At 43.8% G+C, this 144,179-nt stretch overlaps 2 protein-coding genes across 2 annotated transcripts in view; both read left to right on the forward strand.

Moving 5' to 3' along the window:
* Positions 1-62,955: 62,955 nt before the first annotated feature.
* Positions 62,956-114,323, forward strand: LOC138638388 (solute carrier family 25 member 36). The gene is made up of 7 exons (XM_069727628.1): positions 62,956-63,363; positions 95,674-95,844; positions 99,792-99,869; positions 100,925-101,025; positions 110,185-110,251; positions 111,349-111,638; positions 112,831-114,323. The coding sequence occupies exons 1-7, from the start codon at positions 63,323-63,325 to the stop codon at positions 113,022-113,024; spliced, it is 942 nt and encodes a 313-aa protein (XP_069583729.1). The 5' UTR covers positions 62,956-63,322; the 3' UTR covers positions 113,025-114,323.
* Positions 114,324-133,667: 19,344 nt separating this feature from the next.
* LOC138637847 (solute carrier family 25 member 36-like) overlaps positions 133,668-144,179 on the forward strand; it is a 10,604-nt gene continuing 92 nt past the window's right edge. Inside the window, exons 1-7 of the mRNA XM_069726771.1 lie at positions 133,668-133,671; positions 133,744-133,883; positions 133,937-134,159; positions 134,614-134,682; positions 140,121-140,187; positions 141,283-141,572; positions 142,771-144,179. The exon at positions 142,771-144,179 is cut by the window's right edge and continues 92 nt beyond it. Coding sequence (XP_069582872.1) covers positions 133,668-133,671; positions 133,744-133,883; positions 133,937-134,159; positions 134,614-134,682; positions 140,121-140,187; positions 141,283-141,572; positions 142,771-142,964 — 987 coding nt within the window. The 3' untranslated portion in view covers positions 142,965-144,179. The remainder of the gene's footprint in view (positions 133,672-133,743; positions 133,884-133,936; positions 134,160-134,613; positions 134,683-140,120; positions 140,188-141,282; positions 141,573-142,770) is intronic.

The following is a 144,179-nucleotide window of genomic DNA, read 5'->3' on the forward strand; positions in this document are numbered from 1 at the left end:
GGTCGCTATTTCCTAAATGCCCAACCACCTGCAGATTTGTTATTCTGTCAGGTCTATTAGATAGTATTAGGTCTAAAAGTGCTGCTCCTCTGGTTGGATTCTGCACCAATTGTGAAAGATAATTTTTCTTGGTTATTAGCAGAAACCTGTTGCCTTTATGGGTTTCACAGGTTTCTGTTTCCCAGTTAATATCCGGGTAGTTAAAGTCCCCCATAACCAGGACCTCATTATGGGTTGCAGCTTCATCTATCTGCTTTAGAAGTAGACTTTCCATGGTTTCTGTTATATTTGGGGGTTTGTAACAGACCCCAATGAGAATTTTGTTACCATTTTTCCCTCCATGAATTTCAACCCATATGGACTCGACATCCTCATTCCCTTCGCTAATATCCTCCCTTAAAGTGGACTTTAGACAAGACTTTACATAGAGACAAACCCCTCCTCCTCTCCGATTTTTACGATCCTTTCTAAACAGACTGTAACCCTGTAAGTTAACTGCCCAGTCATAGCTTTCATCTAACCATGTCTCGGTTATTCCCACTATGTCAAAGTTACCTGTAGATATTTCTGCTTCTAGTTCTTCCATCTTGTTTGTCAGGCTTCTGGCGTTTGCGAGCATGCAGTTTAGAGGATTTTGTTTTGTTCCAATCTCCTCACTGTGGATTGTTTTAGAAATGTTCTTACCTCCCTTCTGAGTATGTTTTCCTGGGTCGTCTTTGTTCGAGTCTAATGTTTTTCTTCCCGTCCCCTCTTCTTCTAGTTTAACGCCCTCCTGATGAGTGTAGCGAGTCTTCTGGCGAATGTGTGTTTCCCAGGTTTGTTGAGGTGTAGTCCGTCTCTGGCGAGGAGTCCATCATACCAGTAATTCACACCGTGGTCCAGGAATCCAAATCCTTGTTGTCTGCACCATCGTCTTAGCCAGTTGTTTGCATCAAGGATCCTGTTCCATCTCCTGGTGCCATGCCCGTCTACTGGAAGGATAGAAGAAAAAACTACCTGTGCATCCAGTTCCTTTACTTTCTTCCCCAACTCTTCAAAGTCCTTGCAGATTGTCGGTAGGTCCTTCCTTGCCGTGTCATTGGTGCCAACATGTATCAGAAGAAATGGGTGGACGTCCTTGGAGCTGAAGAGCTTTGGTATCCTATCGGTCACATCCTTGATCATCGCACCTGGAAGGCAGCATACTTCTCTTGCAGTTATGTCCGGTCTGCAGATGGCTGCTTCGGTGCCTCTCAGTAGTGAGTCTCCCACCACCACCACTCTTCGTTGCTTCTTGGCTGTACTTTTTGCTGTCACTTGTTGCTGTGTGCCCTTTTCTTTTTTGCTTGCTGGTATTGCTTCATTCTTAGGTGTGCCATCTTCATCCTCTACAAAGATTTGATATCGGTTCTTCAGTTGTGTGGTTGGTGATTTCTCCATGGTCTTCTTGCTTCTTTTGGTCACATGCTTCCACTCATCTGCTTTTGGAGGTTCTCTGACACTTTTTGCACCTTCTGTGACCAGTAGAGATGCTTCTGTTCTGTCTAGAAAGTCTTCATTCTCTTTGATGAGTTTCAAAGTTGCTATTCTTTCTTCCAGACCCCGCACCTTTTCTTCTAAAAGGGCCACTAGTCTACACTTCTGACAGGTGAAATTGGATTCTTCTTCTGGTCGATCTGTGAACATGTAGCACATGCTGCAGCTCACCATGTAGGTTGTCACATCTGCCATGTTGCTCCTAGATCCTGCTGACTTGCTGTGTGTTTTCCTTCTTGTGTAATCTACTCAGCCAAGCTCTCTTGCAATAATGTCCTACAGGCAAAAATTGGTTTGGTGATGCTTTCGAAGCAGCTGGTCCCGGCTGTACCCAACGATCTTCTAGCTTAGGGAGACTTCGCTTCTCCCAGAAGGCACCTGGAATATGCAAATTAGCCTCCTGAAGCTTGAATCCCTGGTTTGGTGATGCTTTCGAAGCAGCTGGTCCCGGCTGTACCCAACGATCTTCTAGCTTAGGGAGACTTCGCTTCTCCCAGAAGGCACCTGGAATATGCAAATTAGCCTCCTGAAGCTTGAATCCCTGGTTTGGTGATGCTTTCGAAGCAGCTGGTCCCGGCTGTACCCAACGATCTTCTAGCTTAGGGAGACTTCGCTTCTCCCAGAAGGCACCTGGAATATGCAAATTAGCCTCCTGAAGCTTGAATCCCTGGTTTGGTGATGCTTTCGAAGCAGCTGGTCCCGGCTGTACCCAACGATCTTCTAGCTTAGGGAGACTTCGCTTCTCCCAGAAGGCACCTGGAATATGCAAATTAGCCTCCTGAAGCTTGAATCCCTGGTTTGGTGATGCTTTCGAAGCAGCTGGTCCCGGCTGTACCCAACGATCTTCTAGCTTAGGGAGACTTCGCTTCTCCCAGAAGGCACCTGGAATATGCAAATTAGCCTCCTGAAGCTTGAATCCCTGGTTTGGTGATGCTTTCGAAGCAGCTCTTCCCGGCTGTACCCAACGATCTTCTAGCTTAGGGAGACTTCGCTTCTCCCAGAAGGCACCTGGAATATGCAAATTAGCCTCCTGAAGCTTGAATCCCTGGTTTGGTGATGCTTTCGAAGCAGCTGGTCCCGGCTGTACCCAACGATCTTCTAGCTTAGGGAGACTTCGCTTCTCCCAGAAGGCACCTGGAATATGCAAATTAGCCTCCTGAAGCTTGAATCCCTGGTTTGGTGATGCTTTCGAAGCAGCTGGTCCCGGCTGTACCCAACGATCTTCTAGCTTAGGGAGACTTCGCTTCTCCCAGAAGGCACCTGGAATATGCAAATTAGCCTCCTGAAGCTTGAATTCAGTCACAAAAATGATCTTTCAGCAACATTGTTTTTATTTTTCCAAGGGTAAAAACAGAATTTGGACCCCAAAAAGTTATTGTACAATTTGTCCTGAGTACGCCGATACCCCATATGTGGGGGGGAACTACTGTTTGGGCACACGACAGGGCTCGGAAGGGAAGGAGCGCCATTTGACTTTTTCAATGAAAAATTGGCTCCAATCTTTAGCGGAAACCATGTCGCGTTTGGAGAGCCCCTGTGTGCCTAAACATTGGAGCTCCCCCAGAAGTGACCCCATTTTGGAAACTAGACCTCCCATGGAACTAATCTGGATGTGCGGTGACCACTTTAAACCCCCAAGTGCTTCACAGAAGTTTATAACGCAGAGCCAGGAAAATAAAAAATCATTTTTCTTTCCTCAAAAATTATTTTTTAGCCTGCAATTTTTTATTTTCACAAGAGTAACAAGAGAAATTGGACCCCAAAAGTTGTTGTCCAGTTTGTCCTGAGTACGCTGATACCCCATATGTTGGGCGAAACCACTGTTTGGGCACACGACGGGGCTCGGAAGGGAAGTAGTGATGTTTTGGAATTCAGACTTTGATGGAATGGTCTGCGGGCATCATGTTACGTTTGCAGAGCCCCTGATGTGCCTAAACAGTAGAAACCCCCCACAAGTGACCCCATTTTGGAAACTAGACCCCCCAAGGAACTTATCTAGATGTGTGGTGAGCACTTTGAACCCCTAAGTGCTTCACAGAAGTTTATAACGCAGAGCCGTGAAAATAAAAAATAATTTTTCTTTCCTCAAAAATTATGTTTTAGCAAGCAATTTTTTATTTTCACAAGGGTAACAGGAGAAGTGGACCCAATATTTGTTGCCCAGTTGGTGCTGAGTATGCTGATATCCCATATGTGGGGGTAAACCACTGTTTGGGCACATGTCGGGGCTCGGAAGGGAAGTAGTGACGTTTTGAAATGCAGATTTGATGGAATGGTCTGCGGGCGTCACGTTGCATTTGCAGAGCCCCTGATTTGCCTAAACAGTAGAAACCCCCCACAAGTGACCCCATTTTGGAAACTAAACCCCCCAAGGAACTTATCTAGATGTGTGGTGAGCACTTTGAACACCCAACTGCTTCACAGAAGTTTATAACGCAGAGCCGTGAAAATAAAAAAAATCATTTTTCTTTCCTTAAAAATTATGTCTTAGCAAGCAATTTTTTATTTTCGCAAGGGAAACAGGAGAAATTGGACCCCAATAGTTGTTGCCAAGTTTGTCCTGAGTACGATGGTACCCCATACGTGGGGGTAAAGCACTGTTTGGGCGCACGTCAGGGCTCGGAAGGGAGGGAGCACCATTTGACTTTTTGAACGCAAGATTGGCTGGAATCAATGGTGGCGCCATGTTGCGTTTGGAGACACCTGATGTGGCTAAACAGTGGAAACCCCTCAATTCTATCTCCAACACTAACCCCAACACACCCCTAATCCTAATCCCAACTGTAGCCATAACCCTAATCACAACCCTAACCCCAACACACCCGTAACCCCAATCCCAGCCCTAACCCTAATCCTAACCCTAATCCCAACCCTAACCCCAATCCCAACCCTAACCACAACTTTAACCCCAACACACCCCTAACCCTAACCATAACCCTAACCAGAAGCCTAATCTTAACCCTATTTCCAACCCTAGCCCTAATTCCAACCCTAACTCTAATTCCAACCCTAACCCTAAGGCTATGTGCCCACATTGCGGATTCGTGTGAGATTTTTCCGCACGATTTTTGAAAAATCCACAGGTAAAAGGCACTGCGTTTTACCTGTGGATTTACAGTGGATTTCCAGTGTTTTTTTGTGCGGATTTCACCTGCGGATTCCTATTGAGGAACAGGTGTAAAACGCTGCGGAATTCGTGCAAAGAATTGACATGCTGCGGAAATTACAACGCAGCGTTTTCGCGCTGTATTTTCCGCACCATGTGCACAGCGGATTTGGTTTTCCATAGGTTTACATGGTACTGTAAACCTGCTGGAAAACTGCTACGAATCCGCAGCAGCCAATCCGCTGCGGATTCGCGGCCAATCCGCTGCGGATCTGCGGCCAATCCGCTGTGGATCTGCAGCCAAATCCGCACCGTGTGCACATAGCCTAATTCTAACCCTAACCCTAGTTCTAACCCTAGCCCTAACCCTAATCCTAACCCTAACCCTAGTTCTAACCCTAACCCTAGTTCTAACCCTAACCCTATACGTCGCAATGCGTTGTTAATGCAAGTCTATGGAGAAAAAACGCATCCTGCGGGCAACTTTGCAAGATGCGTTTTTTCTCCAAACTAGCTAAGGCTAGTGTGAAAGTAGCCTTAGCCAAGGAGAAGTGAAACATGAAAATAAATCATATCCTCATTGACTGTCCACAAAGGATTTTTTTCTCCAGCCTCAGTCCTCCATGCTCAGTCAGTCAGACAAGACGAAGGTTTTTTTTTTCTGTCACACACTTCTCCGGCAGCTCATGGAGATATTTGTGCCTTCTGACAGTTAAAGGGGTTATCTAGTCCAAATCGATAAGTCTGCAGTCACTCTGTGTGACTGCAGACTTTTGAATCCCCCCAGCGCATGCACTGTGCTCTGTGGGGATTCGCCTTTTTTTAGTTGGGACCGGAGGGTATGTATGAGTTACTAAGGACAACCCCTTTAAGACACAGACCTCAGAAGCTGTGTTTCTTCAGACTGCAGCCTGTGCTGCTATATGTGACTAGGATGCGCTGCCATTTGAATTACGTGACGAGGGGCATTTTATTACATTTTCGGAGAAACCTCTTAACTTCTATCATGCTCTTGAGGGACCTCTCTTTGGACTCCAAGATTTTTACTGACTTTTAGGAGCATATCTGATGATGTTGTTATTTATTTTTCATGACCAGGTGAAGAAAGGATAATTAATCAAGTCTTAATTTGACACCTATAAATCTTTTGAGAAACATTACATGGTCTTTGGTGAACATTAAAGAGAATCTGTCATATGTGGTGTTACGTCCGCTGCACATACTTACCCGGCTTCTCCCATCCCTCGGCGCACTCGCGATCCTGTCCCTCGCCGCTCTGCTTCCTCCTTCGCCGGCTCACGGCGTCCGGTCTCTCTGCGCATGCGCGGTCACGTCGCAGAGCCTTCTGGGAGGTCGCGACCCGGTGGCTCCACCCCAATATGGCGACGCCCATCGGGTATTTCTTCCCGGCGTCTTTCCAGGCAAGACGCCTTTGCCTTGTAGGTGCACTGTCTGCCGTCAGTGTCCCTATGCCCTAGGCTCCCCTGTATCTGTATCTTTTCCCTGCTTAATGTTCGCTTTGTCTCAGTGTTGTGTCCTGCCTAGTCCCGTGTTCCTGCTGTGTCCTGCCAAGTTCCGTGTTCCTGCTGTGTCCTGCCAAGTTCCGTGTTCCTGCTGTGTCCTGCCAAGTTCCGTGTTCCTGCTGTGTCCTGCCGACTTCCGTGTTCCTGCTGTGTCCTGCCAAGTTCCGTGTTCCTGCTGTGTCCTGCCAAGTTCCGTGTTCCTGCTGTGTCCTGCCGAGTTCCGTGTTCCTGCTGTGTCCTGCCAAGTTCCGTGTTCCTGCTGTATCCTACCAAGTTCCGTGTACCTGCCGTCTCCTGCCAAGTCCTGTGTTCCTGCCGTGTCCTACATCGTCTCGTGTTCCTGTCATTAACAGTTAAGTCCTGTTTTCCTATTATTCCCCGCCATTCCAATACTCTGTGGTCTCCTTCTTTATCTTGGGTCGTCCCTTTGGCTCTAGCTGTTGTGTCTCCATTCCCCCGAGGTCCTGCTCCTAACACTCCCTGTATAGGGGGTGATTCCATCTGGTCCGCTCGACCCCGGGGCTCTAGAGTCACGACCCAGAGGGTCCACTCTCGGATTTCTGTCCGAATCCCTACATGTGGTGGGCAACTGGCAGTAGACAATGATGTCATGGTAGGTGAAGTGGGTTGCTGGACCCCTCAACACTTTCCTCGTGTCCACAACAACTGTCAATAGTGGGAGGTGGCACTTGTGGATGGTGTAGGATCCCCGGGGGCACTCTTGTAGCGGTGGTGTCTGGGTGCAGGTTTTGAAAGCCCGTGGTATTAGTGCAATCTCAAGCAGCCAGACTTGCAGGCACAGTCCATGACCTCCTATTAACTAGAAAAAGAACACATATTAATCTGGTAAATATGAGTGTGTAAATACCAAGGGGGAATATCATTCAAGAAGGATATATGGTGAGGTACCCAGTCCCTGTGCCTAGCAGGTAGGATACCTTTTGTACTCTCTCTCAAGGGTACTGTCCATTGACTGGGGATTAGTTAAGTTTCTGCGGTCTCTTCAGGTGAAAGAAAAGTATTCTCTGTTGAGGTAGCTAAGAACTGATGATAGCCAAGAAACACAAATTTTGGAGCTAAGATAAGTTCAGTGAGGCTCGGCAGTCTTTCGGATGTCTAACAATCAAAGTTGACTTGGGTAGTGGTGACTCCCTCAGTTCTTCCTTGAGACGCAGTTTTAGGCAGTTTCTGTATACCGTCTGGAGTTTCCAACTAATTTTGGATATCGCGTACACATCAGACAATGGAAAGGGTATAGCAGTTATTGTGTACAGTTCAAATTCCCAAAGTGGATCCAATTTTCCAGTCCAATGGTTGTTTCGGAGCCAGACTCGGTCACCAATTTGTAACGGCTTGGCATGGGCACGTTGATTATAGTCTTCTAGTTGTTTTTTTTTGTGCTGCCTCCATGCGAGAATCAACAATTTCCTTGACTTCCGCCATGTGTCGGCGGTGTTCAATCACCCAGTTTATTTGTGGAAAAGGATTAATGGTGTCAGCTACTTGACCTCCTAAAGCCAAGTCTGATGGCAACTGGCCTTGTCGGTAGAACATCAGATAAAATGGTGGAGTATGACTATTTGAGCAATGGGTGGTGTTATTGTAGATGTGGACAAGAGCTTTCAGAATCTCAGGCCACTCAGTTACCTTGGTCACAGAAGCGGTGCGTAGCGTAACGATGATGACTCGGTTCACTCTTTCACATAGTCCATTACCTTGTGGATGGTAAGCTGTGGTACACAGTTTCTTGCAATCTCTGTACTTGCACAGCTCGTGGAAAAGTTGAGATTCAAAGGCAGGTTCGCTATCAGTGAGGAGGATGTGGTCTGGAAATCCATAGTGTTGGATGAACTTGGTATGGACGATTTCAGCTGCAGTTTTGGCTGTAAGATCTTTGACAGGAGCAATAGCGGCAAGCTTTGTGTAATGGTCCACCACTCTGAGGGCATATATATACTGTAGCCTGAGCGAGTTGGACCCAATTTCACATGATCAAGAGCAACAATTTCTCCCGATTTTTGCGACTTGATAGGGTGTAGGGGCGACTTTTGATCTCTGCTTGAGATTGCACAAACACGACAGGTGCTCCAAAATCTGCACCCAGACACCACGGCTACAGGATTGCCCCCGGGGTTCTATATCATCCACAAGTGCCACCTCCCACCACAAATTTGTGGTAGGTCACTGGGGAGGCGCCCAATTATGCAGAAGGGCCAGCTAGGGCATGTAGTCCCACTGGCAGCAATGATGTCACGGTAGCTGAAGTGGATTGCTGGACTCAACACTTTTCTCTTGTCCACAACAATTGTCAATAGCTGGAGGTGGCACTTGTGGATGGTATAGGACCCCCCAGGGGAACTCCTGTAAACATAACAATTTTACTGAAAGAGATAACAGGGTACAGTCTCTCTCTTAAAGGCAAAGTTCACAGTATACTGTGCATATGAAAGTAATTGTTCTCTCCTTATGTGACAAGCAAGGTTATGACCTCAGCTTATCAAAGTAAACTATACTTTGCGGCAATGTCTGATGGCTGTGGTTCGGCAGCATTACACTGATGACATATTCCCATTTAATTGATAATCTTCCTTATAACGAGGATCTAAGGAATGGGTGATTACAAGCTTCACATGTTCTCTCATCAGTACCTTGAACATGGTTATGTTCTCCAGATATTATTTTTCACTATTTATGTATAGACAGATATTCTGCATGGAGGAAATTAAGTTACCTCTCCTCCTTTGGGGAAATTCTTTGCATATATAATGTGTTTCCTCTTCTATACCTGTAAAAAACAAATCTATTTTGGAAAGCTAACACATCAATTCCATAACAATAGTGTTTAGAGTAAGACCAAGCTATCTTTCCATTTTATGTAATGGTTTTCTTATCAATAATGGGGATTGTGCTTCCTTGGATCACCATTTCATGGATTAATGTACCATACTAATAGCTGATAAAGCACTGCATTTCTTCAAAACAACCCTAAAACTGTAAATTGGTACCAGAGAAGCCAGTAATGATTGTGATTTGTGACATACAGTTTGTTAAATTAGCCAAACAATATGTGACATTGATGTGATAAGAGCATACAACATACTCTCTTGTAAATGCTAATGGTTTTTGAGTGACGTAAGACTTTAATATTGATTATAATGAGCTCTATTTAGACCACCTGACCTGGATTAAATACTAGTCAAAGCCAAGCATTAAATGGTCTCTTTGCAATTTATGTAAGATTAAGGCCGGCGTCACACTTAGCGTACGGAAATACGGTCCGTTTTTTACAGGCGTAATACGCAGAAAATTCCTGAACAGTGATCCGTATTCAACGCGAGGATGCAATTTTTTTCTCAAAAAATTATCCGTGTGTCATCCGTATGGCATCCGTACGGCTTGCAAAATGGACATAGAATGGATCCTTGGGCTCAAATATTCGTGAAAACATATATACAGTCTATATATATATATATACATATATATATATATATATATATGTCAGTGAGACATATATATATATATTTATATTTAATACAGAGCTAGATAGCCTAAAAGCCGGAAATTCAATTGCCGGTTTTTGCTATCTCCTTATCAAACCCGACAGGATATGAGACATGGTTTACATACAGTAAACAATTTCATATCCCTTATTTTTTTACATATTCTTCACTAATAATGTTACAAGTGTATGTATGCAAAATTTGGGAGCTCTAGGTGTTAAAGGGTTAAATCACGGAAATAACTGGCGTGGGCTCCCGCGCAATTTTCTTTGCCAGAGTGGGAAAGCCAGTGACTGAGGCAGATATTAATAGCCTACAGAGGGACCATGTATATTGCCCCCCCCCCCTGGCTAAAAACATCTGCCCCAGCCATCCCAGAAAAGGCACATCTGTAAAATGCGCCTATTCTGGCACTTAGCCTCTCTGTTCCCACTCCCGAGTAGCGGTGGGATATGGGGTAATAAAGGGTTAATGTCACCTTGCTAATGTAAGGTGACATTAAGCCTGGTTAATAATGGAGAGGTGTCAATAAGATTAATCCAATATTAATAAATGGTTAAAAAAACACACACACATTAGGAAAAAAGTATTTTAATGAAATAAATACAAATGGTGTTGTAATAGCTTTATTATACTCTCAATCCAAATGACGACCCTTGTCTTCTGTAAAAAAAGATTAAAAAAAACAAACAACAATATCCCATTCCTGTCCGCCATACAGTCATGTCCCACAATGTAAATCCATCAGAAGGGGTTAAATAATTTTACAAGCAGGAGCCTGCTAATGCAGCTGTCGCCCCGGCTGTAAAAACTGGGTAATGAATGGAATGCAGGGAAACGTAGCTACCTAGATTTGCAGTGCTGCGTCCCCTGCTGGCATAACCTCCTATGAACTCGAGCGTGGGAAAATATTCTCCAAAATTCCAGCGCTTACATTCCACTTTTTTGTCTGTCTGCTGCCCTTGGTCTATACAGCATTTTGGGGTTAAAATTTAAAAAAAACTCCTGGCCACATAATGAAACAGTATCAAAAAGCTTGGCACTCAATAATGCTTGTAGAAAATAAAGTCATTTATTTTGCATCAGGACAAACAGATCAGCTGTGGCTCATATCTTGCTAAACGTTTGCGGTCCTTTGTGGACCTTCCTCAGAGCAAGTTTATCTGGAGCGTAGGATCTGGACATATAACCAGATGCATGAGTATGCTGAGGGAGTCAGCTGAGGGAGTCAGCACGCCACCAGCGCTCCAGGCAACAGAAAGTGCACAGTGTGGGCACATCGTATGCCCAAGCAGCTTAATCTGCTCAGTCACGGTCTCCATTAGTGCCTCTGAAATTTGCCTCTACATATAGTGTCAGCATACTCATGCATCTGGTTATATGTCCAGATCCTACGCTCCAGATAAACTTGCTCTGAGGAAGGTCCACAAAGGACCGAAAACGTTTAGCAAGATACGAGCCACAGCTGATGTGTTTGTCCTGATGCAAAATAAATCTATAGTAATATATGTAAGTGGTGCACCCCTGCACTGATCATAGAAATAGGGTGCAAAACCTGGCCCGTGAAATGACCATGAAAACAAAGAAGAGAACAGACTGGGCCAATAACGGTATGCACACCCATGAATTGTGTAAATATATCAAACAATTTTAATTTTTAATTACACCTCAAAACAGGACATATACAAGATAAAACCAATTAAAAAGGTCTGGATACAGGACCATACGCCATCACCCCTGAACATGCATGGCATAAATTAGCCTAACACATGAAAAGAATGTTAGTAGGTAGATACAGAATATATACAGTATCACTTGTCCACATAGATAATATCTCAGATCACAGGAACATATTATGTGCATGCACAAATATACGGAAAATGAACAAAACCAGACATACAAAAAGACAAGAAATATTATAATTTTCCAGTCTATGATGATGCGGTCACAATTATCATCCTAAATACCAAAATTCTATCTCAAAAATAAAAATGTTCATTTGTGGCCGTAGAAGTACTATCAATACATCTGTCCCTAATATCCCTGGTAGGGCTAGATCTATTCAAAGCCCCAATCAGGTGTGTGGCGAATATCCCACAGTTATACAAGAGAACAGGCAAAGCGTACTATGTCTAAAAAGCCATAAGCTCCAAAATAGGAGCGCACTGAGACCCGGGTATAATACCCCAAAAAGTGTATCAATGGCACCAATGCACAATAAAGATATGCCGTGGATAACGGCGCCAGGTGAGGACAGGAGACAAGTGGAGGGGTGAGGCAGCAAGCCCCACGCGTATCGCTGCAAGCGCAGCTTCGTCAGGGGAAGTGAATCAATAAGTCCCCCTTGAGGTCTAATATACATGAACATAAATAGATTAAATACAGACCGGTGTGCAGTTAACGAACGCCGCGCCAGTGGAGGTCGCCGCATACAGCGTGCCGGAAATGGCTATAGCCGGAAAGTGTTTACCGTTGTCATAGTGCAGCTGCACATGCAGAACGGTAACACTAGAGGGGGAAAGATCGCGCGTGCGCAGATCAGATACATAGCTCCTTGGGGATACATACTATGAGGACTGCTTTCCCCATTTGGGACTATGAAGATGAATGGACGCTATATTGATATTTTGAATGACTTTAGCGATAATAAGAGATGGGTATTTCTATATGTTCCTATTTAGGTCCACAGCCCAGTTCACTGTTAAGTATGGTCATCATCACTTGTTCTGGCATACCTCGTAAATATTATTTCTCCCCTACTTGGATAGTGTGGCTGCGTATTTGTTCGTACAATAGCAGGCTGACTTTAACCCTTGGCCATCACTTTCATTCGTTGCCATCTAAGTTGCTATTGTGCTGTGAGTGGCACCATCAGCTTTACCTGTTCTCCCTTATTTTCTTTCTTTTTTCTCTAAGGTGCTATTATATATATCCTCATTTGAGTGTTTATATGCTCCATTTGCCCCCTGGGATGTGTGAATGTTATATGCTCTCATAGGTATGCAGGTTTCTTTCCGGCAATGGACACTTGCTGCTTACTCCTTGTATCTGATCTGCGCACGCGCGATCTTTCCCCCTCTAGTGTTACCGTTCTGCATGTGCAGCTGCACTATGACAACGGTAAACACTTTCCGGCTATAGCCATTTCCGGCACGCTGTATGCGGCGACCTCCACTGGCGCGGCGTTCGTTAACTGCACACCGGTCTGTATTTAATCTATTTATGTTCATGTATATTAGACCTCAAGGGGGACTTATTGATTCACTTCCCCTGACGAAGCTGCGCTTGCAGCGATACGCGTGGGGCTTGCTGCCTCACCCCTCCACTTGTCTCCTGTCCTCACCTGGCGCCGTTATCCACGGCATATCTTTATTGTGCATTGGTGCCATTGATACACTTTTTGGGGTATTATACCCGGGTCTCAGTGCGCTCCTATTTTGGAGCTTATGGCTTTTTAGACATAGTACGCTTTGCCTGTTCTCTTGTATAACTGTGGGATATTCGCCACACACCTGATTGGGGCTTTGAATAGATCTAGCCCTACCAGGGATATTAGGGACAGATGTATTGATAGTACTTCTACGGCCACAAATGAACATGTTTATTTTTGAGATACAATTTTGGTATTTAGGATGATAATTGTGACCGCATCATCATAGACTGGAAAATTATAATATTTCTTGTCTTTTTGTATGTCTGGTTTTGTTCATTTTCCGTATATTTGTGCATGCACATAATATGTTCCTGTGATCTGAGATATTATCTATGTGGACAAGTGATACTGTATATATTCTGTATCTACCTACTAACATTCTTTTCATGTGTTAGGCTAATTTATGCCATGCATGTTCAGGGGTGATGGCGTATGGTCCTGTATCCAGACCTTTTTAATTGGTTTTATCTTGTATATGTCCTGTTTTGAGGTGTAATTAAAAATTAAAATTGTTTGATATATTTACACAATTCATGGGTGTGCATACCGTTATTGGCCCAGTCTGTTCTCTTCTTTGTTTTCCTGATGCAAAATAAATGACTTTATTTTCTACAAGCATTATTGAGTGCCAAGCTTTTTGATACAGTTGATTTAAGGGGCTGGAAACCCTACTTGAGCACCTCTACTCACAAATCTATAGAGTGCCGTGTATCTTGTTCTTGTCACATAATGAAACAGTCTGTTATCTCCATCCAACACCTGATCTATCTGTGCTGTACAAATACTTGCTTTTCAGGCATACTTTCCACTTTTTTGTCTGTCTGCTACCCTTGGTCTATACAGCATTTTGGGGTTACATTTTTTTTTAAAAACTCCAGGCCACATACTGAAACAGTCTGTTATCTCCGTCCGGCACCTGGTCTATCTGTGCTGTACAAATACTTGCTTTTCAAGCATACTTTCCACTATTTTGTCTGTCTGCTACCCTTGGTCTATACAGAATTTTGGGGTTAAAATTTGTTTAAAAACTCCAGGCCACATATTGAAACAGTCTGTTACCTCAGTCAGATGCCCAGTCTATCTCTGGCCTCCAAATACTTGCTTTTCAGGCATACATTCCACTTTTTTGTCTGTCTTCTACCTTTAGCCTATACAGTATTTTGGGATTAAAAAAATGTAAAAAAACTCCACATTTTGAAACAATATTCTATATAACCAAATTGTCCTTTATCCAATTATTATGGCACTTCAACAATGATATGTAACCCAAAGCGGACTTAGATCAACTTAGCCGCAAGAAGAGAACCATAAATAGAAAATATATTATTAAATCGTTATTAATCCATATACATAAAACCAACAAGACAAAGTGATATCACAGAAACAAAGTGTCCTAAGGAAAAATCAGATCAAGCTCCAGCCACTTATCTCATCATATATTCATTAATCTTTTAGTTAACCAAGTATAGTACTTTTATGGCTAATGACAATGTCCTCTACTACAGATATATACGAGCCATAGTAATCCATGTTAAATCCCCCTTGTTTATAGTGAGCCAATCCAGTCATAATAAGCCAACATATCTAATAAGTTAATTAATATATATATTTTTGAGTAAAGTGAACATATCTAATAAGCCAACATATCAAAATGCCATAAAAACCTACGGAGACAGGTCCCCAGAAAAGGCACAGTCATGTGGAGTAGGAGCTGATTGATCCTTCCTTGTGCGCCCCGACACGCGCATTTCGCCCAGAGCTTCTTCCGGGGGCATGTGTTAGTGAGGAGGGTATGGCTTCTTATGTGACGGACAGCTAATGAAAGTGCTGTGCGTCACTAAAAGGGGCTCTTGTATTGAACTTTTAAAATATTTCACTAGTCCATTGAAAATGGGCAAGGCATGGGATGGGGAAGTGGACGTGATGCTGATGGTGCATGCAGAGGGCAAGGCCATGGCCAAGCTGAATTTGGGCCACAACAAAGACCCACATCTTCTCACTTGACTTTCCTGTCCCAGTTTCTAGGGGACCACAGCACACCACTATTGAAGCCAGAGTAGTGTGAAACAGTTGTTGGTTGGATAGCGGATAATGCTTCCAGTAACTTTGCTTCCAGTAACTTTGCCACCACCACCACAACCACCACGTCTTCCACACAATCAAGTCTGAGTAGCCGTGAGTCTGGACCGCATATTATTCACCCTGATCCTTGTTCCTCCCACCATGCCGTGTGCCCTGAGACAACTGATCTCACTCTTGGACACTCCGAAGAGCTGTTCACTATTCCCTTTAAAGATTCCGGACTCTTGGCCAGTCAACTTAAAGTGGGGCAAGATGAGATCGCATGGTGGTGGATGATATAGTAACTGACCCAACGTGGCAGGAGGACATGCAGAGCGAGGACAGCAGCACACATGGGGAAGGAGGCATAGCACCCCAACAGGCAGGAAGAAGCAGTGTGGTGGCCGCAGACAGAAGGCGTGCATCTGTTCCCCGTAACACCAACATGATGGAAGTTGCCATTCCAACTGTTATTTTTTAAAGACTATGACGATAACCCCAAACAGGCCATTTGCAGCACCTGCCATGCCCGCATCAGCAGGGGTAGCAAAACTACCAGCCTGACCACCACCAGCATGATCAAGCACATGGCAGCAAAGCACCTGACTTTGTGGGCCGAACTCCAGGCTCCAGGAACATGTCATTGTCTCAGCGCAGCCTTCAGTTGTCTATACCCCAGTCATTGGAACACAAGCGGAAATACGCAGCCAACACCTCACAGGCCACAGTACTAAATTCTCACATTTCTCATCTGCTTGCGCTCGAAATGTTGCCTTTTAGGCTCGTTAAGACAGAAGCTTTCCGCAACCTGATGGCGGCAGTCGTCACAAGGTACTCGGTCCTCAGTTGCCACTATTTCTCCCGATGTGCCGTACTGGCATTACAAAAGCACGTGTCTCACAACATAACCCATGCCCTCAACAATGCTGTTACTGGGAAAGTCCGCCAAACCACGGACACATGCACAAGTGCTTGTGGGCAGGGACGGTACATCCCACTGATGGCACACTGGGTTAACATAGTGGAAACCGGGACCCAGTCGGACCTTAGGATGGAACACATCCTCCTGATGCAGAGGATTGCGGGCCCTACATCCATCATGGTTGCACAGCTCCTGCACTTCCTCCTCCTCTTCAGCCTCCATCTCTGAAATGAGCACATCAGTCAGAAGCTGGAAGCACTGCAGCACTGTCTCAGTCAAGCGGCACCATTCTGTGCTGAAGCTAACCTGCTTAGGTGACAAACTGCACAATGCTGAAGAATTGTGGACAGCGCTGAAAGAGCAGTCAGATTTTTGGCTGACACCGCTGAACCTACAGCCAGGCATGGTCGTGACCCTCCCATGACCCTTGCATTATTAAAATTTTCGGTGACACTCATTACTGGTTGGGACACTTCTAGACCCATGCTACAAGCAGAACTTTTAATCTCTTCTTCCAGAGACAGACAGGTGTACTAAAATGGTGCAGTACCAGAGGGCCCTTGTAGCGGAATTACTAAAAAAAATCCCAACTGAGAATGCTGGCAGCAGACGTCAGAGTTTGTTGTACAACCAAGGAGTACAGGTGAGAGAGACAGAAGTACAATCCAGGACAGGCAGGGGAACAATGGCAAAGTTCTGGGACAGTTTTCTCAGACCCTCCCATTGCGTCGGAACAGAGGCAAGGGGTGCTGTCACAAGAAGTGCAATGTTTGGGAAGATGCTGAGGGAGTACCTTGCTGATCGTACAAACGTCCTCCGTGATTCCTCTGAGCCTTTTAATTATTGGGTATCCAAGCTGAACACGTGGCATGAACTGGTTCTCTACGCCTTGGAGGTCCTGGCCTGCCCTGCTGCTAGCGTTCTGTCAGAGTGGGTTTTTAGTGTCGCTGGCGGAATTTTAACTGATAAGCACATCCGCCTGTCAACTGAAAAAGCTGACAGGCTGACTCCTATATAAATGAACAAGGGCTGGATTGAGCAAGACTTCTGTACACCACCGAATGAAAACAGCAAAACATAACCTCAAATACATTGTCTTTTTTGGGGAGGTGTATTCTCATGCACCTCTTCACAACCACACATGTGTATACGCTTCCTGATTTTGTCTATTTGGTGTTATCCTCCTCCTTATCCTCATCCTCAACATCCACAACCACTATAACACCAGGGTGAACGAATTCCGTGAAGGAAAAGTCACTCAGTTTTTGTACAAGTATGTTTTTTTGATGCCCGTTACTAATTTGAAACCCAAAAAATTTTTACTCCCCCAGGGAGAAATGTTTGTCATCCCATACATTTAGTGTATGGGCATTCAAAATGTAGGAGACCCACTCCTTTAAATTGGGCTATTTTTTAATGAGGCTTTCCTCTACGTCTCATAATCCACCGCCACTAGAACACCAGGGTGAACATGTTCTATGCTGCAACAGCCAGTCAGTTTTTTGGCAAGGTGTCTATGATCCCCATAAAAATGTTTTAAAAAATGTACCCCCCATGGGGAAATGTTTGTCAGCCCATGCACTTAGTGTATGGGCATTACAAGTCTAGGATACCCACTCCTTTAAATTGGGCCTATTTTTTAATGAGGCCTTCCTCCACGTCTCATCATCCACCGCCACTAGAACACCAGGGTGAACATGTTCTATGCTGCTACAGCCAGTCAATTTTTTGGCAAGGTGTCTATGATCCCCATAAAAATGTTTTAAAAAATGTACCCCCCATGGGGAAATGTTTGTCAGCCCATGCACTTAGTGTATGGGCATTACAAGTCTAGGATACCCACTCCTTTAAATTGGGCCTATTTTTTAATGAGGCCTTCCTCCACGTCTCATCATCCACCGCCACTAGAACACCAGGGTGAACATGTTCTATGCTGCTACAGCCAGTCAATTTTTTGGCAAGGTGTCTATGATCCCCATAAAAATGTTTTAAAAAATGTACCCCCCATGGGGAAATGTTTGTCAGCCCATGCGCTTAGTGTATGGGCATTACAAGTCTAGGATACCCACTCCTTTAAATTGGGCCTATTTTTTAATGAGGCCTTCCTCCACGTCTCATCATCCACCGCCACTAGAACACCAGGGTGAACATGTTCTATGCTGCTACAGCCAGTCAATTTTTTGGCAAGGTGTCTATGATCCCCATAAAAATGTTTTAAAAAATGTACCCCCCATGGGGAAATGTTTGTCAGCCCATGCACTTAGTGTATGGGCATTACAAGTCTAGGATACCCACTCCTTTAAATTGGGCCTATTTTTTAATGAGGCCTTCCTCCACGTCTCATCATCCACCACAACTAGAACACCAAGGTGAACGTGTTCTATGCTGCAACAGCCAGTCAGTTTTTTGGCAAGGGTGTCTATGATCCCATAAAAAAAATTTTTTAAATGTACCCCCCATGGGAAATGTTTGTCAGCTCTTGCACTTAGTGTATGGGCATTACAAGTCTAGGAGACTCGCTCCTTTAAATTGGGCCTATTTTTTAATGAGGCCTTCCTCCACGTCTCATCATCCACCACCACTAGATCACCAGGGTTAACGTGTTCCATGCTGATACAGCCACTCTAATTTTTTGCAAGGGTGTTTATGATGCCAATAAACAATTTTTTAAAATTTTTTTACCTCCCATGGGGAAATGTTTGTCAGGCATCACAAGTCTAGGAGACATGCTCCTTTAAATTGGGCATATTTTTAATGAGGCCTTCCTCCACATCTCATCATCCACTGCCACTAGAACACCAGGGTGAACGTGTTCTATGCTGCTCCAGCCAGTCGATTTTTTGGCAAGGGTGTCTATAATCCCCATAAAAAAATTTTTTAAAATGTACTTCAATGGGGAAATGTTTGTCAGCTCGTGCACTTTTTAATGAGGCCTTCCTCCATGTTTTATCATCCACTGCCACTAGATCACCAGGGTTAACATGTTCCATGCTGTTACAGACACTCTAGTTTTTTTGCAAGGGTGTTTATGATGCCCATAAACAATTTTAAAAAAAATTACTCCCATGGGGAAATGTTTGTCAGTCCATATACAGTTAGGGCCAGAAATATTTGGACAGTGACACAAGTTTTGTTATTTTAGCTGTTTACAAAAACATGTTCAGAAATACAATTATATATATAATATGGGCTGAAAGTGCACACTCCCAGTTGCAATATGATAGTTTCCACATCCAAATCGGAGAAAGGGTTTAGGAATCATAGCTCTGTAATGCATAGCGTCCTCTTTTTCAAGGGACCAAAAGTAATTGGACAATGGACTCTAAGGGCTGCAATTAACTCTGAAGGCGTCTCCTTCGTTAACCTGTAATCAATGAAGTAGTTAAAAGGTCAGGGGTGGATTCCAGGTGTGTGGTTTTGCATTTGGAAGCTGTTGCTGTGAGCAGACAACATGCGGTCAAAGGAACTCTCAATTGAGGTGAAGCAGAACATCCTGAGGCTGAAAAAAAAGAAAAAATCCATCAGAGAGATAGCAGACATGCTTGGAGTAGCAAAATCAACAGTTGGGTACATTCTGAGAAAAAAGGAATTGACTGGTGAGCTTGGGAACTCAAAAAGGCCTGGGCGTCCACGGATGACAACAGTGGTGGATGATCGCCGCATACTTAATTTGGTGAAGAAGAACCCGTTCACAACATCAACTGAAGTCCAGAACACTCTCAGTGAAGTAGGTGTATCTGTCTCTAAGTCAACAGTAAAGAGAAGACTCCATGACAGTAAATACAAAGGGTTCACATCTAGATGCAAACCATTCATCAATACCAAAAATAGACAGGCCAGAGTTAAATTTGCAGAAAAACACCTCAAGAAGCCAGCTCAGTTCTGGAAAAGTATTCTATGGACAGATGAGACAAAGATCAACCTGTACCAGAATGATGGGAAGAAAAAAGTTTGGAGAAGAAAGGGAACGGCACATGATCCAAGGCACACCACATCCTCTGTAAAACATGGTGGAGGCAACGTGATGGCATGGGCATGCATGGCTTTCAATGGCACTGGGTCACTTGTGTTTATTGATGACATAAGAGCAGACAAGAGTAGCCGGATGAATTCTGAAGTGTACCGGGATATACTTTCAGCCCAGATTCAGCCAAATGCTGCAAAGTTGATTGGACGGCGCTTCATAGTACAGATGGACAATGACCCCAAGCATACATCCAAAGCTACCCAGGAGTTCATGAGTGCCAAAAAGTGGAACATTCTGCAATGGCCAAGTCAATCTCCAGATCTAAATCCAATTGAGCATGCATTTCACTTGCTCAAATCCAGACTTAAGACAGAAAGACCCACAAACAAGCAAGACCTGAAGGCTGCGGCTGTAAAGGCCTGGCAAAGCATTAAGAAGGAGGAAACCCAGCGTTTGGTGATGTCCATGGGTTCCAGACTTAAGGCAGTGATTGCCTCCAAAGGATTTGCAACAAAATATGGAAAATAAAAATATTTTGTTTGGGTTATGTTTATTTGTCCAATTACTTTTGACCTCCTAAAATGTGGAGTGTTTGTAAAGAAATGTGTACAATTCCTACATTTTCTATCAGATATTTTTGTTCAACCCTTCAAATTAAACGTTACAATCTGCACTTGAATTCTGTTGTAGAGGTTTCATTTCAAATCCAATGTGGTGGCATGCAGAGCCCAACTCGCGAAAATTGTGTCACTGTCCAAATATTTCTGGCCCTAACTGTACTTACTGTGTAGGCATTACAAGTCTAGGAGACCCGCTCCTTTTAATTGGGCCTATTTTTTAATGAGGCCTTCCTCCACGTCTCATGATCCACAGCCACTAGAACACCAGGGTGAACATGTTCCATGCTGCTACAGCCAGTCAATTTTTTGGCAAGGGTGTCTATGATCCCCATGAAATATTTTGTAAAAATGTACCCCCATGAGGAAATGTTTGTCAGCCCATGCATTTAGTGTATGCTCATTACAAGTCTAGGAGACCCGCTCCTTTGTAATGGGACAGTTTTCTTTATGAGGCCCTCCTCCATGTTTCTTCCAAGGGGGATTGGGGTGCATGCAAATTTGGGTCAAGGCGGCCCTTGCATTCAATGCATAAGGAAACAGTATGGCAGGACCAACTGAAGAACGTAAAGTGGGTTTTCTTGTGGTCATCCAGTACCTGGGTTCAAAGCTTCTTGGGGTTCATACGACTTGGTAGCAGGGTAGGCCTTGCAGTCAATGCATAAGAAAACAGTATGAGAGTACAAAATGAATAATGTGAAGTGGGTTTTCCTGTGGCCATCCAGTACCTGGGTTCAAAGGCCTATTGGGGCGGATATGACTTGATAGCAGGGCAGGCTTTGCATTCAATGCAACATTTTTTCAGGAAGCCCTCCTGCGCCTCTCGTGAAAGGGGGATTGGGGTGCGTCGTAATTTTTGGCAGCCCAGTCACTCACTGCATAGACAATAACAGCATAGGAGACCCACTGTTTAATAATGGCCCTTTAAGAATATTAAAGCCGCCTGATGCCCTTCTAAAAATAGACTTTGTGACTTTAAGAGTCCCTCCTTCAAAAATAAAAGAAGATGTGTCTGCTTATGTGTCACAAACCACAGATAGGGTTGTTAAACATTACAATGACATTGCCCAGTGAATGCATTTGTAATGGTTGAAAGCAATGCTAAAGTTGAAAAACGCATCAAAAAAGCTGCGTGTGAACACAGCCCTAGTGATGGAGGAACATTTTTGGTTGAGGTTAGTGATTTTGCTTTGTATAATTCATTACCCTGGAAAAGATGTTCCTTAAATTCATTTTGCTTTCGTTTTTGTATGTTTTTTGGTGCGCCTGTAAAAATGGCATGAAACTCTGACAAAATTGTTTATAGCTGTGACCTAGGAGTCAGAAATGCTTCCAGGGGCGATCCACATGATGTGCCAGTGTCATTTGAGCAGTGTTTCCATCATTTTCAGACATTTTTAGACCTTAAAAGGACCCCCGGGGGATCGCGGTAAAAATGCCCGCGTTTCTCATAGACTTACATTGGGCTTGTTGCTCGGGTCGAGTACTCGAGTATTCCAATTTGCTCGACCTGAGCAACGAGCAACCGAGCATTTCAGTGCTTGACAATCACTAGAAGTGGGTTTTTTCTCAGAGAGCCTTATTTTATTAAATTTGCCCTCAGCGGGTAAAACAATAAGAGTAATGAGGATAAGGATATGACAGCATCTGAATGACATTATAAATAAGAAGGACACGCCGATTGCTAAACATGCAAACTCCATGTATGGGGGAATACTAAAGTAATCTGCTTCATAGGCATTGACTGCATTAGGCCAAACATCAGAAGGGGTAATTCCGATAAAAACTTACAACAAAAAGAAACAAGGTGGATATTCAGTTTGAATGACCCCCATAGGACACCTGTTTTATTTAGAACCCCAGAACCCAAAGGTCAAAAACAAAAAAATATACATATGTTTGGATCCTTCGCTTTGAATCATGTGGAGATATATAGTGGGTACGCAAAGTATTCAGACCCCGTTCAAGTTTTAATTCTTTGTTTCATTGCAGCCATTTGGTAAATTCAAAAAAGTTAATTTTTTTTTCCTCATTAATGCCCACTCTGCACCCCGTCTTGACTGAAAAAAAACAGAAATGTAGAAATTTTAACAAATTTATTAAAAGAGAAAAACTGAAATATCACATGGTTATAAGTATTCAAACCCTTTGCTCAGTATTGAGTAGAAGCACCCTTTTGATCTAGTACAGCCATAAGTCTTCTTGGGAATGATGCAACAAGTTTATCACACCTGGATTTGGGGATCCTTTGCCATTCTTCCTTCCAGATTCTCCCCAATTCCATCAGGTTGGATGGCGAACATTGGTAGACAGCCATTTTCAGGTCTCTCCAGAGATGCTCAATTGGGTTAGCTCAGTGCTCTGGCTGGGCCAGTCAAGAATGGTCACAGAGTTGTTCTGAAGCCACTCCTTTGTTATTTTAGCTGTGTGCTTAGGGTCATTGTCTTGTTGGAAGGTGAACCTTTGGCAAAGTCTGAGGTCCTGAGCACTCTGGGAGAAGTTTTCATCCAGGATATTTCTGTACTTGGCGGCATTCATGTTTCCTTCAATGGCAACCAGTCGTCCTGTCCCTGCAGCTGAAAAACACCCCATAGCATGATGCTGCCACCACCATGTTTCACTGTTGGGATTGTATTGGGCAGGTGATGAGCAGTGCCTGGTTTTCTCCACACATACCACTTAGAATGATCGCCAAAAAGGACTATCTTCGTCTCATCAGACCAGAGAATGTTATTTCTCATAGTCTGGGAGTCCTTCATGTGTTTTGCAGCAAACTCTATGTGGACTTTCATATGTCTTGCACTGAGGAAAGGCTTCCTTCCGTCGGGCCACTCTGCCATAAAGGCCCGACTGGTGGAGGGCTGCAGTGATAGTTGACTTTGTGTAACTTTCTCCCATCTCCCTACTGCATCTCTGGAGCTCAGCCACTGTGATCTTGGGGTTCTTCTTTTCAAACTTCTTCCATTTAAGGATGATGGAGGCCACTGTGCTCTTTGGAACATTTAGTACTGCAGAAGTTCTTTTGTAACCTTGGCCAGATCTGTGCCTTGCCACAATTCTGTCTCTAAGCTCCTTGGCCAGTTCCTTTGACTTCATGATTTTCATTTGGTCTGTCATGCACTGTGAGCTGTGAGGTCTTAAGGTACCTTCATACTGAACAACTTAACAATGATATCGATAGCGATCCGTGACGTTGCAGCGTCCTGGATAGCGATATCGTTGTGTTTGACACGCAGCAGCGATCAGGATCCTGCTGTGACATCATTGGTCGGAGCTAGAAGGCCAGCACTTTATTTCGTCGCTGGATCACCCGCTGACATCGCTGAATCGGCGTGTGTGACGCCGATTCAGCAATGTCTTCACTGGTAACCAGGGTAAACATCGGGTTACTAAGCGCAGGGCCGCGCTTAGTAACCCGATGTTTACCCTGGTTACCAGTGTAAATGTAAAAAAAAAAACCACTACATACTTACATTCCGGTGTCTGTCGCATCCCCCGGCATTCTGCTTCCCTGCACTGTGTCAGCGCCGGCTGGCCGTAAAGCAGAGCACAGCGGTGACGTCACCGCTCTGCTTTACGGCCGGCGCTTACACAGTGGAGGGAAGCAGAACGCCGGGGGATGCGACAGACACCGGAATGTAAGTATGTAGTGGTTTTTTTTTTTACATTTACACTGGTAACCAGGGTAAACATCGGGTTACTAAGCGCGGCCCTGCGCTTAGTAACCCGATGTTTACCCTGGTTACCTGGGGACTTCGGCATTGTTGGTCGCTGGAGAGCTGTCTGTGTGACAGCTCTCCAGCGACCACACAACGACGAAACAGCGACGCTGCAGCGATCGGCATCGTTGCCTATATCGCTGCAGCGTCGCTTAATGTGACGGTACCTTTATATAGACAGGTGTGTGCCTTTCCAAATCAAGTCCTATCAGTTTAATTAAACACAGCTGGACTCTAATGAAGGAGTACAACCATGGGGTGCAGAGTGTACATTAATTAGAAAAAATGTACTTTTTTTGTATTTACCAAATGGCTGCAATGAAACAAAGAGTGAAAAATTTAAAGTAGTCTGAATACTTTCCATACCCACTGTATATTTCAACATAATACTGCATGTGCCTTTCTCTTAATTATGATAACATCTCCATACAAGCAATCATGTTTGCCATTCTTATGAAATCTTTCATGTGTTTAATCTGCAATTAGTTAAGAATCTGACTAGAAGGACAAGTCCACAAATCTGGTTCTATTTAATGCCTTATGGCTGATATTCATATACTGTATTAACCTGGTATCATGAGGGGTCATCTTGTCATCAATTTATCAATTAGTTGAGCTGTAATGATCCTAATAAGGTGTTATCCGGGGATAAACGGTGTCCATAGAGGGAAAATGATAGATAGACTTGATTTTCATTTCCCCATGAAGAGCTATTTTCATTCTCCTTTACTTCCCTTCCTTTGGTTATAAATTGTAAAATTCCCTCACTCTCTGTCCTTTACCTCCCCTCACCTGTATTATTGAAGGGTACTCATGTGCAGAGATAGGCTGCCTGTAGATAAGTGCGCCGATAGTGCTGCGCATGATGCGTCCTGTACATGGACAACGACCGAGCTCAGCGATCACATGACCGCGGGAGACGCGATGAGACTAAGATCACCATGGAGATGTTTGGGGTAAGAAACACAGGGCTGGATGTGATGCTTTGGGTCTAAGGTTGGGAAATAACTTAGCCCATTTACACAGTGCAGAGACATAAAACAAAGTATATTTAAGAAAACACAGTTTCCTGAAAATTAATTATGGCCGTGAATGAATAGAAAATAGCTAACAAACACATTGGGGGCAAATATATATATTAAGACTCTCTGAGAAAAAACCCTGCCTTCCTCCCTCCGGATGTGAGGTAGGATGCCCTCAGAGAAGAGGTAAAGCTAGTTTATTTAAACCAAAGAAAGGGACGTGTGGCTTGTCTCCCCAACTCCTGGTTAATAGGGTGAGTTCTTTTGGGAAGTTAGCCCTCCTTGGGTACTGCAATTGTTAGGGCAGGAGCAAATGCATGGGGCACGACAGGGCAGAGTGAGGTACGCTTCTACCCGCGTGGACGTGATCCGGACAACAGCCAGCATGTGAATTGGGTGAGATCCACTTGATTTGTCTTCCTTGTTTCATTCACTTTAATTACACTAAAGCACTTTGTTACTTTACTCCTTTCACCCTTGATAAGGGACTAATGAATGTAATATGCATTGTTACTTTCTTGTATTGATGGAAAGAGCATTTTCATGATTAACTATATACTGACATTGAAAAAGCTTTTTGGATCATTGCTATTTTGCCAAGATATTATGGTTTATTATTATTATTTTTAATGGTACAATAAAAGTTAATTTTTAGAGTATCCACTAGGCTGGTTATTCTTACTACACAGTAAATAATGTAAAAACAAAACCCATTGAGCCTTGGGTTTTTCAACATTTCAATCCACTTGGAATCTTGTTTCCGTTATTCAGCACATTACTTGATAATCTGAATTATGTAGTTCAGAACTAGAATTCGTCCTACAAAAAAAAGTCTCCATATGGCTATGTCAATGGAAAATTAAAAAAGTTACTGGTTTTGCAACAAGGGGTGGGAAAAAAAAAGTTTAAATTTCACGTTCCTGCCAGGGTTAAAGCAACAAAGCCAGCAATTTTTTTTTTTTTTAAAAAAGCTTACACAAAACCTCTTTCCAACCTCCTGATATAGGATGCTAGAATAAGCAAATTTCAAAAAGGATTGTGGATCAGTATTCACATATAAATTTAGTTGGGATGAGTATTAGGCTGGTTTCACATTTGCGTTTAAAAACGCAGCGTTTTAAACGCAAACGCATTTGGTGAAAAAACGCGTTTAAACGCTGCGTTTTTTAGGCACATGCATTTTTTCATGTTTTAACGCAAACGCGGCGTTTTGACGCGTTTACATGCGTTTTTTCCTGCGTTTGCATTTTTTAAACGCATGATGAGAAGTGTGTGACAGCTGCCAATCATCAAAATCAACTAGAAAACCCACTATAAACAGAAATACCTAGGGTTAGGGTTAGGATCCCCAGCAACCCTAACCCTAACCCAAACTGTAACCCTAACCCTAACACAAACTCTAACACAAACTCTAACCCTAACCCTAACACAAACTCTAACCCTAACCCTAAAACACAAACTCTAATCCTAACCCTAACCCTAAAACAAAAACTCTAACCCTAACCCAAACTCTAACCCTAACCCTAACACAAACTCTAACACAAACTCTAACACAAATTCTAACCCTAACCCTAACTCTAACCCTAACCCTAGGGACCCTAACCCTAACCCTAGGGATCCTAACCCTACCCCTAGCGATCCTAACCCTAACCCTAGGGACCCTAACCCTAGGGATCCTAGCCCTAACCCTCAGGGTTAGGGCTAGGATCCCTAGGGTTAGGGTTAGGATCCCTAGGGTTAGGGTTGGGGGGTGGCTTTTCAGTGTGTATTCTTGTGTTTTTCTATAAAAACGCATGCAAACGCATGTGCTTAAAAACGCAAAAAAGCGCCGCTAAAATTACTACATGTTGCATTTCTGCAACACAACGCATGCAGAGAAAAAAACGCATGCGTTGCAAAAACACGTCAAAATGCATGCAAAAAAACGCATGCATTTTTAATGATAAGTATAGGAATAAAACGCATGCCTTTTTTTGCGCAAAAATGGCAAAAAAAAAACGCAAATGTGAAACCAGCCTTATGTGGTTCCTCAACCAAAATACCATCCTCATTGTTAGACGTGGAGGAAAGACAATTATGGCAGTTAAATAGGAAAGGGTTCTTTACAGTAAGAGCAATCAGACTGGAATGCTGACCACAAGAGCTAGTAATGGCAGTTACTATAACAACATTTAAGAAAAGGTCAGGATTATTGTTGAGCATTCCGATACTGCAAGAATCGGGTATCGGCCGATATTTGCTGTATCGGAATTCCGATACCGAGTACCGATATTTTTGTGATATGGGAAATCAGAATCGGCGTGTGCGGTGCGTATGGTTCCCAGGGTCTGGAGGAGAGGAAACTCTCCTTCAGGCCCTGGGATCCATATTAATGTAAAAAATAAAGAATAAAAATAATAAATATGGATATACTCACCCCTCCGACGAACCCTGGCTGTCACCGCTGCGAGCGTCTGCCTCCGTTCCTGAGAATTGCAGAGCGTGAAGGACCTTCGATGACGTCACGGTCACGTGAGCGGTCAGGTGACCGGTCACCTGACCGCGACATCATCGAAGGTCCTTCACTCTCTGCAATTTTCGGGAACGGAGGCAGACGCTCGCAGCGGTGACAGCCAGGGTCCTTCGGAGAGGTGAGTATATCCATATTTATTATTTTTATTCTTTATTTTTTACATTAATATGGATCCCAGGGCCTGAAGGAGAGTTTCCTCTCCTTCAGACCCTGGGAACCATCCAGGATACCTTCCGATATTTGTGTCCCATTGACTTGCATTGGTATCGGGTATCGGCGAGATCCGTCATTTTGCCGGTATCGGCCGATACCATCCGATACCGATACTTTCAAATATCGGAAGGTATCGCTCAAAACTAGTCAGGATGCTTTTTTAACAAAACATGACATTGTGAGTTATAAATAATCTAGCAATATAAAGCATATAACTTTGAAGATAGGCTGAACTTGATGATCCTAGGCCTTTTTTCAACCTTTGTAATTATCTGAACTGTACATTAGGAAAAAGCTTGAAATGTAATTCCTTATAATATTATTTTACAAGTAATTTCCTCTTATTTTTTTTCTGTGTAAAGTGCTAGCTATAAATCCAATCTCTGGATTTCAAAAGTACAAAACACTCCTGAAACACTTACACGTTTAATCTGTATTTCTCATGGTGCCTAAGGGAAGCCATCATGATAGGCGCCTGCTTGGTAACAAGTGCAGTTATTTGCCTCTATAATAAAGTGAATTACCAATGATGAAAGGGTTAATACTTGGGTCCTGCATCAGTAATAGCCCCTGCAGTAACCATGACTGTTACGAGGTAATAAGCAAGTGTGATAAAGAAGATCCCATAATAGAAGGCTGCGCTGCCATGATCAGCACCATTACTGAGGCGCCTGAGGACGCCGAGCTTGACACCCCATGTAATGTGCGACCTTGGTGAAATTTGGAGGTTCTAGCAGGGAAAGGGTTTGTCTGCTTTAGAAACCCCCAGGGCTTGGGAAGGTAACTGAGGGGGTCCCCAACACAGGATCCCCTTCTGTTACCCGATGCAAAGAGCTGCTTTCCTTTGGGAGTTCATGGAAGCACCTATTACTTTAATGGGTGATAAATTGGGATGGCAGAAGGGGGGAGGGGGTATTTCTCCTATTAGGGGTTATCCATTATGAACAATTCCTGTAACCGAAAGTCTAAATTTATGAGAGGTGGACCTGGATCGCAGCCAGATCTCTCCCATATCCGGTTTATCACATTTATAGTCTATATTTATGTCGTTCTCTGTAAATCTGGTAAAATTTACAAATGTTAAAACTTGTTACATCTGTTATATATCGGAACTAACTCTCTAAGCCCAAGGAAGGGCAATCATCTAGCCATGGTTTCCCAGCGGTTTCCACCACAGGGGTTTTTTCCTCTCCTAAGTGCTGGAGAATGACTCTTTGTGAGTCAGGAGTTGTGCAATTTTTGGTGTCACGTGAATGTAAATAAAATTGAGAACGTTTGACACCTAATTACAATGCTTTGTGTTTTTATTTTGTGTGCGTCTGTGTGATTCATTATGTTTGGGAGTCGGTGTCTATCACATGTCACTGTGTCACAGGGCTGGACATCTGTGGGCCACAATTTTGCCCCAGGTGTTGCTCCTGCTGTGCTGAATATCATGGAGCAGAGAAGACAAGCAAGTGTGCACTCATCATTGGAATAAGGGCTTATATTACAGCAGAATTACAAGCAGCTTCCTCGCCTCATTCACTCAGTGAGTATTTTGGCCAGTATTTTACATCAGTATTTGTCAGCTAAAAAAACAGACTGGAGCAAACACTGAGAAAAATAATAACTGAATTACTTTCACTTCTTCTGTGTTTTGGATCCACTCCTGGAGTCTGTTAACAAATACTGATGCAAAATATCGCCATATAAAAGTGCTGTAAATCCTTACTGACCATCATTACATCGATGACAGCACTGCAGTCAGTAACTTAGCTCAGTGACTGCTTAAGTTGACATCATAAGCGGCTGAGCTCACTAATTGTCTGCAGCGCTGTCGATGTGAAGTCAGCGCTGCAGACAATAGCAGATACCATGGGTGGCACCAGAGAATCAGCCCTGGAGAGTGTGTAAAGTACAGGAGAATAGAGATTTCACTTATTGAATACCCTTCATAAAAACTGACCCATTTCGAACCAGGACTAAGAACGTTGTAATGTTTGAAATGAGCTAGTTCTTATAGAAAGTGTTCACTTCAACCTTTTGCAAAGTTTGTATATTTTTTCACTTTTCTAATGGATTAAATAAAAAAATTATATTCTGGAAGCTGGATCTTTGACTTGTTTACTTTTTTTAATACTACAAAAATAGAGGTGTGTTGAATTTTTGAAATCTTGCTAATTATATGTGTTTTATTTGCGGGATTTCTCCATACACTTTAATGAGATGCCGAATATTCACATATAAAACATTCACATGGGTTTTTAATAAATTTCAGCAGCAAAAAATGGATGTAATCCACATGCACACATAACATTATCAATAAAGCATTATCCAAACTCACAGCAAATAGGAAGTTTACAAAAAAAAGTGATTTTAATAAAAAAATTACATAAAAAAAAAACAAGAGCGAAATTGAAAAAAATGCAATGAAAACATGTAAAAAAAAAACTCAAAAAGCAACGAAGAAACACAAATAACCTAATCTGGCAAGTTGAAGAATGAACTTCTGCAGGAAATCTACAGCGTCAAAATCTCACCAAATACTCATCGTAGAAACATAGCCTCAGAGGGTAATTTCACTGATTGTGAGACGGGAGATGAGAGACAATCTGCTGCCAATGATAGAGAATTTGTGGTAGAATACTAAGGAATATAGGGGTGTCGTAGACCTAATAGAAAAGAAAATAATTAACAGGGAAGAAGGGAAAAATGAGCAATTGTAAGTACACAGTGCCAATATAAAATGATGATTGCAATACAGTGGGGCAAAAAAGTATTTAGTCAGTCAGCAATAGTGCAAGTTCCACCACTTAAAAAGATGAGAGGCGTCTGTAATTTACATCATAGGTAGACCTCAACTATGGGAGACAAACTGAGAAAAAAAAATCCAGAAAATCACATTGTCTGTTTTTTTAACATTTTATTTGCATATTATGGTGGAAAATAAGTATTTGGTCAGAAACAAAATTTCATCTCAATACTTTGTAATATATCCTTTGTTGGCAATGACAGAGGTCAAACGTTTTCTGTAAGTCTTCACAAGGTTGCCACACACTGTTGTTGGTATGTTGGCCCATTCCTCCATGCAGATCTCCTCTAGAGCAGTGATGTTTTTGGCTTTTCGCTTGGCAACACGGACTTTCAACTCCCTCCAAAGGTTTTCTATAGTGTTGAGATCTGCAGACTGGCTAGGCCACTCCAGGACCTTGAAATGCTTCTTACGAAGCCACTCCTTCGTTGCCCTGGCGGTGTGCTTTGGATCATTGTCATGTTGAAAGGCCCAGCCACGTTTCATCTTCAATGCCCTTGCTGATGGAAGGAGGTTTGCACTCAAAATCTCACGATACATGGCCCCATTCATTCTTTCATGTACCCGGATCAGTCGTCCTGGCCCCTTTGCAGAGAAACAGCCCCAAAGCATGATGTTTTCACCACCATGCTTTACAGTAGGTATGGTGTTTGATGGATGCAACTCAGTATTCTTTTTCCTCCAAACACGACAAGTTGTGTTTCTACCAAACAGTTCCATTTTGGTTTCATCAGACCATAGGACATTCTCCCAAAACTCCTCTGGATCATCCAAATGCTCTCTAGCAAACTTCAGACGGGCCCGGACATGTACTGGCTTAAGCAGTGGGACACGTCTGGCACTGCAGGATCTGAGTCCATGGTGGCGTAGTGTGTTACTTATGGTAGGCCTTGTTACATTGGTCCCAGCTCTCTGCAGTTCATTCACTAGGTCCCCCCGCGTGGTTCTGGGATTTTTTGCTCACCGTTCTTGTGATCATTCTGACCCCACGGGGTGGGATTTTGCGTGGAGCTCCAGATCGAGGGAGATTATCAGTGGTCTTATATGTCTTCCATTTTCTAATTATTGCTCCCACTGTTGATTTCTTCACTCCAAGCTGGTTGGCTATTGCAGATTCAGTCTTCCCAGCCTGGTGCAGGGCTACAATTTTGTTTCTGGTGTCCTTTGACAGCTCTTTGGTCTTCACCATAGTGGAGTTTGGAGTCAGACTGTTTGAGGGTGTGCACAGGTGTCTTTTTATACTGATAACAATTTTAAACAGGTGCCATTACTAGAGGTAATGAGTGGAGGAAAGAGGAGATTCTTAAAGAAGAAGTTACAGGTCTGTGAGAGCCAGAAATCTTGATTGTTTGTTTCTGACCAAATACTTATTTTCCACCATAATATGCAAATAAAATGTTAAAAAAACAGACAATGTGATTTTCTGGATTTTTTTTTCTCAGTTTGCCTCCCATAGTTGAGGTCTACCTATGATGTAAATTACAGATGCCTCTCATCTTTTTAAGTGGTGGAACTTGCACTATTGCTGACTGACTAAATACTTTTTTGCCTCACTGTATATTAAGAGGAGTGCATTTTAAAATTTAGTTTCCTTCAGTTGACACATTTTGTGATGATGTCAGATATTATAGCTTTTCTTCTAGAGTTTATTTAGGTGTCTGGTTCATGTAGGAAACTGGGCTCATCTGGGATCATGTGTTTCTCTTCAAGAACTGCAATGACAAATCATATCTATCCCCTTATATGGATACATCTTGGTCAATGATTTTTAAACGATTTTTGTCATTTTTTTATCTCGATGTATATTTTTACCATAAGTCTTTTTTTTTGTTTGAAAGGATAGAAAAAGATCAACATTTTCCAACTTCTACCTATTTGACAGTGAAAAGTGGACAGCATTATGATGCCACACGGATAGCGTCAATTTATCTATAAAAAAAAGCCGTGACATCTGAGCATGCCCATAGACTATAATGAGCACTTGTTTATAAGGGGTAGAACACTATGAGAATATTGGATGAGTGAAAATGATCAAATATTTCTTTATCTTATGCTCATCATCGATTACAGGCTGTAAATAGTCAACAGCTGCATTCACAATTTTACAGGATAAATAGCAGTAATCTGCCAGCAGTAATTTCTGACTCCGTGCCTTGAGGTGGTTTAGATTATTGATACTTAGAATAGGCCAGTATTATCAGATCAGTGGGACTCTTCACAACCCATAAAGATCAGCACAAGTGCTGTTAGAATGAGTCACAGCACTACCACCAGTGTCGGACTGGGGTGACAAAGGCCCACCAGTAACATCGACTTTGGGGGGGCCACTTTTTATCTGCATCCAAATATTATACTACCTTTGTTCACAAATTTACCTATATCTCTACATAATAATAAACTGGGTAGTGTGGTTAATGAATGATGAGATGCTGCTTTTTTCTGTACAGTGTGAATCAAGTGAATTATGCCAAGTACTGCCCATACAGTGGGGTTGGGGGCCCAGCTCTACACAGGGGCCCACCAGGGGATTCTCTTGTCACCCTGTGGGCCAGTCCGAGCCTGCTCATGTTCACTGTTGTAGATAGTAGGGAGAAAAGAAGTGAGGAGCCTGGTAATGTTTCCTTCTGTGGCCAGTTCAAAGTGAACTTAGTGAAGTGCAGGAGGGAAGAGGATCCATGGTACTAGTGGACAGGGAGACTATTTACTGTCAGATATAATTATTTTTTTCGTTGAGATAATTGGCTAGATCATCGGTGATGAGGTTGGCGATCAGTGTTTGTACTTACATTCACCATGTCTATTCTCAAATGTAGGGGTATGTGAAAAATGTAGACCACCATATGAGAGAGTGGCAACAGAGTTGGTGCCTAAGTGCTGTATCCAGGTTTCAGCAACAGCCTGGTTATGAGAATTGGAAAAAAAAAAGTCATGGATGTAGGAGAGTTTGTTCCACACCGATCTGGTGTTACAGAGGGCATAGTTAAAGGAAACAGGAGAAGACATGCACTGAATGTTAACGAGATTTGCAAAAATCCTGTTTGTTATTAACCTGTCTCAGATCCATGCTTTGCTTCACTCATACCGATCTGCTAGACTTTCTTGTGCTGAACATCAGGCTTTCTCTTTCAAATAATTTTTATTAACTTTTGATATGGGATTTAGGGACTAGGGAGGAAAGGCGGAAGGGAGGAATATGGAACAAGGATAGTTAGAGGGAAATCCAGGTGATTAGGGGAACATAACAAAGAGGACTTTCAGTCCTAAACAGGTTCCTAGTGTAATACATTACATATAATACGACAGTTTGCAAACAATTTTTTTCTTAGTTACATTATAGATATTTTAAATCAGTAACACAATATTTTCGTCTTTAATTCATTAATTCAGGGTATATTTCTACTAATTTTGCCCATTTCTTAGCATACTTGTCATAATAATTATTATCAATGGCAAATTGTTCTTCATAAATCCTGTGCATATTAACTTTTTCTATAATTTCAGAGAAAGCTGGAAGTACTGGGTTTTTCCAATGGAAGGCAATAGTTTGTTTTTTTACTAGGAAAATATGAATTATGATGGGTCTTGCTTTTGGGTTAGTACACTCCATATCTAGTGATAGGAGAGCCATATGTGGAGTAATCGTTATTTTATTTTTTTTTAAAGTTTACTAATTAGTTTTGTGGCCTGTTTCCATAGAGGTTTTACACTTGGACACTTCCAGAACATGTGAATTAAGCTTTCATATCTTCGGCAATTTCTCCAACACATGGGTGAGCTATCAGGAATCATGTGTGACAGACGGGCAGGGGAATAGTACCATCTGCCGGGGTTTTTATAATAACAGTCCTGTAATGCCATACATATATTAGATGAATAGGTAAAATAAATGGCATTTTCCCACTGTTCAGGGAGTAGTGAAATTTTTAATTCCTCTTCCCTCTTTTTCATATGTGGAGTTTTAATCAAATCTGCATCATTATTGAACCATTTGTAGATGCTTTTGCTACTCCAGAATATATTATGTTTAGGATTGTTTATCAGATTAATAGTTTCTTCAGAAAGAAAAGGTTTTTTAATTATGAATTTTTGGATTTGTTCTTTTAGATTCAAGTAATATGGAAATGCTGATGAAGGAATTTTAAATTTATTTTTCATGTTACTAAAAGTAGCAAAACCTTTTTATGTCATAAATATCGCTTATTTTATTAATACCTTGCTCTCGTCATAAAGGGAGTGATTTTATGCTTTGAATTGTCACTGCAAGTTCAATTGGAGTATTTAATAATATTTTTTGAGAGTTTCTCCCAAGCATACAAAATCGCCAAACAAAGGTTTTTATGAATATTATTGGGAGTTTTGTGTTGTATATATTGAAGTAATATTTCTTTTGGGGGTTTGTTATTATTAAAAACATATTTCAAGTCTAACCATGTTGGAGACTCGTCATTTGAAAACCAGCATTGGCTTTGTTTGATAAGGTTTGTTAAATAAAATGCAGATACCGGTATATTAGGTAGGCTTATACCTCCAAAGGCTTTGCTTTTGTACAGAATACTAGTAGAGGTTCTAGATTTTTTCTTATTCCATATGAGAATATTAATTGTCGATTGGAGGCTTGTAAGAAAGGAGGTGGTAATTTTGAGAGGAAGAGTTCTTAGTATAGAACTTTGGGGATAATAAATGTCTTAATTACTAGTCTTCTGCCCCACCACGACAAGTCTCTTGTTCCGAAGAAAAAGAGATCTCTATTTATTGTTTCTAAAAGTATTTTTTAGATTATTTGTCATTATTAGGTTTAAATCTTTTGTAATGGTAATGCCCAGGTACTCGATTTCTTTTTCTGACCAAAACCATGCCGAAATATTGTTAATTTTATTTATTTCGGATTCACTTATATAAAATGGAAGTATTTTTGATATTTTTTTCATTAATCTTAAAAAATGAGATTTCAGTGAAGGTTTTAAGGGTATTTTGTAGTTCTTTAATTGATTCAAAGGGATTTGTTAGACTTAATATCAGGTCATCACTCATCAGCGAAAAGTCCTATCTTAAAGGGAACCTGTCACCCCGTTTTTTGAGATTGAGATATAAATACTGTTAAATAGGGCCTGCGCTGTGCGTTACTATAGTGTATGTAGTGTACCCTGATTCCCCATGTATGCCGAGAAATACATTACCAAAGTCGGCGTTTTCGCCTGTCAATCAGGCTGGTCTGGTCAGGTGGGCGTGTTCACAGCGCTCTTTTCTTCCCCAGGTTTCCGTTGGTGGCGTAGTGGTGTGCGCATGTCCAAGGTCCGGATTCCCTGTGCCCACGTGAAGACACAGCGCGCGATCTGCGCTATCATTCCTTTCATCGGTGCGGGCGGCCATCTTCCTGGGGCCGCGCGTGCGCAGATGTAGTGCTCTGCTGCACGGGGCTTCAGGAAAATGGCCGCGGGATGCCGCGCGTGCGCAGAAGAGATCGCGGCGGCCATTTTCCCAAAGCCGAGATGCAAACTCGGCTTTGGGAAAATGGCCGCCGCGATCTCTTCTGCGCATGCGCGGCATCCCGCGGCCATTTTCCTGAAGCCCCGTGCAGCAGAGCACTACATCTGCGCACGCGCGGCCCCAGGAAGATGGCCGCCCGCACCGATGAAAGGAATGACAGCGCAGATCGCGCGCTGTGTCTTCACGTGGGCACAGGGAATCCGGACCTTGGACATGCGCACACCACTACGCCACCAACGGAAACCTGGGGAAGAAAAGAGCGCTGTGAACACGCCCACCTGACCAGACCAGCCTGATTGACAGGCGAAAACGCCAACTTTGGTAATGTATTTCTCGGCATACATGGGGAATCAGGGTACACTACATACACTATAGTAACGCACAGCGCAGGCCCTATTTAACAGTATTTATATCTCAATCTCAAAAAACGGGGTGACAGGTTCCCTTTAAAATGGCGTATAGGGGTCTCGATTCCTTTTATATATTTATTTTGTCTAATAGATTGCGCTAGTGGCTCCATTGCTATAATAAAAATAAGTGGTGGTAAGGGGCAACCTTGCCTTGTTCCATTTGAAATCTCGAATGAATTTGATGAGTGGTAGTTTGAGTAAATCCTAGCTTTTGGCTTAGAATATAATGCCATAATGCTTTTTGGAATATCCTCATTGAAGCCAAATTTATCAAGTGCTGATTTTAGGTATAACCAATTGAGGCGATCAAAAGCCTTTTCCACGTCAAAGGTGATGATAGCTGTGGGAATTTTTGAAGAATGGATCATTTTAATAAAGTTTATCATTCTTCTTGTCCCATCCGTTACTTGACAACCTTTAATGAAGCCAATTTGGTCTCTGTCTATTAATGTAGGTAAATGAATTTTGAGTCTATTTGCAAGTAATTTAGAATAGATTTTCAAATTTGAATTAATCAAGGAAATTGGTCTATAGTTATTGGCTACGGTTAAATCCGAATTAGGTTTAGGAATATTATTGTGGTTTCTAACATCTCCTCTGGGAATGTACCAGAAGATCTTGCTTTATTAAATATTTGGGATAAGTGTGGGGTAAGTATCTTACTAAATAATTTATAATATTCATTCCCGTAGCCGTCGGGGCCTGGAGATTTTAGAAGAATCCATTATAGCATTTGGGACCATGTTAAAGTCGCCTAACCAAATCAAATCTCCTTTTCTGACTAATTCAACCTTTTTTTTTAAAGCTTATTAAGAAAGTTTAATTGGCTATTATTTGGGGCATAAGTATTAATTATCGTACAAGTTTGATTGTTCAAAGTACAAATTAGTATAAGGTATCTTCCTTTCGTATCTTTGAAGGAAAGGGAATTTTTACAATAGCACATCGGGCTTTCTAAATAGCACGGTGTGCTTCCATGTGTTGTATTTCCTAGGCCTACATACTGTAAGGTCTACCAAGACACACACCTGGGTCTTTTTCTTAAGACTTGCTAGTAACTCTTTTAGTTGTCTGTGCACAGCATCTGTCAGTAGTTTCCAGGACTTCACCCATTTGTCTGCGGGTTCCAATACACCTGCTACCTATCAGTGGTCTCCAGGACTTCAACTGCTTGTCTCTGGACTCCAGTAACCCCGCTACCCGTCAGTGGGCTCCAGGACTTCACCTATTTATCTGTGATTTCCCATGACCCTGCTTCATGTCCGCCTTTTGCTTCCAGGACATTGCCTGTCTGCTTGTGACTTTATTAAGACTTTTGGTTTGCCTTAGAAACAGAAAGGCTAGAAACTAGTGATCAGGTTTCATATGCAAGTATGAGATAGAAAAATGTAATATTGAAATGTATTTAAAAAGTTTATTATTTTCCAAGAGTTACATAAGATGAATTTATTATTGGGGCAAAACCCATTTTAACAACAATCCAGCCACAACTGATGTACACATGGAAAGCCAGCAACAAAAGCCATTTAGGAACCAGATCTCATTACTGTACAGTTGTACCAGGGAAGCAGAAGCTATGGACACTCATAATGAGTATGAGATGGGGCATTCCTGCAATCCTTTACTGCTCAAAGGATGTAACATAATCTCAGTATCCACTGACAGAAGATGAATCAGAAAACTTTTTATTTTTGCTAAATATAATCAAACAGGGGCATATAAATGAAACACATGCACATTTTACTATAGCGGCTACTCTCGTGACATTCACATGAATGGTTGTACATTGTTAGAGTACAGTACATTGAAAATTATTCAATATAGTTGTAAGAAGCATGGACTAAATGATTTGATATAGACTCTACTAGTAATGATGCAAAGCACATGCTGCATACAGTGTCTCATATCCAGCATAATGTAATTATAATGTAATAATGTAAGAGGATGCTGCCAAATTTGCATTTTTGTCTTTCAAGAAAAATCTGCATTCATAGGAAGAATTTAAATTATTTTTTTTAGGTTCAATTGTAAACTACCGTATATACTCGAGTATAAGCCAAGATTTTCAGCCCATTTTTTAGGCTAAAAGTGCCCCTCTCGGCTTATACTCGAGTTATTGTCCCAGAGGGTCAGCGGGGGATGGGTAGAGGCAGGAGTGGTGGCTGTCACATCATACTCACCTGCTCCCGGAAAGGTCACTGCACTTCCCTGCTTCTCCGATGGTCTCTGGCGCCCGCAGCTCTTCCTGTGTTCAGCGGTCATGTGGTACCGCTCATTAAAGTAATGAATATGGATGCGATCCACTCCCATAGGCGTGGAGCGCATATTCATTACTTTAATGAGCGGTACCATGTGACCGCTGAACACAGGAACAAGCTGCCGGCGCCAGAGACCATCTGAGAAGCAGAGACCACGCCAGGAGGGGGTGAGTATGACGGGGGAGGGTGAGCCATGCAATATTCACCTGTCCCCATTCCACAGCCGGGCTCTGTCTTCCACATCCTCAGGCTGTGACTTTCAAGTCAGAGGGCGTGATGACGTGTTTAGTGCGCACCCTCTGCCTGAACAGTCACTGCAGAGACCCAGAAGACACAGCGGCATGCGGTGGGGGAATGGGGACAGGTGAATATCGCAAGTGCCGGTGTCCTGAACTAGCGGCAACTCCCGCACCTGGCCCCCATAGCACGCCGGTGTCCCTGCCTGCTCAGGACACTGGCACCCGTCTCCCAGCAACGAGTATGTAATTTTTTTTCTTTAATAGCAGCAGCAGCATATGGGGCATAATATTCTATGGAGCATCTTATGGGGCCATGAACCTTTATGGAGCAGCATATGGGGCATATTATTCTATTGAGCATCTTATGGGGCCATCAACCTTTGTGCAGCATTATATGGGGCATAATATTCTATGGAGCATCTTATGGGGCCATCATTAACCTTTCATGCAGCATTATATGTGGCATATTTTATCATGGAACATCTTATGGGGCCCATCATGAACGTTATGGAGCATTATATGGGGCGTATTTTGTATGGAACATCTTATGGGGCCCATCATGAACTGTATGGAGCATTATATGGGGCTCCTGATTCAATATGGATATTCAAAAACACTTAACCTACTGATGCCTCAATTAATTTTACTTTTATTGGTATCTATTTTTATTTTTGAAATTTACCGGTAGCTGCTGCATTTCCAACCCTAGGCTTATACTCGAGTCAATAAGTTTTTCCAGTTTTTTGTGGCAAAAGTAGGGGTTTCAGCTAATACTGGGGTCGGCTTATACTCGAGTATATATGGTACATTACCCCTGAATCCTTGCAAAGCATGACACTGAATGGGGTTCCAATTTGCACATTTACTGCTACTACATGTGAGAATTTGTGTGCAAATCCCAAATAAAAAAATTAAAAATGTTTGCAACTACTTTTATAGACATAGACAGATATTTCCTGCTATTGCTAAACCTGCATTAGATTAACAGGAGCATAAATCTCCCATAACCACTACTCTACTATAATGCTGCTCAGTATTCTGTGACATTCACAGGGGTGGCAGAGTGTTATAAAAGCAAATTTGGAAAGAAGTTGAAACCTTTTGGGAGGATTACAGAAGGAGGAAAACACCAAAAAAGTAGTTTCCTATGTCATGTATAGATCCATCAGTGTCATTAAGGAGTTGGAAGGTCAGCCGCATATCTGATGGTGCAAGATGCTCAGATTGGTACAAATGTGATTACTGGAGACCTTAGTTAGAGATGAGCGAACCTTTCAATGTTCTGATCGGTGAACGTCCAGATGTTTGATTAGGAAATGTGGCCTGGTGACACCTCTTACCCACAGCCCTAGGAATAGATTGGCGTATGAGGGTGCACATGTCGTCCCCATAGCCGTTCTATGGAACTGTAGGAAAAATCCATCTTGAAAAATAAAATAATTGTGAATTATGAGAAGTGAGAAGTGCAACAATTCCATAATACATTAAACCAAATCAAAATTAGTCATATTCAAGGAGGACCTTGATGCTGCAATCCCATGGTCATGGTGGATGGACGTATACAGCAATTCTATATCACATGCTACCAGGAACAATTGCACAGCGTTTAACCATTTTAGAATGTCTGTGTATCTTAATGAAGGAGGGCAATGTTTCTACTCTCATAAAGGCCCCCAATACCAGAAACTATAGTTCGCCATGATGGATTATTAGCATCTTTGTGAATTGTAGGTGTTAAATAAAATGTTGGCACTCCATTAAAATTAGTGGTCAAATCCTCCAACATTTTAACAGATATAATGGCTTGTTCAAAACCTGCATTGAGGATCAAATCCAGTAGTGATTTATAACAATTGAGTGTGCTAAAATCCAATCTTTTGTAGCAATTACTCATATTTAATTGTCGGAATGCTTGTCCTTCATACATATCTACTGGCCATAACACACCATAGCCAACTTTGTCTGCTGGCCTAATAACTAAATGTTTCCTGTTTTTAATCCCTTTCCGACATCAAGCGTACATTTACGCTGATGTTGGGGTCTGTCCCTTTGATTTGGGCTCCGGCGGTGAGCCCACATTTTTCTGGGGACATGTTAGCTGTTTTGAACAGCTGACAAGTGCCTGCTATAGCCGTGGGTGGAATCGAGATCCACCTGCGGCTATTAACCAGTTAAATGGCGCTGTCAAACTCTGATAGCAGCATTTAACAAGCTCTTCTGGCAATCGTGCCGGAAATAGCACACCACTGACCCCGTCACGTGATCGCGGGTCACCGGTGTGTTGGCATGACAACCAGAGGTCTCCTTAAGACCTCTATGGATGTTGATGCCGGATTGCTATGAGCACCACCCTGTGGTCGGCGCTCATAGCGAGGCTGTAATTCTGCTACGTGGAAGCGATCCGAGCATCGCCTCTATGTAGTAGAGCGGATCAAGTTGCGGCAGCTTCTAGCCTCCCATGGAGGATATTGAAGCATGCCAAAAGTTAAAAAAAAATGTTTTTAAAAATATGAAAAAAAAAGTTCAAATCACCCCCCCCTCGCCCCATTCAAAATATAACAATAAGAAAAATCTAGCATACACATATTTCACCCGATCTATCAATAAAAAAAAGGATTAACCTGATCACTAAATGGAGTAGCGGGAAAAAAAGTTAAAACGCCAGAATTACTTTTTTTTGGTCGCTGTGACATTACGATGGTATAACGGGCGATCAAAAGAACGTATCTGCACCAAGATGGTATCATTAAAAACGTCAGATCGGCAAGCAAAAAATAAGCCCTCACCCGACCCCAGATCACAAAAAAATGGAGACGCTATGAGTATCGGAAAATTGTACACTTTTTTTTTCACCACGTAGATAAAAAAGAACCTAGACATGTTTGGTGTCTATGAACTCGTAATGACCTGGAAAATCATAATAACAGGTTAGTTTTAGCATTTAATGAACCTAGCAAAAAAACAAACAAAAGCCAAACAAAAAACAAGTGTGGGATTGCACTTTTTTTTCAATTTCACCGCATTTGGATTTTTTTTCCTGTTTTCTAGTACATGGCATGGTAAAACCAATGGTGCCACTCAATCGCACAACTTGTCCCACAAAAAATAAGCCCTCGCATGTCTGTATTGATGGAAAAATAAAAAAGTTATGGCTCTGGGGAGGAGGGGAGCGAAACCCGAAAACGCAAAAACGAAAAAAGCTCCTGGGGTTAAGGGGTTAAAGAATAACTAACAGGTCTGTGAGAGCCAGAATTCTTGCTGGTTGGTAGGTGATCAAATACTTATTTCATACAATAAAATGCAATTTAATTATTTAAAAAGATACAATATTTTTAATTTTTAGATTCTGTCTCTCACAGTTGAAGTGTGCCTACGATAAAAATTACAGACTTCTTCATTCTTTGTAGGTGGGAAAACTTGCAAAACTGGCAGTGTATCAAGTACTTATTTTCCCCACCATATACATATATGGATGATACATATATTACAAACTGTCAGCATTCTGCAGCCTAGGTACACACACAGAATAGGAAAAGAGCCGGACAACCCCTTTAAATATAAGAATAGAAAAAAAATCAGCACAGCTGGGTCCCCTAAATAATGGTAATGGGGAATTGGTCACTGCGGATCAAGAAAAAGCAGATTACTTATTATCTAGATAAAATCCAAGGTAAATTTAGGGGGCTTCTCAGGCACAAGAAAAAAAATGATGGGTTTGTCACTGTGATGAGTTAAATCACCCCCATGTTGGTTTTATTTTTCATTTTTAGCTCCCATTCATCCATTATTGTGGCCTGTTATTGCCTTCATTCTGATCTCTCACTCTTTCTCTCTCTCTGTGCCCTTAGACTACATTTCCCAAGAGGCAGTGTGCTCTAGGGTCTCTGCCAGAGCTCCCACCCTCGGTGCCTGCCCATTCCACCTATAGAGCACCATTCTGAGACTCCTGTATAGTCTCAAGATGGATACATCACAGCCCATGCTGTTTCTCTCTAATAGCACTCCTTGATACTCTCCTGCAGTCTACAATATTACAGGTGCTGATACTGGCACCACAAAGGCTCGGTGTATTATGAGGGACTAATGGGTCATACAATGTATTCCTTTATTATAATGTAATCTAGCACTCTGGATAGCCCAGCACCATCCCCTCTGGCTAAAGTCACTAGTTGATTAGCTTACTGTTCTTCTGTGTAGTGCCTGTGCTGCCTACATGGGTTTTGCTTTTCCTTCCTTTTTCCCTCCACGTGTATATTACCAATTAAATTTTGTCAGCAAGTAAATTATGAACAGTCTACATTACACATTGGCTTTACAATGATTTAATTACTAACTTCTTTACATAGTATCAATGTGTATAAGCCCGATAGATGGACTTCAGATCAGTTATTGCTGTCCCTTGTTAATCATTTTTATAGACTCTAGTGACTGGTACTGTGCCAAGGTGCTGACGCAAAGCTAATGTGGTGCCTATTTTCAAACAAGGCACTAGTTCTTTCCCAGTTAATTAAAGATCAGTAAGCTTAATATCCATTGTGGGAAAAATGTTTGAAAAGCTTGTATGAGATTACATACTGGAGTATGTGATAGAAAATAATACAAGTGATAGTCAAAACAGTTTAAATCAGAAAAAAAGCAAACCAACAGGCGAGTAGAAGGCTGGACAGAGGGATAGTTGTGAATATGGTGTTTTGTGATTTTGCAAAGGCGTTTGACACTGTCCTACATTGACGACTAATATGAAAATATCTATTGGTCTATAGGTTTAGAAAGTAAGGTTTGTAATTAGATTCAAAACTCACTCAAAGACCACATGCAGAGAGTTGTGGTGAATGACTGCTACTCTAAATGGTCTCTGGTATTATGGAATGTATCCCAAGGTTCGGTGCTGCACCCGCTGTGATATAGAAGAAGGGATCAATAGTGATGTTTCTATTTTTGCAGATGACACCAAGCTACGTAGTACGGAAAATGTTCATAAGTTACACGTTGACCTTTACAAACTAAATGTTTGGACATCCACATGGCAGATGAGGTGCAATATAGATAAATGTAAAGTTATGCACCTGGGCACTAATAATATATGGACATCATCTGACCTAGGGGAAGAAAACCTAGGAGAGCCACTTGTAGAGAAGGATCTGAGGGTTCTTGTAGATCACAGACTAAAAAACCAGCATGCGATCAGTGGCTTCTAAGGCCAGCAAGATATTGCCATGTATTAAATACTAGATGGTGGCCCGATTCTAACGCATTGGGTATTCTAGAAAATGCATGTAGTTTATTTATGAAGTTTTCAGAATAATGCAATTTATACACAGGATTCGGCCGGCCGGGCGCGTCCAATTAGCGAAGCATGGTTCAAATTCCGCGCCAATTTGCAAACAATCAATGAAGCCAGGGCCTGCTCCAGGTTTTTGAGGGCCCCCCTCTTTAACACATACCAGGATTCATGATGCACAGATACAGCAGAGAAATATAGCACAGCCAAGCAGCATACAGCCCACGTAGTATATAACACAGCCCACGTAGTATATAGCACAGCCCACGTAGTATATTGCCCAACCACGTAGTATATATCACAGCCCCCGTAGTATATAGCACAGACACGTAATATATTGCCCAGCCACGTAATATATTGCACAGCCACATAATATATTGCACAGCCACGTAGTATATAGCACAGCCACGTAGTATATAGCACAGAGACGTAGTATATAACACAGCCCATGCAGTATATAACACAGGCCACATAGTATAGAGCACAGTGATGTAGTATATTGCCCAGCCATGTAATATATACCTCAGCCACGTAGTATATAGCACAGAGACATAGTATATAACAGCCCATGCAGTATATAACACAGCCCACGTAGTATATTGCCCAGCCACATAATATATTGCACAGCCACATAATATATTGCACAGCCACGTAGTATATAGCACAGCCATGTAGTACATAACACAGCCCATGCAGTATATAACACAGGCCATGTAGTATAGAGCACAGCGATGTAGTATATTGCCCAGCCACGTAATATATACCACAGTCACGTAGTATATAGCACAGAGACGCAGTATATAACACAGCCCATGCAGTATCTAACACAGCCCACGTAGTATATAGCAATGTGGGCACCATATCCCTGTTAAAAAAATTAAAATAAAAAAAAGTTATATACTCACCTTCCGTCGGCCCCTGGATCCAGCCCAGGTGTTTACCGATGCTCCTCGCGACGCTCCAGTCCCAAGAATGCATTGCAGTCTCGCAAGATGATGACGTAGTGGTCTCGTTACCCATTTCCTTGTAGATTGTAAGCTGGCGAGCAGGGACCTCACTCCTAATGTCACTGTTTAAATTGTCTTATCTCGTACTGAATTTATTGTTTGTACATGTCCCCGCTTAATTGTAAAGTGCTGCGGAATATGTTGGCGCTATATAAATAAAAATTATTATTATTATATCTCCCGAGACCGCAATGCATGGACCGGAGCGTCGCGAGGAGCAGCAGGAAAGGCGACGGAAGGTGAGAATATAATGATTTTTTCTTTTGTTTATTATTTTTAACATTAGATCTTTTTAGTATCGATGCTGCATAGGCAGCATCAATAGTAAAAAGTTGGTCACACAGGGTTAATAGCAGCATTAACGGACTGCGTTACACCCCGGCATAACGCAGTGTAACGCAGCCATTAACCCTGTGTGAGGGCTGACTGGAGGGGAGTATGGAGGGGGCACTGACAGAGAGTAGGAAGCGGTGAATTCGCGGCTGGACTGTGCCCGTCGCTGATTGGTCACGGCCGGCAATCAGCGATGCGGGATTTCCGTGACAGACAGACAAAGAGACGGAAGTACCCCATAGATGATTATATATATAGAAGGCATGGACTCTCAGGACGGGACTTAATACTACTATTATTTATTTATTATAACACTTTACAGGCATTATCATCGCTTTCTCCAATAGGGCTCACAATCTTAATTCCCTATCTGTAATTCTTTGGAGTGTGGGAGGAAACCAGAGAGCTCAGAGGAAACCTCCTCAAATACGGGGAGAACATACAAATTCCCTGAAGATGTCGTTCTTGGTGGGACTTGAACCCAGGACCCCAAGCAATAGTGCTACCCACTGAGCCACCGTGCTGCATACTTTACAAAGCATTAGTGTGACCTCATGTGGAATATGCAGCTCACTTCTGGGCAGCAGTTCATAGAAAGGAGGCCCTGTAATTTGAAAAATTACAACGAATTGACACAAAAGTGTTAAAGGGCATGGAGGAGCTTAATTATGATGAAAGGTTAATAGAATAGACATTTAGTCTTGACAAGAGATGTCTAAGAGGGAATATGATTAACTTGAACAAGAACATAATTTGCCCAAACTAAGAATAAGGTCAAAAGCTGTTTCATTGAAAATCCTAAGTGAAAAGAGAAGTAGGCATTCTGTCAGTCTGGAGAAAAAAAACCTCCACTCTCCAAAGGAGGTAAGCCTTCTTTACCATGAGAATAATTAATCGATAGAAGCTGGTAACAGCAGGAACCGTCAATTGTTTCAAAACTGGTTTAGATGCTTTTTTAGAAGAAAATAACAAATATACACAGTTAGAATCGGGCCACCATCTAGTATACACATAAACAATTCTTATTCAGAATGTTAATACGGTCAGTCGACACGAGATCAGGAAGGAAAACTGTTAAGAGTTCGGGGGAAAAACCCGAAAGTGGACCCTCTGGGTCGCGGCTTCAGAGCCCCCGAGGACGAGCGGACCCGATGGATCCACCCTCTATATAGGGAGTGTTTGGAACAGGCCAAAGGGGGATGAAACCACAACTGCCGGAACCAAAGGGGCGACTAAGGGCTGGACAAGGAAGATAAGAAACCGAGGTATGGACGGTGTGGATAGGAAAACGGAGAACAATCGGAAACAGAGGAATATGGAAGACAGGTGGAACCAGGAGGGCCAGAGACGACAGCGGCAAGATGCTGCAAAAAGGAAAAATAAAAATATAAATGACTGGCAGGTATGGGCAGAGGTGACAGACAAGACTAGACACTGGGCAGGCACAGCTGGGACACAGGGACAAACAAGGCAGAGACACAGGACAGGAAGACTGAGAAACAGAAAAGGCATGGCAGAGAAAACAGGGACAGGGAGCCTAGGTACGAGGGAAAGCACCAGCAAGAATGCTAGCGTGACGGCAATAGATACACAGGCATCTTACCTGAGTAGACGCCGGACTGAAATACCCGATGGGCGCCGCCATGTTGGGGGGGAACCACCGGGTTCCAACATCCCAGAAATCCTAGCGGCGGAAGAAGCGCATCTGCGCATGCGCAAGCCGCTGAAGCGCCGTGAGCCAGAAAACCCGGGTTGAAAGCAGCGAGGGACACCGTCGGGAGCTCGCCGGCCGGACAGATAAGTATCTGAAGACGTGACAGAGCGCCGGCCGGACAGGTAAGTATCTGAAGACGTGACAAAAAATTTGCTGTTAGGCCTGATTAGTTCATGAATTACAGTTCTATATATACCCCTTCTCTTTATCTTCTCCCATCCCTCAGTTGAACTCGATGGAAATGTGTCTTTTTTCCACCGTCCTGTATCTCTAGGCTCCATTATCTCACTGTTCTCAATATTCAGCTCTGCCACATTCCACGTCTCTGTTGCTATCTACACTCTGCATCATTTGTCTTCTTTTCCATGTGGTCTCCAGCCATCATTGCTTCCATAACAAAACCAGGAGTTACTAATGATGTTCCTGATGTGTTCAGCGGGAGATGAATCTGGAAATGCTGCAGACCATGCTCACAGACTGCTCACAATAGCACCAGCGATATGCAGCCTGGGGTTGTTGTGTTGAAAAAGGGCTTCTTGAACACTTTAACCACTTAATGACAGGGTGATTTTTCATTTTTAGACGTTGTTTTTTTTTTTAGTTCCCTTCTTCGAAAGAGCCATAACTTTTTAGTTTTCGTTGACAGAGCTAAACAATGACTTGATATTTTGTGTAATAAGTTACAGTTAGTGATGAGCGGACCTGTGGATGTTCGGATTCGGCAGGTCCGACAAATATACAGTTAAAAATTTGTTTTGGCTCTTCTTAACTTGACCCTGAACCAGAACTTAATGGAAGTCAATGGAAGTAGTGCCTGAAAGTAGTGGAACCTTCGGCTGCAAAACACTTGGCTTGGGCTACCCTAAGACGTAGGTTCTGAGATGTATGATGAGATCGATGAAGCATAGTCTGACAACGGAAGTCAGGGAAGGTCGAGTTCTATCAATACAGTAGTCAAGAGGAAGGTCCACATGACAAAGGTCATGCAAAACAGAAGACTAATGTAAAGTAGGAGAAAGTGGCTGACAAATTTGAGGTCATAGTATAACCTGATCAGTAACTGGAAGACAACATTGCAGAAAACAGTGCACATATTAGCACTTAAAAGGGTTGGGAAATCAAAGGAAAATGCTGAACATGGATCAAGAAGCACAGATGGTGGTGTGCACTGCACTTGAATCAGGGACTACTACCGTCAGGTAACCTTTGCTGCTATGCACATTCCCCCTTTGTATACAATTCTCTGTAAACGATATTTTCTCTTATTGCTGTATTCATCCTTAGAGAGATGTCATGTGATGCACAATCACTCACCATAAATATCGCCATCTCTCTCTTTCTCTATATGGTAAGACTAAAGGGATTACCGTGTGTCGGTACTTTAACTACTATTTTTGCTACCTATGTCTTTTCTATGGTCCCCTTTTTGAATTAATCTTTATACCTCTGTGTATAAATCCTGTTTTTATATTGAATCATTGTTTACTTGTGCGGGCACTCTACTGCACACAGTGCCAATCATTGCCAACCAATGGTAAATGAAGGTCTTTTACATCACAATTTCTTGTCCCTTATCTATACTTCTTCTTGATCCGTGTTCAGTGTTTTCTTTTGGTTTCTCACGTATCACGAATGAATGGTCTGCCATTCAGCTCTCTAGGATGTAAACATTATTACTTTTTTAACCTCATACGAGATGTTACACCCAGTTTTTGCTTGTTCTCACTTAAAGGAGTTGGGTACCGAAAGCAAGTGATCACCTACCCAGAGGATAAATGAGAATATGTTGATTAGAGGGTGTCCGACCACTGGAATCAGCACCAATCAGCAGGATGGGGAACTTCTATCCCCTCTACAGACTAAGCTTTTACTCCAGAACAGAAGCGTGGCTCTGGCTTATTATTAGAAAATCTAGAACATACAATTGTACGGCATGAAATGACAAGGAAAAAAGGGGTATGCACACAAAAGGGGATCACCTTTTCAAATATTATTGCTAGCAATTGGCTTTTTAAATGGTTTTATGTCTTTGTAGTTGTGTGGCTTGTGTATTGCCTATATCGTTAATAAATGAATATTTGAAAAGGTGATCCCCTTCAGGATATTTCTTGTAGTGCCCACCCTCATACATATCGGACTCCCGCTCACCACTACCGAAGCTACCGCCTCACCACCTCCGGAGCTCTTGCAACCCTCAACCTATTGTCTTCCCCACCATCCTGTAGAATGTAAGCCCGCAAGGGCAGGGTCCTCACCCCTCTGTATCAGTCTGTCATTGTTAGTTTGCTTACCGTAAGTGATATTTGTATTTTGATGTAACCCCTTCTCATGTACAGCACCATGGAATCAATGGTGCTATATAAATAAATAATAATAATGTATCACTGAGCCAGGGATTCATTGTGATAAAGATTTCTGCTTTCCCTTGGACTCGATCTGCAGGATAACAGGTCCAACCTTACCACACTATGTAGGCCAGTTACAAAACAGTCAACCACCCTCCCTAAGCCTGGGGGTGGGCGCAAACATTGTGCAATGGGTGAAAGCAGTAATTAACACTTGTCTAAATTATCCGCAGTAATACACTCATCAGGACAGGAGCTATTGCCATAACTATGCAGAACTCGCTCTTGGCCACCATCACTGAATGCAGCCGTGTTGCAATTCATAATATACATTGTTGGGTGTGACACTGAGAAATCAGGGGTGGATTAAGGGTAGCCAGGGCCCCGGGCTGTTCAGACATTGTGGGCCCCCCGGTCATGTGACGCGGTAATGTGATGGGGTTGTGACAGGGTCATGCGACGGGGTCATCATATACCTGAACCAGATTATTCCAGAAAAATAGTTGCTGTGTGAAACTATAACCTGTCAAACATCCATTGATCTAGTCAATTTACCCTTCAGTTCAGTATATAGTATACAGTGTATAGTGTCAGTGTATAGGTAACACTGACTCACCAGTGACGTCTCTAGGTGAAGTCCTTCATCTTTCATCCAGCACAGACCGCCATCACTTCATCCAGCCACGACTCATCTCTGCAGGAAATAACAGTTATCTCAAGCTCTGCTTGCAGAACACATTACTTAATTTTTACCAACGTCTACATTACACCACATGAAGAAAAAGAGGCAACATAGTGTCACTCTACACAGTAACAGGACCTCCCCCCATTTAAAACAGTGTTCTCAAAAAATAAAATGAATACATCACTTTAGTAATAACATCCCTTAATTAGCCCCTATGGTAATAATAATATCCCCCATCCTGGCCCCGTGTATCTCATTCCTGGCTTCAGCCATATGTTCTCCCATCCTGCCCTCATGAGTATCCATCCTGCCCTGTTGTGGATTCTGTTTTTGGGCTCCCTCTGGTGGTTACAGATGGTACTGGGTGACTTGTGTTTTCTGCGGTCTCTGGTGTCCACCTGTTCTATCAGGATATGGGAGTTTCCTATTTAACCTGGCTTTCTTGTCATTTCCTCGCCGGCTATCAATGTAATCAATGTGTCTTGTTACCTCTGCTTCCCGCTTCTGTAATCTTCAGGACAAGCTAAGTTTTTGATTTTCCTGTTCCACGTTTTGCTTAATTTTTGTCTTAGTCCAGCTTGCAGATATGTGATTCCTTTTTGCTGGTTGCTCTAGTGGGCTGAAATTACTCCTCATGTTCCATGAGTTGGCACATGAGTTCAAGTAATTTCAGGATGGTTTTTTGTAGGGTTTTTCGCTGACCGCGCAGTTCACTTTTGTATCCTCTGCTATCTAGCTTTAGCGGGCCTCATTTTGCTGAATCTGTTTTCATAACTACGTATGTGCTTTCTTCTCATTTCACCGTCATTACATGTGGGGGGCTGCTATTTCTGTGGGGTGTTTCTCTGGAGGCAAGAGAGGTCTGTGTTTCTTCTAATAGGGGAAGTTAGTCCTTCGGCTGGCGCGAGACGTCTAGGAATCATCGTAGGCACGTTCCCCGGCTACAGCTAGTTGTGTGTTTAGGTTCAGGATCGCGGTCAGCTCAGTTTCCATCACCCTAGAGCTTGTTTTGTTTTTTGTGCTTGTCCTTTTGTGATCCCCTGCCATTGGGATCATGACAGTATAGCCGGCCCAAAAGTGGTAATCGTATTGGCTGAAGTAGGAGGAAAAGTAGTCTGAGGAAGTTTTTTTTTTTTTTTTTTTCCCCCCTCAGAGTTTGCTGCCTAGCCTTAATTGCAGCCTGGCTGCGTCTTACCTCCTCTTAATCCTTGAATGGCTATGACCTCAGCTGTTTATCATGGACGTCCAGAGTTTGGCTTCCAGCCTGAATAATCTTGCTGCTAAGGTTCAAAATATACAAGATTTTGTTGTACATGCTCCTATGTCTGAACCTAGAATTCCTATCCCAGAGTTTTTTTCTGGAGATAGATCTAGTTTTCTGAATTTTAGGAACAATTGCAAGTTGTTTCTTTCTTTGAAATCTCGCTCCTCTGGAGACCCTGCTCAGCAAGTCAGAATTGTTATATCTTTCCTGCGGGGTGACCCTCAGAATTGGGCATTTGCATTGGCACCAGGGGATCCTGCGTTGCTCAATGTGGATGCGTTTTTTCTGGCATTGGGTTTGCTCTATGAGGAACCTAACCTAGAGATTCAGGCTGAAAAAGCTTTATTGTCTCTCTCTCAGGGGCAAGATGAAGCAGAAATATATTGTCAGAAATTTCGGAAATGGTCGGTGCTTACTCAGTGGAATGAGTGCGCCCTGGCTGCAAGATTCAGAGATGGCCTTTCTGAGGCCATTAAAGATGTTATGGTGGGGTTCCCTGCGCCTACAGGTCTGAATGAGTCTATGACTATGGCTATTCAGATTGATCGGCGTTTACGGGAGCGCAAACCTGTGCACCATTGGGCGGTGTCTTCTGAACAGGCACCTGAGACAATGCAATGTGATAGAATTCAGTCCAGAAGTGAACGGCAAAACTATAGGCGGAAAAATGGGTTGTGTTTTTATTGTGGTGATTCAGCTCATGTTATATCAGCATGCTCTAAACGCACAAAAAAGGTTGATAAGTCTGTTGCCATTAGTACTTTACAGTCTAAGTTCATTCTGTCTGTGACTCTGATTTGTTCATTATCAGCCATTTCCGTCGATGCCTATGTGGATTCAGGCGCTGCCCTGAGTCTTATGGATTGGTCATTTGCCAACCGCTGTGGGTTTAGTCTGGAGCCTCTGGAAGTCCCTATTCCTTTGAAAGGAATTGACTCTACACCTTTGGCTATGAACAAACCTCAGTACTGGACACAAGTGACCATGCGTATGACTCCCGTTCATCAGGAGGTGATTCGCTTCCTGGTACTGTATAATTTACATGATGTCTTAGTGCTTGGTCTGCCATGGTTACAAACTCATAACCCAGTCTTGGACTGGAAAACGATGTCTGTGTTAAGCTGGGGATGTCAGGGGGTTCATGATGATGCACCTCCGATTTCTATCGCTTCATCTACTCCTTCTGAGGTTCCTGTATTTTTGTCTGATTATCGGGATGTTTTTGAGGAGCCTAAGCTCAATTCGCTTCCTCCTCACAGGGATTGCGATTGTGCTATAGATTTGATTCCTGGCAGTAAATTTCCTAAAGGACGTTTGTTCAATCTGTCAGTGCCAGAGCATACTGCTATGCGGGATTATGTTAAGGAGTCCTTGGAAAAGGGACATATCCGTCCATCTTCGTCCCCTTTGGGAGCAGGTTTTTTTTTCGTGGCCAAAAAAGATGGTTCCTTGAGGCCTTGTATAGATTACCGTCTTTTGAATAAGATTACAGTCAAATATCAGTATCCTTTGCCATTGTTGACTGATTTGTTCGCTCGCATTAAGGGGGCTAAATGGTTCACTAAGATTGATCTTCGGGGTGCGTATAATCTTGTGCGGATAAAGCAGGGTGATGACTGGAAAACCGCATTTAATACGCCTGAGGGCCATTTTGAGTATTTGGTGATGCCTTTTGGACTTTCTAATGCTCCTTCTGTCTTCCAGTCCTTTATGCACGATATTTTCCGTGAATATCTGGATAAATTTATGATTGTGTATTTGGATGATGTTTTGGTTTTTTCTGATGACTGGGAGTCCCATGTTCAGCAGGTCAGGAAGGTGTTTCAGGTCCTGCGGGCCAATTCTTTGTTTGTAAAAGGTTCAAAGTGTCTCTTTGGAGTCCAGAAGATTTCTTTTTTGGGGTATATTTTTTCCCCTTCTACGATTGAGATGGATCCCGTCAAGGTTCAGGCTATTTGTGACTGGACGCAGCCTACATCTCTTAAGAGTCTACAGAAGTTCTTGGGCTTTGCTAATTTTTATCGTCGTTTCATAACTAATTTTTCTAGTGTTGTTAAGCCTTTGACGGATTTGACTAAGAAGGGTGCTGATGTTGCTGATTGGTCTCCTGCGGCTGTGGAGGCCTTTCAGGAACTTAAGCGCCGGTTTTCTTCTGCTCCTGTGTTGCGTCAGCCAGATGTTTCGCTTCCTTTTCAGGTTGAGGTTGATGCTTCCGAGATTGGAGCGGGGGCGGTTTTGTCGCAGAGAAGCTCCGATTGCTCAGTGATGAAGCCATGTGCGTTCTTTTCTAGAAAGTTTTCGCCCACTGAGCGAAATTATGATGTTGGTAATCGGGAGCTTTTGGCCATGAAGTGGGCATTTGAGGAGTGGCGTCATTGGCTTGAGGGTGCTAGACATCGTGTGGTGGTCTTGACTGATCACAAAAATCTGATTTACCTTGAGTCTGCCAAGCGTCTGAATCCTAGACAGGCTCGTTGGTCACTGTTTTTCTCCCGTTTCGATTTTGTGGTTTCATACCTGCCAGGTTCAAAGAATGTGAAGGCGGATGCTCTTTCTAGGAGTTTTGTGCCTGACTCCCTTGGAATTTCTGAGCCCACTGGTATCCTTAGGGATGGGGTGATTTTGTCGGCTGTCTCCCCAGACTTGCGACGTGCTTTGCAGGAGTTTCAGGCGGATAAACCTGATTGTTATCCGCCTGAAAGACTGTTTGTTCCGGATAATTGGACCAGTAGAGTCATCTCCGAGGTCCATTCTTCTGCGTTGGCAGGTCATCCTTTAATATTTGGTACTAGAGACTTGGTGGCCAGGTCTTTTTGGTGGCCTTCCTTGTCGAGGGATGTGCGTTCTTTTGTGCAGTCTTGTGAAGTTTGCGCTCGGGCTAAGCCTTGCTGTTCTCGGGCCAGTGGATTGTTGTCACCTTTGCCTATCCCGAAGAGGCCTTGGACGCACATTTCCATGGACTTTATTATTATTATTATTATTATTATTATTATACATTTTTATAGCGCCATTTATTCCATGGCGCTTTACATGTGAATACGGGGCAAATATAGACAAATACATTAAACATGAGCAGATAACAAGGCACACGAGTACATAAGGAGGGAGGACCCTGCCCGCGAGGGCTCACAGTCTGCAGGGGGTGGGTGAGGATACACTAGGAGAGGGAAGAGCTGGCTGTACGGCTGTTCAGTAGGTTGAGGATCACTGCAGGCTGTAGGCTTGTCGGAAGAGATGAGTCTTCAGGTTCTTTTTGAATGTTTCTATGGTAGGCGCAAGTCTGATGTGTTGGGGTAGAGAGTTCCAGAGTATGGGGGAAGCACGGGAGAAGTCTTGGATGCGGTTATGGGAAGAAGAGATGAGAGGGGAGTAGAGAAGGAGGTCTCCTTATTTCGGATCTCCCTGTCTCTCAAAAAATGTCCGTCATCTGGGTTGTGCGTGACCGCTTTTCTAAGATGGTTCATCTGGTACCCTTGCCTAAGTTACCTTCCTCCTCTGAGTTGGTCCCTCTGTTTTTTCAGAACGTGGTTCGTTTGCATGGGATTCCGGAGAACATCGTTTCTGACAGGGGATCCCAGTTTGTATCTAGATTTTGGCAGACGTTCTGTGCTAAGATGGGCATTGATTTGTCCTTTTCGTCTGCATTCCATCCTCAGACGAATGGCCAGACGGAACGAACTACTCAGACCTTGGAAACTTATTTAAGGTGTTTTGTTTCTGCTGATCAAGATGACTGGGTTACCTTTTTGCCGCTTGCCGAATTTGCCCTTAATAATCGGGCTAGTTCTGCTACCTTGGTTTCTCCTTTCTTTTGTAATTCGGGGTTTCATCCTCGTTTTTCCTCTGGTCAGGTGGAGCCTTCTGATTGTCCTGGAGTGGACATGGTGGTGGATAGGTTGCATCAGATTTGGAGTCATGTGGTGGACAATTTGAAGTTGTCCCAGGAGAGGGCTCAGCAGTTTGCTAATCGCCGTCGCCGCGTGGGTCCTCGACTTCGTGTTGGGGACTTGGTGTGGTTGTCTTCTCGTTTTGTTCCTATGAAGGTCTCTTCTCCTAAGTTCAAGCCTCGGTTCATTGGTCCCTATAGGATCTTGGAAATTCTTAACCCTGTGTCGTTTCGTTTGGATCTCCCGGCATCGTTTGCTATTCATAATGTGTTCCATCGGTCGTTGTTGCGGAAGTATGAGGTACCTGTTGTTCCTTCGCTTGAACCTCCTGCTCCGGTGCTGGTGGAGGGAGAATTGGAGTATGTTGTGGAGAAGATCTTGGATTCTCGTGTTTCCAGACGGAAACTCTAATATTTGGTCAAGTGGAAGGGTTATGGTCAGGAGGATAATTCTTGGGTGGTTGCCTCTGATGTTCATGCTGCTGATTTGGTCCGTGCATTTCATAGGGCTCATCCTGGTCGCCCTGGTGGTTCTCGTGAGGGTTCGGTGACCCCTCCTCAAGGGGGGGGGTACTGTTGTGGATTCTGTTTTTGGGCTCCCTCTGGTGGTTACAGATGGTACTGGGTGACTTGTGTTTTCTGCAGTCTCTGGTGTCTACCTGTTCTATCAGGATATGGGAGTTTCCTATTTAACCTGGCTTTCTTGTCATTTCCTCGCCGGCTATCAATGTAATCAGTGTGTCTTGTTACCTCTGCTTCCCGCTTCTGTAATCTTCAGGACAAGCTAAGTTTTTGATTTTCCTGCTCCACGTTTTGCTTAATTTTTGTCTTAGTCCAGCTTGCAGATATGTGATTCCTTTTTGCTGGTTCCTCTAGTGGGCTGAAATTACTCCTCATGTTCCATGAGTTGGCACATGAGTTCAAGTAATTTCAGGATGGTTTTTTGTAGGGTTTTTCGCTGACCGCGCAGTTCACTTTTGTATCCTCTGCTATCTAGCTTTAGCGGGCCTCATTTTGCTGAATCTGTTTTCATAACTACGTATGTGCTTTCTTCTCATTTCACCGTCATTACATGTGGGGGGCTGCTATTTCTGTGGGGTGTTTCTCTGGAGGCAAGAGAGGTCTGTGTTTCTTCTAATAGGGGAAGTTAGTCCTTCGGCTGGCACGAGACATCTAGGAATCATCGTAGGACCGTTCCCCGGCTACAGCTAGTTGTGTGTTTAGGTTCAGGATCGCGGTCAGCTCAGTTTCCATCACCCTAGAGCTTGTTTTGTTTTTTGTGCTTGTCCTTTTGTGATCCCCTGCCATTGGGTCATGACACTGCCCTTTATGATCTCCCCATTCTGCCCCATCAGTCTCCATCGTATCCATCCTGCCCCAGTGTGTCCAGCAATCTGCCCCAGTGTGTCCAGCATTGCCCCTAGACAGTGTGTCCAGCAATCGTCCCCAGTGTGTCCAGCAATCTGCCCCAGTGTGTCCAGTAATTCCCCCAATGTGTTCAGCAATCTGCCCCAGTGTCTCCAGCATTGCCCCCAGTGTGTCCGACTCCAGCAATCTGCCCCAGTGTGTCCAGAAATCTGCCCCAGTGTCTGACTTCAGCATATTGCCCCCAGTGTGTCCAGCATATTGCCCACAGTGTCCAGCATTCCATCCCGCCCGGGCCCCCCGGATTGCCGTTCGCAAAAAAAAACCAAAAGAAAAACCAAGATCTCCTCAACTGACCTGCGCTCCAGCGGTGAGCTCCCTCCAGCAGCGCGCACTCGCCAGCGACTGACAATGACATCAGACGCCAGCGACGTGTGCGCGGCGCCTGTGTCCGACTTCAGCTGCCAGCCTCCAATTGGCTGGCGGCTTTTGGTAACTATTGATGTGCGGGCGCGGCCCCGCACCTCAATAGGTGAAACTGCCGCAGCGCCGATATGGGCCCGGTGAGCAGATGAGACGGGGCCCGATGCGGGCCTCCTCTGCCCACCGGGCCCATACGCCAGTCAGGGCAGTAATGCCCTGATGGCGGCGGGCAATCTGAGCGGTAGCCCAGGGCCCCCCCAAACCTCTGGGCCCTGGGCTACCGCCCAGATTGACCCTATTATTATCCGCCCCTCTGAGAAATGCTTAAAGGGTTTCTCCCAAAACAACATTTCAGGTTTGCACCACTCTCCTGAGCTCCTACCTGCTATTTGATTTGCCTCTGCAGCATTAAGGGAGCACTGAAGCTGAATCAGGAGCTAACAGTGAGACCTATGGAACAGCGCAGCTTCTGAGCAGCGCTTACAGGCTCTAATGAAAACAGTTTGTAAATAGAGTTGGTGCTGATTGATTCAGTTCATCAGCCACATGAATAGTCTGGACAGGAGTCCAGGGAGCAGCCTCCTACCTACTAGAATCCGTGGCGCTTTCATTTGATTAGCCGGCCTGGAGCAACATCACATGTGCGTCACACCACAATGTTGTCACCAGGCTGGGTAATCAAAAAAGGAGCAGTGGATCCCAGGAGATCGGAGGCAGCGATCAGGGGTCTTCCCCAGCCGATGGACCGAACCCTGTGAATCGATTTGAACCAACTCTACTTATAAGCACATGCCCGGCCCACACTGCCGTGGTGGCCAGTAACTTAGGCCACGACACATAAAATGACCCAGTTCTTGAGATCGGAAATGAACTTTAATAACCAGTTCATTGCAAGGTTGCTTATTCTAACAATCGCTTTGCCGTTTTAGCCATCGGAGATGAGAGGTTGCTGCTCTTTAGGCTCCTAGAAGAACGGGCCCTGGCGGATCAGACATTGGTGGCGGATAAGACATTGGTGACGGATCAGACATTGGTTACGGATCAGACATTGGCGGCGGATCAGAAGTTGGTAACGGATCAGACATTGGCGACGGATCAGACATTGGTGACGGATCAGACATTGGCGACGGATCAGACATTGGTGGCGGATCAGACATAGGTGGTGGATCAGACATTGGCGGCGGATCAGAAATTGGTGACAAATCAGACATTGGTGGTGGCTCAGACATTGGTGGCGGAGCAGACATTGGTGGTGGATAAGACATTGGCGGTGGATCAGACATTGGTGGCGGATCAGACATTGGTGGTGGATAAGACATTGGCGGTGGATCAGACATTGGTGGCGGATCAGACAATGGCGTGGGTTAGACATTGGTTGAGGATCAGACATTGGTGGATCAGATATTGGCGGTGGCTCAGACATTGGTGGTGGCTCAGACATTGGCGGTGGATCAGACATTGGTGACGGATCAGACATTGGTGGCCGAACAGACTTTGGTGGCGACTCAGACATTGGCGGTGGATCAGACATTGGTGGCGGATCAGACATTGGCGGTGGATCAGACATTGGTGGCGGATCATACATTGGTGGCGGCTCAAACATTGGCGGTGGATCAGACATTGGTGGCAGATCAGACAATGGTGGTGGATCAGACATTAGTGACGGATCAGACATTGATGACGGATCAGACATTGGTGGCCGATCAGACATTGGTAGTGGCTCAGACATTGGCGGTGGAGCAGACATTGGTGGAGGATCAGACATTGGTAGTGGCTCAGACATTGGCGGTGGAGCAGACATTGGTGGAGGATCAGACATTGGTGGCGGATCAGACATTGGTGATGGATCAGACATTGGTGGCGGATCAGACATTTGTGGAGGATCAGACATTGGTGATGGATCAGATATTGGTGATGGATCAGATATTGGTGGTGGATCAGACATTGGTGAAGGATCAGACATTGGTGATGGATCAGATATTGGCGGTGGATCAGACATAGTAACATAGTTAGTAAGGCTGAAAAAAGACATTTGTCCATCCAGTTCAGCCTATATTCCATCATAATAAATCCCCAGATCTACGTCCTTCTACAGAACCTAATAATTGTATATAGTAACATAGTTAGTAAGGCTGAAAAAAGACATTTGTCCATCCAGTTCAGATGGACATTGGTGAAGGATCAGACATTGGTGATGGATCAAATATTGGTGGCGGATCAGACATTGGTGGCGGATCAGACATTGGTGGAGGATCAGACATTGGCGGTGGATCAGATATTGGCGGTGGATCAGACATTGGTGAAGGATCAGACATTGGTGATGGATCAGATATTGGTGGAGGATCAGACATTGGTGGCGGATCAGACATTGGTGGAGGATCAGACATTGGTGGAGGATCAGACATTGGTGGCGGATCAGATATTGGTGATGGATCAGACATTGGTGGCGGATCAGACATTGGTGGCAGATCAGACATTGGTGGAGGATCAGACATTGGTGGAGGATCAGACATTGGTGATGGATCAGATATTGGTGATGGATCAGTCATTGGTGAAGGATCAGACATTGGTGATGGATCAGATATTGGTGGAGGATCAGACATTGGTGGAGGATCAGACATTGGTGGCAGATCAGACATTGGTGGAGGATCAGACATTGGTGGCAGATCAGACATTGGTGGAGGATCAGACATTGGTGATGGATCAGATATTGCTGACGGATCAGTCATTGGTGGATCAGACATTGGTGATGGATCATTGGTGGCGGATCAGACATTGGCGGTGGATCAGATATTGGCGGTGGATCAGACATTGGTGAAGGATCAGACATTGGTGATGGATCAGATATTGGTGGAGGATCAGACATTGGTGGGGGATCAGACATTGGTGATGGATCAGATATTGGTGGAGGATCAGACATTGGTGGAGGATCAGATATTGGTGGTGGATCAGACATTGGTGGAGGATCAGATATTGGCGGTGGATCAGACATTGGTGGAGGATCAGATATTGGCGGTGGATCAGACATTGGTGAAGGATCAGACATTGGTGATGGATCAGATATTGGTGGAGGATCAGACATTGGTGGGGGATCAGACATTGGTGGAGGATCAGACATTGGTGGAGGATCAGACATTGGTGATGGATCAGACATTGGTGGAGGATCAGATATTGGTGGCGGATCAGATATTGGCGGTGGATCAGACATTGGTGATGGATCAGACATTGATGACGGATCAGATATTGGTGATGGATCAGACATTGGTGATGGATCAGACATTGGTGATGGATCAGACATTGGTGGAGGATCAGATATTGGTGGAGGATCAGATATTGGTGACAGATCAGACATTGGTGACGGATCAGACATTGGTGGAGGATCAGATATTGGTGACGGATCAGACATTGGTGACGGATCAGACATTGGTGGAGGATCAGACATTGGTGACGGATCAGACATTGGTGGTGGATCAGACATTGGTGGAGGATCAGATATTGGTGGCGGATCAGATATTGGAGGTGGATCAGACATTGGTGGAGGATCAGATATTGGTGGCGGATCAGATATTGGCGGTGGATCAGACATTGGTGACGGATCAGACATTGGTGATGGATCTGACATTGGTGGATCAGATATTGGCGGCGGATCAGATATTGGCGGTGGATCAGACATTGGTGACGGATCAGACATTGGTGGAGGATCAGATATTGGCGGCGGATCAGATATTGGTGATGGATCAGACATTGGTGGTGGATCAGACATTGGTGGAGGATCAGATATTGGTGGAGGATCAGATATTGGTGGAGGATCAGATATTGGTGATGGATCAGACATTGGTGGAGGATCAGATATTGGTGGAGGATCAGATATTGGTGGAGGATCAGATATTGGCGGCGGATCAGATATTGGTGATGGATCAGACATTGGTGGTGGATCAGACATTGGTGGAGGATCAGACATTGGTGGAGGATCAGATATTGGTGATGGATCAGACATTGGTGATGGATCAGACATTGGTGGAGGATCAGACATTGGTGATGGATCAGACATTGGTGATGGATCAGACATTGGTGGAGGATCAGATATTGGTGGAGGATCAGATATTGGTGGAGGATCAGATATTGGCGGCGGATCAGATATTGGTGATGGATCAGACATTGGTGGTGGATCAGACATTGGTGGAGGATCAGACATTGGTGGAGGATCAGATATTGGTGATGGATCAGACATTGGTGATGGATCAGACATTGGTGGAGGATCAGACATTGGTGATGGATCAGACATTGGTGATGGATCAGACATTGGTGGAGGATCAGACATTGGTGATGGATCAGACATTGGTGATGGATCAGACATTGGTGGAGGATCAGATATTGGTGGAGGATCAGACATTGGTGATGGATCAGACATTGGTGATGGATCAGACATTGGTGGAGGATCAGATATTGGTGGAGGATCAGACATTGGTGATGGATCAGACATTGGTGATGGATCAGATATTGGTGGAGGATCAGATATTGGTGATGGATCAGACATTGGTGGTGGATCAGATATTGGCGGTGGATCAGACATTGGTGGAGGATCAGATATTGGTGGAGGATCAGATATTGGTGATGGATCAGACATTGGTGGAGGATCAGATATTGGCGGTGGATCAGACATTGGTGGAGGATCAGATATTGGTGGAGGATCAGATATTGGTGATGGATCAGACATTGGTGATGGATCAGATATTGGCGGTGGATCAGACATTGGTGGCGGATCAGATATTGGTGACGGATCAGACACTGGTGATGGATCAGACATTGGTGGCCTATGTAATCCATGGGCAGCCGCCTATGAGGGGCCTCCGCAGTCCTCACGTGGCAGTTGGGGAGGACGGTCGCTGCAGTGGAGGGTTACTCTTTTTTGTCACGGTTGCTCTTATCAGACCCCATTCTTTATACTACCGGACCTGCCAGCTTTTAGGGGCACAGAACCATACATTCCCCTTGGCTCGCCCTACCCACCACTCTTTAGGTGATCCTCTGACTGTGGTGGACGCCACCTGTAGATGGGCACCCTGGCATCACCCTCAGGAGGCGCCGCAGCTGCCAGTACTGCCCTGTATCACCACCTATAGCTGCACATATGGAGGCAGCTGACGTATCTGCCGCAGCTGAGCGACCTGTGAACCTCCAACACCGCGGTTGAAGTTACTGCCGCCTCCTCGGACACGCCCCCTGTGCGGCAGTGCATGCTGGGATCTGTAGTCTTTTAGCCGCTGATGAACATTCCTCACACACATATCCCAGCGGGAGCCAGGTCACGTGGTAAAGCAGCTGCGGCTGCGTCACTTCCGCCACACCTTGGCAGCCAATCAGCTTGTGTTTATCTCGGGCTGCTGAATATTCATAAGCGAGCAGGGGTGTGAAGGCGGCAGAGGGGAGCGGAGAAGGCAGGGGACAGTGCTCCGGGCAGGACTGCGGAGGCAGGCAGTGTGTGAGGTCACGCCGGGCAGCTCCACGGTCTGTGCAGGCGCCATACACCTTTATATACGCGGGCAAGTCTGCATGCGAGCAGCCGTTCTCCGCAGACGCTGAGCGGTGCATGGTGGTGGGCCTACGGCTGTGTGCTGACTGCTGCCTCCGACATCCAGTCACCCGAGAGCGGGCAAACGACCCGGCGTCTCCCCGGGGACCTGCTGCCTCCACCTGTCTGCAGGGGAGAAGAATGAGAGAATGAGCCAGAGAGATACCCTGGTGCATCTGTTTGCTGGAGGGTAGGTGCACGTGTGGCTCCGGGGTGGGCTGTGCTGTGGGTCGGGTCTGGCCCTCCATCGCTAAGCATGGGTGCTGTGTACTCTGCGGCTGAGCCAGGTGTTCGGCCACCTGTGAGAACGTACAAGCTCTGCGACTGTGCTGCCTGACTGCAGCAAGACTACAGCCCCCACCATCTGCAGACATGCTGGTGATTATTGTTCTCTGTAGGGGCACGGACCAGGGGTGCACGACCTGTGGCCCCAGCCCTGACCCTTGTGGATAGCTGTGCTCATGTTGGCTCCTTATATTCTGGACAGCTACATAAGGGGAGCAGAGGACCCCCTTAATCTACCAGAGTGGGTGCAGATATTGGCATCAGGAGCTGCCTGTACATCACCTGGGCAGCCATGTCTGCAGGCTGAGCTCCTGAAGAACCTGTCAGGGGCCACCGCTGCTCTGGTGGATGTGTCCAGCTCTCCAGGCATGGGATGTGAGGGGCCACCTCTGCTCTGGTGGATGTGTCCCTTCAGCTCTCCAGGCATGGGATGTGAGGGGCCACCGCTGCTCTGGTGGATGTGTCCAGCTCTCCAGGCATGGGATGTGAGGGGCCACTGCTGCTCTGGTGGATGTGTCCAGCTCTCCAGGCATGGGATGTGAGGGGCCACCGCTGCTCTGGTGGATGTGTCCCTTCAGCTCTCCAGGCATGGGATGTGAGGGGCCACCGCTGCTCTGGTGGATGTGTCCAGCTCTCCAGGCATGGGATGTGAGGGGCCACTGCTGCTCTGGTGGATGTGTCCCTTCAGCTCCCCAGGCATGGGATGTGAGGGGCCACCGCTGCTCTGGTGGATGTGTCCAGCTCTCCAGGCATGGGATGTGAGGGGCCACCTCTGCTCTGGTGGATGTGTCCAGCTCTCCAGGCATGGGATGTGAGGGGCCACCTCTGCTCTGGTGGATGTGTCCAGCTCTCCAGGCATGGGATGTGAGGGGCCACCGCTGCTCTGGTGGATGTGTCCAGCTCTCCAGGCATGGGATGTGAGGGGCCACCTCTGCTCTGGTGGATGTGTCCAGCTCTCCAGGCATGGGATGTGAGGGGCCACCTCTGCTCTGGTGGATGTGTCCAGCTCTCCAGGCATGGGATGTGAGGGGCCACCGCTGCTCTGGTGGATGTGTCCAGCTCTCCAGGCATGGGATGTGAGGGGCCACCTCTGCTCTGGTGGATGTGTCCCTTCAGCTCTCCAGGCATGGGATGTGAGGGGCCACCGCTGCTCTGGTGGATGTGTCCCTTCAGCTCTCCAGGCATGGGATGTGAGGGGCCACCGCTGCTCTGGTGGATGTGTCCAGCTCTCCAGGCATGGGATGTGAGGGGCCACCGCTGCTCTGGTGGATGTGTCCAGCTCTCCAGGCATGGGATGTGAGGGGCCACCGCTGCTCTGGTGGATGTGTCCCTTCAGCTCTCCAGGCATGGGATGTGAGGGGCCACCTCTGCTCTGGTGGATGTGTCCAGCTCTCCAGGCATGGGATGTTAGGGGCCACCGCTGCTCTGGTGGATGTGTCCCATCAGCTCTCCAGGCATGGGATGTGAGGGGCCACCTCTGCTCTGGTGGATGTGTCCAGCTCTCCAGGCATGGGATGTGAGGGGCTACCTCTGCTCTGGTGGATGTGTCCAGCTCTCCAGGCATGGGATGTGAGGGGCCACCTCTGCTCTGGTGGATGTGTCCCTTCAGCTCTCCAGGCATGGGATGTGAGGGGCCACCTCTGCTCTGGTGGATGTGTCCCTTCAGCTCTCCAGGCATGGGATGTGAGGGGCCACCTCTGCTCTGGTGGATGTGTCCCTTCAGCTCTCCAGGCATGGGATGTGAGGGGCCACCTCTGCTCTGGTGGATGTGTCCCTTCAGCTCTCCAGGCATGGGATGTGAGGGGCCACCGCTGCTCTGGTGGATGTGTCCCTTCAGCTCTCCAGGCATGGGATGTGAGGGGCCACCTCTGCTCTGGTGGATGTGTCCAGCTCTCCAGGCATGGGATGTGAGGGGCCACCTCTGCTCTGGTGGATGTGTCCAGCTCTCCAGGCATGGGATGTGAGGGGCCACCTCTGCTCTGGTGGATGTGTCCAGCTCTCCAGGCATGGGATGTGAGGGGCCACCGCTGCTCTGGTGGATGTGTCCAGCTCTCCAGGCATGGGATGTGAGGGGCCACCTCTGCTCTGGTGGATGTGTCCAGCTCTCCAGGCATGGGATGTGAGGGGCCACCTCTGCTCTGGTGGATGTGTCCAGCTCTCCAGGCATGGGATGTGAGGGGCCACCGCTGCTCTGGTGGATGTGTCCAGCTCTCCAGGCATGGGATGTGAGGGGCCACCTCTGCTCTGGTGGATGTGTCCCTTCAGCTCTCCAGGCATGGGATGTGAGGGGCCACCGCTGCTCTGGTGGATGTGTCCCTTCAGCTCTCCAGGCATGGGATGTGAGGGGCCACCGCTGCTCTGGTGGATGTGTCCAGCTCTCCAGGCATGGGATGTGAGGGGCCACCGCTGCTCTGGTGGATGTGTCCAGCTCTCCAGGCATGGGATGTGAGGGGCCACCGCTGCTCTGGTGGATGTGTCCCTTCAGCTCTCCAGGCATGGGATGTGAGGGGCCACCTCTGCTCTGGTGGATGTGTCCAGCTCTCCAGGCATGGGATGTTAGGGGCCACCGCTGCTCTGGTGGATGTGTCCCATCAGCTCTCCAGGCATGGGATGTGAGGGGCCACCGCTGCTCTGGTGGATGTGTCCCTTCAGCTCTCCAGGCATGGGATGTGAGGGGCCACCTCTGCTCTGGTGGATGTGTCCAGCTCTCCAGGCATGGGATGTTAGGGGCCACCGCTGCTCTGGTGGATGTGTCCCATCAGCTCTCCAGGCATGGGATGTGAGGGGCCACCTCTGCTCTGGTGGATGTGTCCAGCTCTCCAGGCATGGGATGTGAGGGGCTACCTCTGCTCTGGTGGATGTGTCCAGCTCTCCAGGCATGGGATGTGAGGGGCCACCTCTGCTCTGGTGGATGTGTCCCTTCAGCTCTCCAGGCATGGGATGTGAGGGGCCACCTCTGCTCTGGTGGATGTGTCCCTTCAGCTCTCCAGGCATGGGATGTGAGGGGCCACCTCTGCTCTGGTGGATGTGTCCCTTCAGCTCTCCAGGCATGGGATGTGAGGGGCCACCTCTGCTCTGGTGGATGTGTCCCTTCAGCTCTCCAGGCATGGGATGTGAGGGGCCACCGCTGCTCTGGTGGATGTGTCCCTTCAGCTCTCCAGGCATGGGATGTGAGGGGCCACCGCTGCTCTGGTGGATGTGTCCCATCAGCTCTCCAGGCATGGGATGTCAGGGGCCACTGCTGCTCTGGTGGATGTGTCCCTTCAGCTCTCCAGGCATGGGATGTGAGGGGCCACCGCTGCTCTGGTGGATGTGTCCCTTCCGCTCTCCAGGCATGGGATGTGAGGGGCCACCTCTGCTCTGGTGGATGGGATGTGTGAGCAGCTGAGTGCAGGTGGGAGTATTAACGATCCATTTATGGGGTGCATATACTTTATTTTTATGGCTAAACTAAGCCAAACTTGTATGAAGAAAAGCTCTCAATATAGTTAAGTAACACTTTAACACCCCTGCTATAAACTTCCATTCACTAAAGGCCAAAAAGAGCCTGTGTTTCCTAGTGATCCCCCACAGGAACCTTTCAGCCCGTGTCCCGGGTTTCACACACTGTGCACTTGGCCAGGTCGTGTCCTGCACGGTTCCTCCTTACTTCAGCAGCCTTGTGTCATGTGTGTTTTGTGGGCAGATTATTAAAACTGATGTAGGAACAGTGAAGTAGCAGTCAGTCACACTGTAATTCAAGAGATTGAGCATCAAACTCCCACTTGTCTGTGGGGAGGAGGTAAGTGCTAATGTGCTCTGCACTAGCTTTATTCTGGCCACTATCGGACTGCAATGCCCAGACTGACACGTGTCTAAAGGTACCGTCACACTCAGCGACGCTGCAGCGATATAGACAACGATTCGACCTAAACTAGATCGCTGGAGCGTCGCTGTTTAGGTCGCTGTAGAGACGTCAAACACAGCAACTCCAGAACGATGCAGGAGCGATCCAGTGACGTAACGGCGACTCACTTCTCGTTCTCGCTGATTGTTAGCTCCATGTCAAACAGCCGGAGTGTACCGATCCGACACACATCTAGGGGCCCTATGCTCGTTGCTGGCGTCGTTGCTTTTGATGTCAAACATGACGATACACGCCGACCTGGCGACGAAATAAAGTTCTGGACTTCTAGCTCCGAGCAGCGATGGCACAGCGGGATCCAGATCACTGCTGCGTGTCAAACACAACGAGATCGCTATCCAGGACGCTGCAACGTCACAGATCGTTGTCGTTCTCTTTGCAAAGTTGCTGGGTGTGACGGTACCTTAAGGAACAGGAGATGGGCCTCTGTCCTTGGCCTAACTTTATACATATTCTAGGGAACTACTTTATTAGCAATTGTCTATTACAGGAGTTGGTGCTTTACTCTTAGGCTATGTGCACACGTTGCAGATTCGTGTGCGGATTTTTCCGCACTGTTTCTGCAAAATCTGTAATATGCAGTTTGTTTTACTTGCCGTACTTGTGCGGATTCCACCTGCAGTTTCATACCTGTGGATTTCTATTGAGGGTTTTTTTTCCCCTCTGGTGTTTACTTGGAGGATAAGCTGCTCTGTAATGTAGTCATTAGTGGCATAACCTGTAGATTCTGTGGAGTTGCTGGTCCTGGGATCGCTCTCATGCACAGCATTCAGGCTGTCGGATGACATGGCAGTGAGGGAATTGGCCGCTGTACAGCAGCACAAGGGCAATGCCCTATCAAGTGTTGTAATGGCGCAGAATCAGACCACATTGATAGATTACAGCTCGGTATGTGCCAGGAGAGCTGGGCATGATCCCTCTCTGGATTCGGGTCTGCTGTGTCCCCCTAACAGCACAAATCTCCAGTGCTGAAGTAAGTCTGTGTGTCATCCTCCTCTTCAAGCTATTCATTATTCTGGGCAGCTGTTTATTAATAATCTGATTCTTCATTTCATGACTAATGGCTGCTAATTTCTCCTTATACTCCATAGTGGTGATTAGCCTAGTTATGTGGGTAGGGCTTTATAACTAGATGGTGTTCTCCAGGGCTCTTGGGAAGGTGTTAGTATGCATTATTGGGTTTTTATCCTAATTTTCAAGAAATTAGTGTAAAGTCTAAGGGTATGTTCACACGTTCAGGATTTCCATCCTTTTTTTTTTCAGGACAGTTTTTTTTAAAAACTGCAGCTCTTGGCAGAAAACGCAGGTCCTTTTTTTTGATGCGTTTTTTGATGCGTTTTTTGATGCGTTTTTTGATGCGTTTTTTGATGCGTTTTTTGATGCGTTTTTTGATGCGTTTTTTGATGCGTTTTTTGATGCGTTTTTTGATGCGTTTTTTGATGCGTTTTTTATGCAGAGACTGTTTCCTAGGAAGCTTTTTAGGGCTAAAATGGCTGAAAATACTCTACCCCTAACCCTACCCCTAACCCTAACCCTATTCTAACCTTAGTGGAAAAAAAAAAAAATTCTTAATTTTTTTTATTGTCCCTACCAATGGGGGTGACAAAGTGGGGGGGGTGTCATTTACTATTTTTTTATTTTGATCACTGAGAGAGATTATATCTCAGTGATCAAAATGCACTTTGGAGCGAATCTGCCGGCCGGCAGATTCGGCGGGCGCACTGCGCATGCGCCCGCCATTTTGCAAGATGGCGGCGCCCAGGGAGAAGACGGCCGGACGGACACCGGGACGCCGGGTAAGTATAAGGGGGGGAGATTAGGGCACTGGGGGGAGGGGCATCGGAGCACGGGGGGGGGGGCATCGGAGCACGGGGGGGCAGCCACACTCCGCCCACGCACTTCCGCCCACGCACTTCCGCCCACTCCCCCGCACTTCCTGCTGCAGCGGTTCTGCACATCAAATCGCAGTAAAACCCGCAGATATATTTTTGATCTGCGGGTTTTACTGCGATTTTGACCTCACAATGGAGGTCTATGGGTGCAGAACCGCTGCGGTTCAGGAAAAAGAAGTGACATGCTCCTTCTTTTTTGCCGCAGCTATTCTGCGCGGCTTTTTAAACGAGATTACGGATCATGTGCACAGCAGTGACTGTTTTCCATAGGGTTACATTGTTATGTACCCTGCATGGAAAACAGCTGCGGAACCGCAGCGGCAAAACCGCTGCGGTTCCGCAGTAAAAAAACGCACTGTGTGAACATGGCCTAAGGATACGTTCCCATGGGGCAAAAATAGAGCCACATGAAAACCACTGGAGTACTGGTGTGTGCATCAGTTTAAGAGAACTGTAGTTCCTGGTTTCTCTAAAAAAGAGATCTGTTGGTCACTAAGGGAACAGGTAGCTGACAACGGCAGATCCTGGTAACCAGTGCGATCTGTAGTAGATTGCTCAGCGGCTGTAGGGTGCCATTGTGCTCAGCAGTGCGTTGCCAATAATCTTGGGCGCATCATAAAAGATTTTCTCTTGTTCAAGTGTTGCCATAAGGATTTTTTTTTAATTAAGTAAAAGCACTGTCTTGCAAGTACCACCTAGTACAGGGAGCAACCCTAGAAGTTAATGTCTGACTTCATAATCCTTGGAACTTGACCAGGAAAAAAAAAATCCAAACCAGAAACTGTACAGGCAGCTGTTTCAGGCTTTGCCCATCATTAGTGCAGAACAGTCAGGCTGGTAGTTTCACATGTTGCATACTATGGAGGAAAGACATGTCTACTGTACTCATTTATTTTATTTTTTGGTAAGTGGAAATGGTCACACTTGGACCCCAAATCATCACGACATGTAACACCAGCAGAGGAAGACAAAAATCAGCACAGAAACTGACATGCAGTTCAGATTCTATTTTAGTGGTGTGGATTTTACCCTTTGTAATGCATCGTATAAAATCCAGGGCAAATCTATAACAGAATACTAATGTAGCTCATGCAGATTTTGTAGGAAAAAATCTTCTTCAAATCTCACGCTGAACACTGCAACCTAGAATGTTATAAAGTTTATTTTTGTCATAGGAAGAAAATTGTTATGAGTGTAGGCTACATATTAAGAAACCGAAAAGTCTGGGACAAATGTGTATAAACTAGGAATGTGTACTGTAATGCCCCTTCTGATATGTATGTATTCTGCCCCACCACAGGAGGTAGAAGACTAGAAAGGAGGCGCACACAGCTTGTAGAATGAGGTGCTAGCTGAACTGGATATATCCAAGGTCCAACGTGTAAGGCCATGTTCACACAGTGCGTTTTTTACCGCGGAACCGCGGCGGTTTTGCCGCTGCGGTTCCGCAGCTGTTTTCCATGCAGGGTACAGTACACTGTACCCTATGGAAAACAGGACACACTGCACATGGTCCGGAAATTGTAAAAAAAAAAGCCGCGCTGAATAGCTCCCGGAAAAAAGGAGCATGTCAATTCTTCTTCCTGAACCGCAGCGGTTCTGCACCCATAGACCTCCATTGTGAGGTCAAAATCGCAGTAAAACCCGCAGATCAAAAATATATCTGCGGGTTTTACTGCGATTTGATGTGCAGAACCGCTGCAGCAGGAAGTGCGGGGGAGCGGGCGGAAGTGCGTGGGCGGAGTGTGGCTGCCCCCCGTGCTCCGATGCCCCCCCCCCCCGGTGCTCTGATGCCCCCCCCCAGTGCTCCGATGCCCCCCCCGTGCCCTAATCTCCCCCCCTTATACTTACCCGGCGTCCCGGTGTCCGTCCGGCCGTCTTCTCCCTGGGCGCCGCCATCTTGCAAAATGGCGGGCGCATGCGCAGTGCGCCCGCCGAATCGGCCGGCAGATTCGCTCCAAAGTGCATTTTGATCACTGAGGATATAACCTATCTCAGTGATCAAAATAAAAAAATAGTAAATGACACCCCCCCCCCCCCCACTTTGTCACCCCCATAGGTAGGGACAATAAAAAAATTAAGAATTTTTTTTTTTTTTTTTTCACTAAGGTTAGAATAGGGGTAGGGTTAGGGGTAGGGGTAGGGGTAGGGTTAGGGGTAGGGTTAGGGTATTTTCAGCCATTTTAGCCCTAAAAAGCTTCCTAGGAAACACACAGTAAAAAAAGGATAAAAAAACGCATCAAAAAAGGACAAAAAAAGGACCTGCGTTTTCTGCCAAGAGCTGCAGTTTTTTAAAAAAACTGTCCTGAAAAAAAAAGGATGGAAATCCTGAACGTGTGAACATACCCTAAGAGTTAAATCAGCTGCACTCTCAATGATTTGCACAAAATATTGAATTCATGTAGATATTTACACCACAAAAAAACCCAAAAAAGTTCTCTAGTGACAAAGTGGTCAAGTAGCGAGTGATGTTTCGACCCCATGTGGGTCTCTTTTCAAACAACGTGAGTTCTCATGATGGCCAAATGACCAGTGTTACAGCGTCATAAACAAGTTGCTGCGCATCTTTCCTGACCGCAGCATGTCTCTTGCTGAGATGCTCGGTCTCAGCAAGCTAAATATCACCAGTCCAATGTGGACATGTGCTGCGTCTAAAGCGCTGACTATTACTGACCTTAAGACACAAAAGAGAACAGTAAAACCAAAAACACTCAGTTTGAAAAAATGTTGCAGTAATCCGCAAGTGCTAGTAAAAGATGTAAAAAACAGGGTATTTGGTTGATACGTTTTTTGCAAAAAATGTATACTAAGCTGCTCTACCAATCTTCACGGTATACTTCACTGACCTTAGGGACGTAGCCTTAGAGTGTACATGGTTAATAATAATAAATTGTGGAATTGCACACTGTTTTGCAATTTCACTGCAATTGGATTTTTCCAGAACACGACATAAAGCTGAAGTTGCTGGGGGGTTTGCTTCCACAGCGGTATCACACAATCGTGTGCCCACTCTGAGCCCCCCCCCCCCCGGTCACCATACCTGGAAGCAAACCCCCCTATGTGGTAAAATCAATGGTGCCATTCAAAAATACAACTCGTCCTACAAAAAAAAAAAAACAGGCCCTCACATATGGCTCTTGGAAGAATGGGAGGAAAAAACTAAACCCAAAAAAGATGGCCTGGTGGTGAAGGGGTTAAATGTCTTATCTGTAGAGTTGTTCTGTGTCTTGGGAGAACACACTTTATATAGTTATTCCCTTGTGTTGATTTGCTTTTTAATTATGGTGATGTAATTCCCATTGTTTTATTGCTCCTATGTAATTGTCCAGATGGATTGTCATCCTGAAAATCTCTCGTAACTGGAGGAGGGTCCTTTGATAGCTGCTTGTTTTGAGGGACCTGGCACATCCCTTGCAATAGTTGGGGTTTGTACCTGAAATCTGTTGGTTATACTAAAATGGAACTGAATAATTTCAGAATTCTGCTTATATAATTTACTTGGTAGGATAAATCTCCTAATTCAGGACTGCACAAATCCATAGCAGCCGGGAAGGCCATCCGTGTAGAAACCATCCTGTAGACCTAACTTCTGCTATAGGAACATGTGTACCGTAAGTTCTTATTTGCCCACGAAACCGAATAAAAACAGTTTTTTGTGAAGTGCTATTGCCCATTGGTTAAACTACATCCCTTTTGAGAGCTTCAAACATAGATCTGGCTATGATGGGAACTCTTAAAGGAACTGACAGCAAAGCTTGACGCTGTCTGACCAAACAAATTATTCTGAAATGCGGAGCTTGTGCCCCGCCAGGCATAGAGGGCGGTTGGCTCAGGATACACACTGACTGGGCCAGATACTGGCACAATCTTTTTCACGGACATGCGAGTTTGGACTTGGGTGGTAATGAAGCTGAAACTTGATGTGACAATTAGGAAGAAAATGGGGTCTGTTTGGCTGCTGTTAGCTCTTCCTCTGATGGATATATGAAGAGTAATGAGTCTATACTGTGTATTTGGGATGTTGTACAGCACTATATGGGGTGAGTGCTTGGAAGAATTGTCACTATCCCATGTTGTACTACAGGATTGTTCCTGATTGGTCTTGTTGAATGCACATCTTATTCCTGGTGTTTGAGGGTAAATATCTGCAGGAAGCCTCCTTGTGTTGTCGGGCTGCTCCGCAGTAGGCCAGAGGTCACAGATCTGAGTGGAGAAGAATGGGGAATTACTTGTAAATGCAGCTTTACCACGTCATTACCCTGAGCTGCACATTGCAGACGATCTGTCGAAGTTACCCAAGGACATGTGTGAACTTTCCACATAACACGGGAGCTCCATAGCTGTCATAGCTCTTCATTACTGAGTATTGTACTTATTTTGGGATCACCTCGGGGAAGAATTCCTGTTCTTTAATCTGACGTTCTGAAGGATGTACTTCAGTAAAACTCAGTCTGTTACTTGTGTTCCTTTCCTTATCCTGTATATCTGCATTAAAGAAAACCCTTCTGGGAGGAAAAATGCTCTAGGAGTACCTCAGATGGAAAAGCCCCCTATACCGCTATTTTATTTTATTTTTTTTATTTATTTTTTTTTTCTCGCTTGGTAGTGCAGCTCTCCCAGTATGCTCAAGGCATACCTCCCAACCGTCCCGGATCCAGCGGGACTGTCCTGATTTTGACAGTCAGCCCCGCGATCCCGGGCGGGACATTAATTGTCCCGCACTGGTTGGGAGGTATGTGATATCACCCGGTCAGCTGAGAGCACCCTGAGTCCCTGCACCCGGCCCGCACAGCAGCACACCACATACTGGCTGCTCTGCTCAAGGCTTGTCTAACTTAATCTACAGAAGTCACTTTCATGGCTCACCTCCTTGCATATGTGGTAGGGCAAGAGTTGCTACTTTTATAAGACCTTTAGGCATTTTTCCTTCATACTAATTAATGACTTGTCATTGCTCCTTGTTGCTATCTCAGGATATGGGTTATTTAAGGTTCCTCTGATGGTGCATCTTCTAGGAAGCCTCCTCACGGTCTCGTGCTGCTGTCAGATTGTTCTGTGGTGATGACACCCGCCCGGGCAGTGCCACGCTTGTCTTTGTTTATTGTACTATTATTAAAATGGCTAAGCTCTTACTTTCCTTGCATTGTATCTTGGGATACACTTTAAGGAGCCAGTCACAGCTTTTAAACACTATGCTAAAGATGGCCTTCCACGAAGTTCTGCCACCAGATCCTGCTTCCTGAGGTAACAAAGTACTGGGGGCTTGTGTCAGAGCTGCCAGCCATGGAGACAAACCGTGTAGGCTTCTACTTTGTCCTCTGTTTTTGAGACCTAGTGGAGAGATGTTAATTGTGAGGTATTGAACTGTGGCATTGAAATAAAATCTATGCATGGTCTTTCTTCTCTCTTCCATACTCTTCATTAGTCACAAACTTTGCCTCACTCAACTTGATGGGAGCACGCATTCATGATTTGTGGCAGAAAATTCTGTGGCAAATCCTGATGTATTGGCATGAAAAATGCATAAAATAAGCAGTTTATCTGTTTGTTTTTTTTTTTTTTTTTTTTTTTTTTTTCCTTGCAGGTTTGTCTGCAGCAACATGTACAGGAGACTTCAGGAGTCTCGTTCACTTTGCTGGCAGTAGGAAATGCTTTAGGTTAAAAACAAACGCAATGTGTGCACACAGCCTTGGAGGCTGTTTCTGCAGAGCACTAAAGGCCCCGTCACACAAAGCGAGATCGCTAGCGAGATCGCTGCGGAGTCACAAGTTTTGTGACGCAACAGCGATCTCAGTAGCGATCTCGCGATGTGTGACACGTAGCAGCGTCCAGGCCCCTGCTGTGAGATCGCTGGTCGTGTCGGAAAGGCCTGGGCCATTTTTTGATCGTTGAGGTCCCGCTGGGTAGCACACATCGCTGTGTTTGACACCTTACCAACGACCTCGCTGACCGGACGTCCCATTGAATCGTCATGAAATAGGATCGTTGTACAGGTCGCTACATCGCTGCTGCGTCGTTGGTGAGATCTCACTGTTTGACATCTCACCAGCGACCACATAGCGACGCTTGAGCGATCCCTGACAGGTCGTATCGTTGTCGGAATCGCTCAAGCGTCGCTATGTGTGACGGGGCCTTAAGACCTGCATCCTAATGTGACTTTCTGTGGATTTTAAATTTGCTTTTGAAGATCAATGTTAGCAGTGTCTATGTTCCGAGGTTATAGTAATCGTAAGTTTAAAAAAAATTAAAAATAAAATGAAATTTAATATGGTGGCCTCTTCACTTGGCATTTTTCAGGAGAACCCCAGGCAAGTAGCAATAAAAAATGGTGGCAAGCTACTTTAAGTTAATTTTACCAATTTTGACTCCTCATCTTGCCCACCAGTGTACCTCTCCACATGTCTTTAATATGTGCCTATAAAGTGAGGAGGGTCTTAACCCCTTCATGACCCAGCCTATTTTGACCTTAAAGACCTTGCCGTTTTTTGCAATTCTGACCAGTGTCCCTTTATGAGGTAATAACTCAGGAACGCTTCAACGGATCCTAGCGGTTCTGAGATTGTTTTTTCGTGACATATTGGGCTTCATGTTAGTGGTAAATTTAGGTCAATAAATTCTGCGTTTATTTGTGATAAAAACGGAAATTTGGCGAAAATTTCGCAATTTTCACATTTTGAATTTTTATTCTGTTAAACCAGAGAGTTATGTGACACAAAATAGTTAATAAATAACATTTTGGAAACAAAATTTTTTTTTTTTGTTAGGAAGTTATAATGGTTAAAATTTGACCAGCGATTTGTCATTTTTACAACGAAATTTACAAAACCAATTTTTTTAGGGACCACCTCACATTTGAAGTCAGTTTGAGGGGTCTATATTGCTGAAAATACCCAAAAGTGACACCATTCTAAAAACTGCACCCCTCAAGGTACTCAAAACCACATTCAAGAAGTTTATTAACCCTTCAGGTGCTTCACAGCAGCAGAAGCAACATGGAAGGAAAAAATGAACATTTAACTTTTTAGTCACAAAAATTATCTTTTAGCAACAATTTTTTTATTTTCCCAATGGTAAAAGGAGAAACTGAACCACGAAAGTTGTTGTCCAATTTGTCCTGAGTACACTGATACCTCATATGTGGGGGTAAACCACTGTTTGGGCGCAGGGCTTGGAAGGGAAGGAGCGCCATTTGACTTTTTGAATCAAAAATTGGCTCCACTCTTTAGCGGACACCATGTCACGTTTGGAGAGCTCCTGTGGCGCTCCCCCCACAAGTGACCCCATTTTGGAAACTAGACCCCCCAAGGAACTTATCTAGATGCCTAGTGAGCACTTTAAACCCTCAGGTGCTTCACAAATTGATCTGTAAAAATGAAAAAGTACTTTTTTTTTCACAAAAAAATTCTTTTCGCCTCAATTTTTTCATTTTCACATGGGCAGTAGGGTAAAATGGATCATAAAATTTGTTGGGCAATTTCTCCCGAGTACGTCGATACCTCATATGTGGGGGTAAACCACTGTTTGGGCACTCGGCAGGGCTCAGAAGGGAAGGCGCGCCATTTGACTTTTTGAATGGAAAATTAGCTCCAATTGTTAGCGGACACCATGTCGCGTTTGGAGAGCCCCTGTGTGCCTAAACATTGGAGCTCCCCCACAAGTGACCCCATTTTGGAAACTAGACCCCCCAAGGAACTTATCTAGATGCATATTGAGCACTTTAAACCCCCAGGTGCTTCACAGACGTTTATAATGCAGAGCCATGAAAATAAAAAATAATTTTTCTTTCCGCAAAAATGATTTTTAAGCCTGGAATTTCCTATTTTGCCAAGGATAATAGGAGAAATTGGACCCCAAATATTGTTGTCCTGTTTGTCCTGAGTACGCAGATACCCAATATGTGGGGGTAAACCACTGTTTGGGCGCACGGCAGGGCTTGGAAGGGATGGCACGCCATTTGGCTTTTTAAATGGAAAATTAGCTCCAATCATTAGCGGACACCATGTCACGTTTGGAGAGCCCCTGTGTGCCTAAACATTGGAGATCCCCCAGAAATGACACCATTTTGGAAACTAGACCCCCAAAGGAACTAATCTAGATGTGTGGTGAGGACTTTGAACCCCCAAGTGCGTCACAGACGTTTACAACGCAGAGCCGTGAAAATAAAAAATCATTTTTCTTTCCTCAAAAATTATGTTTTAGCAAGCATTTTTTTTGATTCACAAGGGTAACAGGAGAAATTGGACCCCAGTAATTGTTGCGCAGTTTGTCCTGAGTATGCTGGTACCCCATATGTGGGGGTAAACCACTGTTTGGGCACACGTCAGGGCTCGGAAGTGAGGGAGCACCATTTGACTTTTTGAATACGAGATTGGCTGGAATCAATGGTGGCGCCATGTTGCGTTTGGAGACCCCTGATGTGCCTAAACAGTGGTAACCCCTCAATTCTACCTCCAACACTAACCCCAACACACCCCTAACCCTAATCCCAACTGTAGCCATAACCCTAAACACAACCCTAACCGCAACACACCCCTAACCCCAACACACCCCTAACCATAACCACAACCCTAATTCCAACCCTAACCCTAAGGCTATGTGCCCACGTTGCGGATTCGTGTGAGATATTTTCGCACCATTTTTGAAAAATCCGCGGGTAAAAGGCACTGCGATTTACCTGCGGATTTTCCGCGGATTTCCAGTGTTTTTTGTGCGGATTTCACCTGCGGATTCCTATTGAGGAACAGATGTAAAACGCTGCGGAATCCGCACAAAGAATTGACATGCTGCGGAAAATACAACGCAGCGTTTCCGCGCGGTATTTTCCGCACCATGGGCACAGCGGATTTGGTTTTTCATATGTTTACATGGTACTGTAAACCTGATTGAACACTGCTGCGGATCCGCAGCCAAATCCGCACCGTGTGCACATAGCCTAATTCTAAAGGTAAAGGATCCGCAGCAGTTTCCCATGAGTTTACAGTTCAATGTAAACCTACGGGAAACAAAAATCGCTGTGCCCATGCTGCGGAAAAACTGCACGGAAACGCAGCGGTTTACATTCCGCAGCATGTCACTTCTTTGTGCGGATTCCGCAGCGGTTTTACAACTGCTCAAATAGAAAATCGCAGTTGTAAAACCGCAGTGAAATGCGCAGAAAAACCGCGGTAAATCCGCAGCGGTTTAGCACTGCGGATTTATCAAATCCGCAGCGGAAAAATCCGCAGAGGATCAGAATACGTGTGCACATACCGAAACCCTAACCCTACCCCTAACCCTAGCCCTAACCCTAGCCCTAACCCTAACGATATTCTAACATTAGTGGAAAAAAAAATTTCTTTATTTTTTTTATTGTCCCTACCTATGGGGGTGACAAAGGGGGGGTCATTTATTATTTTTTTTATTTTGATCACTGAGAGAGATTATATCTCAGTGATCAAAATGCACTTTGGAACGAATCGGCCGGCCGGCAGATTCGGCGGGCGCACTGCGCATGCGCCCGCCATTTTGGAAGATGGCGGCGCCCAGGGAGAAGACGGACGGGACCCCGGCTGGATCGGTAAGTATGATGGGGTGGGGGGGAATCGGAGTGCGGGAGGGGTGGAATGGAGCACGGGGGGGCTGGAATGGAGCACGGGGGGGTGGAACGGAGCACCGGGGGGGGTGGATCGGAGCACGGGGGGGTGATTGGAGCACGGGGAGAGCGGACAAGAGCACGGGGGGAGCGGAGCACTGGACGGAGGGGAGCCGGAGCAGTGTACCGGCCAGATCGGAGGGCTGGGGGGGCGATCGGTGGGGGCACACTAGTATTTCCAGCCATGGCCGATGATATTTCAGCATCGGCCATGGCTGGATTGTAATATTTCACCCGTTATAATAGGTGAAATATTACAAATCGCTCTGATTGGCTGTTGAAAGTGAAACTGCCAATCAGAGCGATCGTAGCCACGAGGGGGTGAAGCCACCCCCCCTGGGCTAAACTACCACTCCCCCTGTCCCTGCAGATCGGGTGAAATGGGAGTTAACCCTTTCACCCGATCTGCAGGGACGCGATCTTTCCATGACGCCGCATAGGCGTCATGGGTCGGAATGGCACCGACTTTCATGACGCCTACGTGGCGTCATGGGTCGGGAAGGGGTTAATTAGTGCTTGTTTCAGCTTCTCGCCAGTCAGCTGGGCAACAAAGGGCTTTAGATAATTACTGGTGGACTGAGTCTTGTGGGGCGATTTACTTTCCACTTTCCTTCTCGCTTCACCTCACTGCCAAGACCCTCAGTACAAAGCTCGTGTCCCTAATTTGGAGCATGTTACTTTGTGTACACACTTATTATACAAGCGCCCGTCCTACAAATTAATGAACTTGGTAGCAACTCTCTGCACGCTGCAGCCTTGTGGCCCCTGTCCGCCAGTTAACAAAAGTCTTGGCAGAAAGTGTTTAGTGCTTGGCAGAAAAACAGGACACACGCGTGCCTTCTATTAAGCAGGGGAAAAACTCTCCTTTCTCAGCAGATCTGTAGACAAATGGGTTTGTTGTGCTGCAGATTACAGGTTCTCATTTACCTCCGAGGCCTTCGTCACATTGGCTTGTGTTCTGTATACACGGCTCGCTCTCCTCCATCTACCCCAAATATCTTGTAAACCTGCTGAATGTATAGTGCTACACTAAACGGTGTGTGTGTGTATATATATATATATTTCACAATTTCCCGCCCTCCACACTTGGACAACCTGGATGACATGCAGGGTTTGTTTTTTGTTTTTCTCAGGAACGGATGGTTTTTCTTAAATGTTTCCTTTAAATCTTTCTCCTGTATTTTGTTGTCCAGTCAGTCTCTGAAAGACTCGCAATAACACAATGGTAACGCTGTTTGTAGGTGGAAATTAGATTTTGGGGAGGCTGTCGCCTTCCTCCTCCAGACTTCTCCAATCAGGCGTGGAGGGTGGGTACTATAAGCCCTGGGATCCCTGTGGAAATGTAGTTTCATAACAAAATTATTTTTAATCTGTGGCAAATGTGAGCACTTCTGTCGTCTTCCTCTTGTTAAAAAGAAAATAAAGCCAGCCTTCATTGTAGGTGCTTGTTTCCACTAGTGACATTCACTGTATCTTGTCATGGATTTTTTTTTTTTTTTTTTTTTAGAAAGATCGATAGGGATGGCTCTTGCGCAATATTTAGCAGAGCTAATTACCGTACTTATTGGTGCTTTTCTTGTTTACTTGCAGGGCGGTTTTGGGTGTTGTGTGCAGACTGCATGTGAGCTTTGTCTGCCATACATGTTTAGTAAGTTGGCTTTATTCACCAAGAAAGAATGGACTTTCTGCAGTTCTCCATCAGGAAAAGTGTATGCATGAGACTTTTGAAATCTCATAGCTTTTGTTGCTATTGCAAAAAAGCAGCTTTTGCATTAAAAAGAAAATCATGTAACATAGCCTAAGTTTCTTTTTAATATCCATAATCAGCTGGGCACTATACTTGGAGAACATGCCACTAGAGAAAAATACTACTAACCTGCAGATATGGGGTCAGTAGTATTACTAACCTACCTGGTGCCTATGAGTAGCTGAACACTGAGGGCAGAAAATGAACTTTATTCTCCCTGGGAGCTTCCAGTTTGTCACCACTCAGCAGCTGTAGCCGTGGCCCCGACAGCGGAGCCCCAATTCGGGGTCTGTCGGTCAGTGCTGGGGATGTGGATACAGCAGCCGCTCTGTATAATCAATAATGGTCCGTAGTTTTGTTTTTGGCTTTTAATCCCAGTTAACTTTTCAAGGCTTGCTAAATGTAACTGTGAGCATTCATATCTGGATGGGAGCAGTAGTCCCATCAGACAATGGCTGCTACACAGACCCGCACACACGAACATCTTCTCCGTCCACACTTCCCTCCTCCCGATCTGCAGTGTTTCTTGCACGCAAATCCGCCGTTTTTTTTTTGTTTTGTTTTTTTACAACTACGGATGTGCCTGACTCAATGGGTGCAGATCCACAAAAAGAATTGACATGCTGCAGAAAATAAAACGCTGCAAATCTGCGCTGATTTTTCCTCAGCATATGCACAAGTCATTTCACATTGACTAACATTGGTAGTGCACTACACTGCGGATTTGATGCAATTCCGCACGTCTAAAAACACTGCGGATCCGCAGCTTGTGCACTAAAGGTACCACATAGGAGCCAGGACAGGTGGATGACGCTTGGTGCACAGTGGGTATTTCTAAATTTTACAAGAATGGTTAGGAATATAATTGAAGGCTGAGGATAGAGGAATTGCTGCAATCTGTGAAAGCTGTTACTTTTTAAATGTGATGGAAATTAATTATTTATATAGCGCCAACATATTCCGCAGCGCTTTACAAATTATAGAGGGGGTTTGTACAGACAATAGACACTACAGCATAACAAATCACAGTTCAAAATAGATACCAATAGGAATGAGGTCCCTGCTCGCAAGCTTAAGGTACCATCACACTCAGCGACACTGCAGCAATATAGATGAGCCGATCGCTGGAGCCTCGCTGTTTAGGTCGCTGTAGAGACGTCCAACACGGCAACTCCAGAACAAAGCAGGAGCGATCCAGTGACGTAACGGCAACTCGCTTATTGTTCTCGCTGGTTGTTGGCTCCATGTAAAAACATTGTTGGCATCGTTGCTTTTGCTGTCAAACATGACGAATCACGCCGACCTGACAACCAAATAAAGTTCTGGACTTCTAACTCCGACCAGCGATGGCACAGCGGGATCTTGATCGCTGCTGCGTGTCAAACACGATCGCTATCCAGGACGCTGCAACATCACGGATCGTTGTTGTAAAGTTGCTGAGTGTGACAGTACCTTTAGCCTATAGTGTAAGGATCGGGTGTTCATGTAAAGCTGCATGAACCAGTTAACAGCCTGAGTATGTAACAGTACAGACACAGAGGCTATTAACTGCATAACTGCATCTGTATGAGAACATGTGAGGAACCTGATTATGGTTTAAGGTTGTAGTGTTTGGGTGTTTTTTTTTTTTTTTTTTGTTTTTTTTTTTGATGGGCCACACAGGGATAGTTAGGTTTAATGCGTTGAGGCGGTAGGCCAGTCTGAACAAATGCACTTTTTAGGGCACGCTTAAAACTGTGGGGATTAATCTTATTAACCTGGGTGGTGCATTCCAAAGAATTAGCAAAACACGTGAAAATCTTGGAGACTGGAGTAGGAGGTTCTGATTATTGAGGATGCTAACCTCAGGTCCTTAGCAGAACAGAGAGCAAGAGTAGGGTGGTGCTGAGCCATGGAGCGCTTTGTGAATGAGAGTAATAGTTTTGTACTGGATTCTTGAGTGGATGGGTAACCAGTGTAATGACTGGCACAGGGTAGAGGCACCGGTATAATGGTTGGTGAGGAATATAATCCTGGCGGCAGCATTCAGGACAGATTGGGGCGGGGAGAGTTTGGTAAGAGGGAGGCCAATTAAGAGTTACAATAGTCCAAATGAGACTGAATAAGTGAGGGTTTTTGCAGTGTCGAAAATAAGCAAAGGGCGAATTCTAGAAATGTTCTTGAGATGCAGATAAGAGCGAGCCAATGATCAGATGTGGGGGGTGAAAGAGCTCAGAATCAAGGATGACCCCCAAGGCAGCGGGCATGTTGCTTGGGAGTAATGGTGAAACCACACACGGAGATGGCAATGATTGGCTAGTAGAGGTCGAGAACACGAGGAGTTCAGTTTGACAGGTTCAGTTTCGGATAGAGGGAAGACATGTTAGAGACAGCGGTAAGACAATCACTGTTATCTTCTAGAAAGGCAGGCGTGATATCAAGGGAAGTGTATAATTGGGTGTCATCAGCATAGAGATGGTACTGGAAACCAAATCTATTGATTTGTTTGTCCAATAGGGGCAGTATACAAAGAGAAGAGGGGGGGCCTAGGACTGATCTTTGAGGAACCCCAACAGTAAGGGGATGGTGAGAGGAGGAACCAGCAAAAGATACAGTGAAGGAGCTGTCAGAGATGGGAGAGAACAGTGTCCTTGAGGCCGATGGAGCAGAGCACAGTGAGGAGGAGCTGATGATCCTCAGTAGCAAATGCTGCGGAGAGATCCAAGAGAATTAGCATGGAGTAGTGACCATTAGATTTAGCTGTTAGTAGATCATTAGACTTTAGTGAAGACCGTTTTAGTAAAGTGTAAAGAGCGGAAACCAGATTGAAGAGGGTCGAGAAGAGTTATCTGAGAGATGGCAGATAAGACAGGAGTGGACCAGGCGTTCAAGGAGTTAAGGGTACGTTCACATTCGCGTCTTTGGACGCAGCGTCGCCGCAAAACGCATGCGTCCCTATCTTTAACATTGGGGACGCATGGGCATGTGTTGTCATGCGTTTTGGTGCGTTTCGCGATGCATGTGTCGTTTTGGCACACTTGGCAGGGCGCGGCAAACGCAACATGTTGCATGCGTCGCACTTGTGTCATTGATGCGCCAAATCACCATTGAAGTGTATTGGCAACGCAGAAGACGCAAGTACTTGCGTTGTACGACGCATGCGTTCTTTAATTAAAAAATAACTGTCTAGACACTGTAACACACAGTATACCCACAGTTGGTTTATAGAGATTTAACCATCATAATATAATCTCTCAAAAAGGTGTAAGATTTAGAAATATAGTCAACCACCAGGGTGCGCTTTGTCCGATTGTAGTGAAAAAAACCACTACATAAGAGATAAAACCAAAGCAATACCACAGGGATCAAAAGAAGAAAAACATACAGGGCGTAGGAGTATTGAAATATGGCTTTATTATATGAAATGCCAATAATTACATAATAAAAACAAAATTAAGAACAAAACCACTTTCGCGCAGCATTTTATTTTTTCTTTCTTTATATAATTCTCTTTTTTTTTATTTTCATAATTGTTATTGAATTTTCCTCATGTGCGATATCTGCCGCCGTAACTAATGGTTATCCATATATATTCATGCTGATATACTACTCAGTATATATCTTTAACTAGCTGAAGAGCCCGGCGTTGCCTGGGCATAGTAAATATCTGTGGTTAGTTATAGCACCTCACTTCTCTTATTTTCCCATCACGCCTCTCATTTTCCCAATCACATCTTTCATTTTCCCCCTCACATGTCTCATTTTCTCCCTCACATCTCTCATTTTCTCCCTCACTCCTCTCATTCCCCCCTAACACTTGTCATTTCGACCTCACATCTGTCATTTTCCAATCACTCCACTATTTTTCCTCACTCCTCTCATTTTGCACTCACACCTTTTGATTTTCACCTCAGTATATACATGTTTGTCATCTCCCCTGTATATAGTATATACCTGTAGGTCATCTGCTCCTGTATATAGTATATACCTGTCATCTCCTCCTGTATATATCTGTATGTCATCTTCTATATATAGCATATACCTGTATGTCATCTCCCCTGTATATAGTATATACCTGTCATCTCCTCCTGTATTAGACCTCGTTCACACGTTATTTGCTCAGTATTTTTACCTCAGTATTTGTAAGCTAAATTGGCAGCCTGATAAATCCCCAGCCAACAGGAAGCCCTCCCCCTGGCAGTATATATTAGCTCACACATACACATAATAGACAGGTCATGTGACTGACAGCTGCCGTTTTTCCTATATGGTACATTTGTTGCTCTTGTAGTTTGCTTATTAATCAGATTTTTATTTTTGAAGGATAATACCAGACTTGTGTGTGTTTTAGGGTGAGTTGCATGTGGCAACATGCGTGTAGCAACTTTTGTGTGTCGAGTTGCATGTGACAGGTTAGTGTAGCAAGTTGTGTGCAGCGAGTTTTGCGCGTGGCGAGTTTTATGTGTGGTGCCTTTTGAGTATGTGCAAGTTTTGTGTGAGGCAACTTTTGCATGTGTTGCAACTTTTGTGCATGTGGCAATTTTTCCGCGTGTGCAAGTTTTGCATGAGGTGAGTTTTGCAAGAGCCTAGTTTTTGCATGTGGCGAGTTCTGCGCGTGGCGAGTTTTGAGTGGCGACTTTTGTGTTTCGACTTTTATGTGGCGAGGTTGGTGTATTTGTGGTGAAATGTGTGCTGAGGGTAATATGTGTTCAAGCACGTGGTAGAGTGTGGCGCATTTTGTGTGTGTTCATATCCCTGTGTGTGGTGAGTATCCCATGTCGGGGCCCCACCTTAGCAACTGTACGGTATATACTCTTTGGCGCCATCGCTCTAATTCTTTAAGTCCCCCTTGTTCACATCTGGCAGCTGTCAATTTGCCTCCTACACTTTTCCTTTCATTTTTCCCCATTATGTAGATAGGGGTAAAATTGTTTGGTGAATTGGAAAGCACGGGGTTAAAATTTCACCTCACAACATAGCCTATGACGCTCTCGGGGTCCAGAAGTGTGGCTGTAGCTGCGACGGTGCAGATGACACACACACACACACACACACACACACACACACACACACACACACACACACACACACACACACACACACACACACACACACACCCACCCCCCCCCTACACACACACACCCCTACACACCTTTATATAGTAGATTTTTCCCTTCACCATGACAGCGCCGCACGTGAGAGATGGCATCCGCCCCCAGGAACAGGAAACCTGTAGCAGAGATATAAGAATGGGGCGGCCCCTCTCTCCTCAGTTTGGTTTCCTGTTCCTGCAGGTGGACGCCTGTTGCAGAGCTCCTACCTCCGGAGGGATCTCCCTCTGATTCCGGTCCGGAGGCCGAGGTCCGCGGGGGGGGCCAGCCGTAGTCGGCGGCATCGCGTGCGGTGCTGTCCGGTGTCGGGCTGCTGGGTCCGCGCCATCCCTTTCCCTCGCTGGACTCCCCGGCGACCGCTCTGTGCAGGAGGCCGGTCCGGGGATATGGGGGCGTGTCCTTCACTGACGCTGGCGCCTAAGTGGAGGATGACAACTTCCGGTCGCAGGAAGTGACGTCACACGCCGAGGGAGCCGGTGTGCTGGACACTTCCGGGCGGAAGCTGATCCAGTGGCGCGCACACCGCTCCTCTATATAATAGAGCAGCAGAAAGGAGTCGCTGGTCCTGCTCTTCAGACGGAGATGACCGAACCAGCGGTAGATCCGGAGCTGCTGATGCCTGCGCCCAGAATGTCGGAAGACACTCAAGCTGCAGCGGTACCCAGGGTCCTGGAGGGGTGAGTGCCTTTGTAAGGCAAGCTACACACACACTGATACCCTGTGCACTATGTTTTATAGGAAGGGAAAGCCACCTCCAAGCAAAAGAATAGGGTCTGTCCACTATGTAAAGAAAAACTCCCTAGGCTATACAGCAAAAAGATCAGCCAGCCCTGTATCGACAGAACAGTTGCGGAGGAATCTTCTACCCTATTACAAAACATTAAAACAATCATACGGGAGGAAGTTAAATCTACAGTTAAAGAACAGTTGAAACATCACACAAAAGAGACCCCCTCCCCCAACAAGTGAGCAAGGGTCGGACATAGATTCAGGGGATGAGCCGGGAGCCTTAACCCCCTCTGATGCCTCAGATTTAGACTCCTCAGATGAGGAATATGGCCACCCATGTTTTCAGTCGGAGGACATTGGGAAGCTGCTCAAACTTGTCAGAACGACTATGGGGGTAGAAACCCCTAGAGAACCACGGACAATCCAAGACACCATGTTTAGCAACTTGGAGGAGAAGAAGCGAAAGTTTTTCCCCTTCCATGATAACATAATCAAATTAATAAAACGTGAGTGGAAAAAACCTAATAAAAAGATGTCTGTCCCTCAGGCATTAAAACGCAAGTACCCCTTTGATGAGGAAGTCTGTGAAAAGTGGGATAAGGCTCCTAAACTAGACGCAGCCATCGCTAGCACCTCTAAAGGGGTTGCGTTACCATTTGAAGACATGGGAGCCCTAAGGGACCCCCTCGACAAAAAAGCAGATGCTTTTCTAAAGTCAGCTTGGGAAGCAGCGACATGGTCATTTAAACCCGGGGTTGCTGCCACTTGCACGGCACGTGCTATGGTCAAGTGGTTAGAGGAGTTAAGTGACCAAATCAAAAACAAATGCCCAAGAGGGAGGCTTCTGGAAGCATTACCCTCTCTACAAGGCGCCGCAAGATTCCTAGCAGACGCCTCGATAGATTCAGTTAGAAGTGCCGCACGTGTGTGTGTGCGTTATCCAATTCAGGAAGGAGAACATTATGGCTGAAAAATTGGACGGCTGACTTCCAATCAAAGGTCAAACTCTGTGGAGTACCCTGTGAAGGGCAATACCTGTTTGGCAAAGCTCTAGACGAGATCCTTGAGAAGGCGTCGGACAAAAAGAAGCGGTTTCCACCTCCTTCCTTTCCCAGGCGCCGATGGGATACCTCTCGTTCGTCCTTTCGTGGTGGATATAGAGGGACCCGCGGCCGATCAGATGACAGGTCTAGTCGAGGCAGACCCTGGAGGGAGCGGAAAGAAAGGGGATTCCTTTTCAACAAACCTCCCCCCAAGCCTGATCCCAAAAGTCAGTGACGCCAGCATTCCGGTGGGGGGAAGACTCCGGCGGTTTGTCCATCATTGGGCAGCGCTGCCGGCTTCTCAATGGATAACAAATTTGTTGTCAGAGGGTCTGAGGTTCAAGTTCTCCAACCTCCCACCAAATCGTGTAAAAATGACCCAGGTGGGGGGAAAAAATCAGGCCATATTAGAAAGAGAAATTTATCTCCTCATGCAAAAAGAAGTGTTAGTAGAAGTACCCCATCAATAGATGGGGAAAGGGTTCTACAGCACTTTATTTCTAACACCAAAACCAGACGGCTCGCTGAGAGTAATATTCAACCTAAAAGCCCTAAACCATTACATTCAAATAGACAAATTCAAGATGGAAACTTTAAAGACTGCAGTAAAAGTACTCGACCCAAACTGTTACATGGTGGTGATCGATCTTACAGACACTTACTACCATGTGCCAATCGCTGTCCAACACCAACAATATCTAAGATTAGTGGTAAATCTGGGAAAAACCCCTGTCCATCTACAATATCAATGTCTTCCTTTTGGGGTAGCCATAGCGCCCCGTATATTCACAAAAGTTATTTCCGAAGTAGCATCTTTTGTCAGGAAAGAAGACATAATGTTGGTACCCTATTTGGATGATTTTTTGATAATAGCAAAAAACAAAGAAAGTTGCGAAAAAGCGGCCACAAGAGTACTGGAGGTACTGACCAGTTTAGGATGGATGATAAACCTGAAAAAATCAAGGCTTGTCCCAACTCAAACTCAAGAATTCCTCGGAATCGTGCTAGATTCAGTCAAGCAGGAGTGTGTCCTCCCACAGAGGAAAGTTCAATCAATTCAGCAGAGAGTACAGTCATTCCAACTACAACAGACTATCTCTCTGAGGAATGCAATGTCACTCTTAGAAGTCCTAACGGCAACAATTCCAGCAACGCGATGGGCACAAAGCCACACACGAGAGTTACAATGGCAGATTCTAGCCGAACAAGAAAGAAATCCATACAATTTGAATCGGAAAATTCTTCTATCACCAAAGGTTCAAAACTCACTAGAGTGGTGGCTGAAAACAGAAAATCTAACCAACGCAGTGCCATGGTCAGTACGAGATCCAGTGGTCAGTACTACCGATGCGAGTCCGTGGGGTTGGGGGGCACACTTAGGAGATCAGGTCCTACAGGGTCAATGGGGGAGCCCAATGACAACAGCGTCCTCCAATCTAAAAGAATTGTCTGCGGTAAGACTAGCACTTCTTCATATAGGAAAAAGGATTCTGGGAAGACATGTGGTGGTGTTGTCCGACAACAACACAACGATAGCTTATATAAACCGCCAAGGGGGCACAAGATCAACATCCCTTATGGCAGAGGCCAAAGAACTTTTTATATGGGCCGAAAACAACCTTCTTTCACTAACCGGAACATACTTGAAAGGATCAGAGAATCAAGTAGCCGACTACTTAAGCCGTCACACGTTACATCAGGGGGAGTGGTCCCTGAACCAGCGAGTATTTGGGGAAAATATGTGCCAGCTGGGGCGTTCCAGACATAGACCTGTTCGCCACAAAACAAAATCTGAAGGTGAAGAGGTTCTATTCTCTGAACCCAAGAGAACACCCGGAGGGGGTAGACGCGTTCCTAGATCGGTGGAACTTCCATCTAGCATACGCATTCCCCCAATACCATTAATCCCGACAGTCCTCAGGAAAATTCGGGAAGACAAAGCACGAGTAATCCTCATAGCTCCCTTTTGGCCGAAAAGAGCATGGTTCACGTGGCTCAGGCGCATGTCTATCTCGGACCCGTGGATCTTTCCGGATGCCCCGGATCTCCTGTACCAAGGGCCAGTTCAACATCCCCCAAGTTCACAGGTTGCATCTCACCGCCTGGAACTTGAAAGGGGACTTCTGTTAGCAAAAGGATTCTCAAGCCCTTTGGTGACCACATTGCTCGCTAGCAGGAAAAAAGTCACCTCAGACAAATACCAGAAAATCTGGCAAAAATTCCTAGATTTCTCGGGGCGACAGTTGTCGAACTCTGGTCAACAGGTCCCGGTAAAGGAAATCCTTGAATTTCTCCAAAAAGGGTTGGAAAAAGGTCTGTCTACAAGCACCTTAAAGGTGCAAGTCTCTGCCCTTGGTGCCCTATTTGATCATAAACTGGCTGACCACCCTTGGGTCTATAGGTTCATTCGAGCCTCCTTTACTTCCAGACCCTCAAAATTAATACCTAAGGTAGCTCCCTGGGATTTAAATTTAGTTTTAAAGGCTCTAACCGTTTCCCCCTTTGAACCTCTTGATTCTATATCAATAAAATCCTTGACTCTAAAAACGGTTCTCCTAGTTGCCTTAACGTCTGCCCGCCGTACTTGTGAGTTACAAGCTATGTCGGTGAACCCTCCTTACTCTACTTTCCATGATGACAAAGTAGTTATTAAAGCCGACCCTGCCTTTCTTCCGAAGGTCAATTCTAAATTTCATAGAGACCAGGAAATTATTCTGCCCTCTTTTTGTTCCCAACCAAAATCCCAGGGGGAAAAAACCTTCCATTGTCTCGATGTCAGACGCTGCCTCCTTCAATACTTAGAGGCCACAAAATCTTGGCGTCAGTCATCGGCCCTATTGTCACCTTTCAGGGGACAAACGGGAAAAAAGGCCTCAAAAGCAACTATTGCACGGTGGTTGCGTACGGCTATTTCACTTTCGTATTCTTTTTCTGGTCAAGTTCCCCCACAGGGTGTTACGGCTCACTCCACGCGTGCTATAGCCACTTCCTGGGCGGAAAGGGCAAACGCCTCGATAGAACAGATTTGTAAAGCGGCAGTATGGTCATCACCCTCTACCTTCTTCCGACATTATAGGTTAGACTTGGGTCAATCAGACTTGTCTTTTGGGAGAAAGGTGTTGTCTGCTGTCGTCCCACCCTAGGAATCTTCTATTTCTTCCTCTCACGTGCGGCGCTGTCATGGTGAAGGGAAAAATGATAATTACGGGTAATTTGATTTTCCAGAACCATGACAGCGCCGCATTAATTCCCGCCCTATCTTGGTGATGGTTGTGTGATTCACAAAAAAAAAGAAAACTTATTGTATATAAGTAAATGTATATATGCAAAATATATGTGTAGACAGAAGCTAACGAAGGATTATACAAATGTAAATATGATACATAACTGTGTACTAACAAAGCGGTCATCTTCCATACTCTGGAAACAAACTGAGGAGAGAGGGGCCGCCCCATTCTTATATCTCTGCTACAGGTTTCCTGTTCCTGGGGGCGGATGCCATCTCTCACGTGCGGCGCTGTCATGGTTCTGGAAAATCAAATTACCCGTAAGTAATTATCATTATATTCTCCTCCCCCCCCCCCCCCCCCCTCTACTTTTCTATACTGCAATTGGCATTTTTTTGATATTTCGGGACCTTTATCGTTATCTAAATCTTAATTGTCATGTCCCGGAATACCTGTGTTGCGTATTCTCCTCCATGCTGTGCCCCTGGATGAGCGCATGCGTGGTCTTTGCCCTGGAGTCCTGGTTCCCCGCGTGCATGTACCCATGGCAGCGCTGGGTACTCCGTTCCCATGCGGCCGGTCATGTGACGCGGGGACCGGAACTACGGGGCCTCCTGACTGCGCATGTGCCGGATACACTTGGGCTGCAGCGTTGTGGATTTAGGACGCATTATATAAACCTCCAGCCACATGCATTAAGCCACCCCCTGACCAAGGTTAATTCCGAAACGTGCGTCGGGCACTCGCTGGCACAGGAGAGATATAGGTAACATTTTTAATCTTGGCTGTACATCTGCACTTTGATATATGCTAATTTGGGCAGACGCTATCACTGTCTACATGATGGCTGTCTGCAAGGGTGCACTTTAGTTTTGAGCTAAGGCTGTGGCACATTATCACTTTATTCTTATTTGCACCTTACTTAAGGAGTCATGGTTCGTATTATAGGTTTATATTAACCCCTTCCCTTTTTTGCACACATTGTGAGATTATTCACGGTTTCACTTGTGCAATATAATTTTATATAAAATATTTTTTTAATCTTTTAATACACGTATTTTTTTTACACTTGTTATGAGCAGATTTGCACAGTATTTATAAAAAAAATTTTTTTTTAAACCTTTTTATATAGTGGTGATCTTATATACCTTCCACTCCCTCCCCTTTTTACACAGTATAGTGCTTTTTGTACAGCCCTTTATATTATTTATATCCTGGTATTGGGTAAGGCCAGATTGCTGGTTAATATATACAGCCCTGTAATCCTGTTGCTGCGCGAAAGTGGTTTTGTTCTTAATAATTTTGTTTTTATTATGTAATTACTGGCATTTCCTATAATAAAGCCATATTTCAATACTCCTACGCCCTGTATGTCTTTCTTCTTTTGATCCCTGTGGTATTGCTTTGGTGTCTAGACACTGAAAAGACTTTATCTATTGCATGCGTCAAAAAAGCCTTCGTTTTACATGCATCTTTTGTGCGTCACATCCACGACGCTGCGTCTGAAGACGCGAATGTGAACGTAGCCTTAGAGATTAAGGGAAGATTAGTGACATTCATTATGAATGTTCTGTTAATAACAAAATATTTTCTTGCCCCCTCTCGCCTTCCTCCAAAAATTACTGAGGAGCTCGGGACTCCTTTGTGTTAACACTTGACTAGAAGTCTGTAGTGTCAGTAATGCAGAGGTGGATTACAGGATGTCGGGGCTGCCCCGACTCCTCCTGCCAGTCCACTTGATATGCTGGAGTTCAGCTTGGGACAGTAAACCCATTAAATACATGTCAATGCGAAGCATGCTGGGAAATGAGCTCCAGTAGTGCTGGCAGAATGCTAATGAAGGGAAACCACCCACTATGTTAACACAACCCTATTTAAGTGTTCTGACTGTGTGGAGAGCTGACATTGCACCAGGTATTACCAGTGTTATTCAATAGAGCATGCATTAGGGGCTCCATATGGAAGATGGGATTCGCCTACTCAAGTTTGAGCGTGAAAGAAATGTAGATTCCATATTGCATCTGATTTTTAGAATACATGGAATACCTAAAATGGGACACTGTATTTGGTCTTGTACACTTCTCACTGAAGTACAAAAACAAATGATATACAGATGTGATAATATAAAATGTAAGATCATCCTGTTCTGCCACTCTATTGGTGTCTTTTGGTTTTTTTGTTTTGTTAGGATCTCATTTTACATTAGTGTTTGGATCATTGCGCACACATGGCCACCAGTGGTTCCCTTCTCCCTTCCACTAGCAACATTTGTGCCTTTTTTAAAGGGAATCCAGCACCAGAAAAAATGTTAATGGTATTATGCCTGGCGCCAGTGCTAAACCCCACCGCCAGGAGAAAACAAACTTAATTCCCCCAACACCGTTCTGGTATCAGTCACTGTAACGACGCAGCCCTCTATAGCCGGAGCAGTGACTGAACCCCTGTGGGCCCTGAAACCAGATCGCTGCTGGGGGGAATAAAGTTCAATTTTCTCCCTGCAGCATATGGCCAAGTGTGGGCGCTGAGCAAGTTGGTAATTCTATTAACCTGCAGATTAACCACATCTACAGGTTAATAGGATTTTTTTTTTTCTGTTAACAGGTTCCCTTGAAATGGAGTTCTGAGCCTGTTACACTTCAGAGTTCATATTTCTTCCATTAGTCATTCATCCATGCAGCTTTTATTCCTAAAACGTGCCATTCTGTTAAAACTCCACTAAGCAAACCCATCGCAGAGGTGTTGTTGTAATGAAGGCATGAGCTGTTTATTGAGAAGCCTTAAGATTTAGATATTCTCAAATTAATCATTTGCTGGAGCATGCATAAATTGAGTTTTTTGTAAATCTTAATTGAGGCAATACTCGTGGTGAGGCCTATGAGTGAACATCAGCCGCCTCAAATGAAATGCCATTATTTCGTATGTGTGAAAGATGTCTGAGGAAGGTTCTTCACATAGAGGTCGGAGCAGAAGAAGTTGTGCTTTCTCAATGAGTAGTGATTAACAAGTGTACTCGGGTTTTCCAAGCATGCTCGTGTGTTTGAGTATTTTGGGTGTGCTCGAAGATTGTTTGAGTTGTCGCAGCTGCATGATTTGTCGCTGCTAGACAGCCTGAATACATGTGGGGATTCCCTAACAAAGAGGCAACCTCCACATGTATTCAGCCTGTCTAGCAGCGACAAATCATGCAGCTGCGACAACTCTAAGATGATCTCTGAGCACACCAAAATACTCAGATCACAAAGCATCCTCTGCTGGGCTAGGTGTAGGCATGAGCTACCATCAGGTTGAACAATGTAGTAATGGGTACTGCCCTTAGCCAAACTTAGTGCTTAGTGGATTGTCTGGAGCTGAACCTACAGTCACGGCCAAAAGTATTGACACCCCTGCAATTCTCAGATAATACTTAGTTTCTTCCTGAAAATAATTGCAAACACAAATTATTTGGTGTTATCATTTAATTTGTCCTAAATGAAAAAACACAAAGAATAGTCCTAAAGCCAAATTGGATATAATTCCACACCAAACATAAAGGGGTGGACAAAAGTATTGGCACTGTTCGAAAAATCATGTGATGCTTCTCTAATTTGTGTAATTAACAGCACCTGTAACTTACCTGTGGCACCTAAACGGTGTTGGCAATAACTAAATCACACTTGCAGCCAGTTGACATGGATTAAAGTTGACTCAACCTCTGTCCTGTATCCTTGTGTGTACCACATTGAGCATGGAGAAAAGAAAGAAGACCAAAGAAATGTCTGAGGACTTGAGAAACCAAATTGTGAGGAAGCATGAGCAATCTCAAGGCTACAAGTCCATCTCCAAAGACCTGAATGTTACTGTCTACCATGTGCAGTGTCATCAAGAAGTTTAAAGCCCATGGCACTGTGGCTAACCTCCCTAGATGTGGACAAAAAAGAAAAATTGACAAGAGATTTCAACGCAAGATTGTGCAGATGTTGGATAAAGAACCTCGACTAACATCCAAACAAGTTCAAGCTTCCCTGCAGTCCGAGGGTACAACAGTGTCAACCCGTACTATCCGTCGGCATCTGAATGAAAAGGGACTGTATGGTAGGAGACCCAGGAAGACCCCACTTCTTACCCCGAGACATAAAAAAAGCCAGGCTGGAGTTTGCCAAAACTTACCTGAAAAAGCCTAAAACGTTTTGGAAGAATGTTCTCTGGTCAGATGAGACAAAAGTAGAGCTTGTTGGGCAAAGGCATCAACAGAGTTTACAGGAGAAAAAAAGAGGCATTGAAAGCAAAGAACACGGTCCCTACAGTCAAACATGGTGGAGGTTCCCTGATGTTTTGGGGTTGCTTTGCTGCCTCTGGCACTGGACTGCTTGACCATGTGCATGGCATTATGAAGTCTGCCAACAAATTTTGCAGCATAATGTAGGGCCCAGTGTGAGAAAGCTGGGTCTTCCAGCAGGACAATGACCCAAAACACACTTCAAAAATCACTAGAAAATGGTTTGAGAAAGCACTGGAGACTTCTAAGGTGGCCAGCAATGAGTCCAGACCTGAATCCCATAGAACACCTGTGGAGAGATCTAAAAATGGCAGTTTGGAGAAGGTACCCTTCAAATATCAGGGACCTGGAGCAGTTTGCCAAAGAAGAATGGTCTAAAATTCCAGCAGAGCATTGTAAGAAACTAATTGATGGTTACCAGAGTCGGTTGGTCAGTTATTTTGGCTAAAGGTTGTGCAACCAAGTATTAGGCTGAGGGTGCCAATACTTTTGTCTGGCCCATTGTTTCTTTTTTTTTTCCCCCTCTTAGGCCCCCCCCCCCCTTCCCCTTCCCTTCTCATCAACTATTTAATATACAACTGAATCCACAAAGCTGAGCGGTGCTTGGGAAGAAGCGGTGGGCTATGACTACTGCAGAATATGCCAGGTTGAATTTAATCTTCTTAAATCTGTTTTCCTTTCTGACTTCCCTTTACAGATGTGGGGGCACTGTTGGTGCCATATTGACGTGCCCATTAGAAGTTGTGAAAACAAGACTGCAATCCTCATCATTGACTCTCTACATCTCTGGAGTTCATCTCAACACCGTAGATGGCGCCAGCGTCAACAGAGTGGCAAGAGTGTCTCCAGGACCACTGCACTGTCTCAAGTATGAAATGCTATAGTGAAGTACACGTCTGTCTTAAATTGAATGTACTTGGTGGAAATTCCAGCCCCACTACCTGTATTTTAGAGGTGGTGTCCAGGCATCTAATATTGGGGACCTATTCTTGGAGAATAGGAGGTGCTGAGTACTGCACAACAACAAATGCTACATGCTGTTTAGCTTAATTCAATGTGGCCGGTGCTAGTTGCAGGAATTCTGCGGGTGTGGGACCTCCACTGAGCTGTCGATAGGATTTATGCTTCATAGCACCATCCTAATCAGCATTACTGTCCCCATTAGGGCTTACAAGCTAAATTCCCTATCAGTATGTCTTTGGTGGGATTATTTTTATTGGTCATCAGTATCTGATTCTGTACTCAATCAGCTGTGTAGTGTGGTGGTTTTTTTTTTTTTTTTTTTTTTTTTTTATGTAATCTGAGAGCAGCATGATATATCAGCAGAGAGCCTGATTCCAGCAGTGTGTCAGTGGGCTATGTTTTGCAGGTTGTTTCAGCTCACTTCCTCCAGAGGTGTGACTTGTGTGAAGGTGGGGGAGTGAAGCAGATGTTTGGTTGCAGGGATCATGTGACGTAACTGTTGCGCAAGCCCCAGGAGAGCCAGTTGGCACCATAGAGGAGCAGAAGTCTTCATTTATTTTGGGCACACATACAGATTGAGAAGGGGGTTGTCCCGAGTAGTGGGGAAAACTCCATTAATGAGAAATGCTGTTACAGATTAGCCTTCATATCCTGCCTTACTGGAGCTGCAGCTACAGGGAGAAAGTCAAACTTGTCTCCTCCCTTTAGCCACTTGATTTTAGTCATAAGGGGGTGGTTGTGGTCCCTTGTTAGTATACTGTGGGCATGGCTGTTATCATTCCCTGGTACTCTGACAGCCTGTTGTATGTGTGAAGTGAAGGCCTTTGGGGAGTGATCACAGCCACCACTTGCTGTATAGTGACTGTAACCGTGCTCTGCTTCAATGACTGAAAGCAAGTAGCTGCAGGGAAGATAAACCTTAACTTTCTCCATGTAGCCACTGCTCCAGTAAAGCAGACTGTCATTATTCTGTTTAGCTGCAGATTAGCCCTATGTCTGTATGTAAATTACTTCTGGACAAGATGGCTTCCGTTTATAGGGATTCAGTACAGAATAACTATTCAAAGTACAGGTGATTTATACAATTTCTCCTGAGGAAGCTGCACTTGTTTGACGAAACACATGGGGTCCTATCCCCTCCCTAACTCCATGATTGACACCGGTTTTGTACGGCCTCACATTATATGATGGTTGATCAAGTTTGCATATACAGCTGTTAATTGTTCTTTATCCTCTCCATGGATTAAGTTTGTGGTCTTTTCTTCTGTCTATCAAAAGGCCCATTATTTGGTCTTTATAGCTGTTTGTTAGCTTGGATATACCACGACTCTAAGGGTATGTTTCCACGTTCAGGAAACGCTGCGTGTTTGATGCTGTGTAGAGCCGCATTGTCAAAACACGCAGCGTCCAGATGTTACAGCATAGTGGAGGGGATTTCATGAAATCCCGTCTCCACTATGCATTAAGACGCATACCTGCGGAAACGGACATGCGGCGCGTCTTTTAACAACGCAGCATGTCCTTGCAATGCTGAAACAACGCAGGTGACCTCAGGTGCAGATTTGGTCAGGATTTTACCTGTGTAAAATCCTGACCAAATCCTGATGCAATCCTGAATGTGGACACACACACCCTAAGGGTTGATATCATGTGGAAAATATAATATAATGGGTTTTTTGTTTAATTGTTTTTAGTTCATGTAAAAAAAGTGGCCCTGTCATAAAGCACAAATTTGTCAGCAGAGAATAACTGTTCAAACGGAGTCCCTCTAATTTCCTGCTGGGCGAGGATCCGAAAGATGATTTCCTGAGATGCTGAATAATGAACCACTTTAAACTGGCTCTCATTTATAATATTGACCCATATAGTTAAATCGCCTGTGAATGTTTTTGGTTTGCTCTGTCACTAATTTGTTTGCTTTATTGCCTGATTGGACATCATTAGAGACTGAGGATGTGTGAAAGTGATGCAGGCTGAATGGCGATCATACAGAGTAGATGTGTTTGCATGATATCCTGCTGACATCACCTGGACTTGTTTTTTGTGTTCGGCTCAGTTCACACGTCCAGTAATCATCCTCTAGAAAACATCCAGTTACTAAGAAAATGAATCTTCAAACTCTAACTTATCTACTCACACCGATTGCTTCGGGATTGGTTTTGATAAATTGATAGCCAGTGTGCCTGTATAGGTTAGAACGTGAACCAGTTGAAGCTGTTCCAGGGGTTTTTTTTTTTGTGGTGGGTGATAACACTTAAAGGCTGAGCTTCAGTTCTTTGCCAAGAACCCCCTACAATCTTTTATTTTGCCACAAAAAGTATTTCTAGTAGTCACAATTAAATGTTGGCATTTCTCTGCTAGTGTCATACAGGGCAAACTTTGACTTCCCTGTAGGATGGCGGTGGTCTCGGCCTGGTAACGCCTATGAGGCTGATTCATGCAGGATACTAAGGTTCTGATGGAGGCTATGTACATCTCACCAATAATATTGAGCCAATTAGAGCAGATATCATTACTTCCTCCAGCACTCTCTGATTTCTGGAGGGTAGAAATTGACACTCTAGGCCTTTTTTTTTTTTTTTTTTTTTTTTGTAACTTTTATTATTTGCATGGATATGCAAGTGGTATGTTCGCTTCCCAGCCCCAACCCACATAATGACTAATGGACGAATATATAATGAGGAACTTCACAACACTATTCTGATTAGATGTGAGATTTCGGGGAGTGGTGAGGTATACAATGCATGGCCGACAGTGTGAAATAAAAGGAGGAAAAGTAATTTCCATGAATCCGGATGACTTCTGTCCAGCCTCTTGCAGCTCTGATTCCACCATTAAATGAGCCTGCTCTGCATTCAGTCTGATGGGCAAAGGGTAAGATGTTTCTGAATGAACTTATCTACCCCAGGAACTTGGAATCGGGCATACCTTCACAGAACATTTAAAAACGCCTCCTTAACTTTTTAAAACAAACAATTTGCGTGTATTGCCGCTTCATAGGAGCAAGAGATGCCATTCAATCCAAAGCAAGCCAAGCTAGGAGCAACAATATGGTTGTGAGTCTGTGTATAGGGGGGGCCTGCCAGCGGTCACCCCTCAATACAATGTCAGGGGCAGATGTTTCTGCCGCATCTGATTTTGTACTGATGATCCGTTTCTCATCTAAGAGATGAGCCACCAGAGTCCGACAGCGGCACTGGAGCCCTCAGACCCTCCGAGTGTTTGCTTGGCAGGCAGCTCTCTCCCATACACAATCGGTTGCCCGACCGCTATGGGGGACTTTAAAGTCAGGCCATTGTTGGTGGAAGTTAATTTATTCTTCTCCTGAAACCTTATTGCTACATTTATATCACTCTAGCTTTTCTCCATAATGTGATGTGTAGCTTGGCTCCTCACCTGATGCCCTCTCCAGATTTCTGTAAATTGAAGCTGGCTTTTTTTTTTTTTTTCTTTCATAATCAAATATATATTAAAAAAAAAGCTTGTCTCTGATGCTCCCTATCCCTCCCAACCGTTTGTTCACATGCTGGGCAGCAAATTGTGCAGTGCCCAGAAAATTGTCAGCAGAGCAGTGTCAGTATGTGGCATATCTGAACTGGGAGCATTGCCTAAGTAGGAGAAAGCCATTGGGACAGTTTCTTACCGTGGCTAATCCTGAAATATATAGAAAGCCCTGGCGGCATAAAATGGAGAAGCTCTACAGTATATTGATGCTGCCTGGGATTTTTCCATGAATCCTTATGGATGTGGAATGGCTAAATTATGGGTCATGTGCCTGCCCTTTATACATGGGCATTAGTAGGTGGATTGTTAAAGCTCTGGATATCTAACTTGCACTCTGTTGCTTTGCAGGATGATTCTGCAGAATGAGGGTCCTCGTTCCCTATTTCGAGGCCTGGGCCCCAACCTAGTGGGGGTGGCTCCTTCCAGGTACTGTACATTTATGAATTAGTTAAAATGTCTCAGGTGTAAAAATGAGCAGGATTCTGCGATGTGTTGAGCTTTATTGCAGAGCACAATGAGCAGAGCGCTACGCTGACCTTACTATCAAAACTTTGCTCTAAATAACTTTCCTCTAAATATAGCAAAAGCTTTCACTGTCACAGAAGTCTTATTGTAAATCTGTACAGCTGCAGGAATATACCCAGCACTTCTGTATGGATAAAAAGCAAAATTAATGTGTGTATTGCTTCCACATCTACGGTGCCTTGTGCTCCTTCAGTTTGATCTCAGAATGCCCCTTGTCCAGTGCCGGGGAGAAGCTGCTGGTTATTATAGGCTGGCCAACATAAGAGGAGGCTTCGCTGCCCACTTACAAAAGCATCAGGACAATGGGACTGAGCAAATGAGATCCCTCAAATCCACATAAGGGGGCACTATAACAGGTATTGAAACCTAGACCCCCATAAAGGCCTCTCTTATTTTGATTTGACTGGGGCAAGAATCCAATACAGTTTGCAAATAAAGGTCTTTGGTTCTTCAGCTAAACCAGTCTCTTCCAAAACAGTCAAGTCTCATTATAGGGACAATATAAACTTATAGGCTGCCTACCTCCAATTTTCTTCTGTAGTTGGAGAAAACCTTAACTTTAACATGGCCATACACTGCCTCTAAGCACAATGTCCAATCCCTACAACACTAACTTTCTGGTGTTGAAATTCATAATGTCAGTGGGTACCCAAGAGAGTTGGCCTGTTTGCCGGGCATTGCTCCTGTATGTATTTTGGTTCTTGATTTAGCTCTTGCATAAAATTTTAACATCACACAACTAAAATTAAGAATTCAGTAGGTGTTATAATGTTCTCTTGGGATTTCACAGGCTGTTAAAATGGCCTTCTGCCACCAGCTTTCCTCTATCCTCAATGCAGTGGGTGATCCTTCAACTCTTGAGTTCCCAATCTCTTCTACAGCTTGGCCATTATTTGCACTCTTACAGAGATCCCTAGTCTGGACCTGTGGCTTGACGCTATGCTTTCTCTCCGCAGGGCCATCTATTTTGCAGCTTACTCAAGCTGCAAGGAAAGACTGAACCCTGTGTTTGGGAGCGATTCCACAAAGCTGCACATGTTCTCTGCTGGGGCAGCAGGTATGTATCCTGACTTATGATGACCGAGTATTGCTAGCCAGACGTATGGCCAGTGATGGAAAATAGTCTAAGAACCCTTTGCTCCTACTTTTTTGATATTCTACACTTAGCTTTTGCTCCAGTACTAGTCTGATACTAACATTACTGATAAAAATTTCTTGTTGGCGATGTTACATATGTTAAAATAAAGGAAAATGCAATTCCAGTATTAGGGATTTGATTTTTGTTTTCCCCATCCACAATTCCAGACATCATTTATTACATATCATTCACATGATCTGTACACCACTTTCTCATTCGATATAACAGGAGCTTGACTAGATGCATCTTCCTGTAAAATTTGCAGTTATCTGCGTCAAACACTTCTTAAAAATTTTTTGCTTTTAGGTTATGAACAATCCCACCCCCTGATGGGAAATTTGGTTCAGTGAGGAGTTGTATAAGCGTATGCTTTACTGCCATGCCACAAAAATCTAGGAAAGATGCTAAATAATGTGTCCAATATTTTGTATGGAAAGCCTGACTAATGCCTCATACAACCCTTCATTAAACAAACAGAATTTGCATAAAGCTAATATAAATAAATGTAAAAATTGTATTGTGACCTCTTCAGATAATCACATAGTAGAAACTAATGGATTCCTGTTGGCAAGCCCTTTACTCATGGGGACTGATGGGTGACTAAAGCTGGACTTGTTAGTGTGCCTATAGCTGTGCCCTCATAGAGCAAAATGCTTTAAAGCAATATGTACTGACATGTATAATTCTTACAACCAGACGTCCAGTTTTTAGAAAAAACTATTTAGTGGCCACTCAGGCTCTGTTTATCTAATCTGTTGTCTAAGGCTGCCATCACACTAGCAGTATTTGGTCAGTGTTTTACATCAGTATTTGTAGCCAAAACCAGGAGTGGAACAATTAGAGGAAAAGTATAATAGAAACGTATGCACCAGTTCTGTATTTTTTACCCACTCCTGGTTTTGGCTACAAATACTGATGTAAAATACTGACCAAATACTGCTAGTGACGGCAGCCTAAGTCAGGGGGAGTTTTATTTCTTTCCTTTTTTCCTTTCAAAAGGCTACATTAGTTTAGTATGATAACTTCAAGGGCTGCAAAAAAAATAAATAAAGGGGTAGTTACATGAATACAGCACCAGACCCACAATCGGTACATTGCAATTGATCACTGCAGTTTAGCAGTGGAAGTCGGCCCCATATACATTTGTATATCACATGACCCTGAAACTCAGATTAACAATAGTAAGGAGATACTGAGAGTTGTTACCAATCACTGTGGCTCTTACAGGAACTACAATACAAATGAGGTGCTGACAATATTAAACATTTACACTTCTCCAATGACTCATTTTTGACCCTTTGTCTTCATGATGTACAGTTTCCACTTCACTTCTGCAGACTGCCATCCCGACATGGTGCCCTTTATTCTAATGCCCAAATAATGTTACCTATGCTATGCCCCTCACTGTGCTTACTAAACAAAGTGATCCTCATATTGTCACCATTACAATACATTGCCTCCACACTGTCAACCTCCCTTTGTTAATTTATAAAAAAAAGTACTCCCTTATGACCAGTTGCCACTGTCCTTTGCGAAGTATGGTCTTCAGAGTACTCCAGCCTCTCCTTACAGTCTCTCTCTCGCCATATTTTCCCTCATGCTGCTCCATCTCCTCATTAACCCCCTTATAGTAGTCTGTACATTCATTCATCATGGTGCACTTACTGTACCTGCCATGTCGGCTGAGTCCTCGATGTCTCTGTAGTGACAGTACCAGTGTGGTGACCTCCTCGTGCCGCCACACAAGTGCTCTCCTGCCTCTTTCTGCCTCTCAAGTGGCCAAATGATGTTGCATTGGCTTATCACAAACTGGAGTACAGTTGTGAACCAGCATCTAGAAGGGCCACAAGACCTCCTTTAGCGGACTGCATGTTGTGGAGGCAGTAGGAAACAATCCTTGGTTAGATATGCGCCAAATACTCAGAACGTAGGAGTGGATGAGTATTCGGATAATAGCAAAGACTGCATAGAACAAAGTATCTTACTCTTTAGATAAAGATCTCCTGCTTTTTATTGACAGGATCTGTACAGACCATAAAATATGTAGCTGTCAAATGGCCATGAAGTGAGAATAGTTACCTATGGGGCTTACACTAATGGCCAGTCACCACCAGGGCCTCATTCATCCAATTCCCACTTGCAGTTTACATTTTTCTATTTTACCACTGACTTCAATGTGTTCAATAGATCTCAAGTGTCAAAATCACTCAGCTTCCTATTGATCTTGTCAACTTGACCCTTGATTGTAACCTGTTCTAAATCAATATATCAGGAAGAATAAAACTTAAATTAAATGTGTAAAACAATCCTGGTCTAACGACATCTATCTGAAACTGACAATAGGCCATTTCCTTATCCATTGCATTGACAGTTGTATCTTTTGCCCTTCTTTTGGCCATTTGTGTACATTTCTTTATCATAATGTTCATTTTTGACCCACTGGATGTGACTTGTGCAGTTTTATACATGTGCACAGCTTAGAATGGTCCTCCCGCTCCTTATGTTAGGATTTGGAATAACTGATTTTTCCCTAAATCTTTCCTAAACTACAGGTGTGCTCATCCTCAGTTGTTACAGGGATAAAATTTACTTTCAATGAGTTTTTGATCATGCATTTTTTTTTTTTTTTTTTTTTTTAAGTAGTTGGTTGAGACTAAACATTGATCACTGGCACCCTTCCATCTTAAGAACAGCTTTTTACTAGACATTGCTATAATACAGGTTGTGGCATACCAGTCACGATCCATGGGTGAGGGTTTCCTGGCTGTTGGACCTGTACATGCCACATTGTGAAAAAATATACCGTATATAGTTCCAATCCTTGTTTAGTCCCATCCAAACTTTTTTTTTTTTTTTTTTTTTTTTTTTTTTTAAGGGTAAGTATTTCATAGAAACAACTTTTAATTTCTTATATACATGTATATGCAAATAACAAGGGGCAGAAGCACTTGGCTGAGATCTGTGCGCTTCATTTATGACAAGCTCTCCCTGGAGAGCAGAGCTAGATGTGCACCACTCCGAAAAGGGACTATAGGGAGTACGCTGAGCACTTCTGCCCCCTTGTGTCAGCCGGTGGTTAGTCACTGATATGATAAGTGTATGGAGGGTGTTTCTTTTATTTAGTTTTTCATTTGTCTTCTCCAAAGCTGGGTACCCTTTAAAAGCAAGGTTTCTTTAAAATTCTGACTGTTATAACGTTTCCATACATTTATCTACAGTTCATGCCAAATGTCTAACTAAAATTCCTATTGATGCTCCCCTGTTTTTTTTGTTTTTGTTTTTTTTGTAATGTGTTTTTTTTTTTTTTTTTTTTTTTCTCTCTTAAATTATAAACCCTTCTTGTTTTCAGCCTTTATCTTTTTCTCCACTCTTTTTTTGTTTTCTTTTCCCCATTCTGCAAGTCTATATATTGTGAAATCCGCCTCCGTGGGCTTCATTGGTACGCAATGTTGTGGACCACTGCTTGTTGCGATACAGAAAAGCCTGTGTCTATTTTAGGCGTTTACTGTACATTTCCACTGTGAAAGGCGCGAGATTGTGTCATCTCATGCTCGCCTCCTGCAGGTCTCGTCCTGCGGAAATATGGACTAAGTTAACCCTCGTGAGTACTTGACCCAGCTTCTATCTGCAGCCAAAAGAGTAAGAACAGCACATTGGAATTGTAATTACCTTTTTTTTTAATGGGGAATAAAGATAAAGCATTGAGAAATGTTAAGAAATGCAGATATCGCAGTCAGATTTATGAAGTTAGCCAAAGGTGTATTTTATATGTGAGGTGTGTGCGTGTATATTCATCGGCTCATGGTTCTGTATGCCTTCCTCTAGCAAGTCATTCACTGAAGTGTAATATCAGTATTACACTGACATGAATTGTCTTTTTGTTGTAAACCATTCACTAACTTGACAAACCTTATGTTTTTGTGCCCATGTAAGGATGTTGGGCCATAGCAATATACAACCAGTGGAGTCTAACCACGGAATACGGACTAATCAGAAGAACAGTCTGTGACACTCTGCTCAATTGTAGTACAAGGGACAGCCACACTCTTGTACCTGGATAAAGGGGCCACAGCTCTTGTTACTCCCTCAAGTATTGAAAGCCAATCATAAGACTGGTGGGCCACCTTTTGGAGTGCCTGAAAAGCTCTTCAAAGTTTAATGAATGGACATTCTATTTTGTATAAGAATGGCAATGAATAAAAATTCATGGGGCTGACTGTAGACTTAAAAGCCAATCTCCTAGATCTAAAAAAAAAAAAATAGATCAGACCAAAAGTTTGGACACACTTTCTCATGTAAAGATTTTTCTGTGTTTTCAGGACTATGAAAATTGACTGAAGGCATCAGAACTATGAATTAACACATGTGGAATTATATACTTAATTTCAGTAGTTTCACACTTTTGTTATGTGTTATATTTTAGGTCCTTCAAAGTAGCCACCTTTTGCTTTGACTGCTTAGCACACCCTTGGCATTCTCTTGATGAGCTTCAAGTAGTCACCGGGAATGGTCTTCCAACAATCTTGAAGGAGTTCCCAGAGATGCTTGGCACTTGTTGGCCCTTTTGCCTTCACTCTGCGGTCTAGCTCACCCCAAACCATCTCGATTGGGTTCAGGTCTGGTGACTGGAGGCCAGGTCATCTGGCGTAGCACCCCATCACTCTTCTTGGTCAAATAGCCCTTACACAGCCTGGAGGTGTTTGGGGTCATAAATTAGAGCGGTCATGTCCTTTTTTTTTTTTTGCAGCTATTTTCATCTACTTCAATGCGCAGGCACTGCACGTCCTGTAGAATAAAGGTACCTTCACACTGAACAACATTACAACGATAGCGATCCGTGACGTTGCAGTGTCCTGGATAGCGATATCGTTGTGTTTGACACGCAGCAGCGATCTGGATCCTGCTGTGACATCGCTGGTCGGAGCTAGAAGGCCAGAACTTTATTTCGTCGCTGGATCACCCGCTGAGATCGCTGAATCGGCGTGTGATGCCGATCCAGCAATGTGTTCACTGGTAACCAGGGTAAATATCGGGTTACTAAGCACAGGGCCGTGCTTAGTAACCCGATGTTTACCCTGGTTACCATTGTAAATGTGGAAAAAAACACATACCCGCATTCCGGTCCCTGACACGTCCCCCAGCGTCCGATTCCCTGCACTCCTCCTGCATCCTGTGTCATCGCCGGCCATAAAGCAGAGCACAGCGGTGACGTCACCGCTCTGCTTTACGGCCGGCGCTTACACAGGATGCAGGAGGAGTGCAGGAAAGCGGACGCCGGGGATGTGACGGGGACCAGAATGCGAGTATGTTTTTTTTTTTTTTTTTGTTTGTTTTTTTACAATGGTAACCTGGGTAAACATCGGGTTACTAAGCGCGGCCCTGCGCTTAGTAACCCGATGTTTACCCTGGTTACCAGTGAAGACATCGCTGAATCGGCATCACACACGCCGATTCAGCGATGTCTGCGGGAGATCCAGCGACAAAATAAAGTTCTGGCCTTTCTGCTCCGACCAACGATGTCACAGCAGGATCCTGATCGCTGCTGCGTGTCAAACACAACGATATCATTATCCAGGATGCTGCAACGTCACGGATCGCTAGCGATATCGTTGTGAAGTTGGTCAGTGTGAAGGTACCTTAAAGTAAACTCTACAACGAATCTAAATCCTTTTAAGCCTTTTAGGGCCTTTGGTATGTGGTGATGTATCAGTAAATTTATTATATGGGCTATTACAGCTTCACATTGGCCGGAGTTTTATTTGCAGGTGATCGTGCACGGTGGCATCCTTAGTCCGCTTGCCAACTCTGGATATTATCTAGACAATATTTGTGTGTTCTGGGCACTGTCCCATTGGAAACTGAGCCAAATCGCAAATGTATTATCTTGTCCCAGCATTACATGACAAACTCATTGTGTAACTTTCTGACCATGAATAAGCTCGGACAACATGGTAAAGCAAACACAATGAGGGCGCGCTGTGCTGTAATCTCACAGGGCAGTTTCAGCTGCTGGAATAAATTGGCTATTTCATAAATCATATTTTGCATCTTGTGAATGTTAAAATGAGTGCCCATCTCTGCGCCTGGTAAATGACATAAGGCCCACTCCTGTGGAGAGTAGGTGCAGCATCAATTTTGACAAACCTAAGGGTAGGTTCACATGAGCGTATATAAAGTCAGGTTAATCCAGGAATGTGGGATTTTTTTTTTTTTCTTGACTTTCAAATGCAATCTGTTTTACAGCAGCAATTAATACTTTACAGGACCATTTACAGTTTCCTGTGTAAAGAATTGCTATGGATCTGGGGAAAAAAATGGATTCTACTGGGGCTGTGTATGGCATCCAAGCATTTTTCTCCACATACAGATTCATTGAGAACTCACCTGCACTACCCCAGACAGCACTCGGGCTGAAAATAGTCATGTGAACAGGCCCTGTATGTGACAACCTACAAAATGGTCCTCATGGCCAGAGGACGACATACCCCCAAGCCAAATACCAGAAAACCAGCTTACAAATGGATGACTGGGTCAATGATGTAAATGTAATCAATCACTAAAAAAATAGCTGACACGGGAGCCATCCAAAAATATGGGGTTTGGTACAAATCAATACAACATTTTATTAAACCATTATGATACACAAACATGGTGCTAAAGTGAGCAAGATCGCAGCAGCTGAAAGAACCAGTGCATAGAAGAAATGGGGAGAAAGCGCTGGTAAGATACATCTGCAGTACAAAAATGAATGGACAAAAGCGTAAGCTTAAGATTCACAGAGCCAAAGGAATAATTCCTGATCAAGATAAATAACCGGCAAAATAACCTGGTACTTTGAATGAAATGCTGTAACACTATAAAAAAAAAATACATAATGGAGATCTGCTATTCTCTCCCTCAACTTTTATTTCATGCACCACAAACCTGTGGGTCATTCCTGGACAAATCGATATGTTCACAAATCACAGAACATGCAGATTTTTATTTTTCTAAAGAATCTGAAACTATCTTCATGTATTCATTAAGCTGTGGATTTAATTCATACTGCTGACTTCATTGTGGATTTTGGAAAGGCTGGCATCCAGTGAATACCTACACAAAGAATCAATGTGCAGAATTTTCTAATATTTCTAATAGAAATTTCCAATTTTCTGCACCTTTAGGATTCCTTTGGTACTAGGGCTTGTTCAACACTTTGAGCCGTGAACAGTCACCACAACTGTGTACTGTAGCAGTTTCAGGAATAAGAGTTGATCACCCTTGCTTAAGTCCATCATTTTAAGTCTTTGTCAGGGAGATTGTGTTCCTTCTATCCCTTTAATAGTCAGGCAATGGTCACAACATCTCATGGGCCAAAGCATCTGGTTTGCAGCCTGTCTTCATGAGCTCTGTGTGAATGGAGAATATATCGGGGTGTATGAACACGCCATGGTTGTCTTTCTCCGTCATCTCTGGCACTGCATGAGCAGCACTCTTTATTTCTAGATCTGGACATTGCATTTTTATGGCCAGATCTCTGACAATAACCACATGCAAGTCTTCATATTTCATTTTCTTTTGTTTTACCTTTCCTAAAGCTGTACTGGTGGCGATAGAGCATGTGTGCTATAGAACGGTGCTTGGAGGGGAGAGTGCTAGACTGAAGGGACTGTGCTTTAGAGGTACTGTCACCCCCAAAACTCAAATTGATCTACTTGTTCAATTATATGAAAACAAAACTAGCACAGATACCGTAGTTGTAGAGGCCTACCATCTCAAAATAGGCTAATTGTATTGTGGTCACTTCATGATTACAATTTAAGCACCAAAAACGGAGTAACAATCCTTCAAAAACTTACAAAATGTATTCAGGAAAAATAGACACGTGAAAATGTACATTACATATAAAGGCAAGATAATGAGGGGCGCAATATGCCCCTCATATTACCTTGCCTTTATATGTAATGTACATTGGTGTTTTGTTTTTTTTTTACCTGTATTTGTAGCTTTTTTTTTTTTTTTTTTTTTTATTGTACAATTTATATATGGGACTTGGCCCCTTTAAAAATATGCAGTATAGATTTCAGTTTACTTTATTTTTTTGTATGTATTGCACATGCAAATTTGGGGTCCTCACTGCACTTTTTTTTTTTTTTGCCATAACTGACAGCGCTTGCTTGCCCAGAGTAAGCCGGCATTAAGTCACCATCCCTGCACTGACGCCTGCTGAAGTACAGTGAGTGCGGTGTTCAGGTTTAATTGGTGTTTTGGGGGTGACAAACTCTCCTTAAATGGGGCTCTCCAGGAATAGCTAAAGTAAAAATATGAATTTATATTTTGCTAATATCGTTGGGGACGAATTCCTAATCTCCTATTTCTGTCTAGGGAGGTAATCACTTTAGTGCAGAAGGACTGTCCTATTAACACTACAGGACTGTATTCTGTGAGCATGTGCAGTCAGACCACTCCCCTTATTGTGGCCAATCGCGCTGCTGTCCGTCGTCCTTGCTGCACATGCTCACTGACGCTGTTGGGTTTTAGCCTGTGTCAAGGAGGTCCTCTTAATATTTGCGTAAGCACCTCCCTAGGCAAAACGAGTGTGACTTAGGAAATTGGTTATGATGATTTTTCTCTCTTCCTGGATCCCTTTGTATTTCCTGTCGAATTGGTTTAGTTCACACTACTAAAACCTCAGCTACCATGGTGTCACTTCCAGTTAATTTTTTTTTTTTTTGTATTGCATTTAAAACTTTCCCATCATGTTACTGATATAGTAGTATTCCTCAAGAACTTTACCAGAAGGGCAATATGAACCTTTGATTTTTCTTTAATTTTTTTTTTTTTTTTTCCTATTGCCTTTGTGAGTTCTTAAAAATAACTTAGTTTTCCCTGTTGAAGCAAGTAACCTTCAGTTTAAGGTTTTGGCTTAGAGTTGGGTTGTGGGGCTTAGTAGAAGTAGGTTTACTGTAATATTGAGCTATGCTTCCCCTAGCTTTAAACCTAGCTCCTTTTCCTCTATAGAATGTCACTAGTGCATGTCATCACTGACTGGTTAGTTTTGACGTAATATAGAATAATGAATTCGTGTCATTTATTTAGGCTTTACTGCGATCACGGCCACCAATCCCATCTGGCTAGTGAAAACACGGCTGCAGCTGGACGCAAGGTAAGTTTTTCTTGTCTCTTAATATTGGTGGCAGAAAACAGGGTAAGGTACATTAAGTGTGGAAGGTTTTATCAAACATTTAGGCTCATTTATTGGTTCATACTCCAATCTTTAAAGGGTTTCTGTCAGCCCTCCTGTGCCATCTGTATGGGCATGCAAGTCATAAAATGATACATGGCTGAGGTCAAGATATTCCTGAGAAATTCCATGTTTTTCTTATATGTAAATGAGCTGTTAAGATCTGAGCGTGACATGGATCATCCTGAGAATCTGCCTCCAGAGCTTATTTTAAATAAAAGGGCATTATCAGTACATGAGACATGTAATAACTGACTGCTCTAATAATCTACATGAGCTTCTGTGATTACAAGTAAGCAACGTGTGCATGAGACTTCAGGAATCTTTCACTTTGAAATGAAACCACCTCATAACAAACCCTTCTGTTAAATAAAATAAAAATAAACCACCGCCATGTGTTCCAAGAGGCCGACAAATGTTTGCAGGGACATCTGATTCACCTGGATCGTTCCTAATCAAAAAAGATAAAATTATACTTGGGACTAAGCCCACATGTGTTCAAAGTAAAAAAAAAAAGGGGGAGAAGCCAGCGCTGCTTATGGTCAGAATGCAAAACCTAAAGTGCACATATTGATTTCTAACTGTATTTCAGAAATGAGACCTTTAGCAAACAATTGATCGATTCTTTGAGCCGCCACATCACGGCATTCTCATAATGGGGCAGTCCTACTCTACGTTATCTTCGCTGTGCCATTACGGCCTCTAAAAAGCAAGACCACATTAAATGCAAGCTGTACCTGAAGCATTTCTGAATCCCTCCCATGGCACCAGAGGGCAGCACAAATAAAGGTCGACCAGGTCTGGACATAGACATTTCATGTACAACCTCCACGCTGCCTAACCAGCACCACAGATGAAGGGTGAGACAGGCTTGGACACAGGTGCACAATCAAACAAAGCCTAGGGCAGGGCTGCTGTGTGTACAGCAGCCTAGGTCAATCACAAAAAAACATACATGTGTTCAGCTACAAATTACGTTGTCACAACTTAATTTTTTTTTTTTTTTTTTCCCCCTCCAGAAACCGAGGTGAAAGACGGATGAGTGCTCTGGAGTGCATCCGCAAAGTGTACAAGGCAGATGGTGTGAAGGGTTTTTACAGGGGCATGTCAGCCTCCTATGCCGGAATCTCTGAAACTGTTATCCATTTTGTTATTTACGAAAGTATTAAGCGCAAACTGCTGGAACATAAAATTGCATCATCCATTGATGACAATGAGGAGTCTGCGAAAGAAGCTTCTGACTTTGTTGGACTCATGTTGGCAGCCGCAACTTCTAAGACTTGTGCCACCTCAATAGCATACCCTCATGGTGAGTGCCATGTAATGAATACTACTTTTTTTTTTTTTTTATTTTACTTTTTTTTTTTTTTCCCTTCACTTGTAGCAGTTTGGGCTTCAGTGCAGTTTCTCATGTGACTGACTGCTACCTCCTTGTGGCCATCTTGGTTCCCCTGCTCTCATGTATATGGCTATTAAAGCTACCCCCTGCATAATTTCTGCCATTAGCATTAGGCCTGGTTATGTTCCCTTGCTCAGTTCACTGTTAAAATATTAGTACCGTATATACTCAAGTAGAAGCCCCCCCCCCCCCATAACTTTGCCACAAACTGGGAAAACTTAATGACTCAAGTATAAGCCTAGGGTGGGAAATGCAGCAGCTACCGGTAAATGTCAAAAGTAAAAATGGATACCAATAAAAGTAAAATTGAGACATCAGTAGGTTAAGTGTTTTTGAATATTGATATTGAATCAAGAGCCCCATATTATTATAATTATATTTTTTTTTATATAGCACCATTAATTCCATGGTGCTGTACATGAGAAAGGGGTTACATACAGGGTTATAGATATCATTTACAGTAATCAAGTTTACAATGACAGACTGGTTCAGAGGGGAGAGGACCCTGTCCATATGGACTTACATTCTATGGGATAATGCTCCATAAAGTTTATGATGGCCCCATAAGATACTCCATATAGACATTTGCCCCATACAGTGCTGCACAAATGTTAATTATGGCCCCATAAGATGCTCCATACAGACACTTGCCCCACTTGCTATCGCTCAGGCCCCCGACACTTGCAATATTCACCTTTCCTCGTGCCGCTCCGTCTTCAGCATCTTCTGCACTGATGTTCAGGCAGAGGGAGCGCACTAACCACGTCACCGCGCCCTCTGACCTGAGCGTCACTGCTGAAGACGGCGCGAGGAAAGGTGACTATCGCGCAGCGCACCCTTATGGGAGGTGGAGCAGCATATTCATTACTGTAATGAGCGGTATCATGTGACCGCTCACTACAGGAAGAAGCTGTGGCACCAGGGACCTGCAGGGACCGTGCCAGGAGCAGGTAAGTATAATTAGACAGCTCCCGACCCATGGGTCTGACTCTAGTGTAAGCTGAGAGGGGGGACTTTCAGCCCAAAAAATGGGCTGAAAATCTTGTCTTATACTCGAGTATATACGGTGGTAATTTTTTTTTTTTTCTCTTCCCCATTTCAGAGGTTGTACGGACAAGACTACGTGAAGAGGGGACAAAGTACCGAGCTTTCTTCCAGACGCTGTCTTTGGTTGTGAAGGAGGAAGGCTATGGCTCCCTGTACCGTGGTCTCACTACTCATCTGGTTAGACAGATCCCGAACACAGCGATAATGATGTGCACCTACGAAGTGGTCGTCTACCTGCTGAATGGATAACCAGGAATGTCTTGTCTGTGAAGATGGGAGACCAAAGGAGTGAAAGTGGACCAGAGGGCACCTACTGAAGTAATGATGGTGACAACAAGCAAAGACTGACACCATCATGGAATGTATCATGGCTGCTGCTGGAAGTGCTCATGTCGCCTTCATTGTGTGGTCTTTGGCCACTCGTGCAATTTAATACATGGGGTATTGTCGGGGGAAACCTCATTTTTCAGGATTGCCACTTCCCCTTTAACTGGTGCATTGCACTTGGCTTTTCTAAGTCGGACATTGATGAGATTAGCGTTTCATCCTTTTTGGTTTACAGTATACAAATGTAACTCCAGTATATGCCATCCATATCTCGTGTCTTTCTACCTGCTGTATCTGTATCCGGTTTTCCCCATCAAATGGGAAAGTATGAACTGGGCCTGACGTAATTATGAGGATTCCTTATTTGAGATGTATTCTGCATCACATCTTGAAATTCTGTTTTGTTGGATTTTTATCTATATATTTTTTTTTGGCTGATGTTTGTTCATCAGCTGAACATGTGCACTTTTTTTTTTTTATCCCATGACCAAAGCCAGGCCATCTTGGTTCTCATGTCATTTCATCAGTCGGCCCCTGTAGCACTAATGACAGCATTTACCATCTTTACTCCCCTATAAACATCACTTTCGGCACTCACTAATACCGCAACTGTGAAAAAATATATATGAAGTCTTGAGGCGCTACCGCTTTCTCCACTTCTTTTAGTCTAATTTTTTTTAAATGGTATTGCACCTCTTACTAATTTTCACACAATTTATTTTATTTTTTTCATAGCCTTTAAGCTTTTTGGTGCTGTCTTGTCATTGCATTGAAATCCCCCACCTCACGGTCAGAGGCTTTAATTATTTCATACAAGGCATTAGTTTACGCTATCAGTCTTTCATTAATCATTCAATAGAGCAGTCGCCCCTTACATTTCTGTATAACCAAACTGACCAGATAAACTATAAAGTTTCCTTACTATAAAAATGCTTGTATATTTCATATAACTTGCAGTACTGATTTCTGGTTCGCTTTTATTTTTGTAATATCCAATCTTGTCCATGAGGGTTATAATTGAATTATGTACCTAATCTTGGCCACCTTCCATTTCCAGATCTTGACTGTCCATTCGGTGGCTGCACTACAAAAGCGCAAGTTACAGAAGTGTAATCGAACGCTTGGGTATTAAAGTATTTATTGAACGTTCCTTCTAATCCTGGTTATATACATTGAAGAGTTGTCTCCATTCAGAAATAAATGAAATTATAAATATCTTTATTTTGTTTTCAAGGATTTTTTTTTTTCCTTTTTCCTTCTTTCAGATAGTGTTATAGCTGTTAATTTTATCCTAGTCTCTGGGCAAGCTGGGGGCACACTTGCCGTCGGACACTGGCACATGTGGGCACCCCACTTACTTGCCTCTCCCTGTTCATGCGCAGCTCCAGTTTTTCACGTCACTTGACTGACATCTCAGGACTGAGGGCGCAATATAATCATTACTGTGCACCCTCTGCTGAGTAGTCCGGGCCTGTGAGGAGGTTTGAGCACTTCATTATTTTATTTTTTTTTTTTGGTATGGAGTATTGTGGCCCGTTGGGCTGTACGGCGCATTATATGGTGTCCATTCTGTCTGTATGAAGCAATATATGGGGCTCGTACTGTATGGAGGATTTAAATAAACTTTTGAATCCCTCCCCCAGGACACGCGCTGCAAGGATTTCTGATTTTTCTGCACGGTTTTATTTACAATCACTAGTGATGAGCGAGTGTACTCGTTGCTCGGGTGATCTCCGAGTATTTGACTGCTCGAAGATTGTTTTCATCCTGGCAGCTGAATTATTTACAGCTACTAGCCAGGCTGAGTACATCTGGGGGTTGCTAGGGAATCCCCACATAATCAAGCAGGCTAGTGGCTGTAAATCATAAAGATGCCACCATGAAAACTAAATCTCCAAGCAGTCATAAATACTCGGAGACCAACCAAGCGTGACCGGGAAAACCCGAGCAACGATTACACGCTCTCATCACTACCTATCACTCGTGTAATTTAGTCTTTGGCTTTGTACTATACCTATGTCTCTGCTGTTGTGTTAAGGGGATCCAGTGAGACTTTTGCCTGGGACCCACAAAAACCTGGAGTCAGCCCTGCCAACTTGCATGTGTTGGTGTGCCCAGGCCAGGTACCATGCATCTTATTCTTAAGAAATATTAAAGTGGTTAACAAGGCCTAGAAAAAATGCCATGTATTCCTAAAATGGCACCTCGTTAGTACATGGGTTGTTTGGTATTTCAGCTTGTATTTATTAAATTTAAGTTGGTTTGATTAATAATCCTAGAATGGCCTGATGACCTTGGAGTTGGAAGGGACCTCCAGGGTCATCGTGTCAAATCCCCCGCTCAATGTAGGATTCACAAAACCATCTCAGACAAAGGTTTGCCCAGTCTCTGAAGACTTCCATTGAAGGAGAACTTGACACCTCTCATGGCAGCCTGTTCACTCATTGATCACCCTCACTTTCAAAAAGTTTTCTAAAATCTAATCCACCTTCTCCCTTTTCAGTTTAATTCCATTGCTTCTTGTGTTTCCATGTGCAAATGAAAGCAATGAAAATAAGGATGCGCCTTGTACACTATGACATCCCTTCAGATACTTGTAGACTATAAAGTCTGCCTTTTTGTTTTTTTTTTAAACAAGCTTATACATTCACAGATCCTTTAACCGTTCCTTGAATGATAAATACGCTGCCCAGACCTAGACACGGTATTCCATATTGGGCCTGGCCTATGAAGTGTAGTGGGGGTAATTACTTCATGTGATCTAACTCTATGCTTGTCAATACATCCCAGAGCAGTTTGACTTTCTTGCTGCTGTATCACACAAACTCATGTGCAGGCTGGGATCCATTAGTATACCAGTCTTTCTCACATACTGTTGCTTAGTTCTATTCCTCCCATTCTGTAGAAGTAATTTGTTTTTCTTGCCCAGATGTAGAATCTTGTATTTCTCCCTGTTAAATTCTATTAGTTGCTGCACATTGTCCAAGCTCATCTATATCTTCTGAATACTTTGACTTCTCTTTAGTTGGCTATCCCTGCTTGCTTTGCATCGTCTGCAAATTTGATTAGTTTACCTCCAGTTTCCTTATCTAGATCAATTATAAACATGTTAAATAACATTGGGGCCAGGACAGAGCCTCATGGTACCACACTTGAAATACACTTCCAATTAGATGTGTAACCATTTATTACCACTCTGAGTACGATCACTGAGCCAGTTATGAATCCATCTAACCATAGCCTTGTCAATCCCATACTTGGTCACTTTTTCAATACGTATAGTGTTATACATTATCAAATGCTTTGAAGTTGAGATTTTTTTTTTTTTTTTTTTTTTTTTTGAGGGGATCCACCCTTCAAGGACAGGAAACCTTCAAGATGAAAGGGGCAGCTCGTCTCTCCACATCAGTTGGTTTCCTGTCCTTGATGGGGAACCCTCAAGATAAATACTTCGGAAGAAGAGGATGCCTGAGTCGGGTGGATTTGGGCAGAAATTTGTTTGCGGCACCAGTCACCAGTAGTCGCCTTGGGGCCATGTATTCCATGCCCCCCTGAGCGAAGCATGGCCACAACCCGTGAGGCAATGCCCAGGCAAAGATTGAGCCTCAGGGGCTGCATGTAGGTACTATTAGGTGCCTCCCGTTGACCTAAAGTGGCCATGCAGCCCGTAAGGCACACTGGTGCCCGGGCTGGGTAAGTCTCAGAGGTATGGGGGGCCTCCCTGTCGAGCATAGAAAGCAGGTTCTCCTCCTCCCTGGTCGGTACCTGAGGCTGCACAATGGAGCAGTGTCTGAAGAAGGCAGCGCTGGGGAGCATCAGGATGCTGGGGGTGAGTGCTGTGCTGCCTCCTGGAGATCCGTGGCGTGGACATACTTCTACTCCTGGAGATCCGTGGCGTGCATCCTTCCCAGCCGGGTACCAGGAAAATGGGTACGCGCGTGCACACAATACCCGGTGGCAGTACTCGGAACGTTTGATACAGGACTAAGGGGCAGGGGGCTGAAAAATTTGGCGCGCAACGGAAGTTATGACTGGATGCGCACCTGGAGGACAGCACAGCAGGGTGCACCGGAAGTGGTTACCAGGTGTACGCTCTGGCATAGATATGCGGCGCAGGCATTGCGCCACGACAGCAGATACAGGATCAACCAGGTGAATAACTGATTAAGTAGCGCGCACCGGATGTGACTATCGGCGGTGCGCACAGAATGAGGCACAAATGCATTAATTTACCAGCTGAGGCTGGACTACTACAAAGGCACGATCAACCAGGTAATCAATAAGATTAACATACAGGAGAGCACATACACCTGATTGTAGCACTAAGTGCTGAGCGGCCAGTAAAAGGCAGGATCAACCAGGTAATCAATAAGATTAACATACAGGAGAGCACATACACCTGATTGTAGCACTAAGTGCTGAGCGGCCAGTAAAAGGCAGGATCAACCAGGTGATCCATTAAAAAAAAAAAAGGAAGCGAGTTTATTTAAATGAACCATAAGTGCTGCCCTGTGTCACTAACCAGTCCAGGTTGAAGGTGACTGCTCTTGCGTGGTAGGGGGTAGAATGGAGATTTTTTTTTTTTTCACCAGAACATTTACAGCCACAGCAAGAGGTAGCAATATACGAAAAATGTAGATGCTCCAGAAAAATGGTGAAATTCTTTATTAATCCAACATAGTCATAATAGGATAATCCTTACATGTAGTGGACAAAAACAGGTGATTACATGGATTGTGACAAAAACAGGTGATTACATGGATTGTGGCAACGCGTTTCGATTACTATGGATCTTACTCATGCCCATGTGGTTTCACAAATGAGTGCTACACATATAGCATCCATAGACCTATCACAAACCCTTCATTGATCACATGATAAAATGGGAAGGTCCTGAATCGCATATATCAGAAAATCAAAATACAATTTATAAAACAACGCATAAAAATGTGAAAAAATATTAACAGTAATGATACAAGATTTCGCTCCTTTTGTTCAAACCCGCAGGGAAACGAGTATTAAGATTGTATATCCAAAAAGCCTCTCTAGTGAGTACATAGTGGATGCTTTCCTGAAACGGAAAGTACTTGCAAGCAGCATAATACAAAGAATAGCAGGTTTACCCAGAATCCTTTGCAGTAGGCGGAGCTATGCAAATCATCTTTCATCCCGCTACATTTAGCCCAACTTAGGTCTCTCCCTAAGGTGGCTAGCATGTATGTATCGCTTGCTCACCGAGCCCCACTCTATACAGCCAACCAATTCCAGCCCTGTGCTGATGAGGGCCTAAAGCCCGAAACACGTGTCCACAGGTAGGAATTGGTTGGCTGTGTAAATTTAGAAACTAATCCGCAGCATTGCACGCTTGGCGGTTCCAAGCGCTGTGGATTAGACAGGGGTGGAGAGAGATGATTTGCATAGCTCCGCCTACTGCAAAGGATTCTGGGTAAACCTGCTATTCTTTGTATTATGCTGCTTGCAAGTACTTTCCGTTTCAGGAAAGCATCCACTATGTATTTCCTTTAAGTAGAGGGCTTTTCGGTCTCTTTCATCCCGCTACATTTAGCCCAACTTGGGTCTCTCCCTAAGGTGGCTAGCATGTATGTATCGCTTGCTCACCGAGCCCCACTCCATACAGCCAACCAATTCCAGCCCTGTGCTGATGAGGGCCTAAAGCCCGAAACACGTGTCCACAGGTAGGAATTGGTTGGCTGTGTAAATTTAGAAACTAATCCGCAGCATTGCACGCTTGGCGGTTCCAAGCGCTGTGGATTAGACAGGGGTGGAAAGAGATGATTTGCATAGCTCCGCCTACTGCAAAGGATTCTGGGTAAACCTGCTATTCTTTGTATTATGCTGCTTGCAAGTACTTTCCGTTTCAGGAAAGCATCCACTATGTATTTCCTTTAAGTAGAGGGCTTTTCGGTCTCTTTCATCCCGCTACATTTAGCCCAACTTGGGTCTCTCCCTAAGGTGGCTAGCATGTATGTATCGCTTGCTCACCGAGCCCCACTCCATACAGCCAACCAATTCCAGCCCTGTGCTGATGAGGGCCTAAAGCCCGAAACACGTGTCCACAGGTAGGAATTGGTTGGCTGTGTAAATTTAGAAACTAATCCGCAGCATTGCACGCTTGGCGGTTCCAAGCGCTGTGGATTAGACAGGGGTGGAAAGAGATGATTTGCATAGCTCCGCCTACTGCAAAGGATTCTGGGTAAACCTGCTATTCTTTGTATTATGCTGCTTGCAAGTACTTTCCGTTTCAGGAAAGCATCCACTATGTATTTCCTTTAAGTAGAGGGCTTTTCGGTCTCTTTCATCCCGCTACATTTAGCCCAACTTGGGTCTCTCCCTAAGGTGGCTAGCATGTATGTATCGCTTGCTCACCGAGCCCCACTCCATACAGCCAACCAATTCCAGCCCTGTGCTGATGAGGGCCTAAAGCCCGAAACACGTGTCCACAGGAGGAATTGGTTGGCTGTGTAAATTTAGAAACTAATCCGCAGCATTGCACGCTTGGCGGTTCCAAGCGCTGTGGATTAGACAGGGGTGGAAAGAGATGATTTGCATAGCTCCGCCTACTGCAAAGGATTCTGGGTAAACCTGCTATTCTTTGTATTATGCTGCTTGCAAGTACTTTCCGTTTCAGGAAAGCATCCACTATGTATTTCCTTTAAGTAGAGGGCTTTTCGGTCTCTTTCATCCCGCTACATTTAGCCCAACTTGGGTCTCTCCCTAAGGTGGCTAGCATGTATGTATCTCTAGTGAGTAGGCGTCTTTTAACATCTCCACGACTATGAGTGAATTTTCTCAATGCCATGAATTCTAAAGGCTGTGGTATCACCATTGTTTCATACCGAAGTGTCTTGATACCATTGATACATTTCTATTTGTTATATTGCAGTTATTCACATCCCTCAGATATTCAGTGACCCGCGTTTTTAATTTCCTTGACGTGCACCCTATATAGGAGACCTGACATACCACACAATCTATTTTATATATTACATTTTTGGTGTGACAATTGATGAAACTATATTATCATTTTTGTTTTTCTGTATTTTGGAAGGTACTGCCTTAATGCGAGTGTGCACACGTACTACATGCTCAAGTACCGCATTTGAAAAAACCCTTACAATCAAGCCATGTATTTGGTTTGGATTCAGGTAAGGTTGAATTAGGAGCAATTATATCCCCAATAGTCTGTGGCCTCCTCGCTACCACACTTACTCCATCCTTCAAAATATCCATTACCGTATTGTCTTCATACAAAATAGGCAACCTTTTATTAATTTTTTTTTTTTGATCTGACTGAACTGAGAGATAAATTGTAGGCATACATGAGGCTTGTCAATATATTTCGTTTTGGTCAAACCATTAGTCACATTTGGTACCAATAAATCTCTGCGTTTTCTGTCTGGCTGTAGCTCTATTAAGCGACCAATTTGGATATTTGCGAGCCCTAAATTTATATGAGTTCACCAAATTCTTTTAATTTATCCTCTTCCCTACTACAGTTATGTTTCAACCTAGTGAACTCACCCACAGGTATAGATTTTATAGTATGGGCTGGATGGCTACTAGCTGCATGTAAGATTGTATTTCCACTACCGTATATACTCGAGAATAAGCCGACCCCCCTAATTTTGCCACAAAAAACTGGGAAAACTTATTGACTCGAGTATAAGCCTAGGGTGGAAATGCAGCATTTACCAGTGAATTTCAAAAATAAAAATAGATCATTATTTCCCCATAGCTCTGCCATATAGTGCTCTGCACTGTTCATTATTTCCCCATAGCTGTGCCATATAGTGCTCTGCACCGTTCATATTGCCCCATATCTGTGCCCCATATAGTGCTCTGCACCGTTCATATTGCCCCATATCTGTGCCCTATATGCTCTGCACCGTTCATATTGCCCCATATCTGTGCCCCATATAGTGCTCTGCACCGTTCATATTGCCCCATATCTGTGCCCTATATGCTCTGCACCGTTCATATTGCCCCATATCTGTGCCCTATATGCTCTGCACCGTTCATATTGCCCCATATCTGTGCCCCATATATGCTCTGCACCGTTCACATTGCCCCATATCTGTGCCATATAGTGCTCTGCACCGTTCATATTGCCCCATATCTGTGCCCCATATAGTGCTCTGCACCTTTCATACTGCCCCATACAGTGCTCTGCACCATTCATACTGCCCCATATAGTGCTCTGCACCGTTCATACTGCCCCATATAGTGCTCTGCACCGTTCATACTGCCCCATATAGTGCTCTGCACCGTTCATACTGCCCCATATAGTGCTCTGCACCGTTCATACTGCCCCATATAGTGCTCTGCACCGTTCATACTGCCCCATATAGTGCTCTGCACCGTTCATACTGCCCCATACAGTGCTCTGCACCGTTCATACTGCCCCATACAGTGCTCTGCACCGTTCATACTGCCCCATATAGTGCTCTGCACCGTTCATACTGCCCCATACAGTGCTCTGCACCGTTCACACTGCCCCATATAGTGCTCTGCACCGTTCATACTGCCCCATACAGTGCTCTGCACCGTTCATATTTCCCTATAGATGCTCCACATAAATCTGTGCCGCTGCTGCAATAAAAAAAAACGCCATACTCACCTCTCTTGATTGCAGCTCCCGGCGTCTCGTTCCGGCGTCCGGTCCCGGCGTCTCTCTCCGCTCTGACTGATCAGGCAGAGGGCGCCGCGCACACTATATGCGTCATCGAGCCCTCTGACCTGCACAGTCAGAGCAGAGATAGACGCCGGGAAGATGGAGCGGCGGCTGGAACGGGGACAGGTATGACATACTTACCTAGTCCCAGCGATCCTGGCTCTCCCCGCCTGTCACACGGTCTTCTGTGCTGCAGCTCTTCCTGTCAGCGGTCACCGGCACCGCTGATTAGAGAAATGAATAGGCGGTTCCACCCCTATGGGAGGTGGAGCCGCCTATTCATTTCTCTAATGAGCGGTCCCACGTGACCGCTGAAGAGGGGAAGAAGCTGCAGCACAGAAGACCGTGGGACAGCAGGGGGAGCGCCAGGATCGCTGGGACTAGGTAAGTATACCTCAGTGCCCTCTCACCCGCCGACCCCACCGCTACCGTGACTCGAGTATAAGCCGAGAGGGGCACTTTCAGCCCAAAAATTTGGGCTGAAAATCTCGGCTTATACTCGAGTATATACGGTAATTGGATTTTCTGCCGAATATATGAATTTTTGTTCCCAATATGCCATCGTTAAATTGGCTAATGACTGAGTATTTCGCCCCCACTGGAACTCCCGACTTTTGTACATATATTTCATCACCAAACAAAAAAATATTATGTTTCATAAGGAAAAATAATATGTAAAGCAAAATGTATTAAATCTTGAGAGTACTGTCCATAATCTGTGAGATGAAATTGCAAAGCTCTCATAGCTATGTCATGGGGTATACAGCGACACAACGTCGCAACTAAGCCAAGTATAATTCTGTTTCCATTTCCAACTGGTAAATGTTTTTAAAACTTCTCTCGAGTCCTTAATATATCCCGGCATTTTCATAACTATGGGTTGCAACAATGAGTCGACCCACTCACATAAATGTTCTGATATTGATCCGATGCCTGATACTATGGGGCGCATTGCTGGAAAACCGCCACTTTTATGCACTTTTGGAAGACCATACATAATAGGCAATTTCGGAAACTGTACATAAAGATATTCCGCTTGTTTTTTTTATTAATAACTGCTAAATTTAGACCTTCATATAATTCTGCAATTTTTTCATTGAATTCTCTAGTCTGATTCAGTTTTTCATACGTAGATATATCCGACAAAAGTTCATGCATTTTATCCTTGTACTCATTTTCATCCATAATAATTATCAAGCCACCTTTATCACTTTTTGTCATTGTAATATTTTTCAGCTGTTTTAGTTCTCCTAGCGCTCTCAGTTGTTTCTGTGATAAATTGTAGCGAGTTTTTTTGTTCCAACAGTCTTGTAAAGTTTTTAAATCTTTCTCAATTAATTCTTGGAACTTGTCCATACACTCAACTCTTGTCTGTAAGGGATAAAAATAAGGGTTTTGGTTTTTCAATTTCTCTGACATATTCAAAGGTCCCTCTGTTGGTTCTTCTTGTTGAAACTATCAAAAGAACAACAAGCAATTTAGCGCGACTTGTTATTTGAAGTATAAGTTTTCAAATTAATTTTTTTCAAAGTCTAAATCATGTTTTGATATTGTTAAATCTTCTGAGAAAAAATGTTTTTTTTTACAGTTAAATGTCTCATAAATTTATTTATATCTAGAATTGTCATAAACAAGTTAAAGTCGGTATCTGGCACAAAATTCAGACCCAAAGCCAGTACATCTAGTTGATCTTGTGTTAATGTCTGGGAAGACAGATTGACCACATTACGTATCTCTATTGACTTGTGCTTTTTGTATCTGGTCACTACTCCTAATTGATTTTTTTGTGCTTCCTACCACCTTGTCTCTTTTATATAGTATATAGTTAGTAAAGCCGAAAAAAGACATTTGTCCATCCAGTTCAGCCTATATTCCATCATAATAAATCCCCAGATCTACATCCTTCTACAGAACCTAATAATTGTATGATACAATATTGTTCTGCTCCAGGAAGACATCCAGGCCTCTCTTGAACCCCTCGACTGAGTTCGCCATCACCACCTCCTCAGGCAAGCAATTGCAGATTCTCACTGCCCTAACAGTAAAGAATCCTCTTCTATGTTGGTGGAAAAACCTTCTCTCCTCCAGACGCAAAGAATGCCCCCTTGTGCCCGTCACCTTCCTTGGTATAAACAGATCCTCAGCGAGATATTTGTATTGTCCCCTTATATACTTATACATGGTTATTAGATCGCCCCTCAGTCGTCTTTTTTCTAGACTAAATAATCCTAATTTCGCTAATCTATCTGGGTATTGTAGTTCTCCCATCCCCTTTATTAATTTTGTTGCCCTCCTTTGTACTCTCTCTAGTTCCATTATATCCTTCCTGAGCACTGGTGCCCAAAACTGGACACAGTACTCCATGTGCGGTCTGACTAGGGATTTGTACAGAGGCAGTATAATGCTCTCATCATGTGTATCCAGACCTCTTTTAATGCACCCCATGATCCTGTTTGCCTTGGCAGCTGCTGCCTGGCACTGGCTGCTCCAGGTAAGTTTATCATTAACTAGGATCCCCAAGTCCTTCTCCCTGTCAGATTTACCCAGTGGTTTCCCATTCAGTGTGTAATGGTGATATTGATTCCTTCTTCCCATGTGTATAACCTTACATTTATCATTGTTAAACCTCATCTGCCACCTTTCAGCCCAAGTTTCCAACTTATCCAGATCCATCTGTAGCAGAATACTATCTTCTCTTGTATTAACTGCTTTACATAGTTTTGTATCATCTGCAAATATCGATATTTTACTGTGTAAACCTTCTACCAGATCATTAATGAATATGTTGAAGAGAACAGGTCCCAATACTGACCCCTGCGGTACCCCACTGGTCACAGCGACCCAGTTAGAGACTATACCATTTATAACCACCCTCTGCTTTCTATCACTAAGCCAGTTACTAACCCATTTACACACATTTTCCCCCAGACCAAGCATTCTCATTTTGTGTACCAACCTCTTGTGCGGCACGGTATCAAACGCTTTGGAGAAATCGAGATATACCACGTCCAATGACTCACCGTGGTCCAGCCTATAGCTTACCTCTTCATAAAAACTGATTAGATTGGTTTGACAGGAGCGATTTCTCATAAACCCATGCTGATATGGAGTTAAACAGTTATTCTCATTGAGATAATCCAGAATAACATCCCTCAGAAACCCTTCAAATATTTTACCAACAATAGAGGTTAGACTTACTGGCCTATAATTTCCAGGTTCACTTTTAGAGCCCTTTTTGAATATTGGCACCACATTTGCTATGCGCCAGTCCTGCGGAACAGACCCTGTCGCTATAGAGTCCCTAAAAATAAGAAATAATGGTTTATCTATTACATTACTTAGTTCTCTTAGTACTCGTGGGTGTATGCCATCCGGACCCGGAGATTTATCTATTTTAATCTTATTTAGCCTGTTTCGCACCTCTTCTTGGGTTAGATTGGTGACCCTTAACATAGGGTTTTCATTGTTTCTTGGGATTTCACCTAGCATTTCATTTTCCACCGTGAATACCGTGGAGAAGAAGGTGTTTAATATGTTAGCTTTTTCCTCTTTTGTTTTTTTTTTTATGCTTTTCCATGTCTTTTTCTGTTCTCGTGTGTATGGCTCACCATGGAAACATCTGATGTGCTGGCATTCGTGTCTGACGAGTCAGGCTCTGTAGATGAAAAATTTACCTGAGGTCTATTGGTTGGTCTCTGTCGAGCTCGGCTATTTTTCAGAATGGATTTGGGTGATTTATACATGTGCTCAAGATCAACTAGATGTACTGGCTTTGGGTCTGAATTTTGTGCCAGATACCGACTTTAACTTGTTTATGACAATTCTAGATATAAACTTGAGACATTTAACTATAAAAAAAACATTTTTTCTCAGAAGATTTAACAATATCAAAACATGATTTAGACTTTGAAAAAATGAATTTGAAAACTTAGACTTCAAAGAACAAGTCGCGCTAAATAGCTTGTTGAAACTATCAAAAGAACAACAAGAAGAACCAACAGAGAGACCTTTGAATATGTCAGAGAAATTTAAAACCAAAAACCCTTATTTTTATCCCTTACAGACAAGAGTGGAGTGTATGGACAAGTTCCAAGAATTAATTGAGAAAGATTTAACCCCTTTCTGCCATTGGACGTAATATTCCGTCCATGTGGGGTGGGCCTTAATTCCCAAGGACGGAATATTACGTCCAGCGCGATCGGCTGCGCTCACGGGGGGAGCGCGGCCGATCGCGGCCGGGTGTCAGCTGCTTATCGCAGCTGACATCCGGCACTATGTGCCAGGAGCGGTCACGGACCGCCCCCGACACATTAACCCCCGGCACACCGCGATCAAAGATGATCGCGATGTGCCGGCGGTGCAGGGAAGCATCGCGCAGGGAGGGGGCTCCCTGCGGGCTTCCCTGAGACCCCCGCAGCAACGCGATGTGATCGCGTTGCTGCGAGGGTCTCCTCACCTCCCTCCCTGCTCGAGCCCCGGATCCAAGATGGCCACGGATCCGGGTCCTGCAGGGAGGGAGGTGGCTTACCAAGTGCCTGCTCAGAGCAGGCACTTGGTAACGCTGCAGCACTCTGAGACAGATCGGTGATCTGTCAGAGTGCTGTGCAAACTGGCAGATCAACGATCTGTATTGTCCCCCCTGGGACAAAGTAAAAAAGTTAAAAAAAAAATGTTTCAAAGTGTGCAAAAAAAATTAAAAAAAAAAAATCCTAAATAATGAAAAAAATATATATATATTATTCCCATAAATACATTTCTTTATCTAAATAAAATTTAAAAAAAACAATAAAAGTACACATATTTAGTATCGACGCATCCGTAACAACCCGACCTATAAAGCTGTCCCACTAGTTAACCCCTTCAGTAAACACCGTAAGGAAAAAAAAAAAAAAACACGGCAAAAAACGCTTTATTATCGTACCACCGAACAAAAAGTGGAATAACACGCGATCAAAAAGACAGATATAAATAACCATGGTAACGCTGAAAGCGTCATCTTGTCCCGCAAAAAACGAGCCGCCATACAGCAACATCAGCAAAAAAATAAAAAAGTTATAGTCCTCAGAATAAAGCGATGCAAAAATAATTATTTTTTCTATAAAATAGTTTTTATCGTATAAAAGCGCCAAAACATAAAAAAATGATATAAATGAGGTGTCGCTGTAATCGTACTGACCCGAAGAATAAAACTGATTTATCAATTTTACCAAACGCGGAACGGTATAAACGCCTCCCCCAAAAGAAATTCATGAATAGCTGGTTTTTAGTCATTCTGCCTCACAAAAATCGGAATAAAAAGCGATCAAAAAATGTCACGTGCCCGAAAATGTTACCAATAAAAACGTCAACTCGTCCTGCAAAAAACAAGACCTCACATGACTCTGTGGACTCAAATATGGAAAAATTATAGCTCTCAAAATGTGGTAACGCAAAAAATATTTTTTGCAATAAAAAGCGTCTTTCAGTGTGTGACGGCTGCCAATCATAAAAATCCGCTAAAAAACCCACTACAAAAGTAAATCAAGCCCCCCTTCATCACACCCTTAGGTAGGGAAAAATTAAAAAATTTAAAAAATGTATTTATTTCCATTTTCCCATTAGGGTTAGGGCTAGGGTTAGGGCTAGGGTTAGGGTTGAGGTTGGGGCTAGGGTTAGGGCTAGGGTTGGGGCTAGGGTTAGGGTTAAGGCTACAGTTAGGGTTGGGGCTAAAGTTAGGGTTAGGGTTTGGATTACATTTGCGGTTGGGATTAGGATTAGGGGTGTGTCTGGGTTAGAGGTGTGGTTAGGGTTACCATTGGGATTAGGGTTAGGGGTGTGTTTGGATTAGGGTTTCAGTTATAATTGGGGGGTTTCCACTGTTTAGACACATCAGGGGCTCTCCAAACGCGACATGGCGACCGATCTCAATTCCATCCAATTTTGCATTGAAAAAGTAAAACAGTGCTCCTTCCCTTCCGAGCTCTCCCGTGTGCCCAGACAGGAGTTTACCCCAACATATGAGGTATCAGCGTACTCAGGACAAATTGGACAACAACTTTTGGGGTCCAATTTCTCCTGTTACCCTTGGGAAAATACAAAACTGGGGGCTAAAATATAATTTTTGTGGAAAAGAAAGAGATTTTTTATTTTCACGGCTCTGCGTTATAAACTGTAGTGAAACACTTGGGAGCTCAAAGTTCTCACAACACATCTAGATAAGTTCGTGGGGGGTCTAGTTTCCAATATGGGGTCACTTGTGGGGGGTTTCTACTGTTTAGGTACATTAGGGGCTCTGCAAACGCAATGTGACGCCTGCAGACCATTCCATCTAAGTCTGCATTCCAAATGGCGCTCCTTCCCTTCCGAGCCCTCCCATGCGCCCAAACGCTGGTTCCCCCCCACATATGGGGTATCAACGCACTCAGGACAAATTGGACAACAACTTTTGGGGTCCAATTTCTCCTTTTACCCTCGAGAAAATACAAAACTGGGGGCTAAAAAATAATTTTGAGGGGAAATTTTTTTTTTATTTTCACGGCTCTGCGTTATAAACTGTAGTGAAATACTTGGGGGCTTAAAGTTCTCACAACACATCTAAATAAGTTCCTTGGGGGGTCTAGTTTCCAATATGGGGTCACTTGTGGGGGGTTTCTACTGTTTAGGTACATTAGGGGCTCTGCAAACACAATGTGACGCCTGCAGACCATTCCATCTAAGTCTGTATTCCAATTGGCGCTCCTTCCCTTCCGAGCCCTCCCATGCGCCCAAACGCTGGTTCTCCCCCACATATGGGGTATCAGCGCACTCAGGACAAATTGCACAACAACTTTTGTGGTCCAATTTCTCCTGTTACCCTTGGGAAAATACAAAACTGGGGGCTAAAAAATTATTTTTGTGGGAAAAATTTTTTGTTTTATTTTTACGGCTCTGCATTATAAACTTCTGTGACGCTCTTATTGGGTCAAAGTGCTCACCACACATCTAGATAAGTTCCTTATGGGGTCTGCTTTTCAAAATGGTGTCACTTGTGGGGGGTTTCAATGTTTAGGCACATCAGTGGCTCTCCAAACGCAACATGGCGTCCCATCTCAATTCCTGTCAATTTTGTATTGAAAGGTCAAACGGCGCTCCTTCCCTTCCGAGCTCTGCCATGCGCCCAAACAATGGTTTACCCCCACATATGGGGTATCGGCATACTCAGGACAAATTGTGCCACAACTTTTGTGGTCCAATTTCTTCTCTTACCATTGGGAAAATAAAAAATTGGGGGCGAAAAGATAATTTTTGTGAAAAAAAAATGATTTTTTATTTTTACGGTTCTGCATTATAAACGTCTGTGAAGCACTTGGTGGGTCAAAGTGCTCACCACACCTCTAGATAAGTTCCTTAGGGGGTCTACTTTCCAAAATGGTGTCACTTGTGGGGGGTTTCAATGTTTAGGCACATCAGTGGCTCTCCAAACGCAACATGGCGTCCCATCTCAATTCCAGTCAATTTTGCATTGAAAAGTCAAATGGCGCTCCTTCCCTTCCGAGCTCTGCCATGCGCCCAAACTGTGGGTAACCCCCACATATGGAGTATTAGCGTACTCAGGACAAATTGTACAACAACGCTTGGGGTCCATTTTCTCCTGTAACCCTTGGTAAAATAAAACAAATTGGAGCTGAAGTAAATTTTTTGTGAAAAAAAGTTAGATGTTAATTTTTATTTAAACATTCCAAAAATTCCTGTGAAGCACCTGAAGGGTTAATAAACTTCTTGAATGTGGTTTTGAGAACCTTGAGGGGTGCAGTTTTTAGAATGGTGTCACACTTGGGTATTTTCTATCAAATAGACCCCTCAAAATGACTTCAAATGAGATGTGGTCCCTAAAATAAAATGGTGTTGTAAAAATGAGAAATTGCTGGTCAATTTTTAACCCTTATAACTCCCTAACAAAAAAAATTTTGGTTCCAAAATTGTGCTGATGTAAAGTAGACATGTGGGAAATGTTACTTATTAAGTATTTTGTGTGACATATCTCTGTGATTTAATTGCATAAAAATTCAAAGTTGGAAAATTGCGAAATTTTCAAAATTTTCGCTAAATTTTCGTTTTTTTCACAAATAAACGCAGGTAATATCAAAGAAATTTTACCACTATCATGAAGTACAATATGTCTCGAGAAAACAATGTCAGAATCACCGGGATCCATTGAAGCATTCCCGAGTTATAACCTCATAAAGGGACAGTGGTCAGAATTGTAAAAATTGGCCCGGTCCATAACGTGCAAACCACCCTTGGGGGTAAAGGGGTTAAAAACTTTACAAGACTGTTGGAACAAAAAAAACTCACAACAATTTATCACAGAAACAACGGAGAGCACTAGAAGAACTAAAGCAGCTGAAAAATATTACAATCAAAAAAAGTGATAAAGGTGGCTTGATAATTATTATGGATGAAAATGAGTATAAGGCCGGCCTCACACTCAGCGTATAAAAATACGGTCCGTATTTTACGGCGGCCGTAATACGCCACAAAATTCAAAAAATGGTGATCCGTAAGTACTCCGTAGGCAGGGTGTGTCAGCGTATGTTGCCCATGGCATCTTCCGTATGTAATCCATATGGCATCCGTACTGCGAGATTTTTTGCAAAACCGACATACGGACATACAATGGATCCATGTGCTCAAAAAATCGTAAAAACATATATACTGTGTGTGTATATATGTGTGTGTATATATATAAATATATATATATATATATATATATATATAATTTTTTTATATACAGTGCTAGATGGCTTAAAAGCCGGTAATTCAATTGTCGGCTTTTCCTATCTCCTTCTCAAACCCGACATGATATGAGACATGGTTTACATACAGTAAACCATCTCATATCCCTTTTTTTTTTTTTTTTTTGCATATTCCACACTACTAATGTTAGTAGTCTGTATGTGCAAAATTTGGGCGCTCTAGCTATTAAAGGGTTAAATCGCAGACAAAACTGGCGTGGGCTCCGGCGCAATTTTCTCCGCCAGAATGGTAAAGCCAGTGACTGAGGGCAGATATTAATAGCCTGGAGAGGGTCCATGGTTATTGCCACCTTCCCCCCGGCTAAAAACATCTGCCCCCAGCCACCCCAGAAAAGGCACATCTGGAAGATGCACCTATTCTGGCACTTGGCCACTCTCTTCCCATTCCTGTGTAGCAGTGGGATATGGGGTAATGAAGGGTTAATGTCACCTTGCTATTGTAAGGTGACATTAAGCCAGATTAATAATGGAGAGGCGTCAATTATGACACCTATCCATTATTAATCCAATTGTATGAAATGGATAAAAAACACACACACATTTACCTTTTTTACAGAGCGAGGGTCTTCCGGTGGATTACCAGTATAATAAACTATTCCAACAACCTGTGTATTTATTTCATTAAAAGACTTTGTAAATGTGTGTGTGTTTTTTAACCATTTCATACAATTGGATTAATAATGGATAGGTGTCATTATTGACGCCTCTCCATTATTTATCTGGCTTAATGTCACCTTACAATAGCAAGGTGACATTAACCCTTCATTACCCCATATCCCACTGCTACACGGGAATGGCCAAGTGCCAGAATAGGCGCATCTTCCAGATGTGCCTTTTCTGGGGTGGCTGGGGGCAGATGTTTTTCGTCAGGGGGGGAACCAATAACCATGGACTCTCTCCAGGCTATTAATATCTGCCGTCAGTCACTGGCTTTACCATTCTGGCGGAAAAAATTGTGCGGGAGCCCATGCCAATTTTTTCCGCGATTTAACCCTTTAAATTATTAGCTAGAGCGCCCAAATTTTGCACATACACACTACTAACATTAGTAGTGTGGAATATGCAAAAAAAAAGGGATATGAGATGGTTTACTGTATGTAAACCATGTCTCATATCATGTCGGGTTTGGGAAGGAGATAGCAAAAGCCGGCAATTGAATTACCGGCTTTTAAGCTATCTAGCGCTGTATGATATATTAATATATATGTGTCTCACTGACATATATATATATATATATACATATATATATATATATATATATATATATATATATATATATATATATATATATATATATATATAGGGAAAAAAAGGAACATCACAATATCAACTTATCTTCAGGTGCAGGGCCCCAGGATAACAGTCCATGTATCCAAGTAGTTCAGTATATGGCAAAAAAGAGGCAGCACTCCATATAATCAGTATTTAACCTTGCAGGATTTAATCAACCCACTGTTCAGGGCGACGTTTCGGCTCAGACTGAGCCTTTCTCAAGCCTTGAGAAAGGCTCAGTCTGAGCCGAAACGTCGCCCTGAACAGTGGGTTGATTAAATCCTGCAAGGTTAAATACTGATTATATGGAGTGCTGCCTCTTTTTTGCCATATATATATATATATATATATATATATATATATATATACACACCCCTATACTATGTGTATTCATTTATTTTAGCTATTCTATTGTAACCTGTCAGTGTGATTTTACTGTACACCGCACTGAATTGCCGGCTTTTCTATAGAACACCGCTGCATATTTCTCGCAAGTCACACTGCTGGTCCGTGTGTAATCCGTATTTTTCTGGCACCCATAGACTTTCATTGGCGTATTTTTTGCGCAATACGGTGACAAACGCAGCATGCTGCGATTTTCTACGGCCGTAGAACACCGTATAATACGGATCAGTAAAATACGGCTGATAGGAGCTGGGGCATAGAGAAGCATTGTACCGTATGCAATCCGTATTTTCAGCACCTCTCTTACGTCCGTAAAACACGGTAGTGTGACGCCGGCCTTATATGCGGCTAGTAGCCATCCAGCCCACACAATAAAATCTATACCTGTGGGTGAGTTCACTAGGTTGAAACGTAACTGTAGTAGGGAAGAGGATAAATTAAAAGAATTTGGTGAACTCAGAAATAAATTTAGGGCTCACAAATATCTGAATTGGTCGCTTAATAGAGCTACAGACAGAAAACGCAGAGAAGATTTATTGGTACCAAATATGACTAATAGTTTGACCAAAAAGAAATATATTGACAAGCCTCATGTATGCCTACAATTTAGCTCTGTTCAGTCAGATCAAAAAAATTATTAATAAAAGGTTGCCTATTTTATATGAAGACAATACGCTTATGGATATTTTGAAGGATGGAGTAAGTGTGGTAGCGAGGAGGGCACAGACTATTGGGGATATATAATTGCTCCTAATTCAACCTTACCTAAATCCAAACCAAATACATGGCTTGATTGTAAGGGTTTTTTCAAATGCGGTACTTGAGCATGTAGTACATGTGCACACTCGCATTTGGGCAGTACCTTCCAAAATACAGAAAAAAACAAAAATTATAATATAAATAGTTTCATCAATTGTCACACCAAAAATGTAATATATAAAATAGATTGCGTGGTATGTCAGGCCTCCTACATAGGGTGCATGTCAAGGAAATAAAAACGCGGGTCACTGAATATCTGAGGGATGTGAATAACTGCAATATTACAAATAGAAATGTATCAATGGTATCAAGATACTTTGGTATGAAACATAATGGTGATACCACAGCCTTTAGAATTCATGGCATTGAGAAAATTCACTCTCATAGTCACGGGGGTGATGTTAAAAGACGGAGAGGATCTTAATACTCGTTTCCCCGCGGGTTTGAACAAAAGGAATGAAATCTTGTATCATTAATGTTAATATTTTACTGTTAATATTTTTATGTTTTTTCACGTTTTTATGCCTTGTCTTATAAATTGTATTTCGATTTTCTGATATATGTGATTCAGGACCTTCCCAGTTTATCATGTGATCAATGAAGGGTTTGTGATAGGTCTATGGATGCTATATGTGTAGCACTCATTTGTGAAACCACATGGGCATGAGTAAGATCCATAGTGATCAAAACACGTTGCCACAATCCATGTAATCACCTGTTTTTGTCCACTATCTGTAAGGATTATCCTATTATGACTACGTTGAATTAATAAAGAATTTCACAATTTTACTGGAGCTGGAGTATCTACATTTTTCGTATATTGCTGCTGCTTGGCGTCTGGGTCAGGACGAACTTCCGTGCTCCGTGTCTGATGGTCTGGTTGGTGAGCTGGCTACGGCTTTTAAGCCGATTTTTTTCTTTGTTTGACACAGCTAGAGGTGCAGGCGAGGCGGTCTCACACAAATGAGAAGAGCCATATACGCCATGGCAGCAGCAGAAGCCTCTCGGGCAGCATGCGGACGGATCACCATACTAAGGAGGATTCTGTGGTCTCGCTGGGAGATGCTGAGAAAACCAGTCAACCTCCAGATCCGGCACCCATATCTTTTAGCGTCCGAGTGGTGAGTGAACTTCGAGAAAGTCCAGCATGCTTATGTCTGTTCTTTTCTCTTATCGCCCCTCTTTTCTTACATTCATTTGGGGGCTGGAGTATAGGAGGTCCCCAAGAAGTATAAATCAAAGACTAAGAATAAGGAATGTCCCTTACGCAAGAAAGTTCCCCTGTTTTTTTTTTTTGTTTGTTTTTTTTGTAATGTGTTTTTTTTTTTTTCTCTTTTAAATTATAAACCCTTCTTGTTTTCAGCCTTTATCTTTTTCTCCACTCTTTTTTTGTTTTCTTTTCCCCATTCTGCAAGTCTATATATTGTGAAATCCGCCTCCGTGGGCTTCATTGGTACGCAATGTTGTGGACCACTGCTTGTTGTTGCGATACAGAAAAGCCTGTGTCTATTTTAGGCGTTTACTGTACATTTCCACTGTGAAAGGCGCGAGATTGTGTCATCTCATGCTCGCCTCCTGCAGGTCTCGTCCTGCGGAAATATGGACTAAGTTAACCCTCGTGAGTACTTGACCCAGCTTCTATCTGCAGCCAAAAGAGTAAGAACAGCACATTGGAATTGTAATTACCTTTTTTTTTAATGGGGAATAAAGAGAAAGCATTGAGAAATGTTAAGAAATGCAGATATCGCAGTCAGATTTATGAAGTTAGCCAAAGGTGTATTTTATGTGAGGTGTGTGCGTGTATATTCATCGGCTCATGGTTCTGTATGCCTTCCTCTATCAAGTCATTCACTGAAGTGTAATATCAGTATTACACTGACATGAATTGTCTTTTTGTTGTAAACCATTCACTAACTTGACAAACCTTATGTTTTTGTGCCCATGTAAGGATGTTGGGCCATAGCAATATACAACCAGTGGAGTCTAACCACGGAATACGGACTAATCATAAGAACAGTCTGTGACACTCTGCTCAATTGTAGTACAAGGGACAGCCACACTCTTGTACCTGGATAAAGGGGCCACAGCTCTTGTTACTCCCTCAAGTATTGAAAGCCAATCATAAGACTGGTGGGCCACCTTTTGGAGTGCCTGAAAAGCTCTTCAAAGTTTAATGAATGGACATTCTATTTTGTATAAGAATGGCAATGAATAAAAATTCATGGGGCTGACTGTAGACTTAAAAGCCAATCTCCTAGATCTAAAAAAAAAAAAATAGATCAGACCAAAAGTTTGGACACACTTTCTCATGTAAAGATTTTTCTGTGTTTTCAGGACTATGAAAATTGACTGAAGGCATCAGAACTATGAATTAACACATGTGGAATTATATACTTAATTTCAGTAGTTTCACACTTTTGTTATGTGTTATATTTTAGGTCCTTCAAAGTAGCCACCTTTTGCTTTGACTGCTTAGCACACCCTTGGCATTCTCTTGATGCGCTTCAAGTAGTCACCGGGAATGGTCTTCCAACAATCTTGAAGGAGTTCCCAGAGATGCTTGGCACTTGTTGGCCCTTTTGCCTTCACTCTGCGGTCCAGCTCACCCCAAACCATCTCGATTGGGTTCAGGTCTGGTGACTGGAGGCCAGGTCATCTGGCGTAGCACCCCATCACTCTTCTTGGTCAAATAGCCCTTACACAGCCTGGAGGTGTGTTTGGGGTCATAAATTAGAGCGGTCATGTCCTTTTTTTTTTTTTTTTTGCAGCTATTTTCATCTACTTCAATGCGCAGACACTGCACGTCCTGTAGAATAAAGGTACCTTCACACTGAACAACATTACAACGATAGCGATCCGTGACGTTGCAGTGTCCTGGATAGCGATATCGTTGTGTTTGACACGCAGCAGCGATCTGGATCCTGCTGTGACATCGCTGGTCGGAGCTAGAAGGCCAGAACTTTATTTCGTCGCTGGATCACCCGCTGAGATCGCTGAATCGGCGTGTGTGATGCCGATCCAGCAATGTGTTCACTGGTAACCAGGGTAAATATCGGGTTACTAAGCACAGGGCCGTGCTTAGTAACCCGATGTTTACCCTGGTTACCATTGTAAATGTGGAAAAAAACACATACTCGCATTCCGGTCCCTGACACGTCCCCCAGCATCCGATTCCCTGCACTCCTCCTGCATCCTGTGTCATCGCCGGCCATAAAGCAGAGCACAGCGGTGACGTCACCGCTCTGCTTTACGGCCGGCGCTTACACAGGATGCAGGAGGAGTGCAGGAAAGCAGACGCCGGGGACGTGACGGGGACCAGAATGCGAGTATGTATTTTTTTTTTTTTTTGTTTGTTTTTTTACAATGGTAACCTGGGTAAACATCGGGTTACTAAGCGCGGCCCTGCGCTTAGTAACCCGATGTTTACCCTGGTTACCAGTGAAGACATCGCTGAATCGGCATCACACACGCCGATTCAGCGATGTCTGCGGGAGATCCAGCGACAAAATAAAGTTCTGGCCTTTCTGCTCCGACCAACGATGTCACAGCAGGATCCTGATCGCTGCTGCGTGTCAAACACAACGATATCATTATCCAGGATGCTGCAACGTCACGGATCGCTAGCGATATCGTTGTGAAGTTGGTCAGTGTGAAGGTACCTTAAAGTAAACTCTACAACGAATCTAAATCCTTTTAAGCCTTTTAGGGCCTTTGGTATGTGGTGATGTATCAGTAAATTTATTATATGGGCTATTACAGCTTCACATTGGCCGGAGTTTTATTTGCAGGTGATCGTGCACGGTGGCATCCTTAGTCCGCTTGCCAACTCTGGATATTATCTAGACAATATTTGTGTGTTCTGGGCACTGTCCCATTGGAAACTGAGCCAAATCGCAAATGTATTATCTTGTCCCAGCATTACATGACAAACTCATTGTGTAACTTTCTGACCATGAATAAGCTCGGACAACATGGTAAAGCAAACACAATGAGGGCGCGCTGTGCTGTAATCTCACAGGGCAGTTTCAGCTGCTGGAATAAATTGGCTATTTCATAAATCATATTTTGCATCTTGTGAATGTTAAAATGAGTGCCCATCTCTGCGCCTGGTAAATGACATAAGGCCCACTCCTGTGGAGAGTAGGTGCAGCATCAATTTTGACAAACCTAAGGGTAGGTTCACATGAGCGTATATAAAGTCAGGTTAATCCAGGAATGTGGGATTTTTTTTTTTTTCTTGACTTTCAAATGCAATCTGTTTTACAGCAGCAATTAATACTTTACAGGACCATTTACAGTTTCCTGTGTAAAGAATTGCTATGGATCTGGGGAAAAAAATGGATTCTACTGGGGCTGTGTATGGCATCCAAGCATTTTTCTCCACATACAGATTCATTGAGAACTCACCTGCACTACCCCAGACAGCACTCGGGCTGAAAATAGTCATGTGAACAGGCCCTGTATGTGACAACCTACAAAATGGTCCTCATGGCCAGAGGACGACATACCCCCAAGCCAAATACCAGAAAACCAGCTTACAAATGGATGACTGGGTCAATGATGTAAATGTAATCAATCACTAAAAAAATAGCTGACACGGGAGCCATCCAAAAATATGGGGTTTGGTACAAATCAATACAACATTTTATTAAACCATTATGATACACAAACATGGTGCTAAAGTGAGCAAGATCGCAGCAGCTGAAAGAACCAGTGCATAGAAGAAATGGGGAGAAAGCGCTGGTAAGATACATGTCCTAAAGCAACATCTGCAGTACAAAAATTAATGGACAAAAGCGTAAGCTTAAGATTCACAGAGCCAAAGGAATAATTCCTGATCAAGATAAATAACCGGCAAAATAACCTGGTACTTTGAATGAAATGCTGTAACACTATAAAAAAAAAAAAATACATAATGGAGATCTGCTATTCTCTCCCTCAACTTTTATTTCATGCACCACAAACCTGTGGGTCATTCCTGGACAAATCGATATGTTCACAAATCACAGAACATGCAGATTTTTATTTTTCTAAAGAATCTGAAACTATCTTCATGTATTCATTAAGCTGTGGATTTAATTCATACTGCTGACTTCATTGTGGATTTTGGAAAGGCTGGCATCCAGTGAATACCTACACAAAGAATCAATGTGCAGAATTTTCTAATATTTCTAATAGAAATTTCCAATTTTCTGCACCTTTAGGATTCCTTTGGTACTAGGGCTTGTTCAACACTTTGAGCCGTGAACAGTCACCACAACTGTGTACTGTAGCAGTTTCAGGAATAAGAGTTGATCACCCTTGCTTAAGTCCATCATTTTAAGTCTTTGTCAGGGAGATTGTGTTCCTTCTATCCCTTTAATAGTCAGGCAATGGTCACAACATCTCATGGGCCAAAGCATCTGGTTTGCAGCCTGTCTTCATGAGCTCTGTGTGAATGGAGAATATATCGGGGTGTATGAACACGCCATGGTTGTCTTTCTCCGTCATCTCTGGCACTGCATGAGCAGCACTCTTTATTTCTAGATCTGGACATTGCATTTTTATGGCCAGATCTCTGACAATAACCACATGCAAGTCTTCATATTTCATTTTCTTTTGTTTTACCTTTCCTAAAGCTGTACTGGTGGCGATAAAGCATGTGTGCTATAGAACGGTGCTTGGAGGGGAGAGTGCTAGACTGAAGGGACTGTGCTTTAGAGGTACTGTCACCCCCAAAACTCAAATTGATCTACTTGTTCAATTATATGAAAACAATACTAGCACAGATACCGTAGTTGTAGAGGCCTACCATCTCAAAATAGGCTAATTGTATTGTGGTCACTTCATGATTACAATTTAAGCACCAAAAACGGAGTAACAATCCTTCAAAAACTTACAAAATGTATTCAGGAAAAATAGACATGTGAATGTACATTACATATAAAGGCAAGATAATGAGGGGCGCAATATGCCCCTCATATTACCTTGCCTTTATATGTAATGTACATTGGTGTTTTGTTTTTTTTTACCTGTATTTGTAGCTTTTTTTTTTTTTTTTTTTTTATTGTACAATTTATATATGGGACTTGGCCCCTTTAAAAATATGCAGTATAGATTTCAGTTTACTTTATTTTTTTGTATGTATTGCACATGCAAATTTGGGGTCCTCACTGCACTTTTTTTTTTTTTGCCATAACTGACAGCGCTTGCTTGCCCAGAGTAAGCCTGCATTAAGTCCCCATCCCTGCACTGACGCCTGCTGAAGTACAGTGAGTGCGGTGTTCAGGTTTAATTGGTGTTTTGGGGGTGACAAACTCTCCTTAAATGGGGCTCTCCAGGAATAGCTAAAGTAAAAATATGAATTTATATTTTGCTAATATCGTTGGGGACGAATTCCTAATCTCCTAGTTCTGTCTAGGGAGGTAATCACTTTAGTACAGAAGGACTGTCCTATTAACACTACAGGACTGTATTCTGTGAGCATGTGCAGTCAGACCACTCCCCTTATTGTGGCCAATCGCACTGCTGTCCGTCGTCCTTGCTGCACATGCTCACTGACGCTGTTGGGTTTTAGCCTGTGTCAAGGAGGTCCTCTTAATATTTACGTAAGCACCTCCCTAGGCAAAACGAGTGTGACTTAGGAAATTGGTTATGATGATTTTTCTCTCTTCCTGGATCCCTTTGTATTTCCTGTTGAATTGGTTTAGTTCACACTACTAAAACCTCAGCTACCATGGTGTCACTTCCAGTTAATTTTTTTTTTTTTTTTTGTATTGCATTTAAAACTTTCCCATCATGTTACAGATATAGTAGTATTCCTCAAGAACTTTACCAGAAGGGCAATATGAACCTTTGATTTTTCTTTAATTTTTTTTTTTTTTTTCCTATTGCCTTTGTGAGTTCTTAAAAATAACTTAGTTTTCCCTGTTGAAGCAAGTAACCTTCAGTTTAAGGTTTTGGCTTAGAGTTGGGTTGTGGGGCTTAGTAGAAGTAGGTTTACTGTAATATTGAGCTATGCTTCCCCTAGCTTTAAACCTAGCTCCTTTTCCTCTATAGAATGTCACTAGTGCATGTCATCACTGACTGGTTAGTTTTGACGTAATATAGAATAATGAATTCGTGTCATTTATTTAGGCTTTACTGCGATCACGGCCACCAATCCCATCTGGCTAGTGAAAACACGGCTGCAGCTGGACGCAAGGTAAGTTTTTCTTGTCTCTTAATATTGGTGGCAGAAAACAGGGTAAGGTACATTAAGTGTGGAAGGTTTTATCAAACATTTAGGCTCATTTATTGGTTCATACTCCAATCTTTAAAGGGTTTCTGTCAGCCCTCCTGTGCCATCTGTATGGGCATGCAAGTCATAAAATGATACATGGCTGAGGTCAAGATATTCCTGAGAAATTCCATGTTTTTCTTATATGTAAATGAGCTGTTAAGATCTGAGCGTGACATGGATCGTCCTGAGACTCTGCCTCCAGAGCTTATTTTAAATAAAAGGGCATTATCAGTACATGAGACATGTAATAACTGACTGCTCTAATAATCTACATGAGCTTCTGTGATTACAAGTAAGCAACGTGTGCATGAGACTTCAGGAATCTTTCACTTTGAAATGAAACCACCTCATAACAAACCCTTCTGTTAAATAAAATAAAAATAAACCACCGCCATGTGTTCCAAGAGGCCGACAAATGTTTGCAGGGACATCTGATTCACCTGGATCGTTCCTAATCAAAAAAGATAAAATTATACTTGGGACTAAGCCCACATGTGTTCAAAGTAAAAAAAGGGGGAGAAGCCAGCGCTGCTTATGGTCAGAATGCAAAACCTAAAGTGCACATATTGATTTCTAACTGTATTTCAGAAATGAGACCTTTAGCAAACAATTGATCGATTCTTTGAGCCGCCACATCACGGCATTCTCATAATGGGGCAGTCCTACTCTACGTTATCTTCGCTGTGCCATTACGGCCTCTAAAAAGCAAGACCACATTAAATGCAAGCTGTACCTGAAGCATTTCTGAATCCCTCCCATGGCACCAGAGGGCAGCACAAATAAAGGCCGACCAGGTCTGGACATAGACATTTCATGTACAACCTCCACGCTGCCTAACCAGCACCACAGATGAAGGGTGAGACAGGCTTGGACACAGGTGCACAATCAAACAAAGCCTAGGGCAGGGCTGCTGTGTGTACAGCAGCCTAGGTCAATCACAAAAAAAAACATACATGTGTTCAGCTACAAATTACGTTGTCACAACTTAATTTTTTTTTTTTTTTTTTCCCCCTCCAGAAACCGAGGTGAAAGACGGATGAGTGCTCTGGAGTGCATCCGCAAAGTGTACAAGGCAGATGGTGTGAAGGGTTTTTACAGGGGCATGTCAGCCTCCTATGCCGGAATCTCTGAAACTGTTATCCATTTTGTTATTTACGAAAGTATTAAGCGCAAACTGCTGGAACATAAAATTGCATCATCCATTGATGACAATGAGGAGTCTGCGAAAGAAGCTTCTGACTTTGTTGGACTCATGTTGGCAGCCGCAACTTCTAAGACTTGTGCCACCTCAATAGCATACCCTCATGGTGAGTGCCATGTAATGAATACTACTTTTTTTTTTTTAATTTTACTTTTTTTTTTTTTTTTCCCCTTCACTTGTAGCAGTTTGGGCTTCAGTGCAGTTTCTCATGTGACTGACTGCTACCTCCTTGTGGCCATCTTGGTTCCCCTGCTCTCATGTATATGGCTATTAAAGCTACCCCCTGCATAATTTCTGCCATTAGCATTAGGCCTGGTTATGTTCCCTTGCTCAGTTCACTGTTAAAATATTAGTACCGTATATACTCGAGTAGAAGCCCCCCCCCCATAACTTTGCCACAAACTGGGAAAACTTAATGACTCAAGTATAAGCCTAGGGTGGGAAATGCAGCAGCTACCGGTAAATGTCAAAAGTAAAAATGGATACCAATAAAAGTAAAATTGAGACATCAGTAGGTTAAGTGTTTTTGAATATTGATATTGAATCAAGAGCCCCATATTATTATAATTATATTTTTTTTTTATATAGCACCATTAATTCCATGGTGCTGTACATGAGAAAGGGGTTACATACAGGGTTATAGATATCATTTACAGTAATCAAGTTTACAATGACAGACTGGTTCAGAGGGGAGAGGACCCTGTCCATGTGGACTTACATTCTATGGGATAATGCTCCATAAAGTTTATGATGGCCCCATAAGATACTCCATATAGACATTTGCCCCATACAGTGCTGCACAAATGTTAATTATGGCCCCATAAGATGCTCCATACAGACACTTGCCCCACTTGCTATCGCTCAGGCCCCCGACACTTGCAATATTCACCTTTCCTCGTGCCGCTCCGTCTTCAGCATCTTCTGCACTGATGTTCAGGCAGAGGGAGCGCACTAACCACGTCACCGCGCCCTCTGACCTGAGCGTCACTGCTGAAGACGGCGCGGCATCGGAACGAGGAAAGGTGACTATTGCGCAGCGCACCCTTATGGGAGGTGGAGCAGCATATTCATTACTGTAATGAGCGGTATCATGTGACCGCTCACTACAGGAAGAAGCTGTGGCACCAGGGACCTGCAGGGACCGTGCCAGGAGCAGGTAAGTATAATTAGACAGCTCCCGACCCATGGGTCTGACTCTAGTGTAAGCTGAGAGGGGGGACTTTCAGCCCAAAAAATGGGCTGAAAATCTTGTCTTATACTCGAGTATATACGGTAATTTTTTTTTTTTCTCTTCCCCATTTCAGAGGTTGTACGGACAAGACTACGTGAAGAGGGGACAAAGTACCGAGCTTTCTTCCAGACGCTGTCTTTGGTTGTGAAGGAGGAAGGCTATGGCTCCCTGTACCGTGGTCTCACTACTCATCTGGTTAGACAGATCCCGAACACAGCGATAATGATGTGCACCTACGAAGTGGTCGTCTACCTGCTGAATGGATAACCAGGAATGTCTTGTCTGTGAAGATGGGAGACCAAAGGAGTGAAAGTGGACCAGAGGGCACCTACTGAAGTAATGATGGTGACAACAAGCAAAGACTGACACCATCATGGAATGTATCATGGCTGCTGCTGGAAGTGCTCATGTCGCCTTCATTGTGTGGTCTTTGGCCACTCGTGCAATTTAATACATGGGGTATTGTCGGGGGAAACCTCATTTTTCAGGATTGCCACTTCCCCTTTAACTGGTGCATTGCACTTGGCTTTTCTAAGTCGGACATTGATGAGATTAGCGTTTCATCCTTTTTGGTTTACAGTATACAAATGTAACTCCAGTATATGCCATCCATATCTCGTGTCTTTCTACCTGCTGTATCTGTATCCGGTTTTCCCCATCAAATGGGAAAGTATGAACTGGGCCTGACGTAATTATGAGGATTCCTTATTTGAGATGTATTCTGCATCACATCTTGAAATTCTGTTTTGTTGGATTTTTATCTATATATTTTTTTTTTTTTTTTTTGGCTGATGTTTGTTCATCAGCTGAACATGTGCACTTTTTTTTTTATCCCATGACCAAAGCCAGGCCATCTTGGTTCTCATGTCATTTCATCAGTCGGCCCCTGTAGCACTAATGACAGCATTTACCATCTTTACTCCCCTATAAACATCACTTTCGGCACTCACTAATACCGCAACTGTGAAAAAATATATATGAAGTCTTGAGGCGCTACCGCTTTCTCCACTTCTTTTAGTCTAATTTTTTTTTAAATGGTATTGCACCTCTTACTAATTTTCACACAATTTATTTTATTTTTTTCATAGCCTTTAAGCTTTTTGGTGCTGTCTTGTCATTGCATTGAAATCCCCCACCTCACGGTCAGAGGCTTTAATTATTTCATACAAGGCATTAGTTTACGCGATCAGTCTTTCATTAATCATTCAATAGAGCAGTCGCCCCTTACATTTCTGTATAACCAAACTGACCAGATAAACTATAAAGTTTCCTTACTATAAAAATGCTTGTATATTTCATATAACTTGCAGTACTGATTTCTGGTTCGCTTTTATTTTTGTAATATCCAATCTTGTCCATGAGGGTTATAATTGAATTATGTACCTAATCTTGGCCACCTTCCATTTCCAGATCTTGACTGTCCATTCGGTGGCTGCACTACAAAAGCGCAAGTTACAGAAGTGTAATCGAACGCTTGGGTAT

The sequence above is a fragment of the Ranitomeya imitator genome, chromosome 5 (genome assembly GCF_032444005.1).
Source record: "Ranitomeya imitator isolate aRanImi1 chromosome 5, aRanImi1.pri, whole genome shotgun sequence".
NCBI classification, from domain to species: Eukaryota; Metazoa; Chordata; class Amphibia; order Anura; family Dendrobatidae; genus Ranitomeya; species Ranitomeya imitator.

Bases quoted from the DNA above. Each gene is read 5' to 3' on its own strand.
- LOC138638388 (XM_069727628.1), top strand. From the start codon at position 63,323: ATGAGCCAGAGAGATACCCTGGTGCATCTGTTTGCTGGAGG. The intron at 63,364-95,673 runs GTAGGTGCACGT...TTCCCTTTACAG, and splicing joins GTGCATCTGTTTGCTGGAGG to ATGTGGGGGCACTGTTGGTG. The intron at 95,845-99,791 runs GTATGAAATGCT...GTTGCTTTGCAG, and splicing joins GGACCACTGCACTGTCTCAA to GATGATTCTGCAGAATGAGG.